Source organism: Kogia breviceps, chromosome 4 (genome assembly GCF_026419965.1).
Source record: "Kogia breviceps isolate mKogBre1 chromosome 4, mKogBre1 haplotype 1, whole genome shotgun sequence".
Classification (NCBI taxonomy): domain Eukaryota; kingdom Metazoa; phylum Chordata; class Mammalia; order Artiodactyla; family Physeteridae; genus Kogia; species Kogia breviceps.
Window position 1 is genome coordinate 32,871,030 of NC_081313.1, and position 144,179 is coordinate 33,015,208.

At 39.3% G+C, this 144,179-nt stretch overlaps 1 pseudogene; it reads right to left on the reverse strand.

Annotated features, from left to right (window-relative positions):
* Positions 1-58,979: 58,979 nt before the first annotated feature.
* On the reverse strand, positions 58,980-114,987 carry LOC131755657 (putative RNA-binding protein 15B; annotated as a pseudogene).
* Positions 114,988-144,179: the final 29,192 nt, after the last annotated feature.

The following is a 144,179-nucleotide window of genomic DNA, read 5'->3' on the forward strand; positions in this document are numbered from 1 at the left end:
CATATTGATAATTACCTTCAACCTTAATGGATTAAATGCTCCAACCAAAAGACACAGGCTTGCTGAATGGATACAAAAACAAGACCCATATATATGCTGTCTACAAGAGACCCACTTCAGACCTAGGGACACATACAGACTGAAAGTAAGGGGATGGAAAAAGACATTACATGCCACTGGAAATCAAAAGAAAGCTGGAGTAGCAATACTCATATCAGATAAAATAGACTTTAAAATAAAGAATGTTATAAGAGAAAAGGAAGGACACTACATAATGATCAAGGGATCAATCCACAAAGAAGATATAACAATTCTAAATATATATGCACCCAACATAGGAGCACCTCAATAAATAAGGCAACTGCTAACAGCTATAAAAGAGGAAATTGACAATAACACAATAATAGTGGGGTACTTTAACACCTCACTTACACCAATGGACAGATCATCCAAAATGAAAATAAATAAAGAAACAGAATCTTTAAATGATACAATAGACCAGATAGATTTGATATTTATAGGATGTTACATCCAAAAACAGCAGATTACACTTTTTCTCAAGTGCACACAGAACATTCTCCAGGATAGATGAAATCTTGGGTCACAAATCAAGGCTCAGTAAATGTAAGAAAATTGAAATCATATCAAGCATCATTTCTGACCACAAAGCTATGAGATTAGAAAAAAATTACCAGGAAAAAAACATAAAAAACACAAACAAATGGAGGCTACATGATATGTTAGTAAAAACATAAAAATACGTTACCAAGAGATCACTGAGAAATCAAACAGGAAATCAAAAAATACCTAGAGACAAATGACAATGAAAACATGACGACCCAAAACATATGGTATGCACCAAAAGCAGTTTTAAGAGGGAAATTTATAGCTATACAAACCTACCTCAGAAAATAAGAAAAATCTCAAATAAACAGTATAACATTACACCTAAAGGAACTAGAGAAAGAAGAACAAAACCCAAACTTAGTAGAAGGAAAGAAATCATAAATATCAGAGCAGAAACAAATGAAATAGAAACAAAGAAAACAATAGCAAAGATCAATAAAACTAAAAGCTGGTTCTTTGAGAAGATAAACAAAATTGATAAACCATTATCCAGACTCATCAAGATAAGAGGGAGAAGGGCTTCCCTGGTGGCGCAGTTGTTGAGAGTCCACCTGCCAATGCAGGGGACATGGGTTCGTGCTCCAATATGGGAGGATCCCACGTGCCGCAGAGCAGCTGGGCCCGTGAGCCATGGCCACTAGGCCTGCGTGTCCAGAGCCTGTGCTCCATGATGGGAGAGGCTACAGCAGTGAGAGGCCCACATACCTCAAAAAAAAAAAAAGGAGGGAGAGGACTCAAATCAATAAAATTTGAAATGAAAAAGCAGAAGTTACAACAGGCACTACAGAAATACAAAGTATGCTAAGAGACTACTACAAGCAACTCTATGCCAATAAAATGGATAACCATGAAGAAATGGACAAATTCTTAGAAATGCACAACCTGCCAAGACTGAACCAGGATGAAATAGAAAATATGAACAGACAAATCACAAGCACTGAAATTGAAACTGTGATTTAAAATCTTCCAACAAACAAAAGCCCAGGACCAGATGGTTTCACAGGCAAATTCTATCAAACATTTAGAGAAGTGCTAACAGCTATCCTTTTCAAACTCTTCCAAAACACAGCAGAGGGAGGTACACTCCCACACTTATTCTATGAGGCCACCATAACCCTGATACCAAAACCAGACAAAGACGTCACAAAGAAAAAAACTACAGGCCAATATCACTGATGAATATAGATGCAAAACTCCTCAACAAAATACTAGCAAACAGAATCCAACAGCACATTAAAAGGATCATACACCATGATCAAGTGGGGTTTATTCCAGGAATGCAAGGAATCTTCAATATATGCAAATCAATCAACGTGATACACCATATCAACAAACTGAAGGAGAAAAACCATATGATCATCTCAATAGATGCAGAGAAAGCTTTTGACAAAATTCAACACCCATTTATGATGAAAACCCTGCAGAAAGTAGGCATAGAGGGAACTTTCCTCAACATAATAAAGGCCATATATGACAAACCCACAGCCAGCATTGTACTCAGTGGTGAAAAACTGAAACCATTTCCACTAAGATCAGGAACAAGACAAGGTTGCCCACTCTCACCACTCTTATTCAACATAGTTTTGGAAGTCTAGCCACAGCAATCAGAGAAGAAAAAGAAATACAAGGAATCCAAATCAGAAAAGAAGCAGTAAAGCTGTCACTGTTTGCAGATGACATGATAATATACATAGAGAATCCTAAGGATGCTACCAGAAAACTACTAGAGCTAATCAATGAATTTGGTAAAGTTGCAGGATACAAAATTAGTGCACAGAAATCTCTGGCATTCTTATACACTAACGATGAAAACTCTGAGAGTGAAATTAAGAAAACACTTCCATTTACCATTGAAACAAAAAGAATAAAATATCTAGGAATAAACCTACCTAAGGAGACAAAAGACCTGTATGCAGAAAACTATAAGACACTAATGAAAGAAATTAAAGATGATACAAATAGATGGAGAGATTTCTTGGATTGGAAGAATCAACACTGTGAAAATGACTCTACTACCCAAAGCAATCTACAGATTCAATGCAATCCCTTTCAAACTACCACTGGCATTCTTTACAGAACTAGAACAAAAAATTTCACAACGTGTATGGAAACACAAAAGACCCCGAATAGCCAAAGCAATCTTGAGAACGAAAAATGGAGCTGGTGGAATCAGGCTCCCTGACTTCAGACTATACTACAAAGCTACAGTAATCAAGACAGTATGGTACTGGCACAAAAACAGAAATATAGATCAATGGAATAGGATAGAAAGCCCAGAGATAAACCCACACACATATGGTCACCTTATCTTTGATAAAGGAGGCAAAAATATATAATGGAGAGAAGTCAGCCTCTTCAATAAGTGGTGCTGGGAAAACTGGACAGGTACATGTAAAAGTATAAAATTAGAACACTCCCTAACACCATACACAAAAATAAACTCAAAATGGCTTAAAGACTTACATGGAAGGCCAGACACTATCAAACTCTTAGAGGAAAACATGGGCAGAGCACTCTATGACATAAATCACAGCAAGATCCTTTTTGACCCACCTCCTAGAGAAATGGAAATTAAAAAAAAATTAACGGGACCTAATGAAACTTAGAAGCTTTTGCACAGCAAGGGATACCATAAACAATACGAAAAGACAACCCTCAGAATGGGAGAAAATAGTTGCAAATAAAGCAAATGACAAAGGATTACTCTCCAAAATTTATAAGCAACTCATGAAACTCAATAACAAAAAAACAAACAACCCAATCCAAAAATGGGCAGAAGACCTAAACAAACATTTCTCCAAAGAAGATATACAGATTGCCAACAAACACATGAAAGAATGCTCAACATCATTAATCATTAGAGAAATGCAAATTAAAATTACAATGACATATCATCTCACACCAGTTAGAATGGCCATCATCAAAAAATCTAGAAACAATAAATGCTGGAGAGGGTGTGGAGAAAAGGGAACACTGTTGCACTGCTGGTGGGAATGTAAATTGATACAGCCACTATGGAGAACAGTATGGAGGTTCCTTAAAAAATTACAAATAGAACTAGCATATGACCCAGCAATCCCACTACTGGGCATATACCCTGAGAAAACCATAATTCAAAAAGAGTCATGTACCACAGTGTTCACTGCAGCTCTATTTACAATAGCCAGGACATGGAACCAACCTAAGTGTCCATCAACAGATGAATGGATAAAGAAGATGTGGCACATATATACAACGGAATACTACTCAGCCATAAAAAGAAATGAAACTGAGTTATTTGTAGTGAGGTGGATGGACCTGGAGTCTGTCATACAGAGTGAAGTAAGTCAGAAGGAGAAAAACAAATACTGTATGCTAACACATATATATGGAATCTAAGAAAAAAAATGTCATGAAGAGACTAGCGGTAGGACGGGAATAAAACACAGACATACTAGAGCATGGACTTGAGGATATGGGGAGGGGGAAGGGTAAGCTGTGACGAAGTGAGAGAGTGGCATGGACATATACACACTACCAAACGTAGGGTGGATAGCTAGTGGGAAGCAGCCGCATGGCACAGGGAGATCAGCTAGGTGGTCGTGACCACCTAGAGGGGTGGGAGGGAGACCCAAGAGGGAAGAGATATGCGAACTTATGTATATGTATAACTGACTCACTTTGTTGTAAAGCAGAAACTAACACACCATTGTAAAGCAATTATACTCCAATAAAGATGTTAAAAAAAAAAACAAGTCCAACAAGGAACAATATATATTCAATATCCTGTGATAAACCATAATGGAAAAGAATATGAAAAAGTATGTATATATCACTTTGCTGTACAGCAGAAATTAACACATTGTAAATCAACCATACTTGAATAAAATAAATTTTTAAAAACCCCATATGACCATCTCAATAGATGCAGAAAAATCTTTTGATAAAATTCAACATCCATTTATGCTAAAACCTCTCCAGAAAGTGGGCATAGAGGGAACCTACCTCAACATAAAAAAGGCAATATATGACAAACCCACAGGAAACATCATTCTCAATGGTGAAAAAGAGAAAGCATTCCCCCTAAGATCAGGAACAAGACAAGGTTTCCCACTCTCACCACTCTTATTCAACATAGTTTTGGAAGTCCTAGCCACAGCAATCAAAGAAAAAGAAATAAAAGGAATACAAATTGGAAAAGAAGAAGTAAAACTGTCACTGTTTGAAGATGACATGATACTATACATAGAGAAACCTAAAGATGCCCCCAGAAAACTACTAGAGTTAATCAATGAATTTGGTAATGTTGCAGGATACAAAATTAATGCACAGAAATCTCTTGCATTCCTATACACTAATGATGAAAAATCTGAAAGAGAAATTAAGGAAACCCTCCCATTTACCACTGCAACAAAAAGAATAAAATACCTAGGAATAAACGTACCTAGGGAGACAAAAGACCCTTATGCAGAAAACTATAAGACACTGATGAATGAAATTAAAGATGAAAACAACAGATGGAGAGATATACCATGTTCTTGGATAGGAAGAATCAATATTGTGAAAATGACTATACTACCCAAAGCAATCTACAGATTCAGTGCAATCCCTATCAAATTACCAATGGCATTTTTTACAGAACTAGAACAAAAAATCTTAAAATTTGTATGGAGACACAAAAGACCCTGAATAGCCAATGCAGTCATGGGGAAAAAAGAACGGAGCTGGAGGAATCAGACTCCCTGAATTCAGACTATACTACAAAGCTACAGTAATCAAGACAGTATGGTACTGGCACAGAAACAGAAATATAGATCAATGGAACAGGATAGAAAGCCCAAAGGTAAACCCACACACATATGGTCACGTTATCTTTGATAAAGGAGGCAAGAATATACAATGGAGAGAAGACAGTCTCTTCAATAAGCAGTGCTGGGAAAACTGGACAGCTACATATAAAAGAATGAAATTAGAACACTCCCTAATACCATACACAAAAATAAACTCAAAATAGATTAGAGACCTAAATATAAGGCCAGACACTATAAACCTCTTAGAGGGAAACATAGGAAGAACACTCTTTGATATCAATCACAGCAAGATCTTTTTTGATCCACCTCCTAGAGTAATGGAAATAAAAACAAAAGTAAACAAATGGGACGTAATGAAACTTAAAAGTTTTTGCACAGCAAAGGAAACCATAAACAAGACAAAAAGACAACCCTCAGAATGGGAGAAAATATTTGCAAACAAATCAACGGACTAAGGATTAATCTCCAAAATACATAAACAGCTCAAGCAGCTCAATATTAAAGAAACAAACAAACCAATCCAAAAATGGGCAGAAGACCTAAGTAGACATTTCTCCAAAGAAGACATATAGATGGCCAAGAAGCATATGAAAAGCTGCTCAACATCACTAATTATTAGAGAAATGCAAATCAAAACTACAATGAGGTATCACCTCACATCAGTTAGAATGGGTGTCATCAGAAAATCTACAAACAACAAGTGCTGGAGAGGGTGTGGAGAAAAGGGAACCCTCTTGTCCTGTTGGTGGGAATGTAAATTGATACAGCCACTATGGAGAACAGTATGGAAGTTCCTTAAAAAACTAAAAATAGAATTACCATATGATCCAGCAATCCCACTACTGCGCATATGCCCAGAGAAAACCATAATTCAAGAAGACACATGCACCCCAATGTTCATTGCAGCACTGTTTAAAATAGGCAGGTCATGGAAGCAACCTAAATGCCCACTGAGAGACGAATGGATAAAGAAGGTGTGGTACATATATACAATGGAATATTACTCAGCTATAAAAAGGAACAAAATTGGGTCATTTGTTGAGATGTGGATGGATCTAGAGACTGTCATACAGAGTGAAGTAAGTCAGAAAGAGAAAAGCAAATATCTTACATTAATGCATATATGTGGGACCTAGAAAAATGGTACAGATGAACTGGTTTGCAGGGCGGAAATTGAGACACAGATGCAGAGAACAAATGTATGGACACCAAGGGGAGAAAGCAGCAGGGGGGTGGGGGTGGGGGTGGGACGAATTGGGTGATTGGGATTGACATATATACACTAATATGTGTAAAATCGATAACTAATAAGGACCTACTGTATAAAAAATAAAATAAAATTCAAAAAAGAAATAACTGAAACTATCCATTGCACTTGGCAACATGAAGGTGACTAGTGAACTTAGCAAGAGTCAGATTGGAATAGGTTAAGGAGTGAGTGAGTTGAGAGTTGAGGAAATAGAAAACTGCAGGTAGATCCACCTCCACTGAGAGAGAGGCTGGGAAATGAAGGGGAAGTAAGGATGATAGTTAAGAGAGTATGTGGGAGGAGATGGATGAAATGTGTTTTAAGAGGTGAACGGACCTGAGAATAATTAATTGCTGCCAGTAAGTATACTGTTGAGGGACAAAGTGTTAATACTCAAGAAAGTGCAGTAAAACCAAAAGGGTAAGTTTCGTTGGAAGGCAAAGGGAAACAAACAAATTTGAAAGGAGAAACCTTAGATAGGAGGTAGAAAAGGGGAAAGCACTCGAATATAACCAAAGAGAAGAAAGAGGTGGAGATGGATGGAAGTGTGTTTGTTGGTTTGGTAACAAGAAGCAAAAGCCTTCTCATCTAATAGTTTCTGTTTCACTGTGAAGAAGAAAGGATATCTGCTCAAAGTGGAGAGTGAGTGGGAAGTGATGGGGCTCAGTCTTGAGGAGAGTAAAGGTTCTCTCAGGCATAGACAGAAAGTCATAGTTTGGTTCATTCAGGTTAGGATTTTGCCATACAGTTACAAGGGAAAGATGGAAGCAAAGAAAATTATGATCTGAGTAAAACAGCTATTGAAATGTCATATTTATCTAAGTTTGGTAGAGTTTCTGGTAGCAGAAAAACTCCCCCAACAAAGTATATAATATAACTGTTTTCTGGTGTAAATAAATAGGTAATTTGGAATTGTGAACTGTGAAAAGAAGGACTATCCCTCTCGTGGAAGAATGATGGGAAACAGGTGGATAATGATGCCCAAAAGACCAGAAAATCTGGCTTCACTCCCGACACAGGCACCAAATAGCTTTAATCCTTACTTACTAAGGGACCATCCTCACTGATCTCATTCAAAAATAGCTAATGTGTAACTAAGAACTGATCTCAGTGCCCACGCTTGAAAGTCCAGACATGCATAAAGAAAATCATAGTGGCCCATGAAGCAACATACGTTCTGGGCCTTCTCAACATTACTTTTTATTTTGGAGCTTATTAATTTTAGATTTCTGGGGTTGGGTATGAGCACAGTTGCAAGATATGGCTCGAGTAACTAACTTCATTTTATCTACTTCTACTTAAAGTATTAGAACTAGAGGAGATTATAAAGGTTGAGAAATTCCTTCACTTTTACTCACAAAAAATTAAAGCTCAGAGAAGCTTTACCAATATCATGAGGCTAATTCCTGGTAAAAGTATAAGAAATGTGATTGTGTAAGAAAGTGCCTTAAAATGTTCAAGAACAATATATAGATGTAAAAGTGACATAAAAACACTAAGCCAAGCCAGTTTAACCTTCCTCATCTGCAGCTTTATAAGATGTTGTGCCTGCCTCTATCACGATGCTTCCCTTGTGGATTAGAGTTTCTTCTCCTGACACACTGACCCACCTCATACAAAGTTAAACTTCCTTTGAAGACAGGGACTGGTCTTACCCATTCTTGTTTCCACAATGTAGAATGCAGTAGGTGCTCAATAATTATTGGATAAATTTATTCATGACTATAAAACCCAAGTTCCATGACTCTCAACTCCAATTCTCTCAGTATTTATATAATACTAGTTAAGGCCTTTTGTAAACATGCATATATGCTGAAAGAGGAAAATTAGCTTGTCTTCAGAGTGGCTGAAAACAAACAAATTAAAAAATGATGTACTCAATATTTTGTAATAACCTATAAGGGAAAAGAATCTGAAAAAGAATAGATACATACATATATATGTGTATAACTGAATCCCTTTGCTGTACACCTGAAACTAACAAAACATTGTAAGTCAACTATACTCTGATTAAAAGGAACTATGAAAAACATTGTTAATTGTATCTTTTAAAATATCTTAAAAATTATAGATGATACAACAGACATCCTTCTCAAAGGACCATATACTTTGAGATTCTGATCCTCAGAAAACTGCATTTCCATTTGGTAGAAGAAAAAATAATGCTGACATTCTAGGCTGCTTTTATGTATAATTCCAATATCCTTTCTTTTCTTCATAAAGTCCTAAAATTAAGTTGTTCTCCACACGCTAGCACCAGAGACTACATCTGACCCATTAACAGTTTACAAAGACAAGACCAGACTGTCACAGACCCAGCAAGACAAGACTCTCTTTAATACATTCTTAATTGAGCTTTTCAAGCTAACCCACTTAGCAGTGGTTTTCCACTTTTTTATCCTGCTATACCTCATGCCTTGCTACATCCATTAAGTATACCACAATATACTCTCCACCTCACATTTTAGTTTCTCAAGAACTTTTATGACAAGCAGAAAACACACACTGATACCTACTCACTCCCCATCCTGTCCCCTCTACTCATATCATTGGATATGTGTCCTAGACATTTAGATTTGCTGGAAACACCAGAGGGACAAAGAACAAAATCTTTACTGTTTTACATTCAGTTCTCCTCGCCTGGGATATTGAGATCCACAGGTGTGCAGAAAATGAGTTTTGAAAAAGGCGTAGATTTGTGCATGAGCCAAAATCTTTTATCTAAGTAGCAATTCAATTTCTAAATCTACATTTACCCATGAGAGTACTTCACATGTAAGAACCTATATCACAGTAGAAACAAGATGAAGAACCACAATTACTAGGTAAATCTCAATTGCTTCCAAAATCTCTTCGAGTGGTTCCACTGGGAAAAGTTGGCCCAACGGTAAAATGTTTCTCCCTCTTAGAAAATGTTGAAATGCAAGTTTATCACATAGGCTACCAACAACTGCCTGATGCCCCCAAGTTATATAGTTCTTCTTTCAATTCCTCAAAAAATGAAGTTCATGGCTAGTGAGATAAGAGTCATCTCCCTTTCAGAGAGTGGAATGGACATATATACACTACCAAATGTAAAATAGATAGCTAGTGGGAAGCAGCCGCATAGCACAGGGAGATCAGCTCAGTGCTTTGTGACCACGTAGAGGGGTGGGATAGGGAGCGTGGGAGAGAGGGAGATGCAAGAGGGAAGAGATATGGGAACATATGTATATGTATAACTGATTCACTTTGTTGTAAAGCAGAAACTAACATACCACTGTAAAGCAGTTGTACTCCAATAAAGATGTTAAAAAAAAAAAGTGTACAGAATCTTCCAAGAACCTGAACACTTGAAGAAAAGACATAGGAATAAATTTTTAGAACTTCTTTATTCTCTTAAATAGTTAGTTTTGAAAAGTCTGTGCTTGAAATGAAGCATATTACTTCTCAGATCTTCATTAAGTACCTTATTGAGTCTTTTTAAACTGAGGCATATTAAATTTTTACAAAATTTTCATGAAATTTCTCAGCGTATTAAAAAGAACACTCAGAAAGGTGGGGAAGAAGCTTTCAGAAGCAGACTCAATGGCAGAAGACGTAACAGTTCCTCAAAAGAAAAATATAATTAAAAACTAAAAAATAAACATCGAAAAGTACTACAAAAGTAGCAGTGTTCAAAATATCGACAAGGAATCATTAAAAATATTTAAATTCTATGTAACATTCTTGTTTTTAAAACAGAAATGTGTAACTTTATATTTCCTTTAAAAATAATTAAAACACCATTTTAAAATGGCAAAAAAAGGGCTTCCCTGGTGGCGCAGCGGTTGAGAGTCCGCCTGCCGATGCAGGGGACGCGGGTTCGCGCCCGGGTCCGGGAAGATCCCACGTGCCGCGGAGCGGCTGGGCCCGTGAGCCATGGCCGCTGAGCCTGCGCGTCCGGAGCCCATGCTCCGCAACGGGAGAGGCCACAGCGGCGAGAGGCCCGCGTACCACCCAAAAAAAAAAAAAAAAAAAAAAAAATGGCAAAAAAAAAGTCATCTCCCTTTCAAATGACAGTCCAGAATTTAGTACAGTGTGTGTCAACAAGATCTTCCTGGCCAGCCATAGTGAGTAGAGGCATATAGACATCACCCAGCTTCAATGCCAAGCCAAGCAAATGTGATAATCTAGTGCCCACATTCTAGCTTCTTTGCTCTGATCCCTGAAAACTCATTGAGACTCAGAAGACTAAGGAGGTGAATTGCAGTTTAGCACAACTTGATTTTTTTTTCTAGGCAGGTGGCCTGTTTTGGAATAAGAAATGACTTAAGGAATGGTTAGCGACCTAGCAGAGAACTAAACTGTTGTCAGTGGATTTAATATCCTTTTCACTTGAATGATATCAGCTCACTTCTGAGGCCAGTCCACGAGCATACCCCTTTTTTTCTCCTGAAATGAGGACATGCAAAGAGGAAATGTTGCCCCTGGCAGATTGTCCACACTACCTGATCTTCATTTGATTCCCAGGGCCTTGGGATGTCTGTATAATGACAGAGGCCTAAGAGCCAAGGCCTGGGAATGCCCAACCTACATTCAATGGGGATAATTGGGAAAAAAAGCAGAAGAAAATGTTCTCTGTGTGTAAAGAACAAATAAAGGTTAATTCTCACTAGAAAACTAAAATAAGTAGCTGTCAATTCAAATTTCTCAATAGCATGGTCGCCTTGCTCTTCTGGTGTGTTTCATGAAAGCCTTAAAACCCAGAGAAATACCACCTTATTTGTAATTCTTTCCCCAGTACCACCAGGAGACTCAGTCACCCTTTACTCTGGACCCCCAAAATCATCACCCATCTTTCGAACATTTACTCAGCTGTGATATACTTGTGTGATTCTCCACTTACCAATCTGCTTAAGTAGTCAGTGAGTTTGCAAACTTGTGAAAGATTTTGTAAGGAATGGGCAGTTGGTTAGGACCGTCTCAGTTTTAGAAGTGAACCATGAACCACAGCATCAGAGCCAAATGGGAGCCCTTTTGCTCAAGCTGTATCCTCATGGGACATATAAAAGGCAGTGCTTCTCTTTGATTTTTGGCTTACATTTTTCAGGTAGCAACAGTTTTCTCATCAGACTGACATTTATCAAATGACTGGTGTCAACTGCTATCTTGTAAATAAAACACAAGCTTCTATTTGAGCCAATTACAGGGCATATAATAACCTCATTTGTTCAGAAGAACCACCCAAGTCACAGTCAGTTCTTGAACTGGTCACTTCTAAGCTATTAAGTGCTAAATAATGGGCTTGTTAAATAGCAAATGTCAAAAACACATTTTTATCTAACAGGTGTTCACTGAAAGCAAAAAAAAAAGCAAATATTTGGACCCAGTGGAATGCTAATCTAATATAAATGTGCTTATGCTAGTAAGCACTAAATCGAGATGAAAAGCACAACATGTTTTTAAAAAGAGTAATATATAAATATGCTTAGACTATAAAATGCTAAAATTCAGATGGATAGCATTTTTTAAATGGCAAGCTATGCATATTTTCACATACAATATGTAAAATGTCATCTAATTTATTTTAAATCAGTCTAATTTCAGAATTACAATGCTTAGATTTGTAACCATCAGACTGAACTGAATACAAACTAAGCCAGGAGAACTAAGTCAGGCTTAATTTCCAAGATGTACAGAGATTCGTGACAGATGCTTGGATTGAACTTTCCTAAGAGACAGTTAAAGGAAACAATGGATGCAGAAAAAGCAATCCAGTGACTAAAATAAAAGATGTGGAGTTACATAGATATAGGTTAAAATTCCTAGTAAAATAGATAGCTAGTGGGAGGCGGCTGCATAGCACAGGGAGATCAGGTCGATGCTTTGTGACCGCCTACAGGTGTGGGATAGGGAGGGTGGGAGGGAGACTCAAGAGGGAGGAGATATAGGGATATATGTATATGTATAGCTGATTCACTTTGTTATAAAGCAGAAACTAACACACCATTGTAAAGCAATTATACGCCAATAAAGATGTTAAAACAAAAAATTCTAGTTCACCTTTTAGCTCTAAGGCTTCAGACATGTTACTTAACCTTTCTAAGCCTCCATTTCCTTTATCTGTAAAATAAAAGTAAAAACATCTGATTCACTAGATTGTCATAAGGATTACATTGGATACCATTTGTAAAATCCTAACCTGGAACTTGGTCCATAGCAAGTGCCAAGTAAATGAGGGTTTCTATTATAACTTCAATTGCTTTGCATACAGATTTTCTATGAACTCTTACTGGAAGATATCCCCAGATGCTTGTTGTACTATCTGCACTGCAGTCCTAGAAAAATAATTTATTCTCATTTAATGCAGTTTCTCCCATTTCCTTTAATAAGATTAATTTAATCCATCTTTTGCCATCATACTAAAATTTTCCAAATTTGAGTGTTTCTTCTGCATAGTTCTTATCTTTCTACCACTGAATAGTATTATAGTTCTTTATAAGTGAAGATACTTGATTCCATTAATTTCCTAAATTTCCTCTCTCAGGAAACTTCTTGTCCCCTAAATCTTTTAGGATTCCTAAAATATCTATTTACTGATTATATACTATCTATTATTAATTTATTCAAAGCTTTTCAGACAAAAGCTGCTTGAAGAAGTAAGCTCATTTATTCCAGGATGATACTGGATTATCTTGACCTTAGTTCAAATTCAAGTGGAAATTCAGTTCAATTTTTTGGAGCCAAAAAGAACTTCTTCACTCAGGAATCCTGAACATCACTAGGAAGCTTTATCATCAATCCATGTCCCATTAAGAATTACTTTGATCCTCAGTCAGTCTGCTTAATCTAATGTTGTAGAAAAGATATTTTGTTCTCTGTTCTGGAAGACTATCCTTATTTTCTCACATTTGATGAGGGGGAAAAAAAATTGTCAAAGGCCTCAGAGGCTGAGAAAAATACTGAAAGAAGCCATAGGTTCAGACAGCTTTTCTGATGTCTTTTACAATTTTTTTGTATGTGCATTGGTTTTCATGACTCTTCCCTCCATCTCACTCTTGGTTCACTGTCATTGGAAAAGCAGACAGAATCTCTCCCTGTATCATGAGGTGGGTTCAACTTTACGTTTTGACCCTTATGAAAGTATTTTGCTATCTAGTCTCCGATGTGCAATGGTCAACCACAAAAAAAAAAAAAAAATCTAAATGGGAGTGAACATTTCTGACTCTTGGGAGGAAAAAAGAAAAGCGTCAGATATCTTGGTAAATGAGAACAAGCAACAAGCATGAGGATGAGGTCAAAGAGCATTGCCTTCCTGGACAGACCACGAATTATCTCTGTAGTCCAGATGGGAAGGGTGGGATGGGGGTGGGCAGCAACCAGCTGAAGAACATTCTTGCCACTGTCATATGGGCTCCTCCTGATAAATGGAGCTCTTTCTGCAGCAGCTAATGGACTTCATTTGTACTCTTCAGTCTGATTCTCAGTCCTCTTTACTCCCTCATTTTTAAAAAGTGCTGGCAATGGTACAGCAGTGAGTGAAAGTCATTGAAATCCCATTGCGGATCTAAACAGGAAGTGGCGGAAAGCTGTAGGATCTTAAACAAATCATTTCCCCTTTCCTGACATCATTTTTTTTTACCTTTTAATGAGGGGCCGGTGGCTGGGGGAGAAGGGGGTGTGGGCAGAATTCTAAGGCCACTTTTAGGTCTGGCATTTTATCTTTTTTTTTTTTTTTTTATTCTACCGGTATTTTACACTAAAGACTTTCTCAAACACATTGTCATTTGTAATTGTTATTTTTAACTTTCATACATATACAGATACACACACAAATGTACACAAAGTTTAAATCTTTCTATTAGCCAATTGTCCAACCACTGATAAATGTGAAGAAAGCCTTCCACATTTGATGAAATGAACATTCACCAATTCAGACCCCAGTTAACAGACCAAGGTCATAGATGTTGGAATGTAGTCCAAGAGCCTAACTTGGAGACTGCTGGACATTTGGCGGCTCCTATTTTATAAGTTACCATGTTCATGTGGTGTTCTCAGAAAGGCTCCCATTGTTACTTACTCTTTTGTATTTGATGTTAAACATCAAAAGAACCAAAACACCAAAATGTCAAGTCCAGGGAGCAAATGTTTCAAGAGAAGTTCTTTTTGTACCAATTTAACTTTTCTCTGAATTTGAACAAAGATGTGGGCCTGACGTCAGGCCACTACGTTAAATGGGATTCATCCAGTTCTAATTACTACTCCTTTTTACAAGGCCCAAGGATGCCATGATACTTTTGGCACATGTAAGTTATTGGCTGGACAGATTGTACTAAACAAAGAAATCTCCCTAATTACAAACTATTTAAAAAAAAAAAAAAAAGAAAAGAAAGAAAACAAAAACCCTGAACTACCACTCTGAAATCTCTATTAGCATATCTTGGGGTATAAAGGATTTGAGAGACAGCAAGGAGAGGAGACTCCAATTGTTTAAAACATTTCTCTGGTGTATTTCTTCTGAACTTAGAATGCCAGGAACTTTGTCCTGCAGCAGTTACTTGTACACAGTTTTTTGTTTTTGTTTTTGTTTTTAATTTTCTTTTGCAATCTCTTTCATCTTTTCAATGAAAAACAGCCCAGGAATAGCTTTATTAGTTCTGAGTATATGGGTAGTAGTTTCTTGAGTGGTTGTTTTCACAACTTATTCCAAACAAATTGTCTTTTTTAAAGAGTCTTGCCTCTTTTCCACTTGTTAATTACTATTTTAGTCTTTCTCTGCCATCTGTTTTCTTATTTTCTTCTCATTTTAGTCTCATGATTTGATTGTTTTAGTCTCACGACAGGGGAAAAAAGAACAACTGAAAATTCACACTTATCTTTATGAAGCCTACTGTGTGCAGACAGCTGGGCCAGCAAGCCTCCCATATGCAAAGAAACTAGAGTCAGACATTGAACAATAAGTGGCAAGGGCATTAAGGTCAAGAGGAGTTCAGGGAAAAGAAGAAACCTCACAATATCTGATCTATTATGCAGACACTGTTAAAGTCAAGGATACAGGCTCATCCAGGGGATTAAGTTTGCCCAGTGAAGTTAAGTAAGGAACGAGGACTTCAAAATATTAGTCCCGAAGTTATGAGAGTTGTGTGAAGCTCCCACAATAGAATAACCAGAACGTATAATTTCATGCGATTCTACTCCACTTATATAAATGAAATTGCATTTTCCCAGCTTAAAATACTTTTTCTCTTTCAAAGAGTGAGGTCTTTCAAATGTCAAAAGTTCTGCAATCTCTTTAAGAGACTAGGAAAAAGCAGGTAATGTTAACCTGAAGAGCCTCAAAGGCCATGGAACTAAAACAAAGTTACACAACACCCATTACAACATACACTAATGTGCTTTAAAACAGGTAGTGGGCAGGGCGGGGGGGCATCTTTTATTTTTCTCAAAGCCATGAGATTTCTTTGGCATGGGATACTGAAGACAATTCTCTGAGGATGGGAGTGAAACAAAGAAAAACATGATCAGGACAAATAACAAGGGATTAAAAGACTGCCCGAAGGAAAACAGTTGTAGATCGAAAAGCATGAGTTCGAAAGCTAAGTGTGACACATAGGCCACCTACCGAGTTTCAAATTAATCACAGTTTACAGCTGAGCACTCCATCGTGGTTGACTGCTTTTAAAGCATCATAACACTTATAGAAGTGGTTATCGCACTTGCTTGGCTTACTAACCACTTGTGAAGTTTGGTACTCGGCTTGCAAACAAAGACACCATTTAGTCTCTCAAAAAATATAAAATGCAGACCTTTTATCATAAAATAGGGAACAAAGAAAAAGGGTCACATTCTCTACAGCAGTGGTTCACCAAGGGTGGTCCCTGGGTCAGCAATAGCAGGTGAACTTGTTAAAAATGAAAATTCTGGGCTTCCCTGGTGGCGCAGTGGTTGGGCATACGCCTGCCGATGCAGGGGATGCGGGTTCGTGCCGCGGAGCAGCGGGGCCCGTGAGCCATGGCCACTGAGCCTGCGCGTCCAGAACCTGTGCTCCGCGATGGGAGAGGCCACAGCAGTGAGAGGCTCACGTACCGCAAAAAAAAAAAAAAAAAAAAAAAAAAAAGAAAGAAAATTCTAACAGAATCAGAAGCATAAACTCTGGGGAATGGGACCCAGCAATCTCTGAATAACAAACCCTTCAGCTAAGGTTTGAGAACCACTTCTCGGTGGTAAGTAGAAAACATCACACTTAAAAGTTCAACTTTTAAGAGATCAAGATTCTAAATCAATTTTTAAGAAGTTGCTGTGTACTTACTCTGTTGCTGTGAAAGGCATAAACCCTGGCCCAAAGTAGCAGCTTCAGCAGTGCATAAAGAATGATGAAAGGACAGGTCAAAGGTCTGAGGAGTGCTGTGAAGAGACAGGAAGGAGATAATGGGAGTATGTGCTGGAGGCTCACAAGGATGGGGTCCTTATAGGAGGCTTACCTAATCAGCATTTCCTATTCATGACAGAATACTTATTCCAATTATCCAAAAAAAAGATTAAAAAAAAAAAAAAGACTCTATCCTCCTCATCACAGCTGTAAGGGGCAGATGATGCCCTGCTCTATACACAAACTTACAGCCATCTTCACCATCCACTTTGCTTCGGATGTAGTAGGGTTTACAGCCAGTCATGCAGTGAAAGCTGGACACCCTCCTGGCTGGGTGGCCTAAGACAACAACTTGCAAACCTAGTGGCCTCAAAAAAACTGCCAGGTCTGAGTAGGAAGGCTGAAAAGAGTGTGCTGTGCTTGCTCCTAGCCAGAGACCATTCAGAATTCCAAAGCCCATCATTTCTTTGGACTGTGTTTAGAGTTCACAAACAAAATAGATGGTGAGAAGTGCCGTGTCCTGAAGCAAAACTGAGACCTTTCTCCCCTGAGTGGCACGAGCCTGAGGCAGAACCCAGAGCTGGCGCAAGCAGTTCTGTTTGGTCTTCTTTCCCAGGCACTGGCAACAAGGGGTGTGCTGGAAAATGGCATGGGGGCCCCTCTCAGCTTTTAATTCAGTGTTAAGGAAACAAGTATCCTTCTGTTGCCCTTTGTGCATTGTTAAATGTAAATCTAACTAAATCCTTTTGATGTTACCTACATTTTCACAGAGGCCTGGGCATAGACATTACTTACTGGATTTTAATGGGCTTCTGGACTCACAACTCCATAACACAAATCTACATCAGTTTGTGATAGCAGACTAAGGGAGTCCTGCCTTATTTGAATGTTTTCCAAAGTGTGGATCGATGCCAATCTATGTAAGAATCTCTCAGTGGCTTGTTTAAAAAGTAGGTTCCTAGGTCCCATTCCAGACCAATAAAATCAGAAATGTCTTAGGGTAAAGTTCAGGAATCCACATTTTTAACAAAATTCCCAAATGATGTGTATGTCCATCAAACTTTAAAACATGGTTGGTTTGGCTTAACAGTCAAAATGACTTTGCAAAAGTCTAATCATAAACTTATTTAATAATTATCAGGAGAGACCTTCAAGACGGCAGAGGAGTAAGACATGGAGATCACTTTCCTCCCCACAGATACATCAGAAATACATCTACATGTGGAACAGCTCCTACAGAACACCTACTGAACGCTGACAGAAGACCTCAGACCTCCCAAAAGGCAAGAAACTCCCCCACGTACCTGGGTAGGGCAAAAGAAAAAAGAAAAAACAGAGACAAAAGAATAGGGACGGGATCTGCACCAGTGGGAGGGAGCCGTGAAGGAAGAAAGGTTTCCACACACTAGAAGCCCCTTCTCGGGCAGAGACTGTGGGTGGCGGAGGGGGAAGCTTCAGAGCCACAGAGGACAGCACAGCCACAGGGCTGCGGAGGGCAAAGCGGAGAGGTTCCCGCACAGAGGATCGGTGCCGACCAGCACTCACCAGCCCGAGAGGCTTGTCTGCTCACCCGCCAGGAAGGGCGGGGGCCGGGAGCTGAGGCTTGGGCTTCGGTCGGATCCCAGGGAGAGGACTGGGGTTGGCGGCGTGAACACAGCCTGAAGGGGTTAGTGCGCCACGGCTAGCCAGGAGGGAGTCCGGGAAAAAGCCTGGAACAGCCTAAGAAGCAAGAGACCACTGTTTTGGGGTGCACAAGGAGAGGGGATTAAGAGTGCCTAAACGAGCTCCAGAGACAGACGCGAGCCGTGGCTATCAGCGCCGACCCCAGAGACGGGATTAAGATGCTAAGGCTGCTGCTGCTGCCACCAAGAGGCCTGTGTGCAAGCAAAGGTCACTATCCACACCTCCCCTCCTGGGAGCCTGTGCAGCCCGCCACTGCCAGGGTCCCGTGATCCAGGGACAACTTCCCCGGGAGAACACACAGCGGCCTCAGGCTGGTGCAACGTCATGCCGGCCTCTGCAGCTGCAGGCTCGCCCCGCACTCCGTACCCCTCCCTTCCCCGGCCTGAGTGAGCCAGAGCCCCCGAATCAGCTGCTCCTTTAACCCCATCCTGTCTGAGTGGGAACAGATGCCCTCAGGTGACCTACACGCAAAGGTGGGGCCACATCCAAAGCTGAACCCCCAGAGCTGTGCGAACAAAGAAGAGAAAGGGAAATCTCTCCCAGCAGCCTCAGGAGCAGCAGATTAAAGCTCCACAATCAAGTTGATGTACCCTGCATCAGTGGAATACCTGAATAGACAGCAAATCATCCCAAATTAAGGCAGTGGACTTTGGGAGCAACTGTACATTTGCAGTTTGCTTTCTGCATCAAATTTCTTGCTAGTGTTATGTTTATCTTAGTTTAGCATTTAGAGTTTATTATCATTGGTAGATTTGTTTATTGATTTGGTTGCTCTCTTCTGCTTTATATATATATATATGTATATATATATATATTTCTTTCCTTTTTATCTTTCTGTGAGTGTGTATGTGTATGCTTCTTTCTGTGATTTTGTCTGTATAGCTTTGCTTTTACCATTTGTCCTAGGGTTCTGTCTGTCCCATTTTTTTTTTTCGTATAGCTTTTACTGCTTGTAATCACTGGTAGATTTGTTTTTTGGTTCGGTTGTCTCTTCTTTCTTTCCCTTTTTTTATTACTTTTTTACTTTTTATTTTTAATAATTTTTTTTATTTTAACAACTTTATTTTATTTTATTTTTTCTTTCTTTCTTCTTTTCTCCCTTGTCTTCTGAGCCATGTGGATGACAGGGTCTTCGTGTTCTGCCGGGTATCAGCCCTGTGCCTCTGAGGTGGGAGAGCCGAGTTCAGGACATTGGTCCACCAGAGACCTCCCAGCTCCATGTAACATCAAACAGCAAAAGCAATCCCAGAGATCTGTTTCTCAACGCTAAGACCCAGCTCCACTAAAGGAACATCAAGCTACAGTACTGGACACCCCATGCCAAACAATAGGAACACAACGCCACCCATTAGCAGAGAGGCTGCCTAAAATCATAAGGTCACAGATAAACCACCAGACGCAGTCCTGCCCACCAGAAAGACAATATCCAGCCTCATCCACCAGAACACAGGCACCAGTCCCCTCCACCACGAAGCCTACACAACCCATTGAATCAAACTTCACCACTGGGGGTAGACACGAAAAACAATGGGAACTATGAACCTGCAGGCTGTGACGAGGACATCCCAAACACAGTAAGTTAAGCAAAATGAGAAGATAGAGAAATACACAGCACATGAAGAAGCAAGATAAAAACGCACCAGACCAAACAAATGAAGAGGAAATAGGCAGTGTACCTGAAAAAAATTCAGAGTAACGAGAGTAAAGATGATCCAAAATCTTGAAAATACAATAGAGAAAATATAAGAAACGTTTAACAAGGACCTAGAAGAACTAAAGAGCAAACAAACAATGATGAACAACACAATAAATGAAATTTAAAATTCTCTAGAAGGAATCAATAGCAGAATAACTGAGGCAGAAGAACGGAAAAGTAACCTGGAAGATAAAATAGTGGAAATAACTACTGCAGAGCAGAATAAAGAAAACAGAATGAAAAGAATTGAGGACAGTCTCAGAGACTTCTGGGACAATAGTAAAGGCACCAACATTTGAATTACAGGGGTCCCAGAAGAAGAAGAGAATAAGAAAGGGACTGAGAAAATATTTGAAGAGATTATAGTTGAAAACTTTCTTAATATGGGATAGGAAATAGTCAATCAGGTCCAGGAAATGCAGAGAGTCCCATACTGGATAAATCCAAGGGAAAAAATGCCAAGACACATATTAATCAAACTAACAACAATTAAATACAAAGAAAAAATATTAAAAGCAGCAAGGGAAAAACAACAAATAACATACAAGGGAATCCCCATAAGGTTAACAGCTGATCTTTCAGCAGAAACTCTGCAAACCAGAAGGAAGTGGCAGGACATATTTAAAGTGATAAAGGAGAAAAACCTACAACCAAGATTGCTCTACCCAGCAAGGATCTCATTCAGATTCTACAGATAAATTAAAACCTTTACAGACAAGCAAAAGCTAAGAGAATTCAGCACCACAAAACCAGCTTTACAACAAATGCTAAAGGAACTTCTCTAGACAGGAAACACAAGAGAAGGATAAGACGTACAATAACAAACCCAAAACAATTAAGAAAACAGTCATAGGAACATACATATCGATAACTACCTTAAATGTAAATGGATTAAATGCTCCAAAGAAAAGACGTAGACTGGCTGAATGGATACAAAAACAAGACCTGTATAAATGTTGTCTACAAGAGACACACTTCAGACCCACGGACACATACAGACTGAAAGTGAGGGGACAGAAAAAGATATTCCATGCAAATGGAAATCAAAAGAAAGCTGGTGGAGCAATTTTCATATCAGACAAAATAGTCTTTAAAATTAACACTATTACAAGAGACAAAGAAGGACACTACATAATGATCAAGGGATCAATCCAAGAAGAAGATACAGCAATTGTAAATATTTATGCATCCAACATAGGAGCACCTCAATACATAAGGCAAATGCTAACAGCCATGAAAGGGAAAATCAACAGTAACAAAATCATAGTAGGGGACTTTAACACCCCACTTTGACCAACGGACAGATCATCCAAACTGAAAATAAATAAGGAAACACTAGTTTTCAATGACACATTAAACAGGATAGATTTCATTCACAGTTATAGGACATTCCATCCAAAAACAACATATTATACTTTCTTCACGAGTGCTCATGGAACATTCCCCAGAATAGATCATATCTTGGGTGACAAATTAAGCCTTGGTAAATTTAAGAAAATGGAAATCATATCAAGTATCTGTTCCAATGACAACGCTTTGAGACTAGATATAAATTACAGGAAAAAAATCTATAAAAAATACAAATACATGGAGGCTAAACAATACATTACTAAATAACCAAGAGATCACTGAAGAAATCAAAGAGGAAATCAAAAAATACCTAGAGACAAATGACAATGAAAACACGACGATCCAAAACCTATGGGATGCAGCAAAAGCAGTTCTAAGAGGGAAGTTTATAACAATACAAGCCTACCTCAAGAAACAAGAAAAATCTCAAATAAAAAAACCTAACCTTACACCTAAAGCAATTAGAGAAAGAAGAACAAAAAAAAACCCCAAACTTAGCAGAAGAAAAGAAATCATAAAGATCAGATCAGAAATGAGAAAGAAATGAAGGAAACAACAGCAAAGATCAATAAAACTAAAAGCTGGTTCTTTGGGACAATAAACAAAATTGATAAACCATTAGCCAGACTCATGAAGAAAAAAAGGGAGAATATGCAAATCAATAGAATGAGAAATGAAAAAGGAGAAGTAACAACTGACACTGCAGAATTACAAAGGATCATGAGAGATTACTACAAGCAACTATACGTCAATTAAATGGACATCCTGGAAAGAAATGGACAAATTCTTAGAAAAGCACAACCTTCTAAAACTGAACCAGGAAGAAATAGAAAATATAAACAGACCAATCACAAGCACTGAAATTGAGACTGGGATTAAAAATCTTCCAACAAACAAACGTCCAGGACCAGAAGGCTTCAAAGGTGAATTCTATCAAGTATTTAGAGAAGAGCTAACACCTATCCTTCCCAAACTCTTCCAAAATACAGCAGAGGGAGGAACACTCCCAAACTAATTCTATGAGGCCACCGTCATCCTGACACCAAAACCAGAGAAAGATGTCACAAAACAAGAAAACTACAGGCCAATATCACTGATGAACACAGATGCAAAAATCCTCAACAAAATACTAGCAAACAGAATCCAACAGCACATTAAAAGGATCATACAGCATGATCAAGTGGGGTTCATCCCAGGAACGCAAGGATTTTTCAATATACACAAATCAATCAATGTGATACACCATATTAACAAACTAAAGGAGAAAAACCATATGATCATCTCATTAGATGCAGAGAAAGCTTTCGACAAAATTCAACAGCCATTTAGGATAAATATCCTCCAGAAAGTAGGCATAGAGGGAACTTTCCTCAACACAATAAAGGCCATACATGACAAACCCACAGCCAACATCATTCTCAATGGTGAAAAACTGAAACCATTTCATCTAAGATCAGGAAAAAGGCAAGGTTGCCCATTCTCACCACTCTTATTCAACATAGTGTCGGAAGTTTTAGCCACAGCAATCAGAGAAGAAAAAGGAATACAAGGAATACAAATCAGAAAAGAAGAAGTAAAGCTGTTAGTGTTTGCAGATGACATGATACTAAACATACAGAATCCTAAAGATGCTACCAGAAAACTACTAGAGCTAATCAATGAATTTGGTAAAGTATCTGGAGAGAGAATTAATGCACAGAAATCTCTTGCATTCCTATACACTAATGATGAAAAATCTGAAAGAGAAATTAAGAAAACACTCCCATTCTTACCACTGCAACAAAAAGAATAAAATATCCAGGAATAAACCTACCTAAGGAGACAAAAGACCTGTATGCAGAAAACTATAAGACACTGATGAAAGAAATTAAAGATGATACAAATAGATGGAGAGATATACCATGTTCTTGGACTGGAAGAATCAACATTGTGAAAATGACTATACTACCCAAAGCAACCTACAGATTCAATGCAATCCTTATCAAACTACCACTGGCATTTTTCAGAGAACTACAACAAAAAATTTCACAATTTGTATGGAAACTCAAACGACCCTGAATAGCCAAAGCAATCTTGAGAAAGAAAAATGGAGCTGGAGGATTCAGACTCCCTCACTTCAGATTATACTACAAAGCTACAGTAATAAAGAAAGTATGGTAAGGGCACAAAAACAGAAATATAGACCAATGGAACCGGATAGAAAGCCCAGAGATAAACCCACAGTACACATATGGTCACCTTATATTTGATAAAGGAGGCAAAAATATACAAAGGAGAGATGACAGCCTCTTCAATAAGTGGTGCTAGGAAAATTGGACAGCTACATGTAAAAGAATGAAATTAGAACACTCCCTGACACCATACACAAAAATAAACTCAAAACTGACTAAAGACCTAAATGTAAGGCCAGACACTATAAAACTCTTAGAGGAAAATATAGGCAGAACACTCTATGACATAAATCACAGCAAGATCCTTTTTGACCCACCTCCTAGAGAAAGGGGAAATAAAAACAAAAATAAACAAATGGGACCTAATGAAACTTCAAAGCTTTTGCACAGCAAAGGAAACCATAAACAATACGAAAAGACAACCCTCAGAATGGGAGAAAATATTTGCAAATGAAGCAACTGACAAAGGGTTAATCTCCAAAATTTACAAGGAGCTTATGCAGCTCAGTATCAAAAAACAAACAACCCAATCCAAAAATGGGCAGAAGACCTAAATAGACATTTCTCCATAGAAGATATACAGATTGCCAACAAACACATGAAAGGATGCTCAGCATCATTAATCATTAGAGAAATGCAAATCAAAACTACAATGAGATATCATCTGACACCAGTCAGAATGGCCATCATCAAAAAATCTACAAACAATAAATGCTGGAGAGGGTCTGGAGAAAAGGGAACACTGTTGCACTGCTGGTGGGAATGTAAATTGATACAGCCACTATGGAGAACACTATGGAGTTTCCTTAAAAAACTAAAAATAGAACTACCATACGACCCAGCAATCTCACTACTGGACATATACCCTGAGAAAACCATAATTCAAAAAGAGTCATGTACCAAAATATTCATTGCAGCTCTATTTACAATAGCCAGGACATGGAAGCAATCTAAGTTTCCATCAACAGATGATTGTTAAAAGAAGATGTGGCACATATATACAATGGAATATTACTCAGCCATTAAAAGAAACAAAATTGAGTTATTTGTAGTGAGGTGGATGGACCTAGAGTCTGTCATACAGAGTGCAGTAAGTCAGAAAGAGAAAAACAAATACCATATGCTAACACATATATATGCATCTAAACAAACAAACAAAATGGTTCTGAAGAACCTAGGGGCAGTACAGGAATAAAGATGCAGACGTAGAGAATGGACTTGAGGACACAGGGCGGGGGAAGGGTAAGCTGGGATGAAGTGAGAGAGTGGCATGGACATATATACACTATCAAATGTAAAATAGATAGCTAGTGGGAAGCAGCTGCATAGCACAGGGAGATCAGCTCGGTACTTTCTGACCACTTAGAGGGGTGGGATAGGGAGGATTGGAGGGAGAGGCAAGAGGGAAGCGACATGGGGATACATGTATATGTATAGTTGATTCACTTTGTTATAAAGCAGAAACTAACACACCATTGTAAAGCAATTAAGCCCCAATAAAGATGTTAAAAAGAAAAAAAAAGAAAGCCATTTGCAGAGAGAGTAAAAAAAATAATAATAATTATCAGTACATGATTTGTCTTAGAAATAATGTGAAAATGAGAGGGAGAGAGACAGAGAGACACACAGAGAGACAGGTTATTTTGATGGAAGGCATAAGTGGGCAAGTGCACGAAAGGATAGAGGAATTAAAATAGGGCAAAAAAGAAAGTAGAAAGGAAGCTATATGCAGCAGTATCTTGTGGCTGGTATAACAAATTACCACAAAGTGGGTGGCTTAAAATGACAGATATTTATTCTTGCACAGTTCTGGAAGCCAGAAGACTGAAATCAAAGCATCAGCAGGGCCACGCTCCCTCCAAAGGCTCTCGGGAAGAACTCCTCCTTGCCTCTTCAAGCTTCTGGTGGCTCTTGGCAATCAGTGGTTTATGGCTACATCACTCCAGTCTCTGCCTTGTGGCCACATTGCCTCCTTCTTTTCTCTGTGTGTCTTCCCCTCACTGCCTCTTCTCTTCTAAGGATACTTGTGATTGTATTTTGGGTTCACCTGAATAATCCAAGATAATCCAAGTTCCTCCTCTCAAGACGCTTAATTTAATTACATCTGCAAGGACCCTTTCCCCAAATAAGGTCATATACAAAAGTTCTGGGGATTAGGACATGAACATATCTTTCGTGGAGGCTACAATTTCAGCCCACCATAGAGACAAAGAATGGAACGAAGTGAGAAAGGAGTAAGGGGAGAAGCTTCCCTGTCCTAGGGACATTCATCCAGGGAGGCGGGGGTGTCTTGGATTGTAGATAAGACCCTGGTGCTAACATACTGAAATTTAAATTAGTAAAAAAGATCTGTAGTCCTGTCTCTTCATTGGCATGCTACTTTTTTCCACATGAAACTGAGGAAATTTATCTCCTCTTGAGGTCAATAATGATTTGGTCAAAGGGAAATTACAAGCTGAAAAAGCTAAAAGTACAACTATTCAGATGCAATGCTTTAGGCTGAGTAAGAAGCGCTCTGGAAATGTGATGTCCACATAGTGACAAAACATCTGTCAGTACCAACCATTTCCCTCATCCTTGGAGAGGGGGTACGTAAAATGAAAACTTCACCCCCTCATATTTGCCAAATCCTCTAGTCTTGGAAAACTTACTCCACATGTTATAATAATGTGAGCCAGGCAGTAAAATCTCATTGTGCAAATCATATGTCCTATTTGCAATGAGTCAGTAGCACTTGGCACAAATTATTTTTGAGTAGGGTAAATTGCTTTAGGGGTATAGGAAGCCACAATCTAATTTATGCCTAAGATACAAGGAACTTCAGAAAGTGCCACTTAAATGTTCTGGTTCCAAAAACCTTCCAACGCACAGGAAGTCACTACAGATACAAATGGAAAGTCACATATTGTCATTGCATTGTCACATGTGACTCACCCATACTGAACAGTGCATGGCCCAAAATACAGTTCTTCAGAATTCTGCTGCTTCAAATTAAACAAGTCACAAGACAGAATTTCCTATGTATCGGAAATTAGATCATATTTTGGACTTCATGAATGCATGTGAAGGGGGAGAGAATCCTATGCCCAAGGGATCCTGGCAAGATGGCAAAATGTCTTCCAGATCTTTCTGGAAATTTTTAGGCCCTGGGCCCTTACCAGGAATTCTCTGTGCCTGCACACTGGACACTGGCAAAAATTGCTGCTGGCTCACCTCTTCCAGTGGCAAGAGGCAAGGAGAACAAACTACAGTTAGCAAAGCCAATCCTGGGAGTTAGTCTCTTGCCAACCTAGAATATTTGGGAAGAATTTTTAATTATTTCACCAATTTGATGTGTCCACCTAAGGACAGAGTTTTACTGCTAATGATACTACTAACAAGTCTTTACTGAGAAAGAGTCATGTCTCCTTTTCACACATTGTTTCGCTTCATACGCAACTCTAAAAGGTAGATGGTGACCCCAGTTTTACAGAGAATGAAACAGACACAGAGGTTAAGCAACCTGCCCAAATGCACAGTTAGGAGGGAGAGAGTCAAGTTTCACTTCCAGTCTATCTAATACCAGAACTAGGCTCTTCTGTTTGACTCCCACTGAAGCGATTTCTTCCCCTGCCAAAACATCACTTAAAATTGTTCCTCATTTTCTGGTTCTGCTGGCACCACTGCTGTACGATATGCTTATCTGTCTTGATTAATTTTTTTCTTTTCAGCCCCTTTGATGTGGATTCAGATTTCAAAACTGTGAAATGAAGAGTAAGCATCTTTGTTTCCTTCCTTGATTGGGTTTGTAGCATACACCTCTAAATCATCACCTATTTTCTTCTACCATAATATAACCCTTCCAGGAAGTAAGATAAACCATGTGCAAACTGATTGTTATAACTTTGAAGTGAGTCATCTAAGCCCTACCATCATTTTGGACCCTTCAGAGAAAGAGCCATTTTCTTCTAGCATCACACAGCTTTAAAAAAAAAAAAAAAAAAAAAAAAAAGCATAAAGTGAGTTTGGCCTGGAGCTGCCCCATCTTTCAGCCTCTACACCTTCCTCAGCATCTAAAACCCCAAGGCCCGAGTTATTATGTTCAGTGGCTTTTGATGAACATACACAATTTTGTCAATTCCGCCTAAATTGTGCCAAGCTAGCAACTATTTATTCCTACCTTAGATCTGCCACCTTTGATAAGTATTCAAATATCTTATCTAAAATGGATGTCTTCTCAGTTTTTTCACAGTACTAAGAATCAAACAAGTATTCAAACAAGATAGTCTTTCCATGGGAACTTTCAGGGAGTCTTATTTCAACATTAAAAAATAAAATCCATATAAGCACAAGATGGAAACTTATAATCTCTCTGTGCTTTCTTTTGTTAAGATAGAAGTCTTTTTGAACACAGATCAAGTCATTTTAAAAGCCAAATACATTGGCCCAATTCAGGCTCTGTTCATAGAGCCAGGCCAGCTGTATGGCTGCTATTGTTCTATGTGGTCTGTATTAATGCCTCACACTTCATGGGGTGGCTTTCCTCTGTCATCAGGTAGCAGGGAGAACACTGACATAACCTCACTCTGTTGGCCTTTTTGCTGACCAACTCCCAAATGTCCCCCACAGTCTTTTACAAGACTTCCCCAGTAAGTGATGAATGCTGCAAGGGAAAACCCAGGACACTGAAGAGGGGAAACTGGTAAGAATTTGGAGTCAGATTTAAGGGCTGGAAAAGAAAATCCTAGAAATAGATAGAGATGAGGGCTAGGGAGGCAGTAGAGAAAACCAGAGATGGTGTGAGCATACCTGGATTCAACTATTTAAGTGAAGAAACAGGAAGGCCTAATGACACTTTTATGGAAGGGGTGGTTGGCGGAGCTAAAGGGACTGGGTGACATGCCTCAAACATGCAGCTCTGCTGTTCTTGATCAGACCAGAGGAATGAAGCACTATGTCTCCTCCACAGTGCTTCTCCCTACCTCTCTTCCTTATCCACTTCCCATTCCTAATCACAGAGAAAGAAGAGGCTCCATTCGGATAACTTTTTCCCTTCTTACAGGACTAAACAGAGAGTAGTTGACTATTTAAGCATACTTTCTAGGGTTGCTTATTTTAACACACTCTCTGGAGAGGAGATTGGTTCTAGATTAGGGAAAGAGGAAAGGTCATCCCTTGAACAATTCCCTCTGTGTTCCCTCCCTTAAGAGACTGCTCAGTGCCTCAACTAATGGATACTTGTAGATTGAGAAAGAATAAGGACTTACTAAGAAAACCCACTGAACACAAACACACTAAATTCCCTACTCTATTTGCCTTATCCATCCCAATTGCCTCCTGTTTATAAAAGGAGAGTAAGACATAGTTCTTGAAAAAGACTGAATTTGAGGGATGACTGAAGTCGAAATTATATTCTGATCTCTTTTACATTCATCACATAATTTATTATAGCCATGTTAATGTAATCATTTACCCTTGGAATCAAACCAAAAAAAAAAAAAAAAAAAAGTTATCATAGATCCAGAAATGATGCTAATAGTTCTGATCCAAAGTTTGGTTAAATAACCTGGTGCTCCATCTGAAGCTACCCCTAACAAAGTTTAAAGAAGCTTTTTTGATGAATGCTACCCAAAGTCCTAACTACCATCTGGGATTTTCTCAATGCCACTTACTACACCTAATTGACTATGGTTAGCTTTACTTAAACTAGCTGAAAGTGCTCAGAACCATTATGGGAAAATAAAATAATTTACAGGGCTGTGCAGTCAAAGTTTGGTTTGGTTCTAAAATAATTTGAATTCTGTCGTTGATAATATATATGAAAAAACAAGAAATTAACAAATATGCATCTTTTAAAAAAATTCCTATAAAATCTAATCAGTCAAGTTGCTACATAAGCAGAGAATGACAGAAAAACCAAACAGAAACTTGAAAATTGGAAAATACCCTAAAAATCCTTATAAAAAGTTAGTCAGCCTCACCCAGAATGAGTCTTTCAGACAAATTCTTCATCTTGGTATAACAGGCCTGGAGTCATATCAAAGGACACTGGTAAGAAAACACTGTCTTTTTTTTTTTTTTTTTTGATAAAACTGAAATTCATCAAAGGATCATTTGATGATCCATGGGAACCATTTAAAAATAACACATACCAAAAGAAATATTTAGAGCCTTTGTTCTATTAATTATTTGAAACATATGTGGTGATACCAAAATACCAAACTCAAATGTGGCAGCTCCACATGTGTTCTATCAAGGTCAGCTTTGTGAGGCAGATGCTGGATCACACATGACTTTAGCAGAAGAACAGAGTTCTCTGCTTCAGTCAAATCTATCTAAGTATTAAAAATCAACAATTCATGGTGTTGTGGTAATCTCTGAACCCATTTCAGAATCTGAATCTTCTGGGGAAATAAATGGGCCTTCACATGTACTGTTGCACACAGTTCTGAGGGCTATGAATTCCTGAAGTTAATTTATAAAATTCATGCTAAGAACACCTGATGCTAACTTAAACTTCTAGTGGAAAGAAAAAGAGGTTAAGTAAGCGCTTAGATAGTATTTTGTAACAACCATTAATCCATCAGCCCAGAACCAACTGAGGGCTTGGTGGCTCCTCTAACTGCACTAGGATTCCAAGGGAGCTGCAGGAGGTCATGAATGAATGGCCCCTGCAAGACTGAGAGAGTGGCCTGGGTTGCTGGAGATGATCAAAGGAATGGGATATTTTTCAGATGCCCAGAAAACTGGCTGACTTGGAGGCTGTGTGTAGGTGCTGGAAGTTGTCCACTGAGCAGTGACAATAGGGTGATGGTCATTTTCCCACCACCTCTCAACCTCCCCCAGGTCTCTTAGAAATAGGTGACTTAGAAGCAAACTGTTATATATAGGATGGATAAACAAGGTCCTACGATTTAGCACAGGGAACTATATTCAATATTCTATGATAAACTATAATGGAAAATAATATGAAAAAGAATACATACATGTATAACTGAATCACTTTGCTGTGCAGCAGAAATTAACCCAACCTTATAAATCAACTATACTTCAATAATTTTTTTAAAAAAAGAAAGAAATAGGTGGTTTACAGTTGGCTTGCCTTCTTGCTAAGAAATAGGCGGTTTCTTTGGACCTGGAAAGATGTGGGACTAGTTTTTTCCAGTTACACATCTGAGAAAGAAGGCAGGAGTAAAATCCCAATAGTGGGAAAGAGAAGTTCTGTGACACTGGAGTCTTCATTTTAAGTACATCTTCCATTAATACACGTGCGGTGGATTTTGCCCTCTGCCACAGGTAGGAAGAAATAAGAAACACATCACCTCTCCAGCAGATAAGAGACAAGACCAGAGATTTCACAAAAGGAAGAAGCAACAGCCAACATCAATATTTCCCACAGTGAGTCTGGCCACAGCACATAGTGGGACACGGTGGTAATGTAACCTCTAGCAATGTGGCAGGCATCAAGAATGAACAGGAACCGCTCTAATTCCTAGGATGGGGTGCATACAAAGTAGATGCTTTCCAAACATAGCTGGAAGGAAGGGATAGAAGGAGGAAGTAGAAAGAAAGGGAGGGGTGGAAGAAGGGAGAAATTTATGAAGTAATAGAGATACACAGGGAATGAGATCAGAGGGTGTGTTTATTCACTAGCACTGTCATAAAAAAAAATACCACAATCTGGGTGGTTTAAACAACAGAAATTTATTTCCTCACAATTCTGGAGGCTGGAAGTCCAAGATTAAGGTGTTAGCAAGTTTAGATTCTTCTGGGGTCTCTCTCCTTGGCTTGCCTTCTTGCTGTGTCCTCACATGGCCTTTTCTCTGTGCATGCACCCCCGACCCCATGTCTCCCTGTGTCCAAATTTCCTCTTCTTATAAGGGTACCAGTCAGATTGGATCAGGTCCCACACGAATGGCCTCATTTGTCTCTTTAGAAGCCCCATCTCCAAATACAGTCACATGTTGAGGTAATGGGGGTTAGAGCTTCAACACAAGATTTGGGGGGAGACATAATTCAGCCCATAACAGAGGAGAGCTTCAGTTTTTCTGCACTTTAGCCCCACCTCTTCTCCCCTTTACACCCAAAATCTTGACTGGGAGATGAGGCACAGAGAACCTGGGCCTTCAGGTGATACAAGCACTGATGGCATGAACGCTCTCCAGCTCTCCCTGTAGGATACCCTGCTGACTCAACCGACAGTCACAACTACCAGGAATGCCTATGGGCAAATACAGAGACAAAGGACAGAGGACCAACCTCAGAAGTTGCCTAAGATTTTTTTTCTAACATAAGAGGGCACAGGTGAAAGGGTCAAATGGTTTACTGATGGCTGAGAATCTCAGTATCTCTGGGAGTGTCTTTATTCCCCAACCAGAGAAGAAGCCAAAACGAGAGAAATTTAATCTCCATTCAAGGGTAAACTGAGGAAACCTGTCAGGACCATGATCACGTGACTGTCTAGACACACTGGGAAACAAACAAAGCATCTCACACTGCTAGTTGGAGCTTGACTGATGCCATTCTAAAGGCAATGGAAATACGAGACCCTTAAAAAATTCTGCCCTTCTCCTAGAGTTTCTTACAGGATATGTTTTCATTATGCTTATCTAAATGAAGACATCTAGTAGGAAATCCCTTGTCTTGTGGACTTCAGGGCTTCCTATTTTGGGTTGCACTCTGGCACAGTATGCAGTGGATCAGAGTCATGAGCTCCAGCGATGACCCCACCACACAGATCATATGTGCAACTGCTACCAGTCCCTTGACCTTTCCGATCTTTCATTTCCACATCCACAATTGTGGGCAGTTAATAACCTCAGTCCTGGAGCTGCCGTGCCTTTAATGCAAGCAGTAAAAATCTTCCAAAATGAAGTGATATAGTACAGAATTCAGTAGCTGCCACACCCACACACTCTCTTATAATTATTTAATTTCTCTGTGGAAATCTTTGACCCTTAGGGACCATTTGGTACAGTGTTTATTTTAAAACGTGCTCCCCTCACCTTATGAGAGGTTAACTGAGGTTATTACCATGACTAAAGGGTTACTTGTACCTTAGAATTTTCAGACTAAAAAGAAGAAATGTTCTTTATAGTCAACTAGAGGCTGCTGAGAGTGGAGACAGAAACAGCAGAACATAAGAAGGTTCTATTCTGCTACCTCTATTTCTTTCCCAGCTTCCCTTCAAAATTTGTTAAGATCTGTTTTACTAAGATAGTTATAGTGGCACTAATAATAGTAATAATAATAATAAAACATATTTCTGGAACTTTACTGGTCTTCTACTTCTTCTAATGTTATTCTTTTCTGGATGGAGTTATACTGTAGTGAAAAAGACTTTTTAAATAATCAATATAATTTTTATATAAATATCTAAATATCAGTCATGGATTAAAGAAGGAAAACCAAACTAGTGTAACCACTAGTCACAGAAAAAAAAATTGATAAAATTTCACATACATTCATGATTTTTAAAAAATTAAACTATTAGCAAACAAGAAATAGAGAACTTTACAAATCTGGTACAGAGTATTGCAAAAGAACCTATAGCTAACATCATAATTAGTGATGAAATATTAAATGCTTTTCTTCTAAAATTGGGGAGCTCATAATTATGTACTGGAGAGCTCATAATTAGTGAAAAAAATAAAATACATAAATTAATAAAAAGCATAAATAATGGAAAATAAGAAATAAAACTATCAAAATCTGAAGGTAACATGGTTGTATATGTAGAAAATCCAAAATATATTACAGTAGATCAGAATTAATAATCGAAACTTTGAAGGCTGATAGATACAAAATAAACCAACTGCAATTCTATATACCAGCAACAGTTAGGAAATAATTTAAAATTTTTATTAAAATTACATAAAATTACCATGTACCAAGTAATATATCTAACAAAATATGTGTAAAACCTTGACTTAATATGTGCTTGTCAAATCAAACTCATACAGATCATAACTTTTGCCCTTTATTAGGCTTTACTAGTAATATCAAGCATACAAGCAATCAAGAGGCACTAGCATGGGCTTCCCTGGTGGTGCAGCGGTTAAGAATCCACCTGCCAATGCAGGGGACATGTGTTTGAGCCCTGGACCGGGAAGATCCCACATGCCACGGAGCAACTAAGCCCATGTGCCACAACTACTAAGCCTGCACTCTACAGGCTGCAAGCCACAACTACTGAAGCCTGCAAGCAAAGAGCCTGTCCTCCACAACAGGAGAAGCCACCGCAGTGAGAAGCCTGGGCACCTCAATGAAGAGCAGCCCCCACTCGATGCAACTAGAGAAAGCCAGTGTGCAGCAACGAAGACCCAACTCAACCAAATAATAAATAAATAAATAAATAAATAAATAAAGAAGGGGCGCCAGCAAAGCTGGAAAACGTCTGAAATATTCTATATGTGGCTCCCTAAGTTCTTCCTTCCTGCATCAGACAGGAGTTCTCTAGTCTTAAATAATAGATATCTCTAATGAGATTTATAGGTCACTTCATACATGGGGACATTTTAAGTCATGAAACATCTCATTTCATAACCAGGGGAGATTTGTAGCTTAGGTGACATTCTCCAAGGAGCCAGAGCCATGCCTCATAAATCCATAACCTGTAGGTCTGTTTACAAGAAGCAATCCTAAACCAGTGAAATCCTGCTCTAATCATTCCATAGATAAGGTCTCTTCTCCTAGCAACTGCCATTATTCTATTTGTCTGGAGGTCTAGTTATTATGTTTATAAGAATAGGCCAACTAGTAATCAGAGGGAAGTCTGCTCTAAATCCTTCCTTCCTAGATCTCTAATCAAAAAACTAGAAAAAAATGACAGACATCAAATAAACAGATCTGTTATTCTTATGGATAGAATTTTAAAAATTCAGAAATATCAATTATTTTAATTGGATTTATAGGTTTATTGTCATGTTAATCAAATTCCTGACAGTTTTTTTCTGCAAAGCTTGACAAAGCATATTCTAAAATTTATACGGACATGCAATAACCAAAAACAGCCAAATTTTTCTTCTTTTTATTTTTCTAACATCTTTATTGGAATATAATTGCTTAACAAGGGTGTGTTAGTTTCTGCTTTATAATAAAGTGAATCAGCTATACATACACATATATACCCATATGCCCTCCCTCTTGCATCTCCCTCCCACCCCTCTACGTGGTCACAAAGCACCGAGCTGATATCCCTGTGCTATGTGGCTGTTTCCCACTAACTAGCTATTTTACATTTGGTAGTGTATATATGTCCATACCACTCTCTCACTTCGTCCCAGCTTACCCTTCCCCCCACCATGTCCTCAAGTCCATTCTCTACGTCTGCGTCTTTATTCCTGTCCTGCCCCTAGGTTATTAAGAACCATTTTTCTTTTTCTGGTAGATTCCATATATATGTGTTAGCATACGGTATTTGTTTTTCTCTTTCTGACTTACTTCACTCTGTATGACAGATTCTAGGTCCAACCACCACACTACAAATAACTCATTTTGTTTCTTTTTATGGCTGAGTAATATCCCTCCGTATATATGTGCCACATCTTCTTTATTCATTCATCTGCCAATGGACACTTAGGTTGCTTCCATGTCCTGGCTATTTTAAATACTGCTGCAATGAACACTGTGGTACATGACTCTGAATTATGGTTTTCTCAGGGTATATGCCCAGTAGTGAGATTGCTGGTTCCTATGGCAGTTCTATTTTTAGTTTTTTAAGGAACCTCCACACTTCTCCATAGTGACTGTATCAATTTACATTCCCACCAACAGTGCAAGAGGGTTCCCTTTTCTCCACACCCTCTCCCACATTTATTGTTTGTAGATTTTTTTTTTTTTTTTTTTTTTTTTTTTTGCGGTATGCGGGCCTCTCACTGTTGTGGCCTCTCCCGCTGCGGAGCACAGGCTCAGGACGCGCAGGCCCAGCGGCCATGGCTCACGGGCTTAGTTGCTCCACGGCATGTGGGATCTTCCCGGACCAGGGCATGAACCCGTGTCTCCTGCATCGGCAGGCGGACTCTCAACCACTGCGCCACCAGGGAAGCCCTGTTTGTAGATTTTTTGATGATGGTCATTCTGACCAGTGTGAGGTGATACCTCATTGTAGTTTTGATTTGCATTTCTCTTATTAGTGATGTTGCATATGTTTGTTGCCAATCTGTATATCTTCTTTGCAGAAATGTCTATTTAGGTCTTCTGCCCATTTTTGGATTGGGTTGTTTGTTCTTTTGATATTGAGCTCCATGATCTGCTTGTAAATTTTGGAGATTAACACTTTGTCAGTTGCTTCATTTGCAAATATTTTCTCCCATTCTGAGAGTTGTCTTTTCATCTTGTTTATGGTTTCCTTTGCTGTGCAAAAGCTTTGAAGTTTCATTAGGTCTCATTTGTTTATTTTTGTTTTTATTTCCATTTCTCTGGGAGGTGGTTGTGTCATTTAGTTTTGGTGTTCAATATAAAGCTATATATGAGTGTCATTATATGAATACAAGTTATGTGGTTACATTTTAACAGTACATTCTGTATGTTAGACCAGAAAGCTGAGATCCTGCCTTTTTCACATATTTGTTCAATTTCCGTTTCTTGAGAACACTCAGAGCAAGCCTAATGTCTCTTTTCCATGACAATCCCTCAGAAATTAGAAATCTCCCCCAAGTGTTCTTTTCCCTGAGTGGTTCCTTCACCAATCTGATCACCATCCTATGAATGTATTCCAATTTGATTCATGACTCTTGAAATGCTGGGGTCCAGAATTAAACGCATCATTCTATGTATGTTTTGACAAAGCAGATTCGAGTGGTACAAACATTTCTCTTTTATTAGATACTATATTTCCCGTTAACTTTTTGATAGTCACTTAAGACTTTTATACTTTTGAAACTTTTGAATATACACTGGTTCCTATGAACTAAAACTTTTTTTTTTTTTTTTTTTTGGGCAGTACACGGGCCTCTCACTGTTGTGGCCTCTCCCATTGCGGAGCACAGGCTCTGGACGCGCATGCTCAGCGGCCATGGCTCATGAGCCCAGCCGCTCCACGGAATGTGGGCTCCTCCCAGACCAGGGCACGAACCCATGTCCCCTGCATCGGCAGGCAGACTCTCAACCACTGCGCCACCAGGGAAGCCCTGAACTAAAACTTTATAGTCAAAACCCTCTCTCTAGAGCACTTTAACTCATTTGCAGACATTTATATTTATGAACTCTTAAATGCACTTTGTTAAACAGCACGATACTACAATCTCCCTTTGGGATTCTATTTTTGCCATAGAAAATATTCATCGACTGACAAAACATGACATGATCTCTGTGTGTTTGGGGGTGGGATGGAGGGAGAAGAGTGTGTTGTGTGTGTGTATACAGATGGATATAAATAGACAGAGATAGGCATAGACAAAGTCATTGATATATATTACCACAAAGATATATGGCAAGGTTTTTTTTGTTTGTTTTGTTTTGTTTTGTTTTGTTTTGTTTTGTTTTGGTACGTGGGCCTGTCACTGTTGTGGCCTCTCTCATTGCGGAGCACAGGCTCGGGACGTGCAGGCTCAGCTGCCGTGTCTCATGGGCCTAGCCGCTCCGCAGCATGTGGGATCTTCCCGTACTGGGACACAAACCCGTGTCCCCTGCATCAGCAGGCAGATTCTCAACCAATGTGCCACCAGGGAAGCCCTATGGCAAGTTTTAATTAGAGTCATTTTGAGGGAGTAGGATTATGTGTGATTCATATTTTCTCATATTTGATTTTGATATTCTTTTGTCTTAAGTATCTAGTAAGGTAGAATTCTCAAAATTAATGACACCTTCTATGCTTAGAGGTAGAGAAGGCAAATCACATTGGGACAGGTTAGCCCCAGCTAACATTTGTGTTACAAATACTTGAGATGAATCTTAAAAATGAATAGGCTGCTCCAGGTAAATAGATTACCATCAGCAAAGAATACACATTTGTGGAGAAATTAAATAGAAAGTGTGTTGTGGATTCATCATCAATGATTTTGACACCACATGAAAGAGTATTATATAGGTATTTTATGCTGGAGACATTGGGGAAAATTTAATGGTTTTCAGAAGGAAAGTAACATAATCTTACCTATACATTGGAAAGAGACCAATAGTGAAAAGTCCAACGTTAGAGATAAGAGATTGGAGAGAACAGCTGTTAAACCTCCATTACAGGACTCTTGAGCAAGATGATTGGATCTGAATAGAAAAATGTCAAGGAAATCAAGAGAGCGGATTCAAGCAGTATTTCCCAAACTACAGTGCTAGTATTTACTAATGAACATCTTCTAATATTCATTAGTATCATTGTTATTAATATTTATATAATTGGTGAAACAGAGGAATTGGTTTTTGTCAAATAAACTTTAGAAATGTCACACGTTGCATTCCACTTTTTTTTTTATTTTATTTTATTTTTTTTTTATTTTTGCGGTACGCGGGCCTCTCCCGTTGCGGAGCACAGGCTCCGGACGCGCAGACTCAGCGGCCATGGCTCACGGGCCCAGCCGCGCCGCGGCATGTGGGATCTTCCCAGACCGGGGCACAAACCTGTGTCCCCTGCATCGGCAGGCGGACTCTCAACCACTGCGCCACCAGGGAAGCCCGCATTCCGCTTCTGAACATTTGAAATGCACACAAATATATTAAAGATCTGAGAAGTCTTGCCATAAAAAAACATGTTAACTTTTCATAATACATCATTTCCTAAACTTATCTGATCCTATGGAAATCCTGTAAATAGCTAACAATGTGCAAGTATTCTGTGCACTCAATTTGGGAAACACAGCATTAGAGAAACATTGAAAGGCAGAAACAACAAAACATAGTATTTGGTTACCTAAGGAGGAAGATAGATGAGGAGAATTAAAAGATGTTTGGTTTTTAGTTCCCGGACTAGGAAAACAGTGCTATATGGTTAACAGGTTTATGAGAGCCGGTTTGGTTGGGAATTATCAGTGCAAGTTTGCGTTACTTAGGTGTCAGGTGTCAGCAACCAACATCTGAAGATATTCATGTAATAAATCTACATATCTGCAAAAGACATGTCAAAAGTAACAACAGAAATTCTGATGAGCTATTCACAGAACTTTGCTACTAATCAAAATGCACTGCCTCACAGTGTTCCAGCACAACTGCTAGAGAGGTCAACAGTAAATGGTCCTCATAAACGTGGAAGCTGAAACGCATATATATGGAATCTAAAAAAGCAGCACTGATGAACCTAGTGGCAGGGCAAGAATAAAGACGCAGATGTAGAGAATGGACTTGAGGACACAGCGGGGGAAGGGGAAGCTGGGATGAAGTGAGAAAGTAGCAATGACATATATACGCTACCAAATATAAAATAGCTAGCTAGTGGGAAGCTGCTAGCACAGGGAGATCAGCTCGGTACTTTGTGCTGACCTAGAGGGGTGGGATAGGGAGGGTGGGAGGGAGGCTCAAGAGGGAGGGGATATGGGGATATACGTATACATATAGCTGATTCAGTCTGTTGTACAGCAGAAACTAACACAACATTGTAAAGAAATTATACTCCAATAAAGATGTGGAAAAAAAAAGAAAATGATGACAAAAAAAAATGTGGATGCTGAAATTATTTCCATGGGATATTCTTTTCCTAGATACCGTAACTAAGGGATTTGGAGCCTCTTGTCCACTGGGATGTGAGATTCTGGGAAATACTTTTAATCTGTATTGCCATTTCCCTGAGTTTCCTGTTATTTAAGAGCTTAATTGGTGTGACTGTGCTAAGATAAACCCCATAAAGTAAAACAAGATGTGAACTGCTGGGGGCTAAAGTCACAGAGCATGAAGCAAATTCTCAGAAAGAATATTAGGACAGGAGAGAAGATGGCCGAAGAATAAAACGTGAAGATCACCTTCCTCCCCACAGATACATCAGAAATACATCTACACGTGGAACAACTCCTACAGAACACCTACTGAACGCTGGCAAAAGACCTAAGACTTCGCAAAAGGCAAGAAACTCCCCACGTACCTGGGTAGGGCAGAAGAAAAAAGAATAAATGGAGACAAAAGAATAGGGATGGGACCTGCACCAGAGGGAGGGAGCCGTGAAGGAGGAAAGGTTCCCACACACTAGAAGCCCCTTCGCGGGCAGAGGCTGCGGGTGGCGGAGGGGGGAAGCTTCGGAGCCGCGGAGGAGAGCGCAGCCACAGGGTGCGGAGGGCAAAGCAGGGAGATTCCCGCACAGAGGATCAGTGCCTATCAGCACTCACCAGCCCGAGAGGCTTGGCTGCTCACCCACCAGGGCGAGCGGGGGCTGAGAGCTGAGGCTCGGGCTTCAGTCGAATCCCAGAGAGAGGACTGGGGTTGGCGGTGTGAACACAGCCTGAAGGGGCTGGTGCACCACGACTAGCCGGGAGGGAGTCCACGAAAAGTCTGGAGCTGCCGAAGAGGCAACAGACTTTTCCTTGCCTATTTGTTTCCTGGGGTGCAAGGAGAGGGGATTAAGCGCGCCGCTTAAAGGAGCTCCAGAGACGGGCGTGAGCTGCGGCTATCAGCGCAGACACCAGAGGCGGGCATGAGATGCTAAGGCTGCTGCTGCCGCCACCAAGAAGCCTGCGTGTGAGCACAGGTCACTCTCCACACCTTCCCTCCTGGGAGCCTGTGCAGCCCGCCACTGCCAGGGTCCCAGGATCCAGGGACAGCTTCCCCGGGAGAACGCGCGGCATGCTTCAGGCTGTGGCAGCATCACGCCGGCCTCTGCCGCCGCGGGCTCACCCCGCACTCCATGCCCCTCCCTCACCCCCCGGCATGAGTGAGCCAGAGCCTCCGAATCAGCTGCTCCTTTAACCCCGTCTTGTCTGAGCCAAGAGCAGATGCCCTCGGGTGACCTACATGCAGAGGCGGGGCCAAATCCAAAGCTGAACCCCAGGAGCTGTGCGAACAAAGAGGAGAGGGGGAGGTCTCTCCCAACATCCTCAAAAGCAGTGGATTAAAGCTCCACAATCAACTTGAAGTGCCTTGCATCTGTGGAAAACCTGAACAGACAGCGAATCATCCCAAGTTGAAAAGGTGGACTTTGGGAGCAAGATATATTATTATTTTCCCCTTTTTCTCTTTTTGTGAGTGTGTATGTGTGTGCTTCTGTGTGAGATTTTGTCTGTATAGCTTTGCTTTTACCATCTGTCCTAGGGTTCTGACTGAACCATTTTTTTTGTTTTGTTTTGTTTTTATAAAAGTTTTCTTCTTCATAATAATTTTTTATTTTAATAAGTTTATTTTACCCTACTTCATTTTATCTTTTCTTTCTTTCTTCCTTTATTTCTTCCTTTCTTCCCTCCTTCCTTCCTTCCTCCCTTTCCTCCTCTCTTCCTTCCTTCCTTCTTTTCTTCCTTCCCTTCTTCCTTTCTTGCTTCCCTCCTTCCTTCCTCCATTTCTTCCTTCCTTCCTTCCTTCCTTCCTTTCTTCCTTCCTTTCTTTCCTTTCTATTTTTTCTCCCTTTTATTCTGAGACGTGTGGATTAAAGGCTCTTGGTGCCCCAGCCAGGCAACAGGGCTGTGTCTCTGAGGTGGGAGAGCCAACTTCAGGACACTGGTCCACAAGAGACCTCCCAGCTCCATGTAATATCAAACAGCAAAAATCTCCCAGAGATCACCATCTCAACACCAACACCCTGCTTCACTCAATGACCAGCAACCTACAGTGCTGAACACCCTATGCCCAACAAATAGCAACACAGGACTACAGCCCAATACATTAGCAGAAAGGCTGCCTAAAATCATAATAAGGCTACCAACATCCCCAAACACACCACCAGTCGTGGACCTGCCCACCAGAAAGGCAGGATCCAGCCTCATCCACCAGAACACAGGCACTAGTCCCCCCAACCAGGAAACCTACTCAACCCACTGAACCAACCTTAGCCACTGGGGACAGACACCAAAAACAACGGGAACTATAAACCTGAAGCCTGCAAAAAGGAGACCACAAACACAGTAAGCAAAATGAAAAGACAGAAAAACACACAGCAGATGAAGGAGCAAGGTAAAACATACCAGACCTAACGAAGAGGAAATAAGCAGTCTACCTGAAAAAGAATTCAGAATAATGATAGTAAAGATGATGCAAAATCTTGGAATTAGAATAGACAACATGCAAGAAACATTTAACAAGGACCTAGAAGAAATAAAGAGAAAGCAACGATGTGCAACACAATAAATGAAATTTAAAATACTCTAGATGTGATCAATAGCAGAATAACTGAGGCAGAAGAACGGATAGTGACCTGGAAGATAAAATAGTGGAAATAACTACTGCAGAGCAGAATAAAGAAAAAAGAATGTAAAGAACTGAAGACAGTCTCAGAGACCTCTGGGACAACATTAAACGCAACAACATTTGAATTATAGGGGTCCCAGAAGAAGAAGAGGAAAAAAAAAAAGGGACTGAGAAAATATTTGAAGAGATTATAGTTGAAAACTTCACTAATATGGGAAAGGAAGTAGTCAATCAACTCCAGGAAGCACAAAGAGTCCCATACAGGATAAATCCAAGCAGGAACACACCAAGACACATATTAATCAAACTATCAAAATTTAAATACAAAGAAAACATATTAAAAGCAGCAAGGGAAAAACAACAAATAACACACAAGGGAATCCCCATAAGGTTAACAGCTGATCTTTCAGCAGAAACTCTGCAAGCCAGAAGGGAGTGGCAGGACATATTTAAAGTGATGAAGGAGAAAAACCTACAACCAACATTACTCTACCCAGCAAGGATCGCATTCAGATTTTTTTTTTTTTTTTTTTTGGCGGTACGTGGGCATCTCACTGTTGTGGCGCACAGGCTCTGGATGCGCAGGCTCAGAGGCCATGGCTCACGGGCCCAGCCCCTCCGCGGCATATGGGATCTTCCCTGAGCGGGGCACGAACCCGTGTCCCCTGCATCGGCAGGCGGACTCTCAACCACTGTGCCACCAGGGAAGCCCTCCCATTCAGATTTGATGGAGAAATTAAAACCTTTACAGACAAGCAAAAGCTGAGAAAGTTCAACACCACCAAACCAGCTTTACAACAAATACTAAAGGAACTTCTCTAGGCAAGAAACACAAGAGAAGGAAAAGACCTACAAGAACAAACCCCAAACAATTAGGTAAATGGTAATAGGAACATACACATTGATAATTACCTTAAATGTAAATGGATTAAATGCTCCCACCAAAAGACACAGACTGGCTGAATAGATACAAAAACAAGACCCATATATATGCTGTCTACAAGAGACCCACTTCAGACCTAGGGACACATACAGACTGAAAGTGAGGGCATGTAAAAAGATATTCCATGCAAATGGAAATCAGAAAAAAGCTGGAGTAGCAATTCTCATATCAGACAAAATAGACTTTAAAACAAAGACTATTACAAGAGACAAAGAAGGACACTACATAATGATCAAGGGATCGATCCATGAAGAAGATATAACAATTGTAAATATTTATGCACCCAACAAAGGAGCACCACAATACATACGACAAATACTAACAGCCATAAAAGGGGAAATCGACAGTAACACAATCATAGTAGGGGACTTTAACACCCCACTTTCACCAATGGACAATCATCCAAAATGAAAATAAATAAGGAAACACAAGCTTTAAATGATACATTACAAAAGATGGACTTAATTGATATTTATAGGTCATTCCATCCAAAAACAACAGAATACACATTTTTCTCAAGTGCTCATGGAACATTCTCCAGGATAGATCATATCTTGGGTCACAAATCAAGCCTTGGTAAATTTAAGAAAATTGAAATCGTATCAAGTATCTTTTCCGACCACAATACTATGAGACTAGATATCAATTACAGGAAAAGACCTGTAAAAAATACAAACACATGGAGGCTAAACAATACACTACTTAATAACGAAGTGTATCACTGAAGAAATCAAAGAGGAAGTCAAAAAATACCTAGAAACAAATGAAAATGGAGACATGATGACCCAAAACCTATAGGATGCAGCAAAAGCAGTTCTAAGAGGCAAGTTTATAGCAATACAATCCTACCTTAGGAAATAGGAAACATCTCGAATAAACAACCTAACTTTGCACATAAAGCATTTAGAGAAAGAAGAACAAAAAAAACCCCCCAAATTTAGCAGAAGGAAAGAAATCATAAAGATCAGATCAGAAATAAATGAAAAAGAAATGATAGCAAAGATCAATAAAACTAAAAGGTGGTTCTTTGAGAAGATAAAAAAAAATTGATAAACCATTAGCCAGACTCATCAAGAAAAAAAGGGAGAAGACTCAAACCAATAGAATTAAAAATGAAAAAGGAGACGTAACAACAGACACTGCAGAAATACAAAAGATTATTAGAGATTACTACAAGCAACTCTATGCCAATAAAATGGACAACCTGGAAGAAATGGACAAAATCTTAGAAATGCACAAACTGCCAAGACTGACCCAGGAAGAAATAGAAAATATGAACAGACCAATCACAAGCACTGAAATTGAAACTGTGATTAAAAATCTTCCAACAAACAAAAACCCAGGACCAGATGGCTTCACAGGCGAATTCTATCAAACATTTACAGAAGAGCTAATACCTATCCTTCTCAAACTCTTCCAAAAGACAGCAGAGGGAGGAACACTCCCAAAATCATTCTATGAGGCCACCATAACCCTGATACCAAAACCAGACAAAGACATCACAAAGAAAGAAAACTACAGGCCAATATCACTGATGAACATAGATGCAAAAATCCTCAACAAAATACTAGCAAACAGAATCCAACAGCACATTAAAAGGACCATACACCATGATCAAGTGGGGTTTATTCCAGGAATGCAAGGATTCTTCAATATACGCAAATCAATCAACGTGATACACCATATCAACAAACTGAAGGAGAGAAACCATATGATCATCTCAATAGATGCAGAGAGAGCTTTCGAAAAAATTCAACACCCATTTAGGATAAAAACCCTGCAGAAAGTAGGCACAGATGGGACTTTCCTCAACATAATAAAGGCCATATATGACAAACCCACAGCCAGCATTGTTCTCAATGGTGAAAAACTGAAACCATTTCCACTAAGGTCAGGAACAAGACAAGGTTGCCACTCTCACCACTATTATTCAACCTAGTTTTGGAAGTTCTAGCCACAACAATCAGAGAACAAAAAGAAATACAAGGAAGCCAAATCGGAAAAGAAGAAGTAAAGCTGTCACTGTTTGCAGATGACATGATACTATACACAGAGAATCCTAAGGATGCTACCAGAAAACTACTAGAGCTAATCAATGAATTTGGTAAAGTAGCAGAATACAAAACTAATGCACAGAAATCTCTGGCATTCTTATACACTAATGATGAAAAATCTGAGAGTGAAATTAAGAAAACACTCCCATTTACCACTGCAACAAAAAGAATAAAATATCTAGGAATAAACCTACCTAAGGAGACAAAAGACCTGTATGCAGAAAATTATAAGACACTGATGAAAGAAATTAAAGATGATACAAATAGGTGGAGAGATATACCATGTTCTTGGATTGGAAGAATCAACATTGTGATAATGACTCTACTACCCAAAGCAATCTACAGATTCAGTGCAATCCCTATGAAACGACCACTGGCTTTTTTTACACAACTAGAACAAAAAATTTCACAATGTGTATGGAAACACAAAAGACCCCGAATAGCCACAGCAATCTTGAGAACGAAAAATGGAGCTGGAGGAATCAGGCTCCCTGACTTCAGACTATACTGCAAAGCTACAGTAATCAAGACAGTATGTTACTGGCACAAAAACAGAAATACAGATCAATGGAACAGGGTAGAAAGCCCAGAGATAAACCCACACACATATGGTCACCTTATCTTTGATAAAGGAGGGAAGGATATACAGTGGAGAAAAGACAGCCTCTTCAATAAGTGGTGCTGGGAAAACTGGACAGGTACATGTAAAAGTATGAAATTAGAACACTCCCTAACACCATACACAAAAATAAACTCAAAATGGGTTAAAGACCTACATGTAAGGCCAGACACTATCAAACTCCTAGAGGAAAACATAGGCAGAACACTCTATGACATAAATCACAGCAAGATCCTTTTTGACCCACCTCCTAGAGAAATAGAAATTAAAAAAATAAACAAATGGGACCTAATGAAACTTAAAAGCTTTTGCACAGCAAAGGATATCATAAACAAGACCAAAAGACAACCCTCAGAATGGGAGAAAATATTTGCAAATGAAGCCACTGACAAAGGATTAATCTCCAAAATTTATAAGCAACTCATGAAGCTCAATAACAAAAAAACAAATCACCCAATAGAAAAATTGGCAGAAGAACTAAATAGACATTTCTCCAAAGAAGACATACAGATTGCCAACAAATACATGAAAGAATTCTCAACATCATTAATCATTAGAGAAATGCAAATCAAAACTACAATGAGATATCATCTCACACCGGTCAGAATGGCCATCATCAAAAAAATCTAGAAACAATAAATGCTGGAGAGGGTGTGGAGAAAAGGGAACACTCTTGCACTGATGGTGGGAATGTAAATTGATACAGCCACTATGGAGAACAGTATGGAGGTTCCTTAAAAAATTACAAATAGAACTACCATACAACCCCACAATAGGCCCCTCTACTGGGCCTATTCCCTGAGAAAACCATAATTCAAGAAGAGTCATGTACCAAAATGTTCATTGCAGCTCTATTTACAATAGCCAGGACATGGAAGCAACCTAAGTGTCCATCAACAACCTAAGTGTCCATCAACAGATGAATGGATAAAGAAGGTGTGGCACAGATATACAACGGAATATTACTCAGCCATAAAAAGAAATGAAACTGAGTTATTTGTAATGAGGTGGATAGACCTGGAGTCTGTCAGACAGAGTGAAGTAAGTCAGAATGAGTAAGACAAATACCGTATGCTAACACATATATATGGAATCAAAGAAAAAAAAATGTCATTAAGAGACCAGGGGTAGGACGGTAATAAAACACAGACCTACTAGAGCACGGACTTGAGGATACGGGGAGCGGGAAGTGTAAGCTGTGACAGAGTGAGAGAGTGGCATGGACATGTATACACTACCTAATGTAAAATAGCTAGTGGGAAGCAGCCACATAGCACAGGGAGATCAGCTTGGTGCTTTGTGACCACCTAGAGGTGTGAGATAGGAAGGGTTGGGAGGGTGGGAGATGCAAGAGAGAAGAGATATGGGAACATATGTATATGTATAACTGATTCACTTTGTTGTAAAGCAGAAACTAACACACCATTGTAAAACAGTTATACTCCAATAAAGATGTTAAAAAAAGAAAGAAAGAAAGAAAGAAAGAATATTAACACTTAGTAGCCATCAATATATTTCACACCTGGGAGAGGCAGGGAGATTAACCATCTTCTGGCCTGCCCAGTCAGACTGAGCTGTGAAAATGTGTAAGAAATCTACTTCCCTTCTAAAAGGAGAAAGTGAGAAGGCAAGGACAGCTTGTTCCCATTCCAGGTGTTTTGCTGATCTGCTTTGTGAGCTGAAGCACTTCTAGGAATTCATCTTCCTCAATCCCACACATGCAGAAGAAAAAGAACAGCAATAGCAATGCGCCTTGGCTGTCCACTCCGCAGGTTTGCCAAAAATTACCAGACCACCAATAATTATGGTGGCTGGAAAAGCCTTCAGGGTTAGGAGAAGGTTTAAATCCCACGATTCCTTTACCAAATTTTTTTAAATGAAAAAAAGAATGAAATTCTACCATTTGCAGCAACATGGATGGACTTGGAGGGCATTATGCTATGGAAAATGTCAGACAAAGAAAGACAAATATTGTATGATATCACTTACATGTGGAATCTTAAAAATATAACAAACTAGTGAATATAACCAAAAAAAGCACATTCACAGATACAGAGAACAAACTAGTGATTACCAGTGGGGGGGAAGGACGGGGGGGCCATACAGGGGTAGGGGGAAAAGGGGTTATTACGGGATTACATGAAATCACGTGTATGAAACTTCTGAAAATTGTAAAGCACTATAAAGAATCTTTCATTCAATTAAAAAAAGTGACTTTGGGTAAATGTTAGCTTTTTGGTCCTCTACTTTTCTCATGTGTAAAATAAAATAATTCTAAAATATGGGAAGCTGTAGAACTAAATAATATTATACATATATTTTAAAATCATCAAATTATAAAAAGCAAAACATAAAATGATAAAGATCAAACTATGTGCTGAATAAATTATTGTGGTGATTTTTCCTATTTATATTTTCTATTCTATACAAGTAATTGTAATGAAAATACAACTGAGGTTTCTCTCCTCCATAGTTTCCAGTACTAAATGCTAAACCATTTAGTTCCAAGGTTGAATGCCTTTCCTCATGCTTAACTCAATGGTTTTCAAAAGTCCATTTCATAAGTAAAGTACTTGTCTATGCTTCCTTGTCCCATATTCTCTGCTTCTAAGTGATATTTTATCATTTTTATCTTCAACCTGACTTTAAGTCATTCATCCAAAGAAAAAAATACTTTTTCCCTTAAGAAGGGTATTTCTTCAGCACTTTCTATTCGATACAAAGTTGCTCCTAAAGAAAGAGCTCTTTCAGGGATTCCCTGGTGGTGCAGTGGTTGGGAGTCCACCTGCCGATTCAGGGGACGCGAGTTCGTGCCCCGGTCTGGGAGGATCCCACATGCCACAGAACGGCTAGGCCCGTGAGCCATGGCCACTGAGCCTGCGCGTCCGGAGCCTGTGCTCCGCAACGGGAGAGGCCACAACAGTGAGAGGCCCGCGTACCGCAAAAAACAAAAACAAAAAACAAAAAAAAAAAAAAGAAAGAGCTCTTTCAAAGATCACTTTGTATAGATCTGATTAATGAGTCTTTACCAAGAACCCTCAGTGTGCAGACTTTTCTTGTTAATCAAATTTTCTAGTTAATAAGAGAATAAATCAGAAAACATATTCTGTCATCCATTTATGTTTACATTAAGTTTTTCTCCCTCTCTTGTAAACATAATTGATTCAATCTTACTACCTGAAGCTTTTACCTGAGTCAGGCCTATCATTTTAAATGCAGAGATTTTATCTCCCAGGAGTCAGGGAGCAACTGTAAACTCAGTACATTTTACAGCATTAACCATGTGGATGCAAATTCTTCAATGACATTGCAGTGAATACAGACAAGCCCCAAGATAAAGTGAGAAATTTGTATTTTTTTAATCGAGCAAATTTCTTAATAGTTTATTTTGCTACTTTTTCTTACTTCTTTCTAAAAGTGACGTACCCAAAAAACTATGTTGATTAGTTAAGGTTTTGTGTTAAATTCAAGTCCCTTCTCAGATCCAAAATAGTTCACAAAAGGACTTTTATTCATCAAATTTTTATTCCCTACCCATAGTGAACAATGCACTTATGGGGGTCTAATTTCAAGTAAAAAGACTTTCCAAATTGTCTATATCCTGTGGAAACATATGCCTCCTCCTCACCTCTAACCTTTCCTAAACGTTTACCTGGCACTATATGCCAATGAAAATCCCCACGATAAATATTCGCATTTACTAAAAACAAAAAATGGTCAAGAGAAATGGAAGCTTGGGAAGTGCAATTTTAACCCTGTATCTAGAACCACTAATCAAAGCATCCTGCCCACAGATTGATTTCCCACTTGTATCATCTGAAGCCACCTACTTCCCTAATAACAAGCTGGAACAAAACAGCAGAAATTACTTCCATTCATACATATTTACAGTCCCTTGCCCCTCAAATGAGCTTGTAACCAGCTGCAGCCTGGCAAAGACACCCTCTCCCTACACTAGTGGTGGGGGGGCACCTGCTTTAATAAAATACAGAGGGGCACCATCCTTCCTGCTTTGGCACTACTTTTCGTCCTCCTAAAAAACAGGTTGGACTTCCTTGGTGGCACAGTGGTTAAGAATCTGCCTGCCAATGCAGGGGACATGGGTTTGAGCCCTGGTCCGTGAAGATCCCACATGCCATGGAGCAACTAAGCCCATGCGCCACAGCTACTGAGCCTGTGCTCTAGAGCCCACGAGCCACAACTACTGAGCCTGCATGCCACAACTACTGAAGCCCGCATGCCTACAATTCATGCACAAGAGAAGCCACCACAACAAGAGGCCTATGCACCACAATGAAGAGTAGCCCCCACTCACCACAACTAGAGAAAAGTCCGCACGTAGTAACAAAGACCCACCGCAGCCAAAAATAAATAAGTAAATTTAACAAAAAAGCAGGTTGACATTTTAAACATATTTTCCTATGTACTGCATTGTCCAACATGCAAATAGATGATATTGGACAATACATTTCAGCTAACAGGAAAAAGGCAAATATTTATGTTCCAGGTTCAGTTACCTGGAAAGCAGACTAAGATAAAGTTTTGCATGCAAGATGTTTATTTAGGAGTACCCTTGGGATCAATATATGGGGGAGAGAGGGAGTGGAAGCAAAAATGGATGAAACAGAAAGTCAAACTATAGTGACAGCCCAAAGAGAGGCTTGGCCAATGCCATGAGGAACGCTGGAGATAGAATGGACCTTCAGAGTTGTCCTGAATTCAACCAAGATGATTAGACTTTTATGCTCCATTGGACATTGTACATGGGTCCTCTTTGAAAGGGTATGATCTTGGGCAAGACAGCTGTCTATAACTGAGGTAATCTCTGGAGGGGTTGACACTGAAGGAGGTCTGCTGACAGCACTCCTAACAAGTCCTTCATTAAAGAGGATCAGGGCTGTATATGACAACGTCCCCTCCAAACTTGACAGTACTTAAATTTGATATGAGATAGCCCTTTTCAAGTTCATCCGGTCATATTATGGGATCACTGCCAGCTCTGGCTATAGTGTCCACATGATAGAATTGAATGTGTTGAAGTTTCTGAAGTACCTATTTTGCGGACTATTCCATGAGGTCTATTGAGCTGGAAGCAGATATCATGCACCTGAAAGCATGTTTTAATGCATCCTTCATGGGTCCTGGTGCTTCCTTGAAGAAGACTGCAGGAGTACATTGAATTAAGCTGGACATATCAGACAATTCTACATAATCCCATTATTAATGGGCCACACATAGGACTGGGCACCACCATTTATAACAGTGGTTGTAAAAATAGCAGACTCAGCTCAGAAATCTAAACTATGATATGTTACTAATCTTGGTCAAAATATAAAATTAGTCAAAAATAATTCTAATAAACTAAATAAAGTTAATGTTATTTCAGCAGTTTGCTTTACTTCATAAACTTTCAAGAGCCAGGATGATACTATGCAGGTGTTCCATAGCATTTATAAAGAACAGGGTCTCCTTAGCTGCTGTGAACTATGTTCACATCCCAATTATGAAGAAACAAAGCACATAGTCACAAGAAGTATTAATCACATTATTTATGTGAACCCCTACTTAACCTTATAGCTTGAAACATTTAATAATAAAGCCATTCTGGTCATTTTAAATCAGAGTCTGGTAGTGCTGCCTTAGATGTTTAAGAAGGGATAATCCCAGACCAGTGTAGCAAGGAGAGAACATTTCTGGGCTGAGAATTGGTAGAAGTTCCTGATATGCCTCCAACTGAGTGACCTTGGGCAATTCAGCTTTATTTTCTTCATCTGTAAAGGGAGAGGATTAAAATTTTAGGTAGTCTCTAAGGGTCCTTCTGATATAAAAGCCTATAATCCTCTTCATCTTTCAGATTAGTTAGTAGTTGAGTAGAAGCAGATTTAGATTCAATAACACAAAAAGAAATTTTTGTAACTATGTATAGTGACTGATAGTAATCATTACTGTGATGATCAATTCACAATACATACATGATGTATCAAATCACTATGCTGTACACCTGGAAGTAATATAATGTTATATGTCAATTATACCTCAATTATAAAAGATGCAATAAGAGTAACTTCAAGATTTCCCCTTAGAGAGATGAATTATAAAAATCCCATATGTGGAATATTCAGAATATGGGCTGATATCATCCTGACCATCCATCAGGAGTAAAAACCTTTTCTTTCATTATCGAAGATGTTTAATAAGATAGTCTTAAATTGAGAGACTGTTCTGTGAGTTGAATATCATAATTTTGCATGATGACCAGCTCTAGCTTTTCATTAGAACTGAAAAAGATGGTTAATGAACCATCTTTTCCTTTTCCTATTACAATCATCTCATTTCAAAGTGTTAATATTCCTGCAATATATCTCTTACAAATGTTGACCCAGACAACAGAATCACCCAAGTCAATATTATTCATGTACTTCATATTTAAGAATATCTGCAAAAATGCCTTTTTTTTGTTTACTAACTCATGAGTTTCAAAGTTAGATCTCACCAGAAAAGTAAGGTTAATTTCCAAATAATAGATTCTAGGATCTGGATCCTGTAACCCACTTACAGACTTATAGCTGGGGTATGTTCCCACAGGTGCCTTATACGGCTTTAAAAAATAACAGTACCGGGCTTCCCTGGTGGCTCAGTGGTTGGGAGTCTGCCTGCCGATGCAGGGGACACGGGTTCGTGCCCCGGTCCGGGAAGATCCCACATGCCGCGGGGTGGCTGGGCCCATGAGCCGTGGCTGCTGAGCCTGCATGTCCGGAGCCTGTGCTCCACAACGGGAGAGGCCACAACAGTGAGAGACCCGCGTACAGCAAAACAAAAACAAAAACAAAAACAGTACCAACACAATTTGGGAAACTACTCTCACATGTATGATTTCAGGCTTTGTTTCCATCACATTGCTACTAATTTGGACCAATCCTATCCCACACTATGATTCCTCAGATCTGAGCTTCATGTCTACTCTTGTGCCAACACGCAGGCAGAACACTGGGATTATTAGCAACTTTGGAACTATACGGGCTAGTTGGGGGGTGGTTCCCACAGAGGGAGAACTTTGCTAAGCAGGCAATACAATGGATTATCATCTACATGGTAAACAGTCTATTTCTCTTGAAACTCTCCCCTTCTATGGCTTCTGTAAGGCTGCCCTCCCCTGGTTTTCTCTTACCTCTCTAGTAACTTTTCCTCAATATTCCTCCAAGGTTCTCTTCTTTCACTTTGCTTTCAAAAGTGGGTGTTACCCTGAGCTCCATCTTCAGCCCTTTCCTCAATCTGTACACATCTCTTGGATAAACGCAGATAAACTCATGGCTTCAACAGCCACTTTTGTTGCTAAATCTTATCACTAACCTAGACTTTTCTACAAGCTACAAACCCATACTTTCAATTGTCTGCTATCTATTCTATAAACACTTAAGATTCAACATATCTGAAACCTGAGTTTATCAATTTCCTCAAAAATCTCATCATCCCACTTTTAGTCAGTAGCACCATCCATTTCCATCATAGGCCAAGTATGAAGAGGTAATGCTACAATCCTCTCTTCCCCTTCTGGTCTATATTTGAATAATATAGATAAAGTCAAAGCAAGAGCACTCCTCAAGAGAGCACTGGCCTGAGGTCATGCCACAGACAGCCAGGGGATCATATGGATATGCCGGTAGCAGGGACCACTGGGCAGGGTTGGGGTTGAGAAATGGCTCTTATGGGATTAAGAAGGAAGAAAGAGGTATGGACAGCCTCAAAGACAAATGTCTTTGACAAATGTCAAAAACAAATGGAGATATGAGAGAAGATATTAAAGATGTTGTGGTGAAATCAACAGAGAATAGTCAGATAACAAAAGCAGGAAAAGAATGAAGTTGAGATAATACCACGATTTCTGATTTGAATGTTAAGGTAGATTTGGGTGTTTTTCTGTCTCTGTCTCCAAGACTACCACCCTTTCTAAACAAGAGTAATGAAAAATAATACTATCATCTCTCACTTAGAGCACTGAAATCTCCTCCTCATTGGTTTCCCTAAATCTATTCTTTCCCCCTCCAATTCAGTCTTCAAAAAGCAGCCAGAGTGATACTTCCAAGCATAAATTTTATTCTTTCACTACAGTGACTAAGCCCCTGTAATGCCTTTTCATTGGTCACAGGAAGAGAGGAGAATACTTAGTACATACTAGAAGGCCCTACATGGTCCTGTCCTTACTTGCCTAGTCTACATATGCAACTTTTACTACTCCTCCAGATATACCAAGCTTCTTTTGCAAACCCTCTAATATGCTATGCTTTCCCCATCACCCCACCTCAGGGCCTTTGCAGACGCTGTAATTTCTTCCTGGAAGTCACTCTCTGCCTAATTAAGCACTACTCATTCTTCTGATCTCAGATGAATTAGCAATCTGTCAGGGAAACCTTTCTTGCCCTCCTCCTGCTCCTCAAAGAAGGCACCTTTCCTGTTAGATGTTCTCACAGCATTCTGCACCTGCCCCTCTTAGCACTTCTCTCAGCTAATAATTAATTCTCCATCTGCATAATAATGTGATTAATAAGTCTTGCCTTTTAATTTTTTAAATTCCTTCCTTCCTTCCTTCCTTCCTTTCTTTCTTTTTGGCTGTACTGGGTCTTCGTTGCTGTGCAACGAAGGCTTTCTCTATTTGCGGCGATTGGGGGTTACTCTCTGTTGTGGTGTGCGGGCTTCTCATTGTGGTGGCTTCTCTTGTTGCGAGCATGGGCTCTAGGCATGTAGGCTTCAGTAGTTGTGGCTCGCAGGCTCTAGAGCGCAGGCTCAGTGGTTGTGGTGCACGGGCTTAGTTGCTCCGCGGCATGTGGGATCTTCCCAGACCGGGGTACGAACCCATGTCCCCTGCACTGGCAGGTGGATTCTTAACCACTGCACCACCAGGGAAGTCCTGAGTCTCTCCTCTTTAAACAGGAAACTCTGTAAATACAGGGAACACTACTGTTCAGTTCAACATTTTATCCTTTACGCATAGGCAGTGGTCTGGCTCTCAGTGATGCGTGGTAAATTCCTTATTGGTTGAATGAATGCATGAGTTAATTGCCAAAAGGGAAGCAGATTTGTATACTGGCTTTGAGAGGCCTGTAGAAGATTCAAAGGAAGATGCTTAGCATGTGGTTGATAGGCAGGTCTCTGTGGTTGAAAAAGCACTCATTGTAGAATCCAACTGTCAGGGTTTAAAACCCAGCTTAGTCATTTACTATCTGTGTAACTATAAGCAAATTTTGTTATATGGCTAAACTTTATAGTTTCCTCCTCTGTAAAATGAAGATGATAATAGCATCTAAGTCACTGGTGGTGGTTGTAAGAGTTAATGAAATCGTGAACATACACTAGTTAACCCAGTACCTTGCACATAGTAGGGACACATGAATATTGTCACTGTTGTTGTTATCATTCTGGATGTCTGAACTACAAGGAAATGTTGGGACTAACTACAGTTTTGAAATCATTCAGGATGGTTGAAGTGATGAGAGTGGTTGAGATTGCCTAGAGAGAGAGTACAGAGAGGAAAAAAGGCCAAAAGAGAGAATACCAAAAGATTCAGAGGGAAAGAAAACAATCTACAAGGGGTTAACAAGAGAATCAGAAAAAAGGCAAGGAAAGTTTGGCATGAATGAAGACAAGAGATCTGATTCTTTCCTATTTGTTATTACTTTAAAATAAATCTATGCTTTGGCAGCTAGACCTTAAAATGACTAGGAGGTGACATAAACAGTCAAAGTACTTATTGAATTCTCTAGAAATTATGTACTTTGGCTTAAGAACATCCTTACCATTTAGAAACCAGGAAGTCAATGTTCTTCCTCCTTATTATACTGGAGAATATCTTCCTTGGTCCTTAGTTGATCTAAAAGACTGGGATGAAACAACACATTGACAGAAGAGGGAAACGGCTTAAGAGTTTTCCAGCAAGCAGTGCACAGACCTACATCAACACCAGGGTCCTTTGTGTACCAAAGAATTTGCTGCAGGAAACCAAATGACTGAGTATATGTCATTTTTTAATGATTGAAAAAAACAGCAAAGAACAGCAGCCTGCTGACATGTTTCATATCCAATTCAATGCATTGGATTTCCACTCCTAACTACTCTCTATTACCTCTGACATTTCCAGAGTCAATGGAAAACCAGAAATTGCACACTTTGTTTATGGTATTGTCTACTTTTTCTTCAGAAAAATAAATGACTGTTCAAAAAGATTTTATGAGAAATTCATCTTCAAGGGCTGCTACTCTACCAAGTGACTATGCCCTGTTGTAACCACAGCAAACAGGATGATGTGGCAATCAGGAACACACACACACACACACACACACACACACACACACACACACACACAATGACTCCTCACAGTGCTTGCTTCCAGACGGTAAACAAAATAATCAAGTCTCAGAATCAGAATACACTTTTAGCTAAATTTTAAAATGGCACTTGGGTTACGTTATGGCCTTTTCTACAACTAAATTTATTTAGTTATAATTTTACAAATGTGGATATGACAAGAGCAAAACCAGAGTGGTTCCAATTATCTTACCAGATTGAAAGTGCTGAATCAGAGTTCCAAAGTGTGCCCAGCCATCTATTCCCTGTGAATAATTCAGAGAACTATGGCTATATATGATTCTGATCCACCTCTGGTTCAAAATGTACAGTTGCTATGCAGGACTTCTATGGACTGTGGACTGTTCTCTTGACTAGCTATTTCCAGAATTTGTATATTTGTATATGCAAATTCCAGAAAGAATGTAAGCAATGAGATAACAGATTTGCCTCCATTCATGAAAACTTAGTTTCATTAAAGAGACCACATCAACAAATATAGTCTGTATGGGATAGGACACAAAGATCATGCCTCTGTCAATATTCGCTGTACTAATTTAGAGAATTTATCACTGATAGGAATATCTACACAATGTCATCAGTCTAATGATATTATATCCAGTGGAAAAGAATCTCCTTTTTGAGCTGGCTTGTATTTTATAGAGTTATTGCAAGAGTCACAGTCACTCTAGAATATATTTTGAAGTCACAGTGACCAGAAATACTGGCTTTGACTTGGAAGTTGCAAATATTATTTCTCTGAGTTCTCACGTACCTCAGTCAGAGGTAGTCTTACTACTGGAAGCAGTTTTACCCATTATAGTCACACATGGAACCCAGAACAGGAATGGTGGGTAGGGAAAGAAAAACAGAATAATTATGAGTGTCAAATACTGTACTTGAGCAGTCAGGAAGCTTGTCAATTATATTATGACCAATGGCTTTAAAACCATCATCATCATCCTCTGAATGACAGATGGCAAAATAGAAATTTATCTCCAGTGTTACAACAGCCCATTTGGGCTTATCCAGTGCATATCACTTTCCACATAGGAAACACATTCTGGGAAGCAGTAAGTGAATTCAGAGAGGACAGAGAATGGGCGGGGGGGGGGGGGGGAAAGCAGTTCATATTGGAATTTGCTTATCTTTATACAGTCAACAAATGTGAGAACATGTTACAGACAAGGTGCTGAAGGCAATACTGAGACCGTGGTCTCTGCCTTCCAGAAGCCTAGAATCTAGGCTAGTTAAATTTATGGAGCTGCACTCTCCTCATAAATCTATGTTCCGCATGACCTCTTATTTCACTAGCAGCAAGCTTTTGTCCCTGTGCGGTTTCCTGGAACTATAATTTGAGGACCAATTTATTCCTTTTTAGTAGATTTCTGTCCTCTTCCTTTGAATTCTCAGCAATAATAATCTGATTAGCAAGAAGGCCAGGACCAAATACTAATGAGATAATTATGATGTTTTCTTACACCAGGCAACCAGGGACTTCTGGCAAGGACCAGTAGGATGGAAAGCAAGAGGACAAGGATAAAATGCTGGTTTCCAGAAATGACTTAGGCTCTCTGATATCCTCACTGAAGAAACAAAATCTAATAATAAACATCAAAAAGACAAGAGCATACACCAGTGAGGGGGGAAACAGTGAGTAGAAGGCTCTGAGAAGAAAAAGTACTTATTGAAAGTTCACCTGTAGCATGGGGACCTAGCTTATGGAACTTCTCTGCACATACTCTTGTAAACATTTCTCCTAAAACTAAAGTACGTTTTCTAAAATATTTTTTTAATGGGCATGTAACAAAGTCACAAAATTTACGTCATGCTACCATTTAGATATACATAGAAAATTTAATTTCTTAATTTTTCTTTAGACAATGCCTTTCTCTTGAGCCCCATATATTGGCTTGCAAAAAAAGAGACAAAATATCTGAGCTAATTTAATACTTAATTAAATCCAATAATTCACATATTTTTCCCTAAAATAGTGAGTGGATGCTGGTGAAAGAAGTATGTGGCTTACACTTCTTTTGGTGTGAGTCCTCAGGGAATGTTCTGGCACCCATTGGTACCCAACAAAATACCACTTACTCTCTTAGTAAGCACTGCCTACTCTCAGTAGGCAGTGCTAAAGTCAGCACCTGGCTATTCAAGGTCTACTTTTTGCCTAGAATTGCTCCCAAGGAGCATCTGCAGTTTCCTCTCATTCTGACTCAACTCTTAAGCTTTATAGACCCAAATAGATCCTTTCCTCATTCCTCATGGTTCTAAGACCTTGCAGGTCACCTCCAACTTTGGCTATGGGATCACCTCATCCCACTATCATCGCCCTGTGTGTTTTATTAGTCCATCCTTTGACAAAGGTTTTACTGACAACTCCCCATACAGTTAGTCAAAAAAAACTTTTTAAAAATACATAAGACAGGGCTTCCCTGGTGGCGCAGTGGTTGAGAGTCCACCTGCCGATGCAGGGGACACGGGTTCGTGTCCCGGTCCGGGAAGATCCCACATGCCGCGGAGCGGCTGGGCCCGTGAGCCATGGCCGCTGAGCCTGCGCGTCCGGAGCCTGTGCTCCGCAACGGGAGAGGCCACAACAGTGAGAGGCCTGCGTACAGCAAAAATAAAAATAAAAATAAAATACATAACACAACAGACAGTATCTGTACGCTAGACATCAATATAACAGGAGTCCCTTTCTCATGACTGTGAAAACAAAGCAAAACCTAAAAACTTAGTTTCGGTGGTGGACAGGACCTCTGGTTCCCCAACAAATGAACTAAAATATCCCAGCAGAGAATTAAAACCAAGGTGTAAGACAGGGAAGGGATGAGATTTTTAAATAACTGCTTTTGTGACACCCAAAAAAATGGAATTGGAAAAGACAGGTTTGGGCTAGGCAGTGTCTCTGACTGTAACTATTACTCTATGCTCTTCCTCTAGTTTGCCCAATGTCCTTAGTGCTGAGTGGAAGTACTGCTGTGAAAGGTTGCAGGGCAGGAATACCCATAAGGCAGCATGTTTGTGCTTCATTTCCCCCTCCCCCATGGACCCACTCACTGGCAGGCTGATCACCCCTACAGCCTGCTTCCGTTTCAAGTAGGAGACCAAACTCCTGAGGCAGGCCTTGCTCCATCATGGGCATCTCCTCACCGCCAGGCCCACTGGGGTCACCTGGTAACTAGGAGCACCACATGGCCGTTGGAGTTCCCCTGCTTGATGTATTGCATGACTTTGTCGAGCCTGAGTTGATCCAGTTGAAGGGACTGGACAATCTTCAGCTGGGTCAGCTTACTCTCATGAGTATGATCTCCGAGGAAGTTACTAATAACCCCCAATCTTCCTCTAGGATATGCACTGATTTGGGAAGCAGCTCTTTTTTTTTTTTAACACAAGAAGCCCTCTCAAGGGCTTTCTACCCTATCATGGCACCTAGCTAGCTCTCAACTCAGCGTCCATGACATGCAGCAACTAAAGAAGGTTTAGGGGAGTTTTCTAGACCCAATGGCACTCCATTCTCCTCGCTCTGCTAGAATGGTCTCCACCTTGCATACAGTGGTCTGCTCCCAAAGCCCCAAGCTGGGGAAACTAACTCAACATGGGGAGCATAAGAGAAGATCACCTGAGCCTAGTTTTAAAAGATAAGGATGAGTTAGGCAAAATCGGATGGCAATGGAGAAAACTGTACCAGGTGACGATGAAGATAAGTAAAAGAGCAAGGAAGCACACGTAAGACACTTTCAAGGGAGCTGCAGATGGTTCAGTAGGAATAGGTAACAGAAGTTGATATGAGAATGTCACACTATAGCTGGGCATGCGAGCAAAGCCTGGGTCATTGAGAGTACTGTCTGCCATGCTTCACATTTAAGAAGGATTGTAAGCAGAAGACAAAAAATTGGCATTTTAGAAAGATCATTCTAGAACCATATGAAAACATAATTGGAGGTGATATAGAAGACTGTTATAATAAAGTCATAAACAAATACAGTGGCAAAAAGATAGAATGGGGAGACAGATTTGAAAATTGTTAATGTGGCAGAATGGAGGTCTTGGTACCTAAAGGGTTATGTGCAACTAGTGGGGAGAAAAAATGGCTTGAGGGAGAATATACAAGAAAATGAGCAGTTTGGGGAGGAGAAGAGGATTCTTATTCCCCATGTGTTATTAGTTTATTAAATATGATCAGCACCTGAGTAAAACCAGCCTCAGTGAGACAGAACTTTGATAGGAAGGAAAGGAAGAAGAGAGAAAACACATTGAAAGGGATCCAAAACACGATAATGTGTTTCAAGAGACCCTTGAATCCTCAATTTTACACTCTCATTTATTATGCATACCCACCAAATCCTATTGGTCTCCCAATCAGAAGTTTAGAATGCTTTTTACTCCTCTACATTTCAACTGAGCATTTTATTCAAATCAATTAATATTAGAAGGGAATAAGTCTTATCCTGTAACCAAAGAAGCCACAAAACAGCAAAATATCTTGCGCATATCACTCAATCTCTACCCCAAGCTTCCATAAATGTCCTTACACAATCGACCTTTAAAGCGTTTGACTTTCACCAAGAGCTAATTTTAAAATGGAATACGTGTAAATTTTTAGTTTAAAAGAATGGTATTGAGTGCATAATTCTGTCTTTTAATATATTTAAAGACTTTATGTCAGCATATAGGTTGAGATTCATAATTTTGTTCAAAGCTTTCTGTATGAAGACCACATGATACTTTCACCTCAGATCAAAGTGACAGGAAAAAATTTCTTTTAATAAGCTAATATATGGTATGTCCTACTGTCAGACAATGAGAACTACATCATCATCTGATTTCTCTCTTGCCTGGGCTACTAAGAACCTGAGTATAAATAATACTATTCTCAATCTGAGATTTATTTTTGCTTCTCTTCTTCACGCCCCTGCTCCCCAAATTTACTATTTAAAATTTGACTTTTGTTCCATGTTACAGGTCTCATCCATCTGTACCATATTCTTATGATGAGCAAACTTACACCCTTTTAAGAACTCCCAATCCTGTTCTACTAGAGATCCTATAATCCTGCTTATTACTGAGGGCTTCCTAGAGTTTTCAAGCTATATAAATATTTTGGTGCGTTCCTTTTGTCCCTTCAAAAGCAACAACAAATCTCCAGCTGCTGGGAAATGATGCTTTTCCCTATCATTGGAATCAATGTGTCAAGGCATATGTCCTTAATGGAGGTTTTGGCAAGCATGATATTAGAGTTATTATTAGGTAGAAGTAAACCGAATAGTTTGCTTTCTGTGCTGCACATACAAATCGATGGTCTAAATCAAACACTGCAGTTTATAGTGTGGTGGAAATATTTACACAGGAAAAAAGCACTAATCAATGTACAGCATTAAGAAAATGTAAGTTTTACAAATTCCAGAAGCCAAAATATTTTACAGACCACAAGAAAAGGAAGAACAAAGAAAGTATATAAACCCATGCTAGGAAATGGACTCTATCCTCAAAGAGTTTGGTTCAGTTAGCATCTTCTGGTTGCGAGGAAAAGGAGATTCACTTTAGTTATCCAAGAAACAAAGTGATGTTGGCGATAGTGAGGCAGTGCTGTATGAACATAAGTGCACAGGAATCTAGGAAATGTCAGACTAGAGTGGGATCCATAGTAGAGCCCAGGCTGCAGAATCTCCACCTACAGTCTGGACACCAAGTCTGTAAAAATAACCAAATACATAATAAATGGTTTATTGGTATTCCATTTCAATGCATGATGAAATAATATTATCAGTTTTCAGACTTTACGCCTACCCTGAAGTAACATGTCACTAACATCTCTGCCTGCCCTTCTCTATCCCTTCACCAATTTCTCGATTCTTTTTTTTCCACCTTCATACATTTTCTTATGCTTCTCCTTTAATAATCTATTTTCTTCTAACACCAGCTTGACCTTGACTTACGATTTCAACCACATAGCTTAATTCTCTATATATGTCCTTTGATATGCCTTCCACTTCTCTCTGCATTTCCTAATTTGGTCCAAACAAGACAAAGTCAGATTGGCCTATAAATCTTTTTACACCAGGCCACAAAATAGGTCATTGGCCAGTCTCTGAATTTGAGTAAGGAAGACTATGTGGTTACCTAGTACTCCTAGACCTGTCTTATTAGCTAAGAACAAAAAAGTTTCAGTTAAGAGGGACCAAAGGCATGGCACAAAGACTGGTGGATTGACTATGCAGCCCTGTGATTCACTCATGTGATGAGAAAGTAACAGAATTCTACCACCTTGCTCCTTCCAAAAAACTTATTTTTTCATCTTGAGTTTTTGGCAGATTTCCTTGTTACTCATCATGGACTTCCAGAATGTATACATGTAGCCTAATCAAAATAATCAATGAAAAAATAATAATAATCAATGAATTAAGGCATGTGTCTCTAATGAAAACAAGCTGCTACCTTTTATTTTAAAAAGTGTCATATGCATTCCAAAGATAAATGCAAGTGAATTTCTGATTATTGGGTGTTGTTCTTTATCCTCATCACCCTCCCTTTGAATGCCATAGTTTCCTGCTGCAATCCATCACCTCTATGGGCATTACTGCTCAAAACCTAATGCAGTCACTGCAACTAACTCAATCTGCATGTCTTGCATCTTGAAGGTTTCAAGTACTTTTGAAACAAAATAGTCTTGTTTCAAAATACGAAAGACATTAAAGCTATATGTACTTAATAAATGTGGATTAATAGAATGTACATAATTATAACTGGACTTAAAGCTCATTGAAAGAAAGGACTATCTCTTGTTCATTTCTCTGCCCCAGACACTGGTACAATTTCTGACATGTAGTATGTGCTCAATATATTTTTCAAAATAAATAATCATTCAATAAATAAATGAACAACACACCTACTTGCCCACAACTTCCAAACAATGGAAGAACAGAGATTAGAATCTAGTGAGGACCATTTTTTGAATAGTATCAATAAGTGTCTCTAGGTCCCACAGAATCACTGAGTAGACAATTAAACTAGAAATGAAACAGGTTTAGAATCAGGTCTCCTAACTTAAAATGAGTTTTTAGAGAAAGGCAGAAGTACAACAAAAATACTGCAGAGACTCTATCTAATAGGGAAAAAAAATGGTGCTTAATTATTCTTAGCCTAGATGGATGGATGGATGGATAGATAGATCGATCTACGTACATCTTTATTCCTGAAAGTAGCTTCCACTAGACAAAGTTTGATGTTTACTGTTTGGTGCTCTCAGATAAAGAGTCTCAGATAAAGAGACAGGACTCCTTGCCTCCTTCTGAGAAGGTAAGATTCTTAAACACACCCGTGAAACCCCTCATAACCCAGGGCACCACCCATGCTCCAGCAGAGGAGTTAGATTCCCTTTGCCATCTTGGAGCTGAGTTTGTATAGTTCTTGTTCTCTTCTCACTTGGCAACAGTCATTAGATTTCTAAATTCATCTTAATTCTCTAAACAGGAAAAACAAAGGGCAGAAATCCCAAAGAATGTTATGTGTGACTCATTTTTAACTTTGTGCGAATAATTTGGCAGCACTTGATAAGGACAAAGGCATGATTTTGCTATTAAGGAGGAATATTCATATTTGTTTTTCTCCCTCACAGTTAAGCACCCAAATGAGAGACTTACTGCTGTGAACAACGCTGCCACCTTCCTCCCAGTGCTGGCTGTCATTAATTAAAATCATAGAAAGGGGCTAGTTCACTGAAGTGAATCACTCAGGTAATGGCCAAATTTCTAGAAGCTTGTGCCCTGGGGGAAACGAACTGGATTCTTTCTGCTTCTGATTTGGACAGCTGTGAAGCCAGCTCAGTCGGTAAGGGTTGCAGAAACTCTTTACTGTCTTTAAATTAAAAAGCAATATACCTGGGCTTCCCTGGTGGCGCAGTGGTTGCGAGTCCGCCTGCTGATGCAGGGTACACAGGTTCGTGCCCCGGTCCGGAAAGATCCCACATGCCACAGAGCGGCTGGGTCCATGAGCCATGACCACTGGGCCTGCGCGTCCGGAGCCTGTGCTCCGCAACAGGAAAGGCCAAAACAGTGAGAGGCCTGCATACCGCAAAAAAAAAAAAAAAAAAAAAAAAAAAAAAGCAATATACCTATTGAATACTTGAACCATGGTTCTGAAGCCAACTGAGAAACAATAATGTAATAATAGCTCAGTGTTATCGAATTAATGTTTGTATTCCTCCCCTCCTCCCCCCCACCAAAAAATTCATATGTTGAATTCCTAACCCCTTTGGGAGGTAATTAGCTTTGGTGAGGTCATGAAAATGGTGCTCTCATGATGGAACTAGTGCCCTTATAAGAAGAGGAAGAGACACAAGCGCTCTCTTTCCCTCAGTGCGAGGAAACAGATGAGGCATGTGAGTACACAGTGAAAAGGTGGCCATCTGCAAGCCAGGAGGAGGACTCTCACCGAGAAATGAATCTTCTAGCACCTTGATCTTAGACTTCCCAGCACCCACAACTGTGAGAAATAAACATTTATTGTTTAAGCCACCCAGTCTATCGTATTTTCTTATAGCAGCCCAAGCAGACTAAGACACGCAGGTAAGACAATTACGATTTGACTAGTTACAAAACTGACACAAACAGCGTTCTCAATTTCTACCTAAAAATTTACTTGAAAACTCCAGTCAAGATGCTGCATTAACTTCAGAGTTTGATATACCCTTTTCCTTCAAAAAAATAATTGAAAAATCTAAAAGAAGAAAACCCAAAATATATAACCGGGCTTCAAAACAAAATAAATATTGTTATGGACTAGAATAGGAACAGAAATGCAAAGCAAAGAATATGGCTAAAGCCTAGAATCTGCAGGGTTTGTAGTCTAGAAACAGGCAGGGCAGTTAAGGTTCCAGGGAGCAAGAGGAAGAAGAATTTGAAATCTACAGCAGATGAGGGCTAGGATTCAGGCTCCTGCCTGAAGCCAGGCGCTGCCATGCGAGTACTGCCCTGTGCCCACGCTCTCCTCTTCACTGCTCATAGACGGAAGCTGAGAAAACCACTTTCCTCCAGGGCCCAAGACTTTATAAACCATAGGCTCCGCAAGGCTGCTTGACAAAGCATAACCCAAAGCTCAGGAACCGGCTCCCAGACTGCATCTCCACTGTACCAAACATCACAGCAAAGCAGGAGCCCCAATCTATCAAAACATCTGATTCTAGACTGGAGGCTCAGAGGGCTACATGGAGAGGGCAGAGGAAACCACAGTTCAAGGAGGAGGTGAGCACAAAAGAGAAAAGAGAGAAGATAAAATCATCCCACTCAAAAAACTATCCTGGGCTTCCCTGGTGGCGCAGTGGTTGAGAATCTGCCTGCTAATGCAGGGGACACGGGTTCGAGCCCTGGTCTGGGAAGATCCCACATGCCACAGAGCAACTAGGCCCGTGAGCCACAACTCCTGAACCTGCACGTCTGGAGCCTGTGCTCCACAAGAGAGGCCGCAATAGTGAGAGGCCTGCGCACCGCGATGAAGTGTGGCCCCTGCTAGCCACAACTAGAGAAAGCCCTTGCACAGAAATGGAGACCCAACACAGCAAAAATAAATAAATAAATTAATAAACTCCTACCCCCAACATCTTCTTTAAAAAATAAAAAACAAAAAACTATCCTGCATGCCATGGGACATAACTTACCTGCTAAGAAAGACAGTCAAAAAAATCTACAATGGGAAAAACAACCCCATTTAGGTAATGAATAATCAAAGAATGTTCCACCTAAGAATTATAAAAAGTATTTTGAATGTTCATAGCAATAAAGAAAGGGAGAACATTTGTTTAAAGAGAATTATAAATTATCATAGAAAAACAGGAAAATAAAATAATAATATACATTAAAAATAGGATATTTTTTAAATAATGGAAAAAAACAAAAACCTAAATGAACTCAGGATTTGATAAAGAAAGAATTAATAAGTAAAAATGCTGTTCTAAGGAATTTCTCAAATGCAGCACAGAGGGACAAGGATAAAAATTTTGAAAGAGCAGTTAGGACACAAAGAGGATAGACTAAGAGACCCTAGCATACGCCTAAAAGGTCAGTGAGAATAATAACCAAGAGATATGGTAAAATCCAGATGACATGTAGGCAGTCATTGAGGTCTGATGGGATGAGGACACGTTGATTTAAGAGGGAGGTGCCAGGCTTGACTTCACTGTTGGGTCACAGCAGAGACTGCAATGCCATCAGGCAGGCAGCAGCCCCTGGGCAGCTCAAGGGATTGGGGGTAGTTTTTTAACAAGCACCAGTTTCCTGAAGATTTCTAGAAACCAAGAACAGCCTAACCTCCTTAGGGAGTTGTCAAGGGTCCCCTCAGGCAGAAGCAGGCAAATGTTACAGCCACATCCAGTTGGTAAATAAAAGATTACTGATAGACTGCCAGCTCACTTCTCAGTAGTTTCAGGGCAGACAAAAGCATGTCTAGGAATCTGGAGCAAAGAGCTAGTTAGTACAGGTGCAGGAATTCTTAATACACAGTGATGATTGGAAAGCTAGAAACAAAGCAGGGACTGACAAAAAAAACTTTTATTTTTAAAAACATAAAAAATAGAAGAAAATCAAAAGAACAGTGAAAGAAAAGTAATGAATGCCACTCCTCCACTCAGATCACTTCACAACTTTCCATGTCACTCAGAATGAAATATCAAAGTCCTTAAAATGACGTTCAAAGCTCTACAAACTCCCCACCCAATCTCACCTGCCACCTTCCCAACCTCACCTCCTCCTGATTTTCTTTCTTTTTTCTTTTATTTTCTGATTTTCATTTTACTGTTTTCTAGCCACATTATCTTCCCTGCTCTTTTTTCGACTTCCCAACCATGTTTCCAGCATCAGAACTTCTGCACTTGCTTTCCCCTCCGTTGGGAGATCTCCTCCTCCAGAATGCCACTTGGCCTTCTCCCTCACCTCCTTCGATTCCTTGCTCACGTGTCGCCTTCCTCAGGAGGATCTTCCCTGACCACCCTGTTTTAGCTTGCCTCCACCCCTGCCCTCCCTGTCCTCCTTCCCTGCCTTGGAGTGTCCCTCAGTACCCAGCACTATCTCATATCCTACATGCTTTATGCATTTACTGTGTCTGTCTTCCCCTGCTAGGCTGTAACTTTTTGAGGACAGTGGTGTTGATGTCTTGTAATTCAGCGCTGGCCTGACATACTGTAGGCACTCAGTAATGATTTGTTGACAGAATCAATAAATGATCCCGGGCATATGGGAAGCACTCAGTAAAGGCCAACTATTGTATTTAAGCACAGCCATTCAACTACCAATAACTCGCTACTTAGTCTGCTAATCACTCTGCTCCAGGAGGGCCAGTCACATCATCAACATAATAATGATAACTGTCTACGATGTGCCAAGTTCCCTTTTGACATTTTATATTGCTCATATCACTATAACATTAATTCAAAAGGCGGTAAATTATTATTCCCATCTTATTGTGAATATGAGACTGAGGTACAGCGAAGTTAACTGATTTCCCCACATTAAAATAACTGGAGGGTGATAGAGCTGATTTGGAAACTGAGTCTGTCTTCCTCTTAAAATCATTCTGTCCTCTCCACTGACAGATTGCTGCTCTGACCCAGGACTCTCCATGATCACCCTCCCTCCTCCATCCACGATGCCTCTTTATTACAGTCATCTCCCAAAGTGACTCTAGAGAACACTGCTGTCCGTTCCTCCTTGCTAATAAGCTTGACTTATCTGGATTCTCTCTCTTCTAAAAATAACTTTATGCATCTCCAACTCCAATGGTAAATCTTAATCAATCCAAGCCAATCAGAAATCTAAGGTGACATCACCTAAACTGGCAGAGTAGGGAAATTCAGGTCTCTGTCTCTTCAAAAGCAACTAATAAATGGGCAAGAACTGTCAGAATCTAAGCCGGTCATGGAAATCCATTCTCCTTGTCAGTGATTGGCTTATGGATAGATATTTAGTACAATTTAATACAATTCCAACCAATAAGACATGAGGAGAGTGAGCTGGGGCACTTCTGGGAATAAACTCCTTACTCTTAAGTGGAGACAAGGCCGGAGGAAATGGATTCTTCTCCCTCCATACATGTTCATATTTAAGTGGGATGCCTGCACTACTGCCACTATCTGTCACTCAACCAGAAGATGAAGCTAACATGAAAGAGAATGGAGCCAATAGAATCTCAGAGAAGTAAAGTTAGAGAACTTGTGTACCTAATACTTACCTTACCCATGGAAGGGTAAGTTATGTGAAACTTTTTAAAAGGGCTTGTATGGTAGAAGCCAGGTTGAGTTAGTGTTTCATGACTTTTAGTAAAAGCATCCTGATACCACAGCACCCTCTTTCCACTTAAAAAGTAGCTCAACATCCAAAAATAACTAAAATGGACTTGTCTTCAGTTCTACTACTTGAACATGGACAATCATTTGGGTCTCATTATTTCTAAGATTGAGTTGGTTGCAGGGCTCCCACTAAAAGTAACTCAGAACTTTTTGGTTTCTTACTGAACAGTTAAAAGGAGGAGCGGGAGAGCTGAGGTCAAAGACCAGGCTCTAGTTTGATGATGGAGGGCTACATAGTGAGGAGCACATTGAGGTGCAAAGAACTTAAGCAATTTGGTCAAGCTCACCAGGTTAGTTGACAGGCAAGCTGAGACTACAAGCCAAGATTCTCAACTTCTGTTAGAGGACATTATCCACACCCAGGTTCACCTAGCTATATTCATACTTGCAGGTACATTATGTAGATGATCTAGCTGATCTAAGGCAAAAAAAGGGGGGGGGGGGCTAAGATTTAATGTATCTCAATTATACCTAGGGAACGCATACTTGAAATTTTGCTCACCCTGATTATTCTTCATAGTCAGGAAAGAAGCTATCATTTGAAAATATGATTCCAACAGAACTGCTGAAAGTTAGCTAAGCAAACAATTGGGGATAAACGTGCTACAGGCATGGAACTAAGGCTTCCTGTTTCTCTAGCCCCATAATAACTAAAAACAGCTCCCCTGATGGCCCACCCTCATCACTGAACACATTCAAAGTGTCTTAGATGCCTGTCATTGACCAGGTGGAGATGCGGTCCATTCCCCTTTCTCTGCCATGTGAACACATACCCTAGTAAGTTTCAATCCACTCTACTTCAGATTCACAGTGGCAGAATTCAACTGTAATGAATTTTGAAAAGGGCTGAAATCAAGGACTTTTCATCTCTAGTCTATTTAATTCCTCCCAAAGCACTGTACATAAGCATGGAGATCCACTACTCACCCCTTCTAGGGATTCCCACATGGATGCTCCCTAGGTTAGCAGCGTCTATACGTCCCCATCTTTCATTCTGCTACCCCCTTCCCACAATGCCTCACTCCTTTTAGCATCTTCTCCTAGCCCAAAGTCCCCCTCACTTCCTTCCCTTCAAACACAGCTGTGTTCATCAACCTACTGGTTAGCAAGCTCCAAGCTTTCCTGTTTCTTAGAAATTTTCCTAGCTTCCTGTGCTAATTATATGAAACTTCAGATAACTATTCTTCTACAGCTATTCTTTCTCTCATTCTGGTGTGGGATAGAGGATGGGGAAGCTTCCCATTCTAAGAGTAGACAGGAGAAGACAGAGCATTGGGAGTCATTTTGTTTCTGATATTCTTGTCTTTGGTTGCCTGAAAATAATAATAATAACATCAGCAACAACAATAGCAATCAAAGACATCTTACACTTGGAAAGTTAATTTCCTTCTGAGAGTGCTTTCCAGTATTATGCATCCTTCACGCCCCACCCCAACTCTAAGAGCATAGGTTTTAGGTCTTATTTTGCTAATGAGAATGCTGTCTCCTTTCAAATCAAATTACAATATCTCCTCCTACTAATTTAACCCTAAAGTGTTTTCCCCAATTCCTGGATATCTGCCCCACTCCTTTTCCTCCATCCCCACAGCTGAATAAGCAAGAGACAGAAAAGTCTTAATAAATGAAAAAGTGTGTATACAAACAGTAGCAGTAGCAATTTTTTAATAGTAGAATTGTGGGTGACTTAGTGTTTATTCATTGGATTTTTTTCCTTTATTTTTTTACCTAACAACATTTCTATATAATTTTGGCAATATCAGGAGAAACATTATGCTTTTAAATGAGTGGTCTTCAACCTCAAATGACACATAAGAAAAATGTAAGAACTTCTACTTATAGATCGTGGACACACACAATGTCTCATCTCCCTCAGCTCTGATCATCTTGGGTTTCTGAAAATTATAGAATATCATCTTTTCCTTTTCAATTCATAACTACATTCAAAATCTAGAAAAGAACCTCAGTGGACCAGAAATCGTGGGGAATCTCTGGGAGAGGGATAAGAAAAAAGAAGCCATCATCAAGGCTAAGAAGTAAAGTCAGGCTAGTAGAAAAAATAATAAATATCATGGGAAAATGGTGTTGAAATTAAAATTCAAACTTTTAAATAAGATGAATAGTAGAAAAGACACAGCTAAAGTTAAACCAGTAAGACAGAAGACTGAGCTGTTGAATTTCTATAACATATCATAAAGGGATAAAAATTGGAAGGTATGAAAAAACAGCCAAGAAATATGAAAGATAAATTCAGAACTTTTAACATCCACCTTCTAGGAATACTGAGAAGGAGAAACTAAAGAGATCTGTAGAGAGGGAAGATTCAAAGGAAAAAAAATGTGGTTCTGCTTATTCTTAAACTTTTTTTTTTTTTTTTAACTAATGAGGGGACCATTTTTATAATTCTTATTTCATTTGTAATTCACTCACCTAATATTTATTCAGATTCAACAATGTGCCAGGCACTGTGCAAGGTAATGGGAATCTAATAATAGTAATAAATCCTCTCCCTAGAAAATGTATAAATGCACAGGTCACAATTTTCCACATTTTAGAGGTTAAGAGTTCGCTGACCCATAATCTTTCATATTTTTATTGCAGTTCACCTGTTTTGACTGGAATGACTTGGCAAAAACCACACTATTTTTTCCCCTACTGAATTGCTGAATTGTTTAACAAAGAGTATCCTAGCAACTGATTGTTTGAAGGCATGAAATCATACAGAGATTCAGTCTATAGTAAAACTGGAATTGGTAAACTCACAGTCTGAAGGTGTCAGAAGTACCAATAGAATGCCATCAGATCTATATTTTTAGTTAACAACTCACACCTCTGCAAACTCTAGCAATTATTTTTATTCATTTAGCTTTCTTTTCTCAGCCTTCCCTGTTTGTAGTTCTTTCTGAGCTGTTGATAAATTTTCACAACTTGTCATATGTGGTCTGACCAAAACACTGCAGAGAGCTGCTAAACTGAATTAAATCTGTGTGAAAAGAGCTTACAAAGTTGGCCACCAAAGGTATTTTATGTATTTAAAATAGCATGTTCAGGTCTTCAGAGTCTGTCAGTTTCAGTTGGGCTTTATTTTTTTCTTTTTTTGCAGACAATGACTAACTATACCTTTGTGCTCATTCTTTGCTTGGTTTCTTTGTTATATGCAACATTTGATAGCCATCTAACCTCTCTTGAATTGCCACCAAATCATTCATTCAGCATAAACAGCTGACTGACTGATTTTCCTGAAACATAAGAAACTTCGTCACCTAGAAATTTACTATCATGTTGTAGCAGTTGTCAATTTTTTTAATCTGATAATGTTCAACATTATATTTTGCCCTGAAATAAATGTTAATTGATAAAAGTTGGATTTTTAAGGACAACAAAGTGAATCTGATTTATCAGGAACAAATTTATGATGAAAAAAGTCCTTATCAGGAAAAGGATAATGGATCAGGAGACCCAATAACAACCTGGCAAACTCTGAATGCTATTATAGACCTCTTGTTCTTATGATCTACTAGTTCTGCAACAAAAGAATGCTGGGGGCCTTTTCTAAGTAACAATAATACTAATTACAACTAACCAATCAAGTCCCTTACAAACCATGGGAAGGCCAGAACAAGCCCAGAATAAGCAGGAAGACGATAGGGTGGCCAAGACGGCAAGGAGGAATAGTACGAAGTAAAACAAAATGACCCCTTGCAGCTGTCTGGGCACATCTCTTGTAGGAGTGTTGCACTGGGTTTGGAGTTAATGGTTTTGGATAGGTCTGCCACAGGTGAAGGCAAGTCTTCAGAAAGAAAACCTGCACTAATAAAGCCACACTATAGGCAGGAGACAGAGTGTGGTCAGTGAGCCCTGCACTTGCTATCAGAAGACCTGGGTTCAAGTCTTAGGTTAATAGGTTCTTGTTTGCCTCACCTTGGATACAGTACAACCTGGGTCACAATTTCTCATCTGTGTAGAATGTATCCTCATATGATCATTACATGAATTAGCTGATCTATGTATTTAAATTATCAAGTTTCTCTTATATGAAAATTTCTTATTTTTAATAATAAAACAGAAATTATTACTAACACTAGTAGTAATACCTACTAGAACGCAGCCTCTGTAATAAGGGCAAAAGTTAAAATCAAGAAACAAAGAGGTTGACATAATTTAGAAGCAGTATAATATAGAAGAGGCGGATAGTAAAACTGTTAAGAGTTTAGACTTTGAACCCAGCCTACCTGGATTCAAATACTGGCTCTGGGACTGTGTGAAAAGTCACTTACACTCTTTTTTTTTTTTTTTTTTTTTTGCGGTACACGGGCCTCTCACTGCTGTGGCCTCTCCCGTTGCGGAGCACAGGCTCCGGACGTGCAGGCTCAGTGGCCACGGCTCACGGACCCAGCTGCTCCACGGCATGTGGGATCTTCCCGGACCAGGGCACGAACCCGCGTCCCCTGCATCGGCAGGCAGACTCCCAACCACTGCGCCACCAGGGAAGCCCCACTTACACTCTTTGTGCTTCAGTTGCCACGTCTATAAAATGTAGACAATGGTACCAATATCATGGGTTTGTTGTGAGGCTTAAGTGAATCTAGGTATTAGTGTTTAGCACAGTGTCAGGCACATAGGAGATATTAAACAAGTGTTTGCTAGTATTATAATGCTGTGCAAAGGCACTATGCCATTTAAATCCTTCCTCATTGGGAACTGAGCTGATCAAAAACTCTAAGATTAGGCTGTGTGACCCCAGACATACAGAATTACAGGGACCTTGAGCAGGCCTCTTAAGCAGGTCGCTACATAAGCTATCAAAAAGCCACCCTCACTGACCACAGTTCAGACTTTAATTCACAAGTGAGAAGAGGACAGGAAAAGTTCACTTCTCCATCATATCACTACTTTTTGGCTGTCCTTAAGAAAGCCAGTTAGGGGCTTCCCTGGTGGCGCAGTGGTTGAGAGTCCGCCTGCCGACGCAGGGGACACGGGTTCGTGCCCCGGTCCGGGAAGATCCCACATGCCATGGAGCAGCTGGGACCGTGGGCCACGGCCACTGGGCCTGCGCGTCCGGAGCCTGCGCTCTGCAACGGGAGAGGCCACAACAGTGAGAGGCCCGTGTACTACAAAAAAAAAAAAAAAAAAAAAAAAAAAAAAAGAAGAAGAAAGCCAGTTAACTTGTTCGGGACACTAGTTGGGCCTTGGTCGTTACCTGTATTGACCAAGTAAGAAAAAGTATGGAGCTTCATTTAATCACCTCCACTACTCTTATTTTACTTAACTTCATGATTGTTAAGGGGCAAGGTATGTATTTTCCTTTATACGATATATACCAGTTGCATAATACCCTTGGCTTTTTTTTTTTAATAGATCTTTATGGGAGTATAATTGCTCCAAAATACCATGTTAGTTTCTGTTGCACAACAAAGCGAATCAGCCATATGCATACACATGTCCCCACGTCCCCTCCCTCACATCCTCTGTATCCCTCCCCTGAGGTCATCACAAAGCATCAAGCCGATCTCCTTGTGCTATGCTGTTGCTTCGCACCAGCCATTTTACATTCAGTAGTGTATCTATGTCGATGCTACTCTCACTTCTCCCCAGCTTTGCCCTCCCACCCCATGTCATCAAGTCTATTCTCTACGTCTACCTCTTTATTCCTGCCCTGCAACTAGGTTCATCAGTACCTCTTTTTTTTTAAGATTCCATATATATGCATTAGCATATAATATTTCTTTCTCCCTTTTTTTTTTTAACATCTTTACTGGAGTATTAGCGCTTTACAATGGTGTGTTAGTTTCTGCTTTATAACAAAGTGAATCAGCTATACATATACATATATGCCCATACTGCCTCCCTCTTGCGTCTCCTCCCACCCTCCCTATCCCACCCTTCTAGGTGGTCACAAAGCACCGAGCTGATCTCCCTGTGCTATGCGGCTGTTTCTCACTAGCTATCTATTTCACATTTGGTAGTATATATAAGTCCATGCAACTCTCTCACTTCGTCCCAGCTTACACTTCTCTCTCCCCGTGTCCTCAAGTCCATTCTCTATGACTGCGTCTTTATTCCTGCCGTGCTCCTAGGTTCTTCAGAACCATGGGTTTTTTTTTTATTCTATATATATTTGTTGCATATAGTAGTTGTTTTTCTCTTTCTGACTTACTTCACTCTGTATGGCAGACTCTAGGTCCATCCACCTCAATACAAACACCTCAATTTCATTTCCTTTTATGGCTGAGTAATATTCCATTGTATATATGTGCCACATTTTCTTTATCCATTCATCTGTTGATGAACACTTAGATTGCTTCCATGTCCTGGCTATTGTAAATAGAGCTGCAATGAACATTTTGGTACATGACTCTTTTTGAATTATGGTTTTCTCAGGGTATATGCCCAGTAGTGGGACTGCTGGGTCATATGGTAGTTCTATTTTTAGTTTTTTAAGGAACCTCCATACTGTTCTCCACAGTGGCTGTATCAATTTACATTCCCACCAGCAGTGCAAGAGTGTTCCCTTTTCTCCACACCATATCCAGCATTTATTGTTTGTAGATGTTTTGATGAAGGCCATTCTGACCGGTGTGAGATGATATCTGATTGTAGTTTTGATTTGCATTTCTCTAATGATTAATGATGTTCAGCATTCTTTCATGTGTTTGTTGGCAATCTGTATCTCTTCTTTGGAGAAATGTCTATTTACGTCTTGTGCCCATTTTTGGATTGGGTGGTTTGTTTTTTTTATATTGAGCTGCATAAGTTGCTTGTATGTTTTGGAGATTAATCCTGTGTCAGTTACTTCATTTGCAAATATTTTCTCCCATTCTGAAGGCTGTCTTTGCATCTTGTTTATGGTTTCCTTTGCTGTGCAAAAGCTTTTAGGTTTTACTAGGGCCTATTTGTTTATTGTTGTTTTTATTTCCATTTCTGTAGGAGGTGGGTCAAAAAGGATCTTGCTGTGATTTATGTCATAGAGTGTTCTGCCTATGTTTTCCTCTAAGAGTTTGATAGTGTATGGCCTTACATTTAGGTCTTTAATCCATTTTAAGTTTATTTTTGTGTATGGTGTTAGGGAGGGTTCTAATTTCCTTTTTTTACATGTAGCTGTCCAGTTTTCCCAGCACCACTTACTGAAGAGGCTGTCTTTTCTCAATTGTATATCCTTGCCTCTTTTATCAAAAATAAGGTGACCATATGTGCATGGGTTTATTTCTGGGCTTTCTAACCTGTTCCATTGATCTATTTCTGTTTTTGTGCTAGTACAATACTATCTTGGTTACTGTAGCTTTGTAGTATAGTCTGAAGTCAGGGAGCCTGATTCCTCCAGCTCCATTTTTCTTTCTCAAGATTGTTTTGGCTATTCAGGGTCTTTTGTGTTCTCATACAAATTATGAAAATTTTTGTTCTATTTCTGTGGAAAATGCCATTGGTACTTTGATGGGGATTGCTGAATCTGTAGATTGCTTTGGGTAGCATAGTCATTTTCACAATGTTGATCCAAGAACATGGTATATCTCTCCATCTGTTTGTATCATCTTTAATTGCTTTCATCAGTGTCATATACTTTTCTGCATACAGGTCTCTTGTCTCCTTAGGTAGGTTTATTCCTAGACACTTTAATCATTTTGTTGCAGTGATAAAGGGGAGTGTTTCCTTAATTTCTCTTTCACATTCTTCATTATTAGTATATAGGAATGCAACAGATTTCTGTGCATTAATTTTGTGTCCTGCTACTTTACCAAATTCATTGATTAGCTCTAGTTGTTTTCTGGTAGCATCTTTAGGATTCTCTACGTATAGTATCATGTCATCTGCAAACAGTGACAGCTTTACTTCTTTTCCAATTTGGATTCCTTTTATTTCTTTTTCATCTGACTGCTGTGGCTAAAACTTCCAAAACTAGGTTGAATAATAGTGGTGAGAGTGGCAACCTTGTCTTGTTCCTGATCTTAGTGGAAATGGTTTCAGTTTTTCACCACTGAGAATGATGTTGGCTGTGGGTTTGTCATGTATGGGTTTACTATGTTGAGGTAATTTCCATCTATGCCTACTTTCTGGAGGGTTTTTATCATAAATGGGTGTTGAATTTTGTCAAAAGTTTTTTCTGCATCTACTGAGATGATCATATGTTCTTTATTCCTAAATTTGTTAATGTGGCATATCACATTGACTGATCTGCGTATACTGAGAATCCTTGCATCCCTGGGATAAATCCCACTTGATCATGGTGTATGATCCTTTTAATGTGATGTTGGATTCTGTTTGGTAGTATTTTGTTCAGGATTTTTGCATGTATGTTCATCTGTGATATTGGTCTATAATTTTCTTTTCTTGTGATATCTTTTTCTGGTTTTGGTATCAGGGTGATGGTGGCTTCATAGAATGAATTCAGGAGTGTTTCTCCCTCTGCAGTTCTTTAGAAGAGTTTGAGAAGGATCGGTGTTAGCTCTTCTCTAAATGTTTGATAGAATTCGCCTGTGAACCCATCTGGTCCTGGACTTTTGTTTGTTAGAAGACTTTTAATTAAGGTTTCAATTTCATTACTTGTGATAGGTCTGTTTATATTTTCTAATTCTTCCTGGTTCAGTCTTGGAAAATTATACCTGTCCAAGAATTTTTCCATTTCTTCATGGTTATTCATTTTATTGGCATATAGTTGTTTGTAGTAGTCTCTAATAATCCTTTGTATTTCTGCAGTGTCAGTTGTGATTTCTCCTTTTTCATTTCTAATTTTATTGATTTGCATCTTTTCACTTTTCTTCTTAATGAGCCTGGCTAAGGGTTTATCGATTTTGTTTATCTTCTCAAAGAACCAGCTTTTAGTTTTATTGATCTTTCCTATTGTTGTTTTCATTTCTATTTCATTTATTTCTGCTCTGAGCTTTATGATTTCTTTCCTTCTACTGACTTTGGATTTTCTTTCTTCTTCTTCTCTAGTTGTTTTAAGTGTAGGGTTAGATTGTTTATTTGAGATTTTTCTTGTTTCTTGAGGTGAGACTGAATTGTGATAAACTTCCCTCTTAGAACTGTTTTTGCTACATCCCATAGGTTTTGGGTCATCATGTTTTCATTGTCATTTGTTTGTATGGTTTTTTTAATTTCTTCTTTGCTTTCTTCAGTGATCTCTTGGTTATTTAGTTGTGCACTCTTTAGTCTCCATGTATTTGTGGTTTTTACAGTTTTTTTCCTATAACTGATTTCCAATCTCATAGCGTTGTGGTCAGAAAAGACGCCTGATGCGATTTACATTTTCTTAAAATTTGCCAAGGCTTGATTTGTGACCCAAGATGTGATCTATCTTGGAGAATGTTCCATGTACACTTGAGAAGAAAGTGTATTCCACCACTTTGAGGTGGAATGTTCTATAAATACCAATGAGATTTATCTGGTCTATTGTGTAATTTTTTTTTTCCTGTGGTACACGAGCCTCTCACTGTTGTGGCCTCTCCTGTTGCCGAGCACAGGCTCCAGACACGCAGGCTCAGCGGCCAAAGCTCATGGGGCTAAGCCGCTCTGCGGCATGTGGGATCTTCCCAGACCGGGGCACAAACCCACGTCCCCTGCAATGACAGGTGGACTCTCAACCACTGTGCCACCAGGGAAGCCCTACTGTGTAATTTAAAGCTTGTGTTTCCTTATTTATTTTCTGTTTGGATGATCTGTCCATTGGTGTAAGTGGGGTGTTAAGAGTCCCCTAATACAATTGTGTTACTGTCAATTTCTCCTTTCATGGTTGTTAGCATTTGCCGTATGTATCTGGGTACTTTTATGTTGGGTACATAAACTTTTATAATTGTTATATCTTCATTTTGGATTGATCCTTTGACCATTATGTAATGTAGCTCCTAATCTCTTGTAACAGTATTTATTTTAAAGCTTATTTTATCTGATACGAGTATTGCTACTCTGGCTTCTTTTGATTTCCATTTGCATGGAATACCTTTTTCCATCCTTTCACTTTCAGTCTGTATGTGTCCCTAGGTCTGAAGTGGGTCTTTTGTAGACAGAACATATATGGATATTGTTACTGTATGCATTCAACCAGTCTGTGTCTTTTGGATGGGGCATTTAATCCATTTACAGTCAAGGTTATTATGAATATGTATGCTCCAATTACTATTTTCTTAATTGTTTTGGGTTTGTTTTTGAGGGTCTTTTTCTTCTCTTGTGTTTTCCACTTAGAGAACTTTCTTTAGCATTTGTTGTAAAGCTGGTTTGGTGGTGCTGAATTCTCTTAGCTTTTGCTTGTCTGAAAAGCTTTTGACTTCTCCATCGAATCTGAATGAGATCCTTGCTAGGTAGAGTAATCTTGGTTTTAGGTATTTCTCTTTCATCACTTTAAGTATATACCACCACTCCCTTCAGCTTGCAGAGTTTCTGCTGAAAGATCAGCTGTTAACTTTATGGGGATTCCCTTGTATGTTATCTGTTGCTTTTCCCTTGCTGCTTTTAATATTTTTTCTTTGAATTTAATTTTTATTAGTTTGTTATGTGTCTTGGTGTGTTTTTCCTAGGGTTTATCCTGTATGGAACTCTCTGTGCTTCCTGGACTTGGGTGACCATTTCCTTTCCCATGTTAGGGAAGTTTTCCACTATAATCTCTTATTTTCTCAGACCCTTTCTTTTTCTCTTCTTCTTCTGGGACCCCTATAATTCGAATGTTGGTGCATTTAGTGTTGTCCCAGAGGTCTCTGAGATTGTCTTCAATTCTTTTCATTCTTTTTTCTTTATTCTGCTCCTCAGCAGTTATTTCCACCATTTTGTCTTCCAGCTCACACATTGGTTCTTCTGCCTCAATTTTTCTGTTATTGATTCCTTCTAGTGTATTTTGCATCTCAGTTATTGTGTTGTTCACCTCTGTTTGTTTGTTCTTTACCTCTTCTAGATCTTTGATAAACATTTCTTGTATTTTCTCAATCCATGTTTCCATTATATTTCTGAGATTCTGGATCATCTCTACTATCATTACTCTGAATTCTCTTTCAGGTAGATTGCCTATTTCCTCTTCATTTATTTGACCTTGTAGGTTTTTACCTTGCTTCTTTATCTGTGACATATTTTTTTTCAAATCATTTTCGTTTTTTTTTTTTATGAGTAGAACTGTGTTCCTGTTTTACTGGTTGTTTGGCCTGAGGCTTTCAACACTGGAGTTTGTAAGCTATTGGGTAGAGCTGGGTCATGGTGCTGAAACGAGGAGCCCTCTGTGAGACCTCACTCCAAAGAACATTCCCTGGGGTCTGAGGTTCTATGTTAACCTAGTGGTTCAGACTCAGAGCTCCCACCACGGGAGCTTCCGCCCGACCCCAGACTCGTGAACCAAGATCCACAAGCTGCATGGGGTGGCAAGAAAAAAAAAAAGAGAAAAACAGTAAAAGATAAAATGAGACTTGAAAACTAACAGATATACTTGAAAGAATGTAAAAATAAAAATACAGATGAATCAACAACCGGAAGGTACATCAGAACCACAATAGTAAAAAAGAGGAGGAGGAAAAGGAAAAAAAAAAGGTGGAGGGAGGGAGGAAAAGAAAAATAAGGTGGGGGGGAGGAAGATGGTGGAAGAGTAAGACAAGGAGATCACCGATCAACTTCCACCCCACAAATACATCAGAAATACATCTACACGTGGAACTGCTCCTATAGAACACCCACTGAATGCTGGCAGAAGACCTCAGACCTCCCAAAAGGCAAGAAACTCCCCAAGTAGCTGGGTAGGTCAAAAGAAAAAAGAAAAAACAGAGACAAAAGAATAGGGATGGGACCTGCACCAGTGGGAGGGAGCTGTGAAGCAGGAAAGGTTTCCACACGTTAGAAGCCCCTTCGCAGGCTGAGACTGCGGGTGGAGGAGGGGGGAAGCTTCGGAGCCGCGGAGGAGAGCACAGCAACAGGGGTGCGGAGGGCAAAGCAAAGAGATTCCCGCACAGAGGATCGGTGCCGACCAGCACTCACCAGCCCGAGAGGCTTCTCTGCTCACCCGCCAGGGTGGGCGGGGCTGGGAGCTAAGACTCGGGCTTCGGTCCGATCGCAGGGAGAGGACTGGCAGCGTGAACACAGCCTGAAGTGGCTAGTGCACCACAGCTAGCCGGGAGGGAGTCCGGGAAAAACTCTGGACCTGCCGAAGAGGCAAGAGATTTTTCTTCCCTCTGTTTCCTGGTGCACAAGGAAAGGGGATGAAGAGCGCTCTTAAAGGAGCTCCAAAGACAGGTGCAAGCTGCATCAATCAGCACAGACCCCAGAGACGGGCATGAAACGCTAAGGGTGCTGCTGCAGCCACCAAGAAGCCTACGTGCAAGCATAGGTCACTCTCCACACCTCCCCTCCCAGGAGCCTGTGCAGCCCTCCACTGCCAGGGACCCATGATCCAGGGACAACTTCCCCGCGAGAACACACGGCGCGGCTCAGGCTGGTGCAAAGTCACAACGGCCTCTACAGCTGCATGCTCGCCCCACAACCATACCATACCCCTCCCTCCCCCCTGGCCTGAGAGCCAGAGCCCCTGACTCAGCGGCTCCTTTAACCCCATCCTGTCTGAGTGAAGAACAGATGCACTCAGGAGACCTACACGTAGAGGCAGGGCCAAGACCAAAGATGAACCCCAAGAGCTGTGCGAACAAAGAGGAGAGGGGGAGGTCTCTCCCAGCAGCCTAAGGAGCAGTGGATTAAAGCTCCACAATCAACTTCATGTACCCTGCATCTGTGGAATACCTGAATAGAAAACGAATCATACCAAATTGAGCAGGTGGACTTTGAGAACAATATATATTATTTTTTCCCCTTTTCCTCTTTTTGTGAGAATGTATGTGTATGCTTCTGTGTGAGATTTTTTCTGTATAGCTTTGCTTTCACTATTTGTCCTACAATTCTGTCCGTCCATTTGTTTGTTTGTTTTCAATTAAAAAAATTTTTTTTCTTAATAATTACTTTTTATTTTAATAACTTTATTTTTTTCTCTTACTTTATTTTATCCTCTTTCTTTCTTTCTACTGTTTCTCCTTTTTCTTCTCACCCATGTGGATGAAAGGCTCTTGGTGCTCAAGCCAGGAGTCAGTGCTGTGCCTCTGAGGTGGGAGAGCCAACTTCAGGACACTGGTTCACAAGAGACCACCCAGCTCTACCTAATATCAAATGGCGAAAATCTCCCAGAGATCTCCATCTCAACACCAAGACGCAGCTCCACTCAATGACCAGCAAGCTACAGTGCTGGACACACTATGCCAAACAACTAGCAAGGCAGGAACACAGCCCCATCTATTAGCAGAGAGGCTGCCAAAAATCATAATAAGGCCACAGACACACCAAAACACACCACCAGACATGGACCTGCCCACCAGAAAGACAAGATCCAGCCTCATCCACCAGAACACAGGCACTAGTCCCCTCCCCGGGAAGCCTACACAAACCACTGAACCAACCTTAGCCACTGGGGACAGACACCAAAAACAACGGGAACTACGAACCTGCAGCCTGCAAAAAGGAGACCGCAAACACAGTAAGCAAAATGAAAAGATAGAAAAACACACAGTAGATGAAGGAGCAAGGTAAAACACACCAGACCTAATGAAGAGGAAATAGGCAGTCTACCTGAAAAAGAATTCAGAATAAAGATAGTAAAGATGATCCAAAATCTTGGAAACAGAATAGAGAAAATACTAGAAACATTTAACAAGCACCTAGAAGAACTAAAGAGAAAACAAGCAATGATGAACAACACAATAAATAAAATTAAAAATACTCTAGAAGAGATCAATAGCAGAATAACTGAGGCAGAAGAACGGATAAGTGACCTGGAAGATAAAATAGTGGAAATAACTACTGCAGAGAAGAATAAAGAAAAAACAGTGAAAAGAACTGAGGACAGTGTTAGAGACATCTAGGACATTAAACGAACCAACATTAGAATTATAGGGGCCCCAGAAGAAGAAGAGAAAAAGAAAGGGACTGAGAAAATATTTGAAGAGATTATAGCTGAAAACTTCCCTAATATGGGAAAGGAAATAGTCAATCAAGTCCAGGAAGCACAGAGAGTCCCCTACAGAATAAATCCAAGGAGAAACACGCCAAGACACATATTAATCAAACTATCAAAAATTAAAAACAAAGAAAAAGTATTAAAAGCAGCAAGGAAAAAACAACAAATAACATACAAAGAAATCCCCATAAGGTTAACAGCTGATCTTTCAGCAGAAACTCTGCAAGCCAGAAGGGAGGGGCAGGACATACTTCAAGTGATGAAGGAGAAAAACCTACAACCACGATTACTCTACCCAGCAAGGATCTCATTCAGATTTGATGGAGAAATTAAAACCTTTACAGACATGCAAAAGCTGAGAGTTCAGCACCACCAAACCAGGTTTACAACAAATGCTAAAGGAACTTCTCTAGGCAAGAAACACAAGAGGAGGAAAAGACCTACAATAGCAAACCCAAAACAATTAAGAAAATGGGAATAGGAACATACATATCGATAATTACCTTAAATGTAAATGGATTAAATGCTCCCACCAAAAGACACAGACTGGCTGAATGGATACAAAACAGGACCCATATATATGCTATCTACAAGAGACCCACTTCAGATCTAGGGACACATACATACTGAAAGTAAGGGCATGGAAAGATATTCCATGCAAATGTTAATCAGAAGAAAGCTGGAGTAGCAATTCTCATATCAGACAAAATAGACTTTAAAGACTATTACAAGAGACAAGGAAGGACACCACATAATGATCAAGGGATCGATCCATGAAGAAGATATAACAATTGTAAATATTTATGCACCCAACAAAGGAGCACCTCAATACATAAGGCAAATACTAACAGCCATAAAAGGGGAAATCGGCAGTAACACATTCATAGTGGGGACTTTAACTCCCGACTGTCACCAACGGACAGATCATCCAAAATGAAAATAAATAAGGAAACACAAGCTTTAAATGTTACATTAAACAAGATGGACTTACTTGATATTTATAGGACATTCCATTCAGTAACAACAGCATACACATTTTTCTCAAGTGCTCATGGAACATTCTCCAGGATAGATCATACCTAGGGTCACAAATCAAGCCTTGGTAAATTTAAGAACACTGAAATTATATCAAGTATCTTTTCCGACCATAACACTATGAGACTAGATATCAATTACAGGAAAATACCTGTAAAAAATACAAACACATGGAAGCTATACAATACACTACTTAATAACGAAGTGATCACTGAAGAAATCAAAGAGGAAATCAAAAAATACCTAGAAACAAGTGAAAATGGAGACAGGACGACCCAAAACCTATGGGGTGCAGCAAAAGCAGTTTTAAGAGGGAAGTTTATAGCAATACAATCCTACCTTAGGAAACAGGAAACATCTTGAATAAACAACCTAACCTTGCACCTAAAGCACTTAGAGAAAGAAGAACAAAAAAAACCCAAATTTAGCAGAAGGAAAGAAATCATAAAGATCAGATCAGAAATAAATGAAAAAGAAATGAAGGAAACAATAGCAAAGATCAATGAAACTAAAAGCTGGTTCTTTGAGAAGATAAACAAAATTGATATACAATTAGCCACACTCATCAGGAAAAAAAGGGTAAAGACTCAAATCAATAGAATTAGAAATGGAAAAGGAGAAGTAACAACTGACACCGCAGAAATAGAAAAGATCATGAGAGATTACTACAAGCAACTCTGCCAATAAATAGGACAACCTGGAAAGAATGGAAATATTCTGAGAAATGCACAACCTGCCAAGACTGAATCAGGAAGAAACAGAAAATATGAGCAAACCAATTACAAGCACTGAAATTGAAACTGTGATTAAAAAGCTACCAACAAACAAAAGCTCAGGAGCATCTTCACAGGAGAATTCTATCAAACATTTAGAGAAGACCTAACACTTATCCTTCTCAAACTCTTCCAAAATATAGCAGAGGGAGGAACACTCCCAAACTCATTCTACGAAGCCACCATCACCCTGATATCAAAACCAGACAAAGAAGTCACACAAAGAAAGAAAACTAAAGTCCAATATTACTGATGAATATAGATGCTAAAATCCTCAACGAAATACTAGCAAACAGAATCCAATAGCACATTAAAAGGATCATACAACATGATCGTCTGGGGTTTATTCCAGGAATGCAAGGATTCTTCAATATATGCAAATCAATCAATGTGATACACCATATTAACAAATTGAAGAAGAAAAACCATATAATCATTGCAACAGATGCAGAGAAAGCTTTCGACAAAATTCAACACCCATTTAGGATGAAAACCCTCCAGTAAGTAGGCATAGAGGGATCTTTCCTCAACATAATAAAGGCCATATATGACAAACCCATAGCCAACATCGTCCTCAATGGTGAAAAACTGAAACCATTTCCACTAAGATCAGGAACAAGACAAGGTTCCCCATTCTCACCACTTTTATTCAATCTAGTTTTGGAAGTTCTAGCCACAGCAATCAGAGAAAAAAAAGAAATAAAAGGAATCCAAATAGGAAAAGAAGAAGTAAAGCTGTCACTGTTTGCAGACGACATGATACTATACATAGAGAATCTTAAAAGATGCTACCAGAAAACAACTAGAGCTAATCAATGAATTTGGTAAAGTAGCAGAATACAAAATTAATGCACAGAACTCTCTGGCATTCCTATACACTAATGATGAAAAATCTGCAAGTGAAATTAAGAAAACACTATTTACCATTGCAACAAAAAGAATACAATATCTAGGAATAAACCTACCTAAGGAGACAAAAGACCTGTATGCAGAAAACTATAAGACACTGATGAAAGAAATTAAAGATGATACACACAGATGGAGAGATATACCATGTTCTTGGATTGGAAGAATCAACAACGTGAAAATGACTCTACTACCCAAAGCAATCTACAGATTCAATGCAATCCTTATCAAACTACCACTGGCATGTTTCACAGAACTAGAAAGAAAAATTTCACAATTTGTATGGAAACACAAAAGACCCCTAATAGCCAAAGCAATCTTGAGAATGAAAAACGGAGCTGGAGGAATCAGTCTCCCTGACTTCAGACTATACTACAAAGCTACAGTAATCAAGACAGTATGGTACTGGCACAAAAACAGAAATATAGATCAATGGAACAGGATAGAAAGCCCAGAGATAAACCGTCGCACATATGGTAACCTTATCTTTGATAAAGGAGGCAAGAATATACAGTGGAGAAAAGACAGCCTCTTCAATATGTGGTGCTGGGAAAACTGGACAGGTACATGTAAAAGTATGAGATTAGAACCCTCCCTAACACCATACACAAAAATAAACTTAAAATGGATTAAAGACCTAAATGTAAGGCCAGACACTATCAAACTCTTAGAGGAAAACACAGGCAGAACACTCTATGACATAAATCACAGCAAGAACCTTTTTGACCCACCTCCTAGAGAAATGGAAATAAAAACAAAAATAAACAAATGGGACCTAATGAAACTTAAAAGCTTTTGCACAGCAAAGGAAATCATAAACAAGACGAAAAGACAACCCTCAGAATGGGAGAATATATTTGCAAATGATGCACTGACAAAGGATTAATCTCCAAAATTTACAAGAAGCTCATGCAGCTCAGTATCAAAAAACAAACAACCCAATACAAAAATCGGCAGAAGACCTAAATAGACACTTCTCCATAGAAGATATACAATTGCCAACAAACACATGAAAGAATGCTCAACATCATTAATCATTAGAGAAATGCAAATCAAAACTACAATGAGGTATCATCTCACACCGGTCAGAATGGCCATCATCAAAATATCTAGAAACAATAAACGCTGGTGAGGGTGTGGAGAAAAGGGAACACTCTTGCACTGCTGGTGGGAATGTAATTGATACAGCCACTATGGAGAACAGTATGGAGGTTCCTTAAAAAACTACAAATAGAACTACCATACGACCCAGCAATCCCACTACTGGGCTTATACCTTGAGAAAACCATAATTCAAAAAGAGTCATATACCAAAATGTTCATTACAGCTCTATTTACAATAGCCAGGAGACGGAAGCAACCTAAGTGTCCATCATCAGATAAATGGATAAAGAAGATGTGGCACATATATACAATGGAATATCACTCAGCCATAAAAAGAAACGAAACTGAGTTAGTTGTAGTGAGGTGGATGGACCTAGAGTCTGTCATACAGAGTGAAGTAAGTCAGAAAGAGAAAGACAAATGCCATATGCTAACACATATATATGGAATCTAAGAAATGTCATGAAGAACCTAGGGGTAAGATGGGAATAAAACACAGACCTACTAGAGCATGGCCTTGAGGATATGGGGAGGGGGACGGGTAAGCTGTGACAAAGTGAGAGAGTAGAATTGACGTATAAACACTACCAAACGTAAAATAGATAACTAGTGTTAAGTAGCCGCATAGCACAGGGAGATCAGCTCGGTGCTTTGTGACCACCTAGAGGGCTGGGATAGGGAGAGTGGGAGGAGGGAGATGCAAGAGGGAAGAGATATGGGAACATATGTTTATGTATAACTGATTCACTTTGTTATAAAGGAGAAACTAACACACCATTGTAAAGCAATTATACTCCAATAAAGATGTTTAAAAAGGGTGGGGTGGGGTGGGGTAAGGCCTTGGCTGTGGAGAGCAGGTCCTAAGCAAGGGTGAGGTTTGGGTGGTGGGCGGGGCCAGTGCTCAGGACCCACAGGGTTTGAAAAGGATGGGGGCTATGGGGGCTGGGACTTGGGCTCAAGGAACAGAAGGGGCCCTGCCATGCCCCCCACTCCTGGTCTCAGAGGGCAGGGAACCTCACCTGGGAGCCCAGCAGGCTTCCTGAGCTCCAGTGGTCAGGGCAAGCACCCTCGTCTCCTCTGCCCCTTCTCCTGGATGACCCCTCCCGCCTGCCACTCCAGATCTCCTGGCCTCCCACCTATGCCCCTAGGATCCACGTGGCCTTGATGGGGCTTTGGAGGGCGGGAACTGACTTGGGAGCTCAGCAGGCTCCCCAGGCCCCAGAGGGCTAGGTGATCACCCTCCGCTCCTCTCCTGCTCTTCCCAGAGAGTCCCTCCCACCTGCCTCTCCTGATCTCCCCAGCCTCAGGGGCGCCAATATTGTCTGGCCTCCACTTCTCCTCCCCCCTCAGCCCCCCTACGTCCTACCAGTTCATTCTGGCGTCCCTCCTGTCTCCTTGGACATCAGAATCCCCCACCAGAAGCCAGCAGATGCCCTAGTTGTGGGGAGATGTTAACTCCGCATATTCCCACACCGCCACCTTGACTCCTCCCTCAAACTTTCTTTTTTTTAAGATCTACTCTCTTAACAACTTTTGAATATGCAATGAAGTATTATTAAAAATAGACCTTGGTTTTCATGTTTTGTTTTTACTGATTTCCATTTAGATAATAGATTTCTATAAGTCTATTTTATAGTCATTTGTCGTTTATAACATCTAGAATCATGCAAATCACCACAAAATAAACAAGAAAAATTGGATCAATGGATAAATAAGACGGATGGATGAATGGCTTGAAAGATAAAAACAGAGATTTTTTTTCTTTCTTTCGTTTTTTTGGTTTTTTAGCAAGAAAAGAAAGGCTTAGAAATTGCCTAACTAGAATTATATCAACCCCCTCAGTTCTAAAAAAATTATTAATAGTGGAAAAATTAGAAAGAATCAGAAGTAGAATAGCTGGTATGCAGATTAATTCATTTGTTAAATATCTGTTTAGAAAAAGTTAGAATTTATCAAAATATAAAATAAACTCATCCTTATTGTGTCCCTTTTAGTAGAACAGGTAAATAATAATACATAGTGAGTAACAGTAGTAAAACTATATATATATAGATGGAGTCAATAAAATATAAAACCTTTGTCACATATAACAATTGAAATTACATATGCAGCAGCAGCTTTGCCTTTAAATGTGAGTGTAACTCTAAAATAATAAAAAACTTGTTGTGTGGTTTGTAAAGTAGACTTATTGTTGAATGAGAGAAATATAATGTTCAATCCATTTTGAGGAAAATAAAATGTAAGGTATCTTAAATAAAAATCTTTCCAAGGAAGTTGTTCAACATTTAACGATAACAGCCACTAGTGATAGAATATGACATTTTTCATATAATTCACAGGAAAGTAACAAGATCTCCAGTCAGAATTTTCTAATTTCTAACACAACCCAGAAACAATGTGTGTCAAAAATCACAAGTGAAGACAAAATAGGTTCAGTTTTGGAATATGAATGGTACTGGTCATATGAAATTCATTTCACAAAATAAAATATCCAATGGAACTATTCATTTTGGATGGCATTCTTAACAATAAATCTCTAGGTATCAGTTTCTTTTTAAAAAATAAGCTGGTTAGTCATACAAAATAAGACAACATAAAGGAAGGCACACCATAAAAGAGCTATAAAGCAAAGCACAAATGAAAGTTCTAAATGTAAAACACTGCACAGCCATTGCAAATATTACATGTTCAATAAATACCTGAGTTAATGATTGAGGCATTGCAGGTATTGAAGGGTGAGGCACTTGGCCTGAACACTTGGCCTGAACTGCCACACAAGGACTTTTTTTCACTATGACAATGGTTTGGCTGACAATATATTTTTTGTGTGAATGTTTTCAATCTAAACAGTATTACGTATTATGACAGTCTATCTTATTCACCATTATTTAGTATTATTTCCATTATTCATATTCATTTTCAATAGATATTCATCATAATCAAACCTATACAATGAAAAAAAATACAAGCTCCAGTACAAATCCAAGATAAGAGTCTACACCAGTACTGAGAAAGAGACATCATAAAAAACAGTACATAATATGTGAAAGTGATTACACTGAAGATATCAGTAGTCATAGAATGAAGAATTCTGGGCATATACTTCATTAATCTTTCTACCTCCTATAGCAGATACTGTGAGAGATAGGTATTGCAGAATAACTGTCTCAAAAACCTTTTAACCCTTTTAGATGTACCTTCCTATAATGCAGAAACGGGAAACTAAACTGACGCTTCTCAGACTCCCCTGCAGCTAAATTTCCAAATGTAATTTAGACCCAGATGTAATTTAGACTTGGATAGCAGAATGAGATAGAGACCACTCTTCCACTGCTTCAAGTATTTTGGCTGGCAAGCCTGGTGGTAGAGGTATTTGGATTTCCACTACAACAGTAACAGAAGTTGTAGTGATTGACTGGTCCCTCGTTTCATGGCTGTTAAGAGAGTGAATCCACTCTGTTGGCATGGATGACAGAGGGTGTGATTTTAGAACCAACAATTGTGGTGGTGGCTTTCTGATCCCTGGACTGCTGCTGAGGCTGTGTGTACTGGCGACAACAGTTAGGCTGATTCCTAACCTAAAGGAGAAATCTCCCACGTGCCGGTCATGGCACAGATGCAACCCCTTGACAAGCCAGCTCTATGGTCTTTGTCAGAGACTCATTCCTGGAAGATTGGCCCAAAGCCTGTATTCCAGCTCTTCTAATAAAATGGAAAGCATCCAGTTTCCTGTGTTAAATCTTGTTCTTTTTAAACTAACTCAGATGGTTTCTGGTTTTTGCAACTGAAACTTGACGAATACAGCAGTCATGGTCCATGTATATGAAGACAGAATTGCTCTGACTTTGTGAAGAATTACAGGCACATTGGCTGAACATACCAAACTTATATTTGTGCTTTGGTGGAAATTTATTCTCTGCCAAGCCTGATCTACCTTCCTCAAGCTGATTTTGCACTTTCTGGTCTTTCCTCCCACAGCACACATGTTCCTACCTTCACTATAATAATTATTATACTGTATTCCATTTCTGTCTGCATGTCTGCTTCCCAAATAGACTTTTAAAAGGCATGGCATCTTTAAATCTCTGTATTCCCTATGGCTTTCTTTAGAGTAGGTCCTCAATAGCATTGGTGGAAAAAAGAGAGGAAAAGAAGGATCATAAATCAAAAAACTGGATTGAATTCATTATTTTAATAATCCTCTCAGGATGAAAGCAACCTAAGTGATCATCAACTGATGAATGGATAAAGATGTGTGTGTTGTGTATATGTGTGTATATATATATATATATATATATATATATATATATATACACATAATTATACACACAAACACATTCACATATATATATATAATGGACTATTACTCAGCCATAAAAAGAATGAAATCTTGCCATTTGTGACAACATGGATGGATCTAGAGGGTATTAAGCTAAGTGAAATAAGTCAGACTGAGAAAGACAAATGCATATGATTTTACTTATGTGTGAAATCTAAAAAGGAAAACAAGCAAAACAAAACAGAAACAGACTCATAGTTACAGAGAACAAACCAGTGGTCATCCATGGGGAGGGAAGTGGGGGGATAAGTTAAATAGGTGAGGGACATTAAGAGGTATAAACTTCCAGCTACAAAATAAATAAGGCACAAGGATGTAATGTACAGCATAGGGAATATAGTCAATAATATTGCAATAACTCTGTATGGTGACAGATGGTAACTAGACTTATGGTGATCATTTTGTAATGTATAAAAATATAGAATCACTATGTTGTACACCTGAAACTAATAGAATACTGTATGTCAATTATAATTCAATAAAAAAGTAAAAATAAATAAAAAATTATCTCAGGGACAGCCAGAAACTAACAAATAATAACCATCACATTTTAGACTATCCACTGCCCAAAAAACTGTGGCAAAGTTTCCCCTTTTATTTTTTCTTCAATTTTTTTTCATAGACAAGGGAGCCCAAAGAGACCTCTCTCTGGGCTACTGGAAAATAGAATTCCAGTATTTCTTTCTTTTTTAAAAAAATTTATTTATTTTTGGCTGCATTGGGTCTTCGTTGCTGCACATGGGCTTTCTCTAGTTGCGGCGAGCAGGGGCTACTCTTCATTGCGGTGCTCAGGCTTCTCATTGCGGTGGCTTCTCTTATTGTGGAGCGTGGGCTCTAGGCATGCGGGCTTCAGTAGTTGTGGCACATGGGCTCAGTAGTTGTGGCTTGCAGGCTCTAGAGCGCAGGCTCAGAAGTTGTAGTGCACAGATTTTGTTGCTCTGCGGCATGTGGAATCTTCCCAGACCAAGGCTCAAACCCGCGCTCCCCCGCATTGGCAGGTGTATTCTTAACCACTGTGTCACCAGGGAAGCCCTAGAATTCCAGTATTTCTTCTGATCATTTCTCAATGCTAACTTTTAGGAATCTTACTTATATTTCCAATATATCACACCGCAAAAAAAGTCTTCTGTATTGGATGCAAAATTGACTTCTACATCTAATAATGACTTACCAAAGCTTACATTTTATTTAAGTCCATAAATTTTATAGATACAAACAGAGCAGAATTTGAGTAAGTTTGGGTGGATAATTTATTACACAATAGGCTTGAAAAAATCTTAAGTATAAGCTATTTTTTTTAAACCTAATGGAAATTTTAGAAGAAAAATATACAACCAAAATAAAAACTCACTGGATGAACTTAAAAGAGAATGACAATGATAGAGGGACAAAATTAGTAAACTGAAAGATGGATTAACTAAAATTATCTTATCTGAAGAACAGAGAATTAAAAAGATTTTCCTTTTAGTGAACAGACTCTCAAGGACCTATGGCACAATATAAACAAAAAAGCTAACAGTCATGTCATCAGAGTCTCAGAAAGAAAAGGAAAGTTTGGAGCAGAAAAATATTTGAAGAGATAATGAATGGAACTTTCCCCAATTGGGCAAAAGACATAAACATACAAATTCAAGGTAATCTATAATTTAAATAAATGGGAATAATTAATTAAATTATTGCACACTGATTCGATGAAATGGAATATAACCATCATAAAATAGTGTGCAATTATGCATGTAAATATGGAATCGATTTTTTAATGTAAACATGAAATTTGTTTTATTAGAATAGTGAGATCATAGGTATTATTTGGGAGGCAATCTTTCTTTAATTTTGTGGTATTATTTTTACAATAAAAAAATGAAGGAATACGGCAGTACACTGGCATTTATTTATTGAGGTATCACATCAAAGTATTCTGTTTCCCACACTACAGAGAAAAAATAAAACATCAGTTAATTACTGGAGGAACACAGCTTCTACACTCAACTGTACATCCATATGGATGATATCATTGGCCCAATGACACCCAAATTGCAGTGAAGACATAAGCTTATAACACCCAGACATTATAGGGTTATGACAAAATACCCTTTAAAGTTCCCAAAATAGTTTCAGGAGTACTGACAGCTTTACTGGAAAATATGTTTCCTTAAGATGGATAGACATGAAGCTAACCAACTCCAGATTACTACTGCTTGTTATTAAACATCTGCTTTCTCTTTATCTATGGCTTTCTCTCTACTTTCATGGAAAAGGGAAAATAATATGCTTAGACTTTGCCTAAAAGTATTGATTATTGTATTAGTAACTAGGAACATTTCAATACATAAAATTATTCAAGTTTCATATCACATCCTTTTTCATTAACCATATTCCCAATACTTATGTAATTAAAAGCAGTGTCAAGCCAAGCCCTAATGTCTACAAACTCATGGAACAATTGTCCAAATTTCTTCCTCTTAAAGTTTTATTTTCTGATTTGAAAAATAGGACTTATCAAGCCAACCTTTCATTAAATACTAAATTCTTCTCAGCCAACTCCCAGGGGAGGGGGTAATTTTATTGCAGCATATCAATAGCAATACACATGGGATTTGCAGAAATTTGTGGGCAAGCCGCACAACTATCTCATAGTTCACTGTAACAATTTTTAACCTCACCAGCTAAATTTACATATCCCTCCACATCCAGGCTAGAGTTCCCCTCCAGAAGCTGACAGGAAAAAAAGGAAGAAATATTGTATAGCACACCTAAACCTAAAAACTCAAAGCATGTTAAAACATCTTATTTTTCACAGCGATTTACTTTGAGTAGATCAGAAACTAATACCATGCCTCCAATTTTCAAAATTCAATCAAAAGAATAATACATTCCTATTAGAGCAATTTGATAACCCATCTATATACCTCGCATTCATACTTATTTACTAATTCAACCACTGTTTTTTGAGTGCTATGAGTAAAGCAGCTTCCTAGGCAATGGAGATATATTGCTGAAACAAAAGAAGATGGTCCCTCTCCTGGTAGAGGTGAATAGGAACACTAAAAACTCAAATTACACACAATACATGTTGCGAAGACTATGGAGAAGTCTACTTCTATGAAAAAGACTAACACTATGGAGTGTAAATAGCATAAAACAGGGGGAGTTTTGAAGGACAAATAAACATTAGCAAAGCCAAATGGGAATGAGGAGATAGAGAAAGGAGAACAAAGGACATTACAGACAAGGGAACAGCATATGCAAAGGATCTGAGACAGAGAGTGTAATGTGAAAGATGGTCAGCGTTGCCAGAGAGAACAGGATGAGAAAGCAGGCTTAAGAATGGGTTCAGCAGAAACTAGCACAGCATCGTAAAGCAATTATACTCCAATTTTAAAAAAAAGAATGGGTAGAGGCAGACTGAGTCATGCCTTACAAGTCAAATCAGGATTTGGCTTTGATTCGAAGAACAATGCAACAACACTGATGTTTTGGGAGCAGAGGAATGATGTAAACAGATTTATAGGTTATCAGGCTTTTAAAAATCACTGTAGCAATAGATGAAAAATGATTCAAAGGTATCACATAGGGAGACTTGGAAATCAGTTAGCCTATAACAGATCAAGGAAGAAATGATGGTAGCTTAGACAAAGCAGTGGTTCTCAAATGAGGACAATTTTACACCACAATCCCCCTCCCTACCAAGAGTATACGCTGCAATGTCTGGAGACATTTTTGGTTGTCATAAGTAGGGATAGTGGTACCACTGGCATATAGTGGGTAGAGGCCAGGGATACTGTTCAACACCCTACAGTGCACAGGACAGCCCCACACAACAAAGAATTACCCAGTTCCCTAATGTCAACAGTGCCAAATTTGAGAACCTTGGACTAGAGTGATGGCAACAGAAATGAAGAGAAATAAACACATATTTAGAAATTAGATATGACAAGTCTACAGTGATTGAACACAGGGTGAGTGTGATAAAAGGAATAAAAAATGACAAGAATAAACTGCAGGTTTTTGACTTGTGCAACTGAGTGAACTTGAGCCATTCACTGAAGACCCTTTAAGTTTGGAGGAAGATGATCAAGAATTTGGGTTTAGATGAACTGAGCTTGAGATGCATGCCTTAAAGCCATCAAGTTAAGTAAGCAGTCATACATACTGATTTGAATTTCAAAGTAGCAAGCACAGAATGTTCTCACAAGTCAAATAAAATGGGAGTCATGTCATTTGACGAACTGGTTTGTTGGAAGTGAGGTCAAAAGAAGACTGGTAAGTGTAGCTGTGATTAAGAATTAAGAAAAATGGGGCTTCCCTGGTGGCGCAGTGGTTAAGAATCCGCCTGCCAACGCAGGGGACATGGGTTCGAGCCCTGGTCCGGGAAAATCCCACATGCCGCGGGGCGACTTGGCCCGTGAGCCACAACTACTGAGCCTGCGCGTCTGGAGCCTGTGCTCTGCAACAAGAGAGGCCGTGACAGTAAAAGGCCCGTGCACTGCAATGAAGAGTGGCCCCCACTCGCCGCAACTAGAGAAAGCTCTCGCACAGAAACGAAGACCCAACACAGCCAAAAATAAATGAATAAATAAATAAAAATTTTAAAAATAAAAAAATTTTAAAAAAAGAATTAAGAAAAATGGAAACAATAATACGATGACTTCTGGAAACTTGACTATGAGGTGAGGCAATGGCTAAGAGAAATATGATGTGAAAGAGTTCTTTTTTTAGGGTGTTTGTATTTGTAAACTGGGAAAGTCTTGGGAATGTTTTAAAAGCTGATAAGGAAAGATCCAAAAGAACGTGAGTGGAGGATCCAAGTAGAAGAAGGAATAACAAAAATGACAAGATTTTTCCTCTCTAAAATCCAAATTCTTCTTGACACCTGCATTCGGATGTCTCAAAAACATTTCAAATGTAATATATTAAAAACTGAGTTTTTCTCTCTCCCCTGCAGTGGTTTCCTTCTCAAAAGACATCACCATCCAGCCATTCAGACAATCCAGTAACAGAGTCAGGCTTGACACCTCTCTCTCAGCCGCCCCTACACTCAATCCATCATAAGAATCTCTCGAATTATTTCATTTCTCTCCACAACCCCAGGAGACTCTAGTCAAGGGAATCACTCATTCATCTAGACTACACAGCAGCTTCCTGTTATCTTGCTCTTTATGAGCTGTTCTCCCACTCTGTAGCCACAAAATCCAATTTTGTCACCTCACAGCTTAAAACCCTTCAGTGACTTTTCATTGTTTGCAGATTAAAAGCCAAATCATTAATACTGCCTACAAAGCCCTTTTTCTGTTTTAAGCCTCAGTTGACAGCAAGTCACTCCTCACTCTTTCTGCTGTAGCCTCATATATCCGACTGGCCTTTGTACCTGCTGTTCCTCCTACTGGGACCTCTCTTCGTTCCTTACTCCCTACTCATCCTTTAAACTGAAGCTCATAACCATTTCCACAATGAAGCCTTAGCAAACTTGACAAATCAATACAGCTCCAGAACCATATTTTTCTCCCTTGTGGAAACTCCTTTAGAAGTGATTCTACATGTATTCTTGTGTGTATCTGAGTGTGTGCCTATCTGTCTCTCAAGCTCTAGCAGAGCACAGATCCAGCCTGATTTTGTTCACTGCCATGTGGAAAATGTCCAGCGACACTTAGGAAGCACTCAATAACCACCTGCTAAATAAATAAATATATTTTTATAATAATCTTATGAAATGTATTCAGTTGGTATTTTGCAGTTACTGCTGTGTTTTTGTTTCTTACTGATGATAAATCTAAGGCTTAAGGATTTAAGTTACTTGCACAAGGACAGCAGTCCTCACTGGTGGACCAGTATTTGGATCCATCTCTCCTTAGTTCCTGAACTAATGCCTTTTCCACTCTGCCACAATGCCTTGTAAATTCAGTAAATTTCCAATCAAATGTACAGCTCAGTGACTCTTTAGACTAATTCAAAGTTTGGGTGTACCTCCCTCATGGTTCCAACTGCATTTTGTTTTATATCACCAACTTCAACTCATGATCTACCCCTGAGAACTCTGTTTTTTCTGTCAGAGCTTTCCATTAGCACTTACAGTGAAACATTTCACTATAGCTTGGTAATCTGTGTTCCCCCAAAATCCTAATTATCAAGAGTGCAGTATCAAACTGTAAAAGATTCAGAGCTAACTTGTTTTGAGAATTAATGAGTCTAAATTAGAGATTATCTTTAATAAAACTGCTAATTCACATTAACTGTGTCACACTCAGTCTGTTAAATTCTACATGTACCAAGGATAAATCAGTCTTAGCCAGAAATTTCTGAGAAAGCAATTTAGAATATGCTTAAATTGAAATAAATAAACTATGTAATTTGTCCACTGTAACAACACAAAGCACTCAGAGTACACTGAAATGCCAAGTATTCTGGAACCATAAGATTTAGCATATTCATTATTACCATTTTTCAAGGATGTAAAGTGCTATACAATACACTGAATATTGAAGCTATAATAAATACCCTTCCTCCCAACATCAGCTCCACCAAACTGCCACATCATGTCTCATTATAAACTGACTATGGCATCCAAGGACCTCTACTTCATTAGGGTCTCCTCTGCTTTTATTTCCTGCACCAGACATTAGATACTTAAGCAATTTCTACCGTGTCTTATTCATGACTGTATGTCATTCTGTTGAAATTTCCAACATTGTCTTGGACTCAGAGTCAAGGGAAAATGGAAGCTTCATTACTGAGTTCAATTGTGAGCACTGGGTAGGAACTCTAAATATATCATTTTATTTAATCCTCACAAAAGCCCATGAGATCAATATCTCCATATTATGGAAGAGAGAGGGTCAGGTATGATCCCTGATCAACAAGAGTCCAAATGTACTTATTTCTAGTAAATTGAGAGTTTGGGGACTTTTCCAGCAAGAAGGAAGAAGTGTTCAAACTCTGCATATATGACTGGTTTGGCTTCTTCCAGACCAAATAAGTCCAGTTCTTAATCAGTGCCATCTGATGAAAAGAGCAGTTTGACCTTCTTTATCAGTTTTATATTGCCTCTTACAAAGTCTCACTTGCTGGGGGATATAAGAAAGACAGAGAAATATTAATACAATGATTTCGTTAGGAAAATGGTATCATAAGACAAATTTCAGTTTGGCAAGAAGTGTCTAGTATCTATTTTTCATAGTAAAATCATCAACAAATGTCTATTTGCAAGAAAAAACATCCAGTGGCTATGTGACTTTCAAACATTCTTCAGGAAGATGATTTTAAAACATACGCTAGGAGACCTGCAAGATGGCAGAGGAGTAAGATGTAGCGATCACCTTTCTCGCCACAAATGCATCCAAAATACATCTACATGTGGAACAACTCCTACAAAACACCTACTGAACGCTGAGAGAAGACCTCAGACTTCCCAAAAGGCAAGAAACTCCCCACATACCTGGGTAGGGCAAAAAAAAAAAAAAAACAGAGACAAAATAATAGGGACAGGACATGCACCACTGGGAGGGAGCTGTCAAGGAGGAAAGGTTTAAACACACTAGGAAGCTCATTCACTGGTGGAGACAGGGGCCAGGCGGGAGGGGGAAGCTTCAGAGCCACGGGGGAGAGTGCAGCAATGGGGGTGCAGAGGGCAAAGCAGAGAGATTCAGGCACAGAGGATTGGTGCCAACATGCACTCACCAGCCCGAGAGGCTTGTCGGCTCAGCCGCCAGGGCGGGTGGAGGCTGGCTGCTGAGGCTCAGGCTTCGGAGGTCGGATCCCAGGGAGAGGACTGGGGTTGGCGGCGTGAACACAGCCTGAAGGGGGCTAGTGCACCACGGCTAGCCGGGAGGGAGTCCGGGAGAAAGTCTGGACCTGCCTAAGAGGCAAGAGACCATTGTTCCAGGGTGCGTGAGGAGAGGGGATTGAGAGCACCGCCTAAATGAGCTCCAGAGATGGGTGCAAGCTGCGACTATCAGCACGGACCCCAGAGATGGGCAGGAGATGCTAAGGCTGCTGCTGCTGCCACCAAGAAGCCTGTGTGCGAGCACAGGTCACTATCCACACCTCCCCTCCCAGGAGCCTGTGCAGCCCGCCACTGCCAGGGTCCCGTGATCCAGGGACAACGTCCCCGGGAGAACACACGGCGCACCTCAGGCTGTTGCAATGTCACGCCGACCTCTGCCCCGCAGGCTCGCCCCGCACTCCATACCCCTCCCTCCCCCCGGCCTGAGTGAGCCAGAGCCCCTGAATCAGCTGCTCCTTGAACCCCGTCCTATCTGGGTGGGAACAGACGCCCTCAGGCGACCTACATTTAGAGGCAGGGCCAAATCCAAAGCTGAACCCCAGTAGCTGTGAGAAGAAAGAAGAGAAAGGGAAATTTTTCCCAGCAGCCTCAGGAGCAGCAGATTAAATCTCCGCAGTCAACGTACCCTGTATCTGTGGAATACCTGAACAGACAACGAATCACTCCAAAATTGAGGTGGTGGACTTTGGGAGCAACTGAAAATTTGGAGTATGCTTCCTGCATCTCATTTCTTTCTGGCTTTATGTTTACCTTAGTTTAGCATTTAGAGTTTATTATCATCGGTAGATTTTTTTTTAATGATTTGGTTGCTCTCTTCCTCCTTTTTTTGTTTTATATATAGATATATATTTTTTTCCTTTTTCTTTTTTTATGAGTGTGTATGTGTATGCTTCTCTGTATGATTTTGTCTCTATAGCTTTGCTTGTACCATTTGTCCTGGGTTCTGTCTGTTTTTGCTATTGTTTTTGGTTTTGGGTATAGTTTTTACCACTTGTTATCATTAGTGGATTTGTTTTTTGGTTTGGTTGCTCTCTTCTTTCTTTTCTTTTTCTTATTTTCAATTTTTTCTAATAATTATTTTTATTTTAATGATTTTATTTTATTTTACCTTATTTTATTTTATTTTTCTTTCTTTCTCTCTTTTTTCTCCCTTTTCTTCTGAGCCGTGTGGATGACAGGGTCTTGGTGCTCCAACCTGGTGCCAGGCCTGTGCCTCTGAAGTGGGAGAGCTGAGTTCAGGATACTGGTCCACCAGAGAACTCACGGCTCCATGTAATATTAAACAGTGAAAGCTCTTCCAGAGATCTCCAACTCAACACTAAGACCCAGATCCACTCAAAGACCAGCAAGCTACAATGCTGGAGACCCTATCCCAAACAACTAGAAATATAGGAACACAACCCCACCCATCAGCAGAGGAGCTGCCTAAAATCGTAAGTTCACAGACACACAAAACTATATCACCACATGTGGTACTGCCCATCAGAAAAACAAAATCCAGCCTCATCCACCAGAACACAGGCACCAGTACCCTCCACCACGAAGCCTACACAACCCTCTGAACAAACCTTAGCCACTGGAGGCAGAAACCAAAAACAACAGGAACTACAAACCTGCATCCTGCGAAAAGCAGACAACAAATACATTAAGTGAGGCAAAATGAGAAGACAGAGAAACACACAGCAGATGAAGGAGCAAGGTAAAAACCCACCAGACCAAACAAATGAAGAGGAAATAGGCAGTCTACCTGAAAAATAATTCAGAGTAATGATAGTAAAGATGATCCAAAATCTTGGAAATAGAATGGAGAAAATACAAGAAACGTTTAACAAGTACCTAGAAGACCTAAAGAGCAAACAAACAATGATGAACAGCACAATAAAACAAATTAAAAATTCTCTACAAGGAATGAATAGGAGAATAACTGAGGCAGAAAAAACAGATAAGTGACTTGGAAGATAAACTGGTGGAAATAACTACTGCAGAGCAGAATAAAGAAAAAACAATGAAAAGAATTGAGGACAGTGTTAGAGACATCTGGAACAACATTAAACGAACCAACATTAGAATTATAGGGGCCCCAGAAGAAGAAGAGAAAAAGAAAGGGACTGAGAAAATATTTGAAGAGATTATAGTTGAACATTCACTAATATGGGAAAGGAAGTAGTCAATCAAGTCCAGGAAGCACAGAGAGTCCCATACAGGATAAATCCAAGGAGAAATACACCAAGACACATATTAATGAAACTATAAAAAATTAAATACAAACAAAAAATATTAAAAGCAACAAGGGAAAAGCAACAAATAACATACAAGGGAATCCCCATAAGGTTAACAGCTGATCTTTCAGCAGAAACTCTGCAAGCCAGAAAGGAGCAGCAAGACATATTTAAAGTGATGAAAGGGAAAAACCTACAACCAACATTACTCTACCCAGCAAGGATCTCATTCAGATTTGGCAGAGAAATTAAAACCTTTACAGATAAGCAAAAGCTAAGAGAATTCAGCACCATCAAACCAGCTTGACAAGTGAAGTAAGTCAGAAGGAGAAAAACAAATACTGTATGCTAACACATATATATGGAATCTAAGAAAAAAAAAAGTCATGAAGAGACTAGGGGTAGGACAGGGAATAAAATACAGACCTACTAGAGCATGGACTTCAGGATATGGGGAGGGGGAGGGTAAGCTGTGACAAAGTGAGAGAGTGGAATGGACATATATACACTACCAAACGTAGGTTGGATAGCTAGAGGAAAGCAGCCGCATAGCACAGGGAGATCAGCTAGGTGGTTTGTGACCACCTAGAGGGGTGGGATAGGGAGGGTGGGAGGGAGGAAGACACAAGAGGGAAGAGATATGGGAACATATGTATATGTATAACTGATTCACTTTGTTGTAAAGCAGAAACTAACACACCATTGTAAAGCAATTATACTCCAATAAAGATGTTTAAAAAAAAAACCAAAAAACCAGCTTTACAACAAATGCTCAAGAAACTTCTCTAGGCAGGAAACACAAGGGAAGGAAAAGACATACAAAAACAAACCCAAGACAGTTAAGAAAATGGGAATAGGAACATACATATCGATAATTACCTTAAATGTAAATGGATTAAATGCTCCAACCAAAAGACACAGACTGGCTGAATGGATACTAAAACAAGACCCTTATATATGCTGTCTATAAGAGACCCACTTCAGACTTACGGACACATAAAGACTGATAGTGAGGGTATGGAAAAAGATATTCCATGCAAATGGAAATCAAAAGAAAGCTGGAGTAGCAATATTTATATCAGACAAAATAGTCTTTAAAATTAACACTATTACAAGAGACAAAGAAGGACACTACATAATGATCAAAGGATCAATCCAAGAAGAAGATATAACAATTATAAATATTTATGTACCCAACATAGGAGCACCCCAATACATACAGCAAATGCTAACAGCCATGAAAGGGAAAATCAACAGTAACACAATCATACTAGGGGACTCTAACACCCCACTTTCACCAATGGACAGATCATCCAAAATGAAAATAAATAAGGAAACACAAGCTTTAAATGACACATTAAACAAGATGGACTTAATTGATATTTATAGGACATTCCCTCCAAAACCAACAAAATACACTTTCTTCTCAAGTGCTCAAGGAACGTTCTCCAGGATAGATCACATCTTGGGTCACAAATTAAGCCCTGGAAATTTAAGAAAATTGAAATCATATCAAAGATCTTTTCTGACCACAATGCTTTGAAACTAGGTATCAATTACAGGAAAAAGCTTGTAAAAAATACAAACATATGGAGGCTAAACAATACACTAGTTAATAACCAAGAGATCACTGAATAAATTGAAGAGGAGATCAAAAAATACCTAGAAACAAATGACAATGAAAACATGATGATCCAAAACCTATGGGATGCAGCAAAAGCAGTTCTAAGAGAGAAGTTTATAGCAATAAAATCCTACCTCAAGAAACAAGAAACATCTCAAATAAACAACATAACCTTACACCTAAAGCAATAAGACAAAGAAGAACAAAAAAATCCCCAGAGTTAGCCAAAGGAATGAAATCATAAAGATCAGATCAAAAATAAAAGAAATGAAGGAAACAATAGCAAAGAACAATAAAACTAAAAGCTGGTTCTTTGAGAAGATAAACAAAATTGATAAACAATTAGCCAGACTCATCAAGAAAAACAGGGATAAGACTCAAATCAACAGAATTCAAAATGAAAAAGGAGAAGTAACAACTGACACTGAAGAAATACAGTGGATCATGAGACATTACTACAAGCAACTGTATGACAATAAAATGGACAACCTGGAAGAAATGGACCAATTCTTAGAAAAGCACCACCTTCTGAGACTGACCCAGGAAGAAATTGAAAATATAAACAAACCAATCACAAACACTGAAATTGAAACTGTGATTAAAAATCTTCCAACCAACAAAAGCCCAGGCCCAGAGGGCGTCACAGGCGAATTATCAAACATTTAGAGAAGAGCTAACACCTATCCTTCTCAAACTCTTCCAAAATATAGCAGAGGGAGGAACACTCCCAAACTCATTCTACGAGGCCACCATCACCCTGATACCAAAACAAGAAAAAGATGTCACAAAAAAAGAAAAATACAGGCCAATATCACTGATGAACATAGATGCAAATATCCTCAACAAAATACTAGCAAACAGAATCCAATAGCACATTAAAAGGACCATACACCATGATCAAGTGGGGTTTACCCCAGGAATGCAAGGATTCTTCAACATATGCAAATCAATCAATGTGATACACCATATTAACAAACTGAAGGAGAGAACCATATGATCATCTCAGTAGACGCAGAAAAAGCTTTCGACAAAATTCAACACTCATTTATGATAAAAACCCTCCAGAAAGTAGGCATAGAGGGAACTTACCTCATCATAATAAAGGCCATATATGACAAACCCACAGCCAACATCGTTCTCAATGATGAAAAACTGAAAGCATTTCTTCTAAGGTCAGGAACAAGACAAGGTTGTCCACACTCACCACTATTATTCAACATAGTTTTGGAAGTTTTAGCCATAGGAATCAGAGAAGAAAAGGAAATAAAAGTAATCCAAATCCGAAAAGAAGATGTAAAACTGTCACTATTTGCAGATGACATAATACTATACTTAAAGAATCCTAAAGATGCTACCAGAAAACTACTAGAGCTAATCAATGAATTTGGTAAAGTAGTAGGATATGAAATTAATGCACAGAAATCTCTTGTATTCCTATACACTAATGATGAAAAATCTGAAAGAGAAATTAAGGAAACACTCCCATTTACCACTGCAACAAAAAGAATAAAATACCTAGGAATAAACCTACCTAAGGAGAAAAAAGACCTGTATGCAAAAAACTATGAGATACTGATGAAATAAATTAAAGATGATACAAACAGATGGAGAGATATACCATGTTCTTGGATTGGAAGAATCAACATTGTGAAAATGACTATACTACCCAAAGCAATCTGCAGATTCAATGCAATCCCTATCAAACTTCTAATGGCATTTTTCACAGAACTACAACAAAAAATTTCACAATTTGTATGGAAACACAAATGACTGCAAATAGCCAAAGCAATCTTGAGAAATAAAAACGGAGCTGGAGAAATCAGGCTCCCAGACTTCAAACTATACTACAAAGCTACAGTGATCATGACAGTATGGTAATGGCACAAAAACAGAAATATAGATCAATGGAACAGGATAGAAAGCCCAGAGATAAACCCTCGCACATATGGCAACCTTATTTTTGATAAAAGAGGCAAGAATATACAGTGGAGAAAAGACAGCCTCTTCAATAATTGGTACTGGGAAAACTGGACAGCTACATATAAAAGAATGAAATTAGAACACTCCCTAACACCATACACAAAAATAAACTCAAAATGAATTAAAGACCTAACTGTAAAGCCAGACACTACAAAACTCTTAGAGGAAAACACAGGCAGAACACTCTATGACATAAACCACAGCAAGATCCTTTTTGACCCACCTCCTAGAGAAATGGAAACAAAAATAAACAAATGGGACCTAATGAAACTTCAAAGCTTTGCACAGCAAAGGAAACCATAAACAAAAGACAACCCTCAGAATGGGAGAAAATATTTGCAAATGAAGCCACTGACAAAGGATTAACCTCCAAAATTTACAAGCAGCTCATGCAACTTAATATCAAAAAAAAAAAACAAACAACCCAATCCAAAAATGGGCAGAAGACCTAAATTGACATTTCTCCCAAGAAGACATACTGATTGCCAACAAACACATGAAAGGATGTTCAACATCACTAATCATTAGAGAAATGCAAATCAAAACTACGAGGTGGGCTTCCCTGGTGGCGCAGTGGTTGAGAGTCCGCCTGCTGATGCAGGGGACACGGGTTCGTGCCCCGGTCCGGGAGGATCCCACATGCCGTGGAGCGGCTGGGCCCGTGAGCCATGGCCGCTGAGCCTGCGCGTCCGGAGCCTGTGCTCCGCAGTGGGAGAGACCACAGCGGTGAGAGGCCCGCGTACCGCAAAAAAAATAAAAAAATATAAACTACGAGGTATCACTTCACACAAGTCAGAATGGCCATCATGAAAACATCTAAAAACAATAAATGCCGGAGAGGGTGTGGAGAAAAGGGAACCCTCTTGTACTGTTGGTGGGAATGTAAATTGATACAGCCACTATGGAGAACAGTATGGAGGTTCCTTTAAAAGCTAAAAATAGAATTACCATACGACCCAGCAATCCCAGTACTGGGCATATACCCTAAGAATACCATAATTCAAAAAGAGTCATGTACCACAGTGTTTGCAGCACTGTTTACAATAGCAGGGACATGGAAGCAACCTAAGTGTCCATCGACAAAGGAATGGATAAAGAAGATGTGGCACATATATACAATGGAATATTACTCAACCATAAAAAAAATTGAGTTATTTGTAGTGAGATGGATGGACCTAGAGTCTGCCATACAGAGTGAAGTAAGTCAGAAAGAGAAAAACAAATACCGTATGCTAACACATATATATGGAATCTAAAAAAATATATAGGAAGAACTTAGGGGCAGGACAGAAATAAAGACGCAGATGTAGAGAATGGACTTGAGAACATGGGGAAGGGGAAGGGGAAGCTGGAACGAAGTGAGAGAGTGTCATGGACTTATAAATAATACCAAATATAAAATAGATAGCTAGTGGGAAGCAGCCACATAACACAGTGATCACCTAGAGGGGTGGGATAGGGAGGGTGGGATGGAGACACAAGAGGGAGGAGATATGGAGATATATGTATACGTATAGATGATTCACTTTGTTATAAAAGCAGAAACTAACACACCATTGTAAAGCAATTATACTCCAATAAAGATGTTAAAAAAAACATAAGCTAAACTGACAGAACAGCACTTGCCTGTTATTGTTAACCTTTACATATTAAAATCAACTAGTATTATTAACCCAACCCTTGCAGGATGTGTTCAAGATTTAAAATATGAACATGTCCTTAGACCAGTTTATCTTGCAAAATCATGAATTCTATCTGTAATGCAAACCCTCTGGCTATATTTGTGTGTTTGTTGGCTTGTTTGCTTTAAATCTATGATTCATTTATAATGACAACCTAAGAATGTGCTTTAGCTTAGGTTTATAGTACATTAATAGATTAAATTCACATAGTGCCATGGTGTCTGGAATTAGGAAATTATTTGCCTTTGCTCTTCTTGAAAGGGAGGAAGTAGTTTTGTTTTCACATGTAAGTGCAGTGTTTTCTCAGAAACAACAAGCTGAAACTGACGTTTAACCTGGAGAGGCTTCTGTGAATTTATATGAATTTTCATTGGGATTTAAGAAAGATTGTATTTCCTGATTTAATCATACATATGAGTGAGATGGGAAGGGCAATATTTTAATATTACTCTGAATTGGAATCTAACACAAAATTCTGAAGAAGGAAGGAAGGAAGGAAGGCACACTACACGTGACTCAAACTTATTATAATACTGTGTGGACTTAAAGTTACTGATTTTAGGGCTTCCCTGGTGGCGCAGTGGTTGAGAGTCCGCCTGCCGATGTAGGGGACGCAGGTTCGTGCCCCGGTCCGGGAGGATCCCACATGCAGCGGAGCGGCTGGGTCCGTGAGCCATGGCCGTTGAGCCTGTGCGTCCGGAGCCTGTGCTCCGCAACGGGAAAGGCCACAACGGTGAGAGGCCCGCGTACCACAAAAAAAAAAAAAAAGTTACTGATTTTGAAGTAGGTAACAGAAAGATGCACACTACTTAGGCCCTTATTTTTAGTCTGACACCAATGATGCAGTAATAAACATAGTCACTATCATTTATTGAGCTCTAGCCAGGGGCTGGGCATTGTGGTAGGTACAATTCATCATTATGTCACCTGGTCCTCATCACACTCCAAGAAGTGGGTATGATTATCACATACATTTTTTAGATGAGGCACATGCAGCTTAACAAGAGTTATGGAACTTGACGAAGGTGGCAAAACTAGAACTATAAAGCAAGAAGCCCTGCCACATCTGACTCCAGAGTTCATGTCCGTTACATGCTTGTCCATTCATTTTACTTTTTTCATTCTTCATTTTGTTTTCCTATTTTAGACAGAGGTACACATAAAGTACTTCTAAGAAGAAAATCATCCTTTGTTTTAAGCCCTAAGCATCCAGAGATGACATAATCAGTGACTACAAGATCCATTCAGATTTGTTTAAAACACACACACACACACACACACACACACACACACACACACACACACAGCATTCTTCCTGCACATCCTCACAAATCAGATCAAACACTGCAAGAGAAGAATCATGCTACAATTATAAGACTCTGGATTTCATTTGTGCATTATTTGCCCATGTCTCAGAATGCTGTGACATCTTAGGAAGTAAAGGAATAGATCATAGATCATAGGAGGGAATGTAAATTGACTATCATCTAAGATATAGTCTTTTTACTCTTAAGTTTTACTATACTCTTTACATTAAATTATACTTGGTAAAACATCTTTTTATTGTCCTAAAAATGTTACTGAGAAAATGAAATGTGAAGTTCAAGGAGATAATTTTTGCAAAAAAAAAAAAATCCCAGTTTGCAATTTCATAAGACTAGCACCTAATTTCAAATCAATCAGTCTTTACGCTAAACTGTAGAGAATAAACATATTACCTAAAAGCCAAATCACTATATTCCCACAATTCTTTCTAGGACTATCTAGCATGTAATTTCTGAAAGGATCCAAATTATTTCTTTTCTCCATCCATGTCATCGCCTTATACACAGTGAAATTGATCATGTTTTGCTTGTTTAGGTGATCCACACTAGACTTAGGTCTACACCATGACAGAATATCCTGAAAGGGACACACTTTAGTGCTTCAAGCTCATAAAAATGAGGAAACCAACACCCTGTTCTAATTTTTTTTTAATAAAAAAGAAAAGAAATGCCCAAGTACCAGCAAAGAGGGAAATAAAGCTCTCTCCCATGCCACGGCAGCGTTGTGAGGGAGGAGCACAGGGTAGATACAAGCTAAGGCTGCGGTTTAGCCCTGGGCAGGGGCTGAGAAAAGATGCAACAAGCACTGGCAATGCTCCCCACCCACATTTCTTTGGATTCTTTACTACGTTGTGCCCCAGCTGCCCTGCGCACTTTCACTCCAACAGTCAGCACTTGTAATTTTTGGCAGGGAGTTGCTTCACGCTTCTAGAACCTCTCTGAGAGCTCAAGTAAAGCAGAAACCCCCCAGGAATTTACATCCCTCTGGGGGAAGCCTTTAACAATGACTGGCATATAAATACTCTAGCTAGATCCCATCTGATGAGGAGGGCTCTAAGATGTAAACTTCAAATCTGCCCTTCAAACCTGAGAGCACGTTTCCTGAGTGGGACTTTGCTTGATACCATGCCCTTGCTAGACAAAATTCCCTTTCCAGTCCTATTTCTCCAAACTCCTATCTTTTCTGGGAACACCTACTAATAAATTACTTTAACATGGATCCTCACCTTAGAGCCTGATTCTGGGAAAGTCAATCTAAGACACAAGGTTGTTGAGTCCTTACAAAGTAGGGACTGGAACTGGCTACCCCGCATAAAGCCAGGAGCCTGGAAGAACAGCCCTCTTGGCACAAGAAGCACCACCAGCCTTGTCAAACTGTAAGGAAGCTCTCTGGATGCAAATAATCAAAATAAAAATCTATCATGAGAAAGTAAGAGCCTCCAAAACACACACACATGAGGAATCCAAATTTACATGATTTATGAAATGCAAGAAGCCTCAAGCTAAGAAATTAACATAAACTAGACTGGAGCAGGTGAGATGCAGATGGAAATGCAAAATTATTCTACAGCAACATTTCTGCCATGAAGAAGACAAGCAACTCCCACAGGAATGCGGCTGGGGAGGAGGTGTGTTAGATGATGAGAAAGGCTCACAGTCTAAAAAATTACAAACCAGGCTTCCCTGGTGGTGCAGTGGTTAAGAATCCACCTGCCAATGCAGGGTACATGGGTTCGAGCCCTGGTCCAGGAAGATCCTACATGCCGCGGAGTAACTAAGACTGTGCGCCACAACTACTGAGCCTGCGCTCTAGAGCCCGTGCTCTGCAACAAGAGAAGCCACCGCAATGAGAAGCCCACAGCATGGCAACAAAGAGTAGCTCCCGCTCACGCTCACTGCAACTAGAGAAAGCCCACGTGCAGCAATGAAGACCCAACGCAGCCAAAAATAAAATAAAAATTAATTAATTAATTTTTAAAAAATTATAAACCACATTGGAAAAGTTTTGCCTTGATAAAGTCTCACTTCAGCAATTGGAGGATTTCTACAAAAAATTAGAAAATCAGCATGTTTGAAATGATTAAAGAAAATAATAAGGGATGGAAACCATGATAAAATCATTACAAAAAATAGACTTGAAGAACATAAAGCATCTATATAAAGGCTATGCTGGCAGATCAAATACGTGCATATAATTTTACTCACTCCTGCCAAATATAGGGAAAAAATGTTTAATCCATAAAGATGAAGAGAGCAGCAGGGGAGACAACAGTGACAGAATTTTGAAAGCTAGAAAGCAGGACCAGTGTAAATGACTTAGGAGATCTGAGAAAGATGAATACAAAATTGGCAGTCAGAAAGCTGATAACCAAGTCCATTCCATCACAGAATCCTAAGAGATTCTGGAACCAGCAATAATTAGTAACTCTGGAACTATGAGTGAAGGAAAAGTGATTCAATCAAGAAATTGCAAAAAGCTATTTCAAAAACAGTTCGATTTCTATTAAGACTAGATTCCCTCTCCTTTACCTTTCTAGTCCACTCTTTGGAACAATGATCTCTGCCCCAGAAGTTTGGAGGTTTCTTCTCTGACAGGGTAAAGAAAGACTGTGTGGACAAGTATATGCCAGTTAGAGTTGAGGGCCTGTATTCAATGTGTACCAAGACCACAGTTAAGTGACCATATGAATACTTCAAGCTGAATGGCTTGGCTCCCAAAACACAGTCAGACCTTTACCACCCAGTAGGATAACAGAACAGACTTCTCCTGAGTAGCTAACCCACCCTTGAGGTAATACCTAGAGAGCCTGATCGCCCTTCAGTGATGTTCAAAGCCTCCCTCACACACTCAGATCTCCCAATAAGCTTTTAAATTCCAGGCTCTTAACCATGAATTGTCAATCAACAGAGACTAAAAGAGCCACACACAAAACAATCATTTTGGAAGAAACCAACACTATAAAGGGAGAAGAAAACTTTAGAAATGAATGAATAAATAAAACCATCATTACATTAATATCCCCAGAGAGAGAATAATATTTGGGAATCCATGTAAAAGAACAGATGCTAAAAAAAATAAAATAGACATTTAAATAACAAAAAAGAGAGCTCTGTCTTTTTTTCTATTTTTTTATTGAAGTACAGTTGATTTACAATACTAGTTTCAGGTATACAACACAGTGATTCAATATTTTTATAGATTATACTTCATTTAAAGTTATTACAAAATAATGGCTATATTTCTCTGTGCTCTATAATACATCCTTGCAGTTTATTTAATTTATACATGGTAGTGTGTCCCCTTAATCTCTTATCCCTATCCTGCCCCTCCCCTCTGCCCTCTGCCCACTGGTAACCACTGGTTTATTCTCCATATCTGAGTCTGTTTTTGTTTTGTTATATACACTCATTTGATTTATTTTTTTAGATCCCATATATAAGTGATAACATACAGTATCTGTCTTTGTCTGACTTATTTCACTAAGTGTAATATCCTCCAGGTCCATCCATGCTGTTGTAAATGGCAGAACATTCATTCTTTTTTACGACTTAGTAATATTCCTTTGTACATGTACACCAAATCTTTTTTATTGAAGTATAGTTGATTTACAATATCATGTTAACTTCAGGTATGCAGCACAGCGATTCAGTTATACATATATTCTTCTTCAGATTCTCTTCCCTTATAGGTTATTACAAAATATTGAGTATAGTTCCCTGTGCTACACAGTAGGTCCTTGTTGGTTATCTATATAGGAGTGTGTATATCTTAATCCCAAACTCCCAATATATCCCTCCCCTCCACCTCTCTTTCCCCTTTGACAACCATAAATTTTTTTTCTAGTTCTGTGAGTCTCTTTCTGTTTTAGAAATAAGTTCATTTGTATCTATTTTTTTTTAGACTCCACATATAAGTGATATCATATACTATTTGTCTTTCTCTTTCTGACTTACTTCACTTAGTATGATAATCTCTAGTTTCATCCATGTTGCTGCAAATGGCATTATTTCATTATTTTTTATGGCTGAGTAATATTCCATTACATATCTACACGCCATATTTTCTTTATCCACTTGTCATTGATGGACACTTAGATTACTTCCGTATTTTGGCTACTGTAAATAATGATGAACTATGAACACTGATGTGCATGTACCTTTTCAAATCAGTGTCTTCATTTTCTTCAGATATATACCCAGTAGTGGAATTGCTGGATCATATGGTAGTTCCATTTTTAGTTTTTTGAGGGACCCCCATACTGTTTTCCATAATGGCTGCACCAATTTAAATTTCCACCAACAGTGTACACAGGTTCCCTTTTCTCCACATCCTTGCCAAGATTTGTTATTTGTAGTCTTTTTGATGATAGCCATTCTGACAGGTATGAAGTGATTATCTCATTGTGGTTTTGACTTGCATTCCTTTTATGATTATCATTGCTGAGCTTCTTTTCATGTGCCAAGAAGAGAGCTTTTGGAAATTTTTTTAAATTACAGTGAAAATGAAACACTCAATGATATAGCTGGAAGATAAAGTTAAGGAAATCTTCCAGAAGTAGAATGAAAAGAGATGAAAACAGAGAAAAGATAAGAAAATTAGAAAATCATCCCATATGTCTAAGATCAAGGAATAGAAAATACAGAGAGAAAACATGAAAACTGAAGAAATGAAATCTTTAATGAACCATTGCAAAAAATATTGCCCCAAAATGAATGATGTAAGTTTCCAGATTGAAAGGGGCCCAAGAGTCTCACCAACATACATCACTGCAACAATTTTGAACACAGGAGACAAACAAAGAAATAAAAAGGTTCTACAAATATCTAAATTTTTAAAAATAGGTCACATATAATGTGAGTAAAGTGACCATATAATCAATCTATCATACTATCAAGGACACTTTAAAATTAGATAACTTTTATAAATTTCTTTACTGACAAGTTGGTTTATTTCATTGACAGTTCTATTCAAAAATAAAATTGCTTCTAAGAAAAGTAACATGTGTTTATTAAATTTAAAACAAATTAACTTCTTCATATCGATTTTCTGAAAATTAAATAATAAGCAGAATGATGATTTTTGGTACATATTCTTTTACATTAGCCATTTTCTTAGCCATCTCTGTCTCTAATAGTGTGTCATTTGTATTTCTATAAACAATGGTGGTTTTTTTGTTATGGTCATGTAGTTTTGTTTTCATAAAATTGACCTCATTACTCCACATTTAAGGGTTGATAAATTGGAAAATGGTGACACCTTTTGTTGATTTTTCTCTGTAGGCCATATTTTTAATTGAAAAACTACTTTCCCTACAGATGCTGAAGTACCTGGTAACTTCAGAGTAATATTAATTTTTCCCTATTGTATCATATGATTATTTCAGACCAAATATTTTCATTCAGAGCACCTACTTGGCAAATATTTTTACATAATAAAATTCATCCTCTAAATTCTCTCCATAACTGATTGAAATTTAAATGCTAGAAAATTAAAATCCTTCTCAATATATCCCATTCTGATAAAAAAATAAATTATCAAATTAACTAGGAACTCCATCAAAAGAGTCTTCCTATAAATCAAGACGATCCAAATCAAAATTATAGTTTTAAAAAATTAAAACAGCATTTGAGCTCTCATCATTTACTTTGTTCAATAGCTCACTTGGTTTTATAGACTAAAGGCCACTGCCTTGCAATCAACTAAACAATTTCAAACCAAGTTTTTGTGCTTCATTCATTGAATACCTTGATTAAAATTTTCCAACAGGCTTTAAATGAATGCAAGCACAAGTTAAAGGACTTATTTCCCCCCAAAAATCACACTATTGCAGGGAACTCAGGATGATTTCTAAATTAATACCTTAAATGCTCAACCTCTTCTGAAATGGAATTGAAGAGTGATAAGAAAAGAGACTGCTGGCATACTAATGTATTTCCTGAGCTATGTTTTCTATTCTAACATTCTACATACAAAGGCACAATCAAATATGAGGGTAGAATAAAAATTGTAGGGTCTCAAATAACTTTTCCCATGCATTCACTCTCTGAAGCTATTAGAAGATGTATCCAACAAAAAGAGAAACAGAAAGAGAGAGGATGAGAGAGAGAGAGAATGAAGAAAGAAGAAGACATCGTGTGGTAGGATGAAAAAATGCCCCTCCTCACAAAACAATATTCACTTCCTAACCCTTGGAACCTAAAAATATTACCTATTTGGGAAAAAACATTTTTGCAGATGTGATTAACAATCTTGATATCCTGGACTTCAGGATTTTATCCTGGATTACCCAGGTGAACCCCAAATACAATCATACGTATCCTTGTAAGAGGGAGGGAGATGGTAATTTGACACAGAGGAAAAGGAAATGCAGAGACACATGGAGGAGACCATTGAGTTGGGAGATTTGAAGATTTAAATATTGGACTGATATAGCCGCAAGCCAAGGAAGGCTGGCAGCCACCAGAAGCTGGAAAAGCAAGGAACAGATTCTCCCCTGGAGCCTCTACAAAGAACATGGTCCTGTCAACATCTTGACTTCAGTTCAGTGAAACTAACTCAGGGCTCTGACCTCCAGAACTGTAAGAGAATACATTTTTGTTTTAAGCTACCAAGGCTATGGTGATTTGTTGCAGCTGCCACAGGAAACTAATACTAATGGCACACAAGGAGTAGGAACAGGAAATCCAAAAAAGGAGGACTGATGAGGATCCAACGAAGAACAGAACATGATGACCTGAGAATGACAGCTGAACAAAAAATAGGTAAATGCACCAGTTTGTACTGGAACAGAAGGATTCAAGAAGCAGATACCTATTGCCATCATACTATCTTTTTAACCTGAAGGAGGATGCTTTGGTGAACTTGGCTTCATTTCTTAATTCTACTTGACTTGTCTTAACCATATTCTAATGAAGTGCCTTCTCTCCTCTGCATGCCCAGGTGTTGGGTCAGCTGGGGATAGCCATTTCATCTCTCAAAATTACTCTTTTTATCTACTGTTGAGTAGGCAAGGTAAGTAATGGTGGATTTAGAAGCAGAAATTCGAAACATTCTACTCCCTCTGATAACGTCCCTATTAAAAGTTTAGTACCTGGGTCACAGTATAGCCCTGTCAGGTGCTCTATGCTTCGTAAGATCCAACCAGGACTTGAGCCAGTTTACAGACTCGGATACCTTTGGCGAAGCAGGGGCTGGGTCCCTTTGAGGAAGGATCCTGGTACACTTCCAAAAATTTATACTGTTAATCTTTCTCCCAACTTTTCCTAAAGGGACCTATGGCCTTTTATCAGAGTGACTGTGCACTGGGAAAAGCAAATAATAAGACCTTTTGGGGACTACTAGACACTGTCTCTGAACTACACTAATTCCAGGAGGCCCAAAACATCACTGTGGTCCACTTGTCAGAGTAGGGGCTTATGAAGGGCAGGTGATCAATGGAGTTTTAGCTTAAGTCCATCTCACAGTGGACCCAGTGGGTCCCCAAACCCATCCTCTGGTTATCTGCCCAGTTCTGTAATGCATAATTAGAATAAACATACATAGCAACTGGAAAAACTCCTACATCCCGTAGAGTGAGAGCCATTCTGGTGGGAAAGGCCAAGTGCAAGCCACTAAAACTGCCTCTGCCTGGAAAGAAAGTAAACTAAAAGCAATACCACGCTCCTGAAGGGGTGTAACAATTAGCGCCACCATCAGAAAGTTGAAAGATCCAGGGGTGGTGATTCTCACCACATCTCCATTTCACTCACCTTTGTGGCCTGTGCAGATGAGAGATGGATCTTGGAGAATGACAGTAGATAACTGTAAGCCTAACAAGATGGTAACTCCAGTTTCAGTCATTGTACCAGGAGTGGTTTCATTGCTTGGGGAAATTAGCACATCCCTTGGTGCCTCTTAGGCAGCTAATAAAACGGCAAATGCTTTTTTCTCAATTTCTGCTAATAAAGACCACCAGGAGCAGTTTGCTTTCAGCTGGAAAGGCCAACGATTTACCTTCACTGCCCGACCTCAGGGGTATATCAACTTTTCAGCCCTATGTCATAACTTTGTTCAAAGAGATCTTGATTGTCTTTCCTTTCCACAAGTCTCACACTGATCATTACATTGATGACATTATGCTGATTGGACCTAGTGAGCAAGAAGTAGCAACTACTCTAGACTTATTGGTAAGAAATTTCCATGTCAGAGGGTGAGAAATAAATGTGATAAAAATTCAAGGGCCTTCTAGCTCAGTGAAATTTCTAGGGGCCAATGGTATAGTGCATGTTGAGATAACCCCTCTAAGGTGAAGGGTGAGTTGTTTCATCTGACCCTTCTTATAACAAGAGAGAGAGGCCTAGTACGTCTCTGGATTTTGGAGGCAATACATTCCTCATTTGGGTGTGCTACTCTGACCCACTTACTAAGTGACTCATAAGTTGCTAGTTTTGAGTAGGGTCCAGAACAACAGAAGGCTCTACAACAGATCCATATTGCTATGCAAGCTGCTTTGCCACTTGGACCATATGATCCAGCAAATCCAATGGTGACTGAAGTGTCATTGGCAGATAAGGATATTGGTTGGAGCCTGTGGCAGGCCTCTAACAGATGAATCTCATAACAGATCCTTAGGATTTTGGAGCAAAGCCCTGCCATCCTCTGGGATAACCACTCTCCTTTTAAGAAACAGCTCTTGGCCTGCTACTAGGGTTCAGTTGAGACTGAACACTTAACCATGGGCCAAGAAGTGACCATGTGACCTGAGCTGTCTATCACATACTAGGTATTATCTGACTCGCCAAGCCATAAAGTTGGGCGTGCACAGCAGCACTCCATCATCAAATGGAAGTGGTATATATGAGGTCAAGCCCAACAGGCCCTGGAGGCACAAGTAAATTACATGAAGTGGCCCAAATGCCATGGTCCCTACTCCTGCTGCACTACCTTGTGTCACCAGGCTGCACATACTTCCTCACTGGGAGTTCGCTACAATCATCTGACAGAGGAAAAGAAAATTTGGACCTGCTTTACAGATTAGTCTCTCCAATATGCAGGCACCACTGAAAAATGGACAGCTGCAGCACTACATCCTTTCTCTAGGACATCCTTGAGGGACAGTGGTGAAGGGAAATCCTCCCAGCAGGCAGTGTTCCTGGTCACTCATTTTGCTTAGAAGGAGAAATGGCAAGATGTGTGCTTATATACCAGTTCATGAGCTGTGGCCAGTGATCTGGCTGGATAGTCAGGGACTTGGATGGAACCTGACAGGAAAATTGATGACAAGGAAGTCTGAGAAAGAGGTCTGAAGATAAACCTCTATGAATGGGCAAAAAAGAAACTAAAGCTATCTGTGCCCCATGTTAATACTCACCAAAAGGTGACCTTAGCAGAAGAGTATTTTAATAGTCAAATGGATAGGATGGTCTGTTCTGTAGATACCGATTAGCCTCTTTAGCCACCACTATCATCACCAATGGGCTCATGGATGTACTGTCCATGGTGGCAGAAATGGACGTTATGCATGGACTCAGCAACGTGGATTTATGCTTTCCAAAGGAGGCCTGACCACAGCTACTGCTGAGTACTCAATCAGCCAGCAGCAGAAATCAACAGTAAGTCCCTGGTATGGCACCATTCCCTGGGGTTATCAGCAAGCTACCTGGTGGCAGATTAATTACATTGAGCCACTTCCATTACGGAAGAGAAAGCAATTTGTTCTTACTAAAACAGACATACTGGATGTGAACTTAACTTCCCTGCATGTAATGTTTCTGCCAAAACTACCATCCATGGTCTTAAAGAATGCCTTATCCACTGACATGGTATTCCACACAGCAATTCCTCTAAGAACTCACTTCACAGCAAATGAAATGCAGCAATGGGCCTATCCTCATGGAATTCACTAGACTTACCATTTTCCCCACCATCCTTCATCAGCTGGTTTGACAGAATAGAGGAATGGCCTTTTTTTTTAATTGAATGAAAGATTCTTTAAATTCTATAGTGCTTTACAGTTTTGAATAGTTTCACACACATGATCTCACATAATCCCATAACAACCCTTTTTATCCCCTACCTCTATATTTCCCCCTCTCTACTACCCTCTCCCCTCTGGTAACAACTAGTTTATTCCCTATATCTGTGAGTCACTAGTTTGTTGTATTTTTTAGATTCCACATATAAGTGATATCATACAGTATTTGTCCTTCTCTGTCTGATTTATTTCACTAAGCATAATGCCCTCCAAGTCCATCCATGTTGCTGTAAACGGCAAAATTTCATTCTTTTTTAAAGCTGAGTAGTATACCATTGTTATGTATATATGTATATACATACCACATCTTCTTTATCCATTCATCTGTTGATGGACACTTAGGTTGCTTCCATGTCTTGGCAATTGTAAATAATGCTGCTTTGAACATTGGGGTGCATATATCTTTTCAAATTAGTGTTTTTGGTGTTTCTGGATATATGCCCAGGAATGGAATTGCTGGGTCATATGGTAGTTCTATTTTTAGCTTTTTGAGAAACCTCCATACTGTTTTCCACAGTGGCTGAACCAATTTACGTTCCGATCATCAGTATTCCCTTTTCTCCGCATCCTCACCAACTTTTGTTATTTGTATTCTCTTTGATGATAGCCATTCTGACAGATGTGAGGTGATATCTCATTGTAGTTTTGACCTGCATTTCCCTGATGTTTAGCGATGTTGAGCATCTTTTCATGAGCCTGTTGGTCATGTGCAGTTAATCTTTGGAAAAATGTCTATTCAGTTCTTCTGACTATTTTTTAGTCAGGTTGTTTGTTATTTTGATGTTGAGTTACATGAGCTGTTTATATATGTTGGGTATTAACCCCTTATCAGTAATACCACTTGCAAGTATCTTCTCTCATCCATTAGGTTGCCTTTTCATTTTGTCAATGGTTTCCTTTGCTGTACAAAAGCTTTCAAGTTTAATTAGGTCCCATTTATTTATTTTTGCTTTTATATTCTTTGCTTTAGGAGGCAGATCAAAAAAAAAAAACATTGCTGCAACTTATGTCAAAGTGTGTTCTGCCTATGTTTTCCTCTAGGAGTTTTATAGTATGCAATCTTACATTTAGGTCTTTAATCCATTTTGAGTTTATTTTTGTATATGGTATTAGAGAATGTTGTAATTTCATTTTTTTACATGTAGCTGTCCAGTTTTCCTAGCACCACTTATTGAAGTGACTGTCTTTCCTCCACTGTATATTTTTACCTCCTCTGTCATAGATTAATTGACCAGACATGTGTGGATTCATTTCTGGGCTCTCTTTTCTGTTCCATTGATCTATGTGTCCGTTTTTGTGCCAGTAATATCAAGTTTTAATTACTGCAGTTTTGTAGTATAGTCTGAAGTCAGGGAGCATGACTACTCCAGCTCTGTTCTTTCTCAAGATTGTTTTGGCTATTCAGGGTCTTTTGTCAAACAAGTTTTAAAATTATTTGTACCGTGAAAAATGCCATTGGTATTTTGATAAGGATTGCATTCAATCTGTAGATTGCCTTGGGTGGTATGATCATTTTAACAATATTAATTCTTCCAATGCAAACACACCATATATTTTTCCATCTGTTGGTGTCATTTTCAATTTCTTTTATCAGTGCCTTATAGTTTTCCAAGTATAGGTCTTTTACCACCTTAGGTAGGTTTATTCTTAGGAATTTTATTCTTTTTTATGTGATGATAAATGGGACTGTTTCCTTAATTTCTCTTTCTGATAGTTTATTGTTAGTGTATAGAAATGCAACAGATTTCTGTCTATTAATTTTGTATCCTACAACTTTACCAAATTCACTGATGAGCTCAAGTAGTTTTCTGTTGGTGTCTTTAGGATTTTCTGTGTATAGTATCATGTCATCTGCAAACACCAACAATTTTACTTCTTCCTTTCCAATTTGGATTCCTTTTATTTCTTTTTCTTCTCTGATTTCTATGTAGGACTGCAACGGCCTTTTGAAGACTTAGTTACAGTGACAGCTAGGTGAGAGTTCCTTTCAGAGCTGAGGCAAGGTTCTCCAGGAAATCATATATGTTCCACATCAGCATCCAATATATGGTTCTGTTTCTCCCACAGCAAGAATTTATGGGTCCAGGAATCAAGGGGTGGAAATGGGAGGGGTATCAGTGACTAACACCTCTAGTGACCCAATGACAAAGTTTTTGCTACCCGTCCCCAACAACTTTATGTTCTGCTGGCCTAGAGATCTTACTTCCAAAGGGAAGAATGCTCCCACCAGGAAAACACAATGATTCCATTAAACTGGAAGTTAAGACTCCCAAGCAGCCACTTTGGATTCCTCATTCCTAAATCAACAGGCAAAGAAGAGAATTACTGTGCTGGCTGGAATGGTTAATCCTGATTACTAAGGAAAACTTGGATTGATACTGTACAGTGCAGATAAGGAAGAGTATGTCTGGAATACAGGAGATCCCGTGATTAAAGTCAATGGAAAAATACGACATCCTAATCCAGGCAGATCCTTCAGGAATGAAGGTTGAAGTCATCCCACCAGGTTAAGATCCATGACCAACTGAGGTGTTTACTGAGGGGAATGGGAATATGGATTGGGTAATGAAAGAAGGTAGTTCTAAATACCAGCTACTTCCTTATTTTGGTATAAATATGTTTGTATCTATGTGTATATGTCTCAAATATCTTTGTTTTCCTCTATCTTTTATTCCTTTATCATGTAACATAAAATATATTGACTTTATATCATATCATTTAGTATTGTTAACTTTACATCATAGTGTTTAAGTTACAGGGTGTGAAGGAAAAGGGTAAAATAAATATCACACAGGAATTTTGTATCCTCTTATGGGGAAAGTGTTAGTGCATTTTCAGTTGTATACAAAATGGTTGTATCATGTTAGATGTAATTTTAAACTTGTTATTGTCTTCATTTGGAGATTAAGTATAGTTTAAGGAGATGTGTATGGATGCCAAGTTGACAAGGGGTAGATGTGTGATGCTTAGTTTTATGTGTCAACTTCATTGGGCCACAGTGCCCAGATATTTAATCAAACATTATTCTGAATGTTTCCATGAGAATAATTTTGGATGAGATTAACTTTTAAATCAGACTTTAAAGGAGACTTTGAATGAGGCAGAATACCCTCAATAACGTGGTTAAGCCTCATTTAATCTGTTGAAAGCCTAAATAAAACAAAAGACTGACCTCTGCTGAGCAAGAAGGAATTCTGCTAGCAGACTCACTTTGGACTTAAACAGCAACTCTTCCTTGGGTTTCCATCCTGACAGAATTCAGACTTGAATGGCAACACAGGTTATTCTTTGGGTCTCTGACCTGCTGGTCTATGCTACAGATTTTGGACTTGTCGGCCTCCATAATCACATAAGCCAATTCTTCTATATATATTTATACATACACATTCTATTAATTCTGCTTCTCTGGAACTAATACAAATACTTAACAAAAAGTCAGAGCAACAGTTACCTGATGGTTGGTAGATGACTGGTAAGGGACACACATGAATCTAAGGTATTAGTAATATTCTGTTACCTAAGTAGAGAGTACATGCATTTTATATCATTGCTATATATGGTTGACACACTTTTCTGTGTGAATAATGTGTATCACACACAAAAAAATGTTTAACTTAGGACAGGTAAAATAGCAGACTTCCAGCTAAAGGTAGAAATAGTAAGCTAGAAGATTCATGTAAGAAAATCATCAAAAATATAGCAGAAGAAGATAACAAGATGTAAAACATGAGAGATTAAGAAACAGGAACAAGAGAAAGAGAAACTCAAGCTCAAGTTTCATAAGGAAGCATATAGATAATGGTGAAGGAAAAATATTCAAAGAGATCATGGCTGATAAATTTTCATATAAAAGAAACAGGATTAATAAAATAAGTATAAATAAATATGTATAAAATATCAAATACTAAAAGAAACTGTAGTAAAGGAAATCTTAAAGGAAACAAAAAGAAAAGAGAAACATTTAGATGTACAAGAGATTTCACATCGAGAGGTCAAAGAGATAACTACTAAAGTGTGCTAACAGAAAAATAACTGCCAATCTCAAACTCTATTCCCAGCTAAACAATCATTCAAAAGTTGAAAAACAGAAACATCTGATACAAGGGGGGAAAACTAGCTTACTCGTTCAGACTCTGGCTAAAAGAATTAGGGGAAGAACACTCCTGCAAAAAAGGAAATTGAACCTCTAATAAAGAAATAATCTACAAGAAGCAACAGTGAGGAAATAAAATTAGAATCTGAAAAACAAAATTAGTAGGTCTTAATAAAAACTGATGGTTAAAAATTATTAATTTGTAAGAAGAGGGTTAAAAAAACAAGTTGGAAATAAAGTACTAGATAAGTATGACATAGACTATAGGAGAGTAGATGGAGTTTTATCATTCTAACATCTTTGTATTATTTTGGAAAAGGGTAAAGATACTTATTAACTTCAAACTTTGGTTAACTATATATACTAAAAATTTAAGAGAATCATAAAGTAGTAGACTGTGCAAATTCCCAAAATGTGAAGGATAAAACAGAAACAAAAAAGTAAAAAGGGATAAAGCAACAAAAAAAAGGATGATCATAATGGAAAAAAATGATGGTACGAATATATCCAAGTATATCAGTAACACAGTACATAGTAAATGCAGACAGTCTTAACTGACTAACCACAAACCTACTGGTATATTTTAGCATAAGAAGCTCTAACTCTTAGAAACTGAATAGATCAAGCACTCAAAAAGTTAACATCGCATGAGACTGAACACCACAATTTAGAAATTTGATAGAATGGACATATATGGTTCATTCTATGAGTGCATAGAATATCTGCAACCAACAATTAGAGATTAAGCATCTTTTTCAAGCACACAAAGAACACAAAAAACTTGGTCATCTACACATAATTTCTGAAAAGTAAAGGAGACACTGTCTCTTGCCTGCCCAATACAATGACTAGTCCACTTCCCTATTAACAGAACCTGCTTTTGTGTTCAGGTAATAAAAATAATTCCCTTGATCTGCCGTAATGGTTGCTTTGCTACAGCTCCATGAAGTGAAAATGATCAACTCAAACCAGTTATTTTATAAGTGCACATTGTTGGTGTATAGTCATGGAAATGATTTTCTCGTTATCAATCCAGCAATCATATTTTTAAAGATACTCTTGAGTTTTCTATGTGGACAATCATATGTTATGCAAATTACTGTTTTGTTTCTTTTCAGTCCTTATGCATCTTATTTCTTTTCCTTCCTTGGGCACAAGCTAAAACTTATGGGATATAGATGAAATCATATATTATTGTCAAACACTGTTTCCTTATTCCTAATTTTCAGGGGAATGCTTCTAATGCATCACCAGGAATAATAATGCTTGTAGTAGATTTTTAATAGGTTCCCTTTCATGGATAAGTCTTATCCCTTTCATGGATAAGACTTCTCCTTTTAGTCTGCTATGAGTTTTCTTTTCTCATAAATGGTTATTGAACTATAACACTTTTTTCTCCTGCATGTATTGAAATGATCATAAGCTTCTTTTTCCCTTTGATCTACTATTGTGTTAATTATATTAAATCATTTTAGTACTTAGGGATAAAGTTAACTTGGTCAAGATGCATTTTTTAAGTATATATGTATTATTTTATATTTATATATATGTATCTGTTAATATATATATGCATGTACATAATATATAACATACACATTCCTATATTTGATTTACTAATATTTTGTTCAGGATTTTTAAATCTATGTTCATGAATGAGACTGATCTATAAATTTTCCTCTCTCATACTTTCTTTGTTTTTTTGTATCTAAGGCTTAGTATATTACATTATTTATAAAAATCAGATGTTCCAAATCTTTAAATTTCTCTAAATATTGTTACATGGTGTATCAGATCTCTGAGACATTTCTGAAAATCTTGTCTTTATTTCCTTGCAATTTTGTTGATTTTTGTTTTATATATTTTAATTCTATGTTATTGGATGCCTACAAGTTTAGAATTGTTATATATTTCTGTTGAAATATATATTTCATCATTATGAAGTAACCACTTTAATCCTTAACAGTACTTTTGCCTTAGAGTTATTTTGTCTGAAAATATTACAGATTTATAACTGACACTTGTTTTATTTAATATTTGCCTGACATATATATATATATATATATATATATATATATATATATATACACTGCATTCTTTAATTCTTGATGTTTCTTTGTCCTTGTGTCATGGGTATGTTTCTTTTATTAACATATACTTTTTACAATCAAGCCTATCTTTGTTTATTAACTGTTGGATTTAGAACATTTGTATTTATTATGATTACTGATGTGATTTAAATTAATTCTACCATCTTATTCTGTATTTTAATTCTTTCAACTTTTTGTAAGTTTTTGCCCCTCCTTTTCAAGTACTGTGTTTCCTCCATTCCCTCTTAGACTTTCCTGATATATGTATGTTAGATCTTTCAATTCTTTCCTCCATGTTTCTTAACTTGTCTTTCAGGAAAGACTGAAGGAGGCACAATATCGTTAAACTCCTTGTTTTATATGGGTATGTTTTTTCATAATTTCTTCAGATTCTATCTTCTTATAAGTTCAGCCATACATTTTATTTCTTTTTTAAATTAACTTATTTATTTTTGGCTGCACTGGGTCTTCGTTGCTGCACACGAGCTTTCTCTAGTTGCATTGAGCAGGGGCTACTCTTTGTTGCGGTGCACGGGCTTCTCATTGTGGTGGCTTCTCTTGTTGTGCAGCATGGGCTCTAGGTGCATGGGCTTCAGTAGCTGTGGCACACAGGCTCAGTAGTTGTGGCTTGCGGGCTCTAGAGCACAGGATCAGTAGTTGTGGCACACAGGCTTAGTTGCTCCACGGCATGTGGGATCTTCCCGGACGAGGGCTTGAACCCGTGTCCCCTACATTGGCAGGCAGATTCTTAACCACTGAGCCATCAGGGAAGCCCCAGCCATGCATTTTAATGAGTGATTGTTGTATTATATCCAGCATTTCTGGGTGTTTCAAGTGAAGATGATCGTATGACTTTGATTCATTTTCAACTGATAGATTACTCTGTCGTATTGAATGTCCTTTTTTCTGTTTAGGTTCTACTAAATGCTAGAAATATTTACCCACCCTCTTTTAGGGTCTAGAGTTGAGTACGTATGTGGAGAGTCAGGAAACAGGCTGTTCCTAAAGCTGTGCCAAATTATGTGAATTTCACCTAGTCGCTTAAAGCTTGTTTACCTGTACTTCGTTCCCACGGTTCTGGAAGTTATTGCTTTAAAAAATAAAGCATATAAATAGCACTGGACTAAAACACAGGGACCTAGTCTGCTTGTGAATAGGAAGTGAGGACCTTAAAAGAAAGAATAGGAAGAAAACAGGTGTTCCTTGTCTTCCTACTGCTGTTGGTGACCCCTTCTTTCAATTCTTCTTATCAAATTTTAGATAAAAGTGAAAGGAAGAGAAAAAACAGTATTTTAGCTCTATCACTGACCTTGAGTACAGGAAAAATAATCAGAAGTTTAATGGTGCAAGGAGCATTTTCAGCAATTCTGTGGACAGTGCCCAGTATCACTGATGCAGCAGGCTCTGCTAGGATCAATTTGAAAACTGGCTCACTGCAACAGAATCAGGAAGGTTGAGATAGAAGCAGAATGGGCAAGGAGCAATCCCTTCACTTTTTCTCAGCAGATCTTTGCCACATTGGTTTCAGAACCATCCCGTTCTAAGTGAGGTCTCTAACATCTGTTCACTCTCCCCTCCACAACCCCTGCTCTCCAGTAGTTCCTCTCCCCATTTAAACAGTGATGAGGTCTCAGCTGGAGTCTAGTTTCAGCCTGATCCCACAGCTGGAGGCTAAGTGGTTCACAGAGTTATTCCACCTTTGGGCAAGGGAACTGGCTTAAAGAATCCCCGTATCAGTCCATCACTGACTAAGGACTGCTCCTTACTGGGCCTATAACCTCCCATGACATGGCTCCTATTTGACTGAGGGCACTTCTCCAGAAAACCAGGTAACAGCAAGCCTTAGCTGAAGCACTTAAAGTACCCAGGGTGGGAGTGGGGAGTGCGCCAGCTGGCAATGGGGTCTAGATGGGGCACCTATAGAATTCACTACAGTTTCCAAGACTTCATATTCCTGTAGCATAGTCTGCTTGCAGGGTGATTGTGGCCCTGTGAGTGGTGTATTAAAAGGAACAATTAGGCTTTCCCACTCTCCTAATACTTTTTTTTTGGAAGTCCTGGATAGAGTTTGCCATTCACTTCTCAATAGTCGATACCTCTTTATAGTTTGGAAATATTATATTTAGTCTGGAAAGAGTGAATAAAGAAGAAGGATGTCCCTAAAAACTTGTTTTTCAGAACTACAATTCCACCATGGTACTTTGCTGCCTTATTTCAGGGACCACTTTGTGAAACTCACTAAAAAAACAGAGCTAATTTCAGACTTCCTATGTCTTGCAAAGGGCAGAACATTCTTTGTAAGGAAAATATATTTGCGTCAGGGTGCACATGTACCGGTCAATTTAATTAAGCACAGAAAGTTCTCTGTCATCTGGGCCTAACCATATTGAACTGCCATAGAAATTCAATATACAACAAGGTAATGTTTGGCACAAATACTAGAGCCATAAAATATGTCTCACAGTGCTGCAGCCTAGATGTAAGATAAATTTTAGATATGATCTTAGAAAAATTACAATAAACATACATGTATCAAAGTGACAGGACCTCAGGTCCTTATAGAAAACAATAATAATTCTTTGTATCAGTATAGATGGGAAATTTAGATTTAAAACACTTTTTAAAGCAATTGGGGAAAAAATGCCTTTTTGTTTTTGCTTGCAGATGCATCAATTTTCTCTATAGAGTATTCAAGAAACTGGTAACATTGGTTACCTGTGGGAGGGAAATTTTCTGGCTGAAAAAGGCGAGAGATACAAAGGCTTTCAGCCACGTTATATAAAAAAATGAGCATCTGAAAATTTTGGTGCTTGGTATTGGAAACCAATCCCCTGTGCATATCAAGGAATGACTGTATGTTTAAAATGATTTTATATCAATATAGGTAGAGGTGGGGATAAACTTTCACTGAGGAATAAGTATAATGATGTTATAATTCATCCATTGCCTATTATATGCTAGCTATTTTGCTAAGGTATTTATGTATGTTCTTATTAATTTTTACCACAAAATTTGGGGTAGGTGATGTTACCTTCCCCATTGAAGAAATGAGGGGAGTAAGAGTTATGATGAATAAGTAGCTTCTCTGAGATGTCATAGCTAGTAAGTTAGCAGTCTAACTATAGGGCTTTCTGGTTAAAAACAAGTTAGTAGACATTTCCCAATAGGAGTTCTTTTTTTTTTTTTTTTTTTTAATTCTTTGATAGACTCTAGTTAATAGTTTTGTAATCATTCATTCCTCTTCAAGTTAGCATTAGGAAAATTAGTGTCTGTGACTGTGGTCCTGCTGGGATTTCTCTAAATCAGACCCGGAAGATGCAGGTCTCCAGGAGGTACCTCCCAAGCTAACCTTCCAAGCCAGAGGATGGCCTAACCTTGAGAAGATCACTTTCTCTCCAGTCTCATGTTTTACCTAAAGTTAGTTATAGACCTCAATGCCACCTAACGAATGGGCATTTAACTTTCTAATAGGCCGTTGGAGCTGGTGAGACAAAGCGTGCAAAACAGTCATCACCTGATCCATTGCATCTCATTATTGTACATTTTTCAGAAACTTGCCTAATTCGTGACCTTACTTTCATAATTGTATGGCTATATTGTCAGAGTTAACCCATAGCAATCAGAAGGGGAAGAAGAGACTTCCTAGATTGCGCTGACCTGTGTCCTTCTTTGTTCTAATTCTGGAATTGGAAATTACTCCAGCACACCCGCCCACCACTGAAAACATTCTGGTCTCTTGCCTTGTCCACCCCAGGTGAGAAGGATCTGCTCACCCCTAAGTGTGGATTCAGACACAGGCCCTAGCCACAGACCTAATTCTGGGGGAAAATGTGTAGAGTCTGTTTGTGTTGTTGCCTCATGAAATCAGTTAGAAATACCAAAAAGGAAACCTTTGGAATAATCCAGGCAAAATACAAGAGAACCTAATGTAAGACAGTGGCCATAAAGATGGAGAAAGAAGGAGATGAACTGTGGGTGTTCATGGGGGTGGAATCTATTGGCTCTGAATAGTCATAAAATGTAAAGGCTGAGGGAGAAAAAGAGTCAAAAAAGACTGCCAGATTTCTTAGCTGAATAACTTAGTAGGTGATCGATGCCATCCATGGAGACTCTGAGGGAGAAGCTGAAGTTTGGGCAGTCACTTCTGTCTTTCATTTAGTTTCATTTATGCTTGTTTGCTTTTGATTTCGGTGAGTTAGAGTAAAATGCCTGATTTCATTTCAACTATGACAAGCCCTAAATAACTCGCTTCTTGTTTCCCTTTCTTTGGTTTCTATCCAAGTCTTGGTGGTTTCTAAAGGAACACAAAAGGACCCAAAATACCCAGAAGACAGATGCCAGATTCCCAGATGAAACTACCAATTGGAGCTGACCCTTCAAACGAGGCATTTGCTCTTCAGGACATCACTGTCTACTCCACCCCAGTTTCAGTGTGTACCTCACCTGCTGGCTTCCCTAGGCAATCTGTTGTCAATCTCCTGCCTTAGGCCAAAAGCCTTGAGTAGGTTTGATACGCCTTCCCCACTCTAAACGTTGCCCCCCACCCCCACCCCAAATCTGTGATAACTGCCCCTCAGGACCAACCAAAGTACAGGGAGAAAAATATTTTCTTCTTAATTACAGATTGGACATTATTCAACCTCTATCCACTGGATTCTGGGTAGGTACCGAAACTGTTTTGCACTATTATGGTAACCCTAATCCCAAACTCTCTCTCCACCGTTAGCCACTGTTAGGTCTATAGTTAACCCCAAAAGAGACGTGGTTGAGAGAGGAAGATGTAGAACAAGTACTGCCCAGGTGTTAAGTGCCTGGAGTCCTGGATTTGGACCAGTCCTCATTTTGATAAGATCTTTTATTACCACTCTTTCTACCCTATGCTGATTTCCTAATCTAACCTTCCAGGTTAGATATCTGAATCTATCCACCCATTTAAAACACTTGATTTTAAATTCAGGATGTATTCTTGCTACCTACTATCTCTCAATGCCCTCCTGCCCCACTCAAAACACCAGACATTGATCCTACCATTTGTCTCAGTGAGTCTAAAAAGAAAAATGCGGTGTGGGTTATAGCAGAATTATACAGTTGAGGGAGAAGTCCCAACGAAAATCTGTTATGGTTAGCCATTCTTACAGCTGGAAATATGTCTAATCTCTTGGGTGTGCTGGGACAGAAAAAAGTATTCAGAATCCCTGGCACACATGGTCCCCTTAGGTGACTCTGCCCTCTCTCTTTGACCATTCACACATTAGAGACTAAATCCTTCCCTCATGAATTTTCCATCCTGCCACTACTGTCTGGCTCCTATGTCCAACACCCACTTCTTCCTCAACTATAGTCCTGGAAAGCTGGTTAATACCCTGTCTTCTGTTCATTCTGGCTTCGGATGTGAGAGAACACATAAGTCAGATGAAATCTAAGAAATCTACATGTAGTTCTGAACAACTAATTTTGCCATAGGCAAGTTTGTTTATTCACTCACTCAACATGAATTAAACACTCAACATGTGTCAAGTGATAGGAGCGCAGAAATGAGTAAGATCTGATGACTAACCTGGAAGAATAAGCAAAAATTAATTATGCAATTCAATGTGGTAAGTGCTTTAATAGAGCCATCATCATAGTTTTATGCTATATTAGGAGGCACAGATGAGGAGCACCTAACTTCTAGAATAGTGTTTCTGAAACTTTATTGTGCTTCCAACGCACCAGGAATCTTGTTAAAATGAAGACTCTGGGTCAGTAAGTCTTGAGTGGGACTTAGAATCTGCACTTCTAACAAGCTCCCAAGTGATGCTGATGATGCTGGTCCATGGACCAGACTCTGAGTAGCAAAGTCCTACAGGACCAGAAAATACTTCAAAAAAGAGATGGCGCTTGAATTGACGTTTTAAGGGATAAACAGGACTTACCCGGTAGCACAGGATAAAAGTGGTCCAGGCAAAAAAAACAGCATATTCTGAAAATTATAAAAGGCTTTTCTAGTGACTTGAAAATTTGCAAGAAGAATATTAGAACTGGACACTCTCATTGGTAAAATTAATAGCATTCAAGACATGTTGATTGGCTAAAATATTTTAGAGATACTTTCCACCTTTGCCTCGATAGGGTATTAGAATCCACTGGGGGGCTTCCCTGGTGGCGCAGCGGTTGAGAGTCCGCCTGCCGATGCGGGGGACACGGGTTCGTGCCCCGGTCCGGGAAGATCCCACATGCCGCGGAGCGGCTGGGCCCGTGAGCCATGGCCGCTGAGCCTGCGCGTCCGGAGCCTGTGCTCCGCAACAGGAGAGGCCACAACAGTGAGAGGCCCGCGTACCACCAAAAAAAAAAAAAAAAAAAGAGAATCCACTGGGGCCTTTACCCTGAGTTCCTTAGGGACAGCAGCAATAGTTTCAGAGGGCACAAAATCTAAACTCTGAATCTTGCTGTATGTGCCTCAAGTATCTCTTCCTCATGAAGTGTGGTTAAAGAGCCTCAAAAGACAGTGCCAGATAGTGGTACTGGAGCTTCATCAGACTTTCAGACCCATGTTGTGCCTAATTCTCTAACAAATGTCTAGCAAGTGCCCATGTATGTTGAAGACAATCATCACTTTCATTACATGTTGGCCTTGTGGTTCTGGGGGAGCAGTTAACCAGCCCTCATCACCCCCAAAATCTTTGTTGTTGTTGTTCTCTATCTTTTTGGGGGGCATACCATGGCTTGAGGGATCTTAGTTCCCTGACCAGAAGTATTCAAACCCGTGTCCCCTGAAGTGGAAGCACAGAGTCCTAACCACTGGACTGCCAGGGAATTCCTACTCCAAAACCTTTAACTGCTGCTGTTGTCAACCAAAACTTTAAGAATCATTGGCTTTGTTAAGTTGACAGCATCGTATCTGTAAAATGAAGGTAGCAATTCTTGCCCTACCAACCTTACAAACCAAACTAAGATAGATGTACTTGAAAAAATTACAGTGATGTATGTCAATTATTTCTCAATGAATCTTAAAAAGGGGGAGGAAAAAATAAAGTAAAAAGAATTAAAATATGACGAAAACGTTGGCTGTAATTAAAGAGAGTCTATGAGCTTCTTACAGTATCAAGGTAGAAGTTCCCAAACTTACACAATCAGAAGAATAATCTAAGGTTCTTATTTTAAAAACACATATCCCCAGGTCCTACCATTGGAAATTCCAATTCTATTGTCTGTGGGGAAGCTCACGTATGTAATAAGAACCCCAGAGATACTTACAATCATGTCAGTTTAGGATACTCCATACTATGCAGTGGAATTTGGGACACATAAGAGAAAATATGCAAACTCTACCCCATCACCAATATTACCATACAGAGGAGCATATCTATATCATTACTGTAACTACAAATGACTCATGGCGAGTAATTCCTAGTCATGTAACTCCCTTCCCTTCCTCCTAACAGTTTGTGTAAAACATGAGACTGAGTTGATGCTATGTGCGGTACAACCTACAAAAATGTTTGAGACGCAAACGCTTGAGACGCCCAATACAGTGAAGTATTTTTCCTAGTAACCTTACAACCAGCAAATTGCTCCTACTTGAAGAAACTTCTTTAAACTTTATCCTCAAAAGTGAGAAATTAGTGAGTCACTCAGACATAATCTGGTAACTATTTCTTTCTGAAGCTGTGCTATATTAGGCTCCGAGAAGGTGTGGGAAGGTGTGTAAATGTTCAAGAGAAGAACATTTACTTAATCACAACTAGGTATTCGGTATCATGCTTGTTATGTTTATGTAACGTGTCCATGACTAAAACAACATCTATGTACCTATTTGTAATTGCCACATAAAGACTCAGAGGTGAAGAGCACACGTACACATACACACATTGCATTACCTCAGAACATTTCTTACCTGGGAGTCACAACCAGCTGGGTGGGTCCTCTTATATTTATATCTCCCTCACAGAACCAGACCCATAAGCTCTGTAACCAGGTTAGATTCAGACTGAATTGCTTAGAGAATCCAATCAAATAAACCTGTCAATTCAATTGTAAAATACTGCTTTAGTCAGAAGGAGGTAAACGTCCAGATCTTATTATCCTTAGAGGTGCTGAAAACATCAGTTGATTTAAGATAAATCTTTTGATAGATTGCGAATGGAGAAATTAAGGACCTTTGGGAACCAGCCTTTGCCTTGAAGGCCGACTGAAGGAGGATGACCAGATGCCTGCAGGACGAGCTGGGATGAATGTTACAGGCAGACTGGGCAGACTGTATATCTGAGCCAATCAGCAGGTGCTAAAGGTTTGCTGCTACTGGTTCTTACTCTCATTTTTCCAACGTGGTCAAAACTCTATAGGTTTAGCCCTATAAGCATCTGCCCAACTACTAATAACCAGAGCAAAAAATACGTGTGTAACACAACACGCTATCCAGAGAGCAAACCGTTTTAGAGAAGCTTCAAAAGCATTAATTTCTTTTAGCAAACAAAGACACATCCTTCAAACACATGAATGTAATAGTCTACTTTGCTCTCAGCCTGATTACAGATTAACTGCATCTCTAACAGATTTGATCTTTTCCCCAAATTATCACTTATAGAATATTTTGAAAATTGAAGAAAAAGTAATGGTAACTAATTTATTAATAAAAGAAATATATTTTAAGTCACTATGGTTGCCGGACACCAGAGAATTAAAAAGATGTCAATAGGTACAGAAGACAAATTCACAAAGCAGTTCAATTGCAGAGTACTTGCATGAAGCAATCAGGCCTGTTTCGCTTCACAATGAAAACTGTGTACTGATGATTTTAGATAAAAGGCAGCTAAGACCTAAACCAGGAAGTCAGTCTACTGTCCTGTTTTGAAAGGGCAGGGAGAGTTGGACAAATGTTACACATCACAACTGCCCTCCTAGACCGAGTGCTTTCTTGGGAATGTTTGTGAGATGCTCATAAATGCTGACAACTACTCATAACCATCACACACTAGAAGAGATCCCTGAGAAGCTTTCAAAGAAAATTCAGAATCAAAGTTCTAGTTCTTGCTTATACCCAGCCCTAAGTGAGCCTGAGCTTCCTCACCTACTTAATGGGAAGGATGTCTGTGCTCTGTGTCTTGGAGGATTACCATGGTGACGAATGAGTTCATGTGTAAAGGTAGCGCAATCTCAAATAATGTTGACTTTACCATAATTTTTCTGCTAAACACTAGCAGCATCTGAGTTTTTAGCCCTTGTTTCAATTTAGTCTTTATTCTCCTCTCCTAATGGCCCTTGTAACTAGTGTGCTGATCTTCCTGGTTTGTAATTCCATAAGGTTCCCTTTATTTTCATTTTCTATTTCCCCTGCATAACCTCCAGCCCTTGCTCCAGTACAGTACTCCATTCTTGAAGCTACACCATCACTGGCCAACAGGACTTTTGTGCTCAGATTAGCCAGTAGAACATAGCCTGGTCAGGAGGTTTTCACACTTACCCAAAGAACCAGAGCAAAGGTGTTTCCCCAGATGAGTGGCTAAACTATGGATGCCAGGGCAAAAAGCACTGGAGCAGAATTGTTTATCTTCTAATAGTTAGAGCTGCATCAAGCAATTTTTATCAGAAGCTTCACAGCAAAGGTATTCCCATTAAACCATGAAGGAGTCTGGAGTAATGGCCTATTTCCAAAGCTGCCAAGTTCACTGAGTGGATTGGAGCAAATCTCACCTATACTTTCTCACTTCCTGATACATTTTTCAGAGACTAAGTAGTTATTTTCATCAGAATCATAGACAAGCCTTGCCTACGAAGCACTCACTCACTATGTGTTTGTGATTACGTGGTACAAATCTCCCCCCATTTAACCCCTTTTAGACTTAACAGAAAAGTAGCTTGAAATAGAAAAGAAACAAACAAACAACAAATTACATGCTCTTAAAAGTATGCAGGGCTTCCCTGGTGGCGCAGTGGTTGGGAGTCTGCCTGCCGATACAGGGGACACGGGTTCGTGCCCCGGTCCGGGAGGATCCCACGTGCTGCGGAGTGGCTGGGCCGTGGACCATGGCCGCTGAGCCTGCGCGTCCGGAGCCTGTGCTCCGCAACGGGAGAGGCCACAACAGTGAGAGGCCCGCGTACCGCAAAAAAAAAAAAAATATGCACCCTTCAACTACAAAACATTTCAATACATCTTTAGGACAGTGAGGTTAACAAAGAAAGGATGTCATTTCAGTCAGCTGTCACTCCACACTGCTTCCACCCCTAGGCAACAACTGACTTACTATAATCAAGCTCATTAATTTGGTCAATACCATTCAAATCCATCCAATAAAACACAGAATATACAATTCATTCTCCCACAGTCTCAATGTTTTTGAAAGTTTGGCATGAGGAAAAGGGAACTGAGTGAGAAAATGGGCAATGAAGTAGATTGCAAAGAATATTATGAAATTGTTCATTTCTGCTTTTTTATTATTTTTGCCCTCCTCTGAAAGTAACCGCTGAATTACTTCATCTTTCTGTCTGTCTACATACAAGTTGTTTGTGCACATGGAGATACACAGTTAAAGCCAATGGTTAATTCACACAACACTAAATCTCAACAGAGGAGGGAAAACAGGTTTACTGTCTTTACCCAAAACAAATATGGAGAAACTATTTTCCATTATTAAAAGCATAGTAAAAAATGAAACCGATCCAAGTGAAGAGAGTATTTTTTAATGTGAAATATTTATGTATTTTAGCCAGGCATTGTAACATCAGTAAATCTCTTTGGAAACCAAATTTCCATTCTGTAACTGGGCCTCTGGTGATTTAGAACTGAGTCAATTCAAACGTGATGCCTTTGGAATGCCAGCTGGCAGCAGAGTGCAAGGAAGCCTGCACAGTCACTGACACTTCAGAGGCACTTGCAGTCCTGAAGGAAGGACATACCAGGAACCCCTCCCAGGTGCTGTGTGAAGTCACAAACAGGTAGAGCATTTCCACTCCTCTAAAACAGAGAGAATGTAGCCCCACTTTGCCAGGAAGAACAATCTGACAAGCTTCCCAATAAGGCAAGTCTCTCAACCTGAGTCGCCCACACTCCTTGGGCACAGGTGAAGTGTACAGGAAGGACCGTTCCACCTTCGAGGCAGCAGGAACCATGTAATCAGGTTCTGAATCCCGGTATTCAACTCATCTCCAAACATATTTTTATTCAAATTTCTAAAGCCAAAGAATAATATACCTAATCACTGTCCCCAGCCTTCTTTCCTTTTGTAGGATTGTTAATTCCATAAATATTTAAGTGCCTGTTCTGTGCAAGACATTGCATTTGCTCCTAGATGGAGAATGATTAACAGAAAAAAAAAAAAAAAAAAAAAAAAAATGCCCTGCATTCTTGAGTCAACAGGGGAAAAAAAAGAAAAAGAACCAAGACAACTTCTAAGAAGGAAACAAGCAGGCCCACTGAATAGATCCGCAGGGAGACATTACTCAGGGCAGTCTCCTGTTCTACCTTTAATGTACATTCCTGCTAAAACTGGTCAAGGCTGGGACGAGGGATTATGCATCTCTTACAGGCTCCAAGGTCTGCTGCTGCTTCACAAACCACATTTTTGAATAACAAAGGCATTATGGTTTCTCTGTACTGGTGGTTCTCAAAGTATGGTCACCACACCAGCAGCACCAGCAGCACCTAGAAACTTGTGGGAAATGCAAATTCTCAGGCCCCACGCCAAGCTTACTGAGTCAGAAGCTCTGGGGGCGGGCTAGCAGCTGACCTTTTCACCAACACTCAAGTTGATTCTGATGCCCACTAAACCCCAAGACAGTAGTCACTGGCCACATTTTGAGGCTACTGAGTACTCAAAAGGTGGCTAGTCTGAATTGAAATATGCTTAAGTGTAAATCACACACCAGATTTCAAGGACTTGAATGTAAAAACATCTTATTAATAATTTTTATATTGAATGCATGTTGAACTACTATCTTGAATATACTGGGTTAAATTAATTAAATTATTAACATTAATTTCACTTGTTTTATTTAGTTTATTTTCATGTGGCTACTAAATTTTTTAACTGAGCTATAGTTGATTATTTACAATATTGCATTAGTTTAAGATGTACAGCATTGTGATTCAAAATTTTTAAAGATTCATACTCCATTTAAAGTTATCATAGAGGAAGACCTTCAAGACGGCAGAGGAGTAAGACATGGAGATCACCTTCCTCCCCACAAATACATCAGAAATACATCTACATGTGGAACAACTCCTACAGAACACCTACTGAACGCTGGCAGAAGACCTCAGACCTCCCAAAAGACAAGAAACTCTCCACGTACCTGGGTAGGGCAAAAGAAAAAAGAATAAACAGAGACAAAAGAATAGGGAAGGGACCTGCACCACGGGGAGGGAGCTGTGAAGGAGGAAAGGTTTCCACACACTAGAAGCCCCTTCACGGGAGGAAACTGAGGGTAGTGGAGGCGGGGGGAGCTTCGGAGCCGCGGAGGAGAGCGCAGCCACAGGGGTGCGGAGGGCAAAGCGGAGAGATTCCCACACAGGGGATCGGTGCTGACCATCACTCACCAGCCCGAGAGGCTTGTCTGCTCACCCGCCGGAGCGGGCAGGGGCTGGGAGCTGAGGCTCGGGCTTCGGAGGTCAGATCCCAGGGAGAGAACTGGGGTTGGCGGCGTGAACACAGCCTAAAGGGGGCTAGTGCACCACGGCTGGCCAGGAGGGAGTCCGGGAGAAAGTCAGGACCTGAGTAAGAGGCAAGAGACCATTGTTTCCGGGTGCATGAGGAGAGGGGATTAAGAGCACCACCTAAACAAGCTCCAGAGACGGGCGCGAGCTGCGGCTATCAGCGCAGATCCCAGAGACGGGCACGAGCCACTAACACTGCTGCTGCCGCCACCAAGAAGCCCGTGTGCAACCACAGGTCACTCTCCACACCTCCCCTCCCGGGAGCCTGTGCAGCCCGCCACCGCCAGGGTCCCGTGATCCAGGGACAACTTCCCCGGGAGAACGCACGGCGCGCCTCAGGCTGTTGCAATGTCACGCCGGCCTCTGCCGCCACAGGCTCGCCCCGCATCCGTACCCCTCCCTCCCCCCAACTGAGTGAGCCAGAGCCCCCAAATCATCTGCTCCTTTAATCCTGTCCTGTCTGAGTGGGAACAGATGCCCTCAGGCGACCTACACGCAGAGGCGTGGCCAAGTCCAAAGCTGAACCCCAGGAGCTGTGCGAACAAAGAAGAGAAAGGGAAATTTCTCCCAGCAGCCTCAGGAGCAGCGGATTAAATCTCCACAGTCAACGTGATGTACCTGCATCTGTGGAATACTTGAATAGACAACGAATCATCCCCAATTGAGGAGGTGGACTTTGGGAGCAACTGTAGACTTGGGGTTTTCTGTCTGCATCTAATTTGTTTCTGGTTTTATACTTACCCTAGTTTAGTATTTAGAGTTTATTACCACTGGTATATTTGTTTATTGATTTGGTTGCTCTCTTCCTTTTTTAAAAATATATATATATTGTTTTCCCTTTTTCTCTTTTTGTGAGTATGTATGTGTATGCTCCTTTGTGTGATTCTGTCTGTACAGCTTTGCTTTTACCATTTGTCCTAGGGTTCTGTCGGTCCTTTTTCTTTGTTTTTTTTGCGTTATTTTTAGCACTTGTTATCATTGGTGGATTTTTTTTTTTGTCATTAACCTTATTTATTTCAGGGACCAGCTGAAGTCCAGCAAAATCCCCAAGCTATTTTCCTACTTGATGGTGAAGACTAGAGGTGCCAAGTAAAATGTTAAACTACAGGGTGCCCAGTTAAATTTTAATTTTTCAGATAAACAATGAATATTGGCTACCATTGGTAGATTTTCTTTTTGGTTTGGTTGCTCTCTTCTTTCTTTCTTTCTCTTTTATTATTAATTTTTAATTTTTTTATTTTTAATATATTTTTTAAATTTTAATAACTTTACTTTACTTTTTTTTCTTTCTTTCTTTCCTTCCTTCTTTCTTTCTTTCTCCTTTTGCTTCTGAGCCTTGTGGCTGACAGGGTCCTGGTGCTCTGGTCGGGTGTCAGGCCTGTGCCTCTGAGGTGGGAGAGCCAAGTTCAGGACACTGGTCCACCAGAGACGTCCCAGCTCCACATAATACCAAGTGAAGAAAGCTCTCCCAGACATGTCCATCTCAACGCTAAGACCCAGCTCCAGGCAAAGACCAGCAAGCTACAGCGCTGGAAACCCTATGCCAAACAACTAGCAAGACAGGAACACAATCCCACCCATTAGCAGAGAGGCTGCCTAAAATCATAATAAGGTCACAGACACCCCAAAACACACCACCGGACGTGGTCCTGCCCACCAGAAAGACAAGATCCAGCCTCATCCACCAGAACACAGGCAACAGTCCCCTCCACCAGGAAGCCTACACAAGCCACTCAACCAATCGTAGCCACTGGGAGCAGACACCAACAACAACAGGAACTACGAACCTGCAGCCTGAGAAAAGCAGACCCCAAACACAGTAAATTAAGCAAACTGAGAAGACAGAGAAACACAGCAGATGAAAGAGTAAGGCAATTCCCACCAGCCCAAACAAATGAAGAGGAAATAGGCAGTCTACCTGAAGAAGAATTCACAGTAATGATAGTAAAGATGATCCAAAATCATGGAAACAGAATGGAGAAAATACAAGAAACGTTTAACAAGGACCTAGAAGAACTAAAGAGCCAATAAACAATTATGAACAACACAATGAATGAAATTAAAAATTCTCTAGATGGAAGCAATAGCAGAATAACTGAGGCAGAAGAACGTATAAGTGACCTGGATGATAAAATAGTGGAAATAACTACCGCAGAGTAGAATGAAGAAAAAAGAATGAAAAGACTTGAGGACAGTCTCAGAGCCATCTGGGACAACATTAAATGCACCAACATTCGAATTATAGGGGTCCCAGAAGAAAAAGAGAAAAAGACAGGGTCTGAGAAAATATTTGAAGAGATTATAGCTGAAAACTTCCCTAATACGGGAAAGGAAATAGCTAATCAAGTCTAGGAAGCACAGAGAGTCCCCTACAGAATAAATCCAAGGAGAAACACACCAAGACACATATTAATCAAACTATCAAAAATTAAATACAAAGAAAAAGTATTAAAAGCAACAAGGAAAAAACAACAAATAACATACAAAGAAATCCCCATAAGGTTAACAGCTGATCTTTCAGCAGAAACTCTGCAAGCCAGAAGGGAGTGGCAGGATGTTTTTAAAGTGATGAAAGGGTAAAACCTACAACCAAGATTACTCTACCCAGCAAGGATCTCATTTAAATTCGACAGAGAACTTAAAACCTTTACAAACAAGCAAAAGCTAAGAGAACTGAGCACCACCAAAGCAGCTTTAAAACAAGTGCTAAAGGAACTTCTCTAGGCAGGAAACACAAGAGAAGGAAAAGAACTACAAGGACAAACCCAAAACAATTAAGAAATGGTAACAGGAACATACATATCAATAACTACCTTAAATGTAAATGGATTAAACACTCCAAACAAAAGACACAGACTGGCTGAATGGATACAAAAACAAGACCCGTATATATGCTGTCTACAAGAGACCCACTTCAGACCTAGGGACACATACAGACTGAAAGTGAGAGCATGGAAAAAGATATTCCATGCAAATGGAAATCAAAAGAAAGCTGGAGTAGCAATTCTCATATCAGACAAAATAGATTTTAAAACAAAGACTATTACAATAGACAAAGAAGGACACTACATAATGATCAAGGGATCAATCCAAGAAGAAGATATAACAATTGTAAATATTTATGCACCCAACATAGGAGCACTTCAATACATAAGGCAAATACTAACAGCCATAAAAGAGGAAATCGACAGTAAGACAATCATAGTAGGGGACTTTAACACCCCACTTTCACCAATGGACAGATCATCCAGAATGAAAATAAATAAGGAAACACAGCTTTAAATCATACATTAAACAAGATGGACTTAATTGACATTTATAGGACATTCCATCCAAAAACAAAAGAATACACTTTCTTCTCAAGTGCTCATGGAACATTCTCCAGGACAGATCATGTGTTGGGTCACAAATCAAGCCCTGGTAAATTTAAGAAAATTGAAATCGTATCAAGTATCTTTTTCAACCACAACACTATGAGACTAGATATTAACTACAGGAAAAAAACTGTAAAAGATATAAACACATGGAGACTAAACAATACACCACTAAATAACCAAGAGATCACTAAAGAAATCAAAGAGGAAATGAAAAAATAACTAGAAATAAATGACAATGAAAACGTCATGACCCAAAACAGTGCAAGAGAGAAAGGGAACCCTCTTGCACAGTTGGTGGGAATGTTAAACTGATACAGCCACTATGGAGAACAGTATTGGAGGTTCCTTAAAAAACTAAAAATAGAACTACCATACGACCCAGCAATCCCACTACTGGGCATATACCCTGAGAAAACCATAATTCAAAAAGAGTCATGTACCACAATGTTCATTGCAGCTCTGTTTACAATAGCCAGGACATGGAAGCAACCTAAGTGTCCATCAACAGATGAATGGATAAAGAAGATGTGGCACATATATACAATGGAATATTACTCAGCCATAAAAAGAAACGGAATTGAGTTATTTGTAGTGACTTGGATGGACCTAGAGTCTGTCATACACAGTGAAGTAGGTCAGAAAGTGAAAAACAAATATAATATGCTAACACATATACATGGAATCTAAAAAAAGAAAAAAAATGGTTCTGAAGAACCTAGAGGCAGGACAGGACTAAAGACGCAGATGTAGAGAATGGACTTGAGGACACAGGAATGGAGAAGGGTAAGCTGGGATGAAGTGAGAGAGTGGCATGGACATATATACACTAGGGAGGGTGGGAGGGCAACACAGACGGAGGAGATATGGGGACATATGTATATATATATAGCTGATCACTTCATTATAAAGCAGAAACTAACACACCATTGTAAAGCAGTTATACTCCAATAAAGATGTTTAAAAAAAAAAAAACAGCATCATAGACCAAAGTACTGTCAAGCCTGGAGCAGCAATGTTAGGGGTCATTACGACTAGAGATGACTCCTTCAGGAGTTCCCTCACATGGAGATAATCAGATAAGGGTTAGCTCCTAAGTAATGTATTGCTTTATTCCCTCAAGTAGAATGGCAAGAGACTACCCTCTTCTATGTATCTCAGAGGTGGTCAAATAACAGTATTAAGTCGTTGTTACAAATGTAAAAAAAAAAAATTAAAAAATAAAGTTATCATAAAACATTGGCTATATTCCCTGTGCTGTACAATATATTCTTGTAGCTTATTTATTTTATACATAGTAGTTGTACCTCTTAATCTCCTACCCCTATCTTGACCCTTCCCTCATCTCTCTCTACTGGTAACCACTAGTTTGTTCTCTAAATCTGTGAGTCTGTTTCTGTTTTATTATATTCATTCATTTGTTTTATTTTTTAGATTCTACATATAAGTGATAACATACAGTATTTGTCTTTCTCTGTCTGACTTATTTCACTAAGCATAATACCCTCCAGATCCATCCATGTTGTTGCAAATGTCAAAATGCCATTCTTTTTTGTGGCTGAGTAGTATTCCATTGTACACATACACCACATCTTCTTTATCCATTTATCTGCTGAAGGACACTTAGGTTGCTTTCATATCTTGGCTATTGTAAATAATACTGCTATGAACATTGGGGTGAATGTATCTTTTCAAATTAGTATTTTCATTTTCTTTGGTATAAACCGAAGTGTGGAACTGCTGGTCATATGGTAATGCTACTTTTAGTTTTTTGAGAAACCTTCATATTGTTTTCCATAGTGGTTGTACCAATTTACATTCCCACCAAAAGTATACAAGGGTTCCCTTTCTCCACATCCTTGCCAACATTTATTTGCAATCTCTTTGATGACACATTCTGACAGGTGTGAGGTTTTATTTTGCTTATTTTCATGTGGTTACTAAAAATTTTTAGATTACATGAGACTAGTATTATAATTCTACTGGGCAGTTCTGTGCCAAACTTTGAGAATTATTCCTTTGGAGCAATAGTCCACAACTAGGACAATTTTACTCCCCTGGGAACATCTGGAGATATCTGGAGACGTTTTTGGTTGTCACAGATTGGAGCAGGGGTTTGATGGACGTCTCACAGATAAAGGCCAGGGATGCAGCTAAACATCCTGTAATTCACAAAACAGTACCCCACAACAAAGAATTACCAGTTCAAAATGTCAACAGTGCTGAGTTTGAGAAATATGTTCTACACAGTGATTCTGCACATTAGCATCACTCAGGGAGACTTAAAATATACAGTGGCCCTTGCCCTTGGCTTATCCCTAGACTAATTAAATTGGAATCTCTGGTACAGAGGCCATGGCATGGTTGTTCATTTTGTTTTGCCTTTTAAAATTCCTCAGGGATTCTACTGTATAGCCAGGGTTGAGAACCTCTGTTCCAGAGGGAAGGATAGAGGCCTCACTCATTTATAAATACTGTGTGCCGCCAGCACCCACCACCCCTTATCCCCAGACCTGAGAATTTACATTTCTCTCAAGTTTCCAGGTGATGCTTAAGCTGCTGGTTCAGTGTCCTATGGAGCATTTATGTACCATTCGACACAGCAGCAGGCATTTCTACTCTCCGGATGGCCCATCACACAGAGAAAGCAGAGATCCTCATCAGACTAGGGCAGTCATTTCCTGCATAGGAGAGGACAACCCCACAACCAAACATCTCCCTTGACTGGAATCTGAGGCTCTATCAAAGTGACTTCTCCATTTTGCTGAGACAGATGCAGCTCTTTTAGAGAGGGGAAGTGGGTAAAGATGTTAAATATTTACTTAGATCTTGTCTGCCCTGCACTGCAAGCAGGAAAACAAAAGTATCAGTGACTGGGTCATCTTAGTGAAACCCCTTTTGCTTTGCTCTTCAATTCCTGCCAGTACACCACTGAAATCACTTTAAGTTTTTACAGATTATGAAATTTTAAAGATTAAAACACCTTCTTCCTAACATTCCTAAGAAAGCAGGAGCCAGGGAAAGCAAGCTTTAAACAGTTAATGGTTCTGTGCTCAATAATTAACTTTTGAAAAATAGATATATAAATCTAAAATAGATGAACACACACACACACACACACACACACACACACCTCTTTACCTGCTGAACACTTTGCCCACTTGTTCTGCTCCAGTCACCCTGGGCTGGCACCCTGCCTGTGCCTCCCACATGCCAGGCACAAAGACCCTTCCCCCAGCATCGTCTGAATGGGGATAACTTCCCACGTCCTCCTGGTCTTTGCTCAAATGTCACCTTCTCTCTTCCATCTGGACCCCTCTTTCTCAACCCCTTTTTCTCTGTTCTACTGTTTTTTCCATAGCACATATTACGTATAACCAGTACTATGTGATTTACTTACTCTGTTTATTGTCTGTCTTTCATGAAGGAATCGAAGCTCTGTGAGGGTAGAAATCTTTTGGACTCAAATGCTTAAAATAATGCCTGGCACATGGCAGGTCTGCAATAAATATTTGTTGACTGAATACCTGTCTTTTAAAATCCAAAAATATTTCATTTTTCCCACAACTTTATTGCTTTTACTAAATTATTTCCAAAATTCTTTTTAGAGTGTGTATCTTTACTGCATCCCAAGCAAACAATGAGAAAGCCTACTTGACAGGCCATTACCAATTAAACTAAGAATTCAAGGACCTTCTGGAACTGAAATGCTGTCACTGTGACCGTACCACAGTGGATGAGGGGAAATGATTAAAGTCAAGGTCAAAGAAGCCAGAATATTAAGGGTCTCATGAAGCAGGGTAAAGAGTTTGAATTATGTTTTCAGGTCATTAGGAAGCCACCAAAGGTTTTAGGCAGTGGGCTAAGCAAAGATACTGAGTATCATAACAGGTGATTGATAAGGCCCCCCGGACTGCTCTAAGAGTGGCATTGACCGTGTTTTCATTCATTGATCTATCTGTCCGGATCATCTGATGATGCATAATTTAGCAGGCATGGCTGCTCAGCTAAAAGTGCAGAGTCAACCCATCTTCAGAGCAACTGATTTAACCCCTAGATCCTTGCGATTCAACGTGTGGTCTATGGATAAACAGCAGCAGCATCACCTGGGAGCTGGGAAGAAAAACAGGATCCTAGGTCTCACTCTGGACCGAAGAGACTGAAATCTGCATTTTAACATGATCTCCAGGTGACTCGGATGCACGTCAGAGTTGAAGAAACACTGCCCTAGGGTATAGACTAGATTGATCCCTTGACTTCTAGCTCTGTGGGGACCACAGTGGAAAGGGGTGGATAAGAGAACTTTCTCCCTATTCTCTGGGTTGTAGGCTCATCAGCTGTCTGTGGCAGTGACTTATATCCTTAACTAAAGAGCCCAAAGAGACAACAAAACCTCCCTGCCTGGTGGTCCTTTCTGACTGCCGCTGAAACAGAAGCATTAGAAAGTTCTCTAAGTTCGAGTTTTCCTCATGCAACATCATTACTTCCAAACTGTTTTCACAGAAATTTTCTCTTCATCTTATTAACGCTTCAGAGTGTGGTCAGGGGACTCCGGTGGTCCCCAAGGGGTCCCCAAGACCCCTTCAGGGGTCTCAAAGTCAAAACTTTTCACAGTAATACTATGACATCACGTGATGAGCGTACAAAGTATAAAAAGCTCATTGAAGGGGCTTCATATTCCACACTCTGCCACTAAACCTTCGGAAATAGTACCACTTGTCCCTTTTGCAGTGTCAAGGAAGACTATCCTCAGTTATCTGAAAGGTTAATACAATACTTCTCACTCTTCCAACTGTATATCTGGGTGAGGCCGGATTTTCTTCTCATGCTGCAA